Source organism: Quercus suber, unplaced genomic scaffold (assembly GCF_002906115.3).
Source record: "Quercus suber isolate HL8 unplaced genomic scaffold, Cork oak 2.0 scaffold_31, whole genome shotgun sequence".
NCBI lineage: Eukaryota > Viridiplantae > Streptophyta > Magnoliopsida > Fagales > Fagaceae > Quercus > Quercus suber.
In genome coordinates this window covers 1,319,129-1,426,628 of record NW_027069496.1, presented here as the reverse complement: position 1 = coordinate 1,426,628, position 107,500 = coordinate 1,319,129, and the positions used below count along the sequence as shown (strand labels likewise).

Genomic DNA, 107,500 nt, shown 5'->3' with positions numbered 1-107,500 from the left:
AGAAAAGAAAAGAAAAGAAAAAAAAAAAAAATATATATATATATATATATATGATGAATCAAATCAATAATTCAAATTGCTTAAAGTTTCTCGTGGCAATAATATCAAATAAGAGAATCAATTTCAAAATACATATTCTAAGAAGGAAATAGAAAAAAAAAATTTATATTTTGTTCATGATTGTCAAAATCGAGATCCTAAGTAGGATCTATGTAAATGTTATATGGATTGAATTAAGGATCGTAAGATCCTACTTTTCATTAAAAAAAAAATCAAAATAACATTGGAAAATTGATAATAACTATCTAGGTTGAATAACAATTAGAATTATCTATGTAAACAAGTTAAAATTTAACATAGTGCAAGATTTCAACACACAAAAATTAACTAAAAGGCTTTAATACCTTTTTGGTCCTACATTTTGGGCTATTTTTCACTTAGGTCTTCACATTTTTTGGGCTTCTATTTTGCTTATTAAAAATCCAAAATTATTTTCAATTTAGTCATACTATCATCTCACAAATATAAATAGTCTACATGGTAGACAGAATGCAATGCTGGCACATTAGACACTAACGTAGCTAATAAAAAAATATTTCGCATTTTTTAAATGCCTCATCGTCATTTTAATAAATAAAAACAGCCACGGCAAAAATTTTACACAAAAAAAATTAAATTAAATAAAAAACAAACCTTCAATCTAATTAAATTAACTCCTTCTTTTCTTTTTATTTTTACTTTTCCTAAGACATTCATGTTCTTCCCCAAAGAACATGTTTAGCTTTACTTTTCTTACATTTTCTTAGCAACCAAACATGCAAAAACACGTACACAACCATGATCAAAACCAAATTAAGATATAGCCAACCACTCATGATCAAACTCAACAAATTCTAACCCAATCAAAAAATTGATTTCCAATAAATAATCAAGCCCAAAAATTTGAACCCAACATACACCATCAGACCTTAAAAGAAACCCAGAAAACCCTCACTTGTAAACCTAAAAAATGCACAAAATCATTCAAATCAACCCTCCAAACCCATAAAAGATTAAGCGATAATTTGATGATTTTTTTTTTCATTTCAACTGATGTTGATCTCTCTCTCAAAGCGTAAAAGCTTTTCTAAGGGAAAAATGTTACTAAAGTCAACACCAAAGAGATCTGCATCTTCCTCATTCACAAAATCAACACCAACCGCCAAAATAAAAAACATAAAATCAAACTTAATGTACTAACAACGGTATTAGTGTTGGATTCAGACTTGATCTAGGTGACGGTAGTCATCATTTGCTTGATTCGGACCCAATCTCTACATCTTCTCTCTCAAGTTTGTGGGAGGAAAGCTCTTTTAAGCTTGTTCATGGAGAAGGGTACAAAGAAAGAGAAAGTGAGATAAGAGAAAGGAGATCTAGGTGGGGCTGAACAAAAAGAAGAGAAGACGGAGGGGGTGGGGGTGAGGGTGGGTTATCAAAAAATTTATAGAAAATGGGAGTAGATGTGGATTCTGTTGATGCTTGTTCTCGTGTATTGAGAATCTCTTTGTATATTATTTTATGTACTTGAGTTCTGAGGGTTCTTATTATGTTTTTGTGTTGTTGTTGTATTATGGGTACGTGTTCTTGTGTTTAAATTTTTTGGGTTTGTGTTTTCGTGTGTTCTTGTTCAAGATAAACCCAAATCTAAATATTCATGCTTTTTTTTCTTTTTTTTTTAATTTTGTTAAAATTGATAAATTAATTTTATTTAAATTAGATACTGATGTGGGAGGAATTAGAGCGAATGAAATTAGTTTTAATGAAAATTTTACGAAAACTCCCAAAAATACCCATACATATTTAGCATTTTCTTTTAAAATAAAGTATTGTCATAAAACGATTTCATTCTTTTCTCTCTATATTACTCCCAAATAAAATTACATACCTTTCATTCTTTTCCATTCAATTATTTTAAGACATTTATTTCCATTCATTTGTGATCTATTCATTCCATTTCATTGTATTCCTTTATGAACTCCCAAATGAAGATGATTTACTTTATCTATTCCTTTGTGTTTCACTCATTCCATTACATTCTATTCATTTATGTACTCCCAAACGAAGTGTTAAGGAGTAAAGACCCTGAACCAAATGTTGACACAACCCAACAAACCACTCATTTTATTTATTTATTTATTTAAATCTAACTCCACTAATTAAAAAATGTAAAAACACTCCTGGGGTTTCAATTCATCCTTATAATTCCCTAAGGTTTCTATACCCGCCAAATTAATTCCTAAGGCTAACTTTTATAGACAGAAAATCACGTGACCATCATATGAACACATTAAGAAAATTCACAAGCTAATTTGTGTTACTGCTCATGTGATTTTTTTCCCATGAGAGCTAATAAAAATTAGTCATATAGGTCAATTTGGCAATATGCAAACCTCATGGACTAATAATGAAGATTTGAAACCTCATAAGGTGTTTTTGTAATTGACCTAAACTTTAGGGGATATAAAGGCTAAATTACAATTTGCACAGTTTAACTTTGTTTAAAATTTAATTCAGTTCTTTAACTTTACTCTCATTCTATTCAGTCCTCGAACTTTTAAATTTGTTCAATTTAGTCCTCTCATTAGTCTTTGTCACATTGAGCTATTAAAGACCTTAAAAACAAAGTAGTTTTGTATTGAATAAAGTTGTAAACAATAGGACTTAGACTGATAGGAGAACTGAAATGAACAAAATTAAAAATTAGAAGATTGAATTGAAATAAAATAAAATTAGAGGACTAAATTGAGTTTTAAACAAAATTAAATAGTGCAATTTGTAATGCTTTCTTCTTCCAAAAATAAAAAGTAAACTAAAACCTTAAAAGGAGCTAAGTGTTGAGTTAAGCTCAAATTTCGTGGCCATTATCGATTGATTTAATTCTAAGCAACCAACACAAGTACGTGTGAAGGTTCAAATAGTGTGTAAAACACCTATGAACGTTTAGACCCCCAATTCACAAATTACCAACACAAGCTTATAATCAAACAATGTATGTGCGGAATATGAACATAAGCTAAAATAGAATTGGTAAAACAATCTAAACCAAAATTAATCACAACCACAGCAGTAATTAAAAGGAAAAGATTAAGGGAAGAGAGTTGCAAATACAAAGACAACACAGTGATGTGTTATCGAAGAGGAAATAAAGTCCTCAACGAAAAACCTCTTCCTCGCCCTCCAAGTGGTCAATAATCCACTAGAGAATAAAGTTGGGATACATGAATAGTAGAAGACCCTCCAAGCCTAATCTACCTAGTGAACCTAAGCCCTCCAAGCTTCTTGCTCCAACAGGGTTACGCCAAATCTTGTCTTCTCTAGCTTACCGGATCCCGCAATCGCCCATTGCATCAACCAAAATGAATTGGTCCCATCTGAACTGCTTCCCAAGCACCAAAATACCTCCTTATAGATATGGGTATGATGAAATAAGAATTTGGTTAATGTATCTCTCAAGGATATATTAATGGAGAGGGTAGGAGTAGAGGAATTTGGAGAATCAAAGGATGAAGATTGTGGATGAGTCAATCTTATTTTTCTCTAGAGTTTCTCTCTCAAAATTCTCTCTGGAAGCTCTCAACAATATGTGGGTATAAGGGTATTTATAGTAGGGTGTGTATGGAATGTGAAGAGTTAGTTTTTTAACAAACAGGGTGTTCTGGCAACTCGAGCTCGCGACTAGAATGAGTTGCGAGTTTGAGTCATGAGCTAACGGCTTGGCCAGACTGAAAGTTTTGTCCTGTAGGGCAACAGCTGGTGTGACTCTTTAGCTCCCCTACATGCTTCACACGTGTGCCACCTTTGGCGACTCGCCAGTTGCAAGCCAATCGCGAGATCTAGTCACGAGACCTTTCTTAAGTGCACACTCTTGAGCTTTTCTTCACACTCTCTCACACACTACCCTTACATGATTCTCACGTAAATACAGGATTTCTAAATGCTGAATTACAAGCAAATTTGGCACAAAATAAAGCCAACAAAATGATTGAATAAATACAACCTTACAATCTCCCCTTTAGCTATTCCATGACAAAACCCTAAAACAAACTCTAGACTTAACATGTGAGTTGGGAACAGTTGAACAAAACTCATTCACACCTAACTCTATAATTTGTGAAGCTCTTGAACCATACAAACAAGTATTTCCTGAAAACAATAACACAATACGAACATTGAAAGCAGAAAACTTAGAATGCATATAGAGTAAGCACAATGCGATCAAGCAAAAAGGAATGAAACAATAAAGCATGGCTTGACCAAAATATGAACAATCACTATAAATAGTGACCACAATGATCATTCACATAAGAAATGAACATCCAGACATGCAAGCTAATAAGCTCAATGCAAAGTATCATTTGCATGTCCAACACTCAACCAATATAACAACACGAGGTAATTGTATCAAGGATATAAAATCCAATAATGGCACAAGAGTGATGTACTTAAAGAAATGCATAACATTAACAACAAGTACTAAGCTACAAAGTATGGGTACAAAGTACAAGTACTAAATAAACAACTGAAATATATAAACCAAAGTACCAAAAGCTTTAAACAGTAGCACAATGTAAATACCAAGAGTTATAAAAACTATAAAGAAATAAACTAAAACCAAGACAAGACAAAAGTAAAGTATGTGTGCACGTGTCAGTATTCTTCTTTTAAGCTCACACAACTCCCCCTTTCAATATGCACACTTCCCATTCTTGTGTTGCTCTCCCCTTTATTGTATGCTACCTCTCCCCCTTTTTGGCATGATTAGTTAAAGGCTGTCCTCCAGCTTTTGTTGAATAAAATCTAACTGTGTCTCAATGGCAGTGAGACGCATTTGAACTTGATTGTTTGTGGAGTAGAGAATTCATTCAAATCCAGAAATACGTTGATACAGACCCTTAATTAAAGTGCTCATTATGTCAGCTTGAGAGCTAGGATGTACAGGCTAAGTACTAATTGTTTTGCTTGAAGAGATATCATGGATATCGGTCGAAAATGTGTTAGTATTTTTCCATCTGTTGGTTGAAAAACTCCTTCAAGGACTATGATCCTCATGAGAAGACTACAGAAAGGAAGACATGTTCGTGCTGCCGATCGAGCTACTATTTTCCCAATGGTCTAAAAAATGTGGGCACAAATGTTAATCGGAACTCCGGTAATGAGATCACATAAAAATTGTGCTCTCCTAAGGTTGATGAATGCAATGTCAAGAGTGGATACAGGTTAAAGAATATGATCAATTTGAGAGTCGTCAGATCAGGTGCAAACTTTGTTGTTCCAATGGACATGCCTTTGGATGAAATTTCATGATCTAGCCCAAGAATTTGAAGAATATCTTGAACCTTAGGAAGTCTGTCATCATATGGAGTGAGGTCTACATTTGCTGGACTATTGGTTCAAAGAACCTTTGCAATGTAGTCTGGATTGATGCTGAAGTCCTTTCCTCATACCCAACACTTCAACTCAACTTCTATGTATCTAGCATTTGAATAGAACTCCTTAACCAATTCAACAATCAGGTCCTTGAAGTTCCCGAACAAATGAGCCCAATCTTTTGCTTCAAAGATTCTAGGAATAAATGTTGTTCTCAAGGTATCAAACTTTACAACCTTTTCTACCACAGTAGGAGCATCTGCAAAAATGCTTGAGAAAGTCTGTGAATCGAGCGGAGTCCTAAATCTCTCACTGTTTGAAGCTTGAGACGAACGTCGAGTCTGTTTTGAAATGGATGTTGGAACATCAATTACAGGCTCTTTTCCTTAAGAGGAGCAACAAGACATCTGCAAAATAACATACACACAGCAGAGAACCAAGTGCAAATCCACAAGACATAAACATAAACTTGATTAGATCCAAGTTAGTCCATGAAATAAACACACCTTGTTATTTAGAAAGACATATCACTCAAACATGGCAAATGAACCAAAGTATTCAGTATTTAATCATGTATTTAAGCATGAGCAACAAAGGTACGTGTGGTATGCAAATGTGATGAGTGTGCAGGCACAGCTAAGCACAATGTAATCAATGAAATTCACAAAAGCACAAGTAACTATCTTTGAGACAATTTACTATGAGCATGATCTAAACAACATAGTACAATCATGATATACTACTAAAAAATGAGGAACATACACGAAAGCATGTATATCAAGCATCATATTATCAATGTCAACAATGACCATTGAACAAACTCAATCAAAAATACCCAAACCATATTCGAAACTCATGTTTTTCAACAACTCAACAAAAACACAAAATCCAAGCATTTACGGGTTATAAACATGTAATACTATGAGAAAAATGAAAAACCCATACCTTTTCTTGAAGATTGATGAAGAGATGATGAAGAAAATGGTGGATTTTTTAGTGAGAACATGGTGAGTTTGTGAGAGAGATGAACGGACAAGACAATGAACAGTCAAAATGTTCAAGGGAAAACTGAAAAGATTTTAAAAACTGTCCTTAAGGAGCAAAACACGCGATTTTTGCAACTGAGCTGAGTCGCGAACAAGTCACCAATGCAAGTCACTAGAAACCTTCATGACAAAATTTTTGAAAAATTGTCAAAGTGTTTTTCGCGACCGGAAGTTCCACCCGCAAGTAAGTCGTGTCGAGAGTCGCAAAACTTTCTGAGTACCCCTTACGACTAAAGCTTCCACTCGCGAACAAGTTGCCAAAATGAGTTGCGAATATTCCAAAAACCCAGATTTTTGAAATTTTTCTAACTCTTTTTCGCAACTGGGACTTTGACCCACTAGAGAGTCGCGAAAGTCTTCTGAGTAAGCTTGCGACTGGGGCATGCGACTAGCTTGACCCGCGAGGCAAGTCACCAAAACAGGGTTGCACACTTTTTGAAAATTTTCAAAACAAAAACACTTTCCAAAAACAATTAAAATACTCAAAAATCTTTTTGTGTTTGATCAACATGTAATTGAGCATGTGCAACACATTTAATCAAGTACAATCACACAAGTGAATAAGGCATTCATTGAACATAGACATGTGTGATGTGTGTGGATACCAAAGATGAGATAGTCCTTAGTCTAATGTGAAGTTTCAATGATCAATTCAACCAAGGCATACACAATTAGCACTAGGAAAAGTGACCTATCTCAATTATAGAAATATGCATATATAATCTCCCACAAAACTTGATAACATAACTTTGAAGCTTTTCATTTGGCTCCGTATACATCATATCATCTTTTTGAATCATTACATCTTATTTTGAGATCGATGCCAGAAATTTTTAATATTTCAATTTGATGAGTAAGCCTTTAGCTTTTTGGGCATCATACATTTTATTTTAAGTCGCTTTTACTTTTTCCTAGTCAAATACTAGTATGCGTGACGGCTTTTGCAGCTCATTATCTCTTTTCATTTTGAGATTTACAATTGTTAAGCTCTTTAAGCAAAAAAAAAAAAAAAGTGGGAAGATATATAGGCACAAGTCTATGCAAATTTCAAGATCAACATAACCATTAACTAATCATTCATGACAAGTTTGAAGATCTATTTACAACAGTTAAATAGATTTCAAGATTTTTTCCACGATGATATGAGTGCATAAAGATCAAGCTACGCTCGTAAATGCACAAAGCCATTAGTACAAAGGTACAAGGCAAAACATGCCAGTGACAATACACAATAATGTCGATCAAACTTTTTGGATTTTCTACTTTTTATGTGTTTTTGGATTTTTGACACAAAAACAAGAAAAGATTGACCAAAAAATGTAAAAACATTCAAAGCAAAAATGCAAACAAATACAATTTTTCAGCAGATGCTGGAATAATTAACAAAAGCACACAACCAATTAAAGTCACAAAGTATAGGAAGAATTAATGCATTGACATGTTGTAATGCTTATGCATGATTACCCCTTTTCACCCACACGGCACGTGCGTTTGGGGTGATATCCCTAGAGAATTGGGTACTATTGTTTTAGCTTTCAAACCTTTTGTTGAAGCTTGTCAAGCAAGCAATGAATGCATCAATTATCTTCATTACATCTCCAATATTGGACACAGCTTCTCCCCCTTTCGGTTGCTTGGGGTTTCCTTTATCCTTTCTTTGTCCACTTGGCCTTTGATAGTTGTCATTCTTTAATGCTCACAGCTTACAACAATTTGGTTTGGTTTGTCCTTAAATTCCATAGTGATGGCAGAAATGTTGAGTTCTCGAATCTCTTTGTGACTTTGGGAGTGATTTCCCTTGAGCCTTAGGTTTGACCACTAATTTGTTAGGAGGCTTAGTCAAAAACCATTGGTCAGTCACATTCCGCTTCTTCTCCGGCTTCAGTTTCTCAACAACTGAATTTTCTACCACTAGTTCATATCTTTGGACACTTTAACACTCGAATTGCTCTCTCCAGTGTATCCCAATCCACTTTTGTCGGAGAATGGTTTTTGATGAGCAAGTACATCATCAAGCTTTTTGGAGGAAACCCTCTCTACTTTAGCATTTGCTTGAAACACCTCAAGCTCAAGGAATTTTTTAGTAAGCTTCAGTTAACTCTCCATTTAGCATCTCCATTTCACATTTGGTCTCCTTGTATCGCACTAGAAGACTTCTATAATCTTCATATGTCGTCTTCATCTTTTTAATGGCTACGTTAGCCACTTTTGCATATTCGCCGGTCTTCTTAAGGAGGGAATTGTAGGTCTCTTGCAATCCCACTGTTCCTTCATCTTCCTCATCATCAGATTCCTTTACTATCCCTGTTAACTCCAATTCAGTGTGCTTACCAAGCTCTTCCACTAGCATACTCAAATCATCCGAAGATTCTATTGGAGCAATGGTCATGAATGCAGAGGAGTTTCTCTCTCCATCACAGCTTTCATCTAAATCTGAATCAGAGGAGTCAGAATCACTAAAAGTGGTGGCATACACCTTGCCCTTCCCTCTCAAATAATTAGGAAACTCTTTCTTAAGATGTCCATGTCCATTGCATTCAAAGTATGTGATTACTTAAAAGGATTGAGACTCCTTCCCATCTTTCCTCTTGAAATCGTTTTTCTCATTTCCGAAACTTGGGAATTTTCCCTTTTCAGCAAATTTTCCATTCTTCTTGAACTTCAAGAACTTTCAAAAATTTCATCACAAGATATGTCACGTCTTTATCAACCTCATCCTCATTCGATGAGTTGTGAGCTTCCGCCCTCTCATTGATCATCTTAAGAGCAAGGGATTTGCTCTTCCTTTGTAAAGGTAGAGACAGCTCATATGTTTGAAGTGAGCCAATTAATTCTTGAACTTTGATATCATCAAGGTCCTTGCTCTCTTCAATTTCAGTGACCTTTGCACGAAAACTCTCTAGCAACGATTGAAGGATCTTTCTCACAATTTTGAATCCTCCGTCTCCTCACCCAAGTTGAACTTGGCAATAACTACCTCATTCAGCTTGCCATAGAATAAGTCGAATGACTTGTCGTCACTCATTTTCAGCTCTTTGAATCAAGTGGTTAGCATTTGCAACTTAGTATCCTTCACCTTCTTCGTTCCTTCATAGGTGGTCTCCAATATCTGCCATGCCTCCTTGGCAACTGTTACGTGAGAAATCCTGTGAAACTCATCTGGAGAAACACCACAGAAAATAGCATTTAGTGCTTTGCTATTTGCATTTACTGCCGCAAGAGCCGCCTTATCCTATGTGGATTTAGCGGCCTTCGGCCCAGTCCATCCTACATCTACAGCATCCCAAATAGTTTCATCAATTCAACACAAGAATGCCCTCATCCGGACTTTCCAAAAGGCATAGTTGCTACCATCAAAATATGGTGGAGCATTTAGAGATTGAGATCGATCCATCTCAAACGGGGTCAAGGATCGCACTAAGGTAATTAAATCACAGTAAGTGCACCCGCTCTGATACCAACTGAAGGTTCAAATAGTGTGTAAAACTCCAATGAATGTTTAAACCCCCAATTCACAAATTACCAACACAAGCTTATAATCAAACAATGTATGTGCGGAATATGAAAATAAGCTAAAATAGAATTGGTAAAACAATCTAGACCGAAATTAATCATAACCACAGTAGTAATTAAAAGGAAAAGATTAAGGGAAGAGAGATGCAAACACAAAGATAACGCATCGATGTGTTATCGAAGAGGAAACCGAAGTCTTCGGCGAAAAACCTCTCCGCCACCCTCCAAGCGGTCAATAATCTACAAGAGAATAAAGTTGGGATACATAGCAGAAGACCCTCCCAGCCTAATCTACTCAGTGCACCTAAGCCGTCCAAGCTTCTTACTCCAACAGTTTTACATCGAACCTTGTCTTCTCTAGCTTATCGGATCCCGTAATCGCCCATTGCATCAACCAAAATGAATTGGTCCCTTTTGAACTGCTTCCCAAGCACCAAAATACCTACTCACAGATATAGGTATGGTGAAATAAGGATTTGGCTAATGTACCTCTCAAGGATATATCAATGGAGAGGGTGGAAAGTAGAGGAATTTGGAGAATCAAATGATGAAGATTGTGGATGAGTCAATCTTGCTTTTCTCTAGGGTTTCTCTCTCAAAATTCTCTCTGGAAGCTCTCAACAATACGTGGGTATAAAGGTATTTATAGTAGGCTGTGTATGGAATGCGAAGATTTACTTTTGTAACAAACAGGGTGCTCTAGCAACTCGAGCTCGCGACTAGAACAAGTCGCGAGTTTGAGTCGCGAGCTAACGGCCTAGCCAGACTGGAAGTTTTGCCCTGTAGTGCAACACTTCGCATAACTCTTCAGCTCCTCTGCATGCTTCACACGTGTACCACCTTTAGTGACTTGCTAGTCGCGAGATCTAGTCACGAGGCCCTTCTTGAGTGCACACTCTTGAGCTTTTCTTCACACTCTTTCACACACTACCCTTACATGATTCTCACCTAAATACAGGGTTTCTAAGTTGCTAAGAAATCGCCATTTAAAAATATATATATATATATATATAAAATAAAATTAAAAAAAAAAACCTCATCAATTCAAGACCCGAAAATTTTTGTTTAATGGTTATTGTTAACAGTGATTATCGGTACGGTCAAACAACTAAAAAATGGATTGATTACCAGTTTTATGGTCCAATCGAGGTTTAACCAGTGGTTGAACTGATGATGTGATAAATAATTTAATTAATAATTTTTAAATTATAAAAATATATAGTATTGCCAGTTAGTTATGTGTATATTTAACTTTGATAATGTTAATAAGTTTTTATAATTTTGATAATATTAATAATTTTACATACAACTTATATAATAAATATTGTTTAAATCTTAAAAGTAAACTACTACATCTGTTCACAAATATTTTTAAAAACCTCCATGATAAATTGCTAATATATATATATATATATATTAATAGGTAAAACTAAGAGAAATCTCAATTAGATTTCAAATTGGAATTCAAGTGGAGTCTAATTTTGCGCCACATGTCCTATCTAATTAAAAATTTTAAATTTTTGTGCCAAGTGAGTTAATTCAATGTAAAAATTGGACTTCAATTAGAGTTTAATTTTGCGCCATGTGTCCCATCTAATTTAAGTTTTTAAATTTTTGTGCCAAATGAGTTAATTTAGTGTACAAAACGAGAAGTCCAATATAAATAAACCATAAAAAAACCTAATCATATATTTAACTATATATATATATATATATAATTAGAGTATGAGAGATTTTGAATGATTTTATATTTATGAGCCATTTTTATTTGTAAACTAAAAACAATTCAAATTTATAAGTCATTTATGTAATATACCATGATTATGTACGGTCCATTACTAACTAGGTAATATATATATATATATAAACTAAAATTTAGATAAAATTCAATTAGAATCAATATTGGATTTTGATTTTGTTAGCTTTCCATATAAATTAAATTTTTTAGATTTTTGTTGTTACTTTTTCTCTGAACTAATAAACATATTTTTTATACTATTTCTATTAAGATATTTTGTATGTGAAGATATTGAACATAATAAACTGTAATTGAGCTAAACGTTCTCATGCATCTATCCCTATTTAATTTAGGAGATACTATTTGACCAATTTATTATTTTATTTTGTGTTGCATATAGTAGAATTTCCAATAATAATTTTCAAAATTATATAAGTAGAAGCAATATAATGGGAAACTTAGCATAACCAACATCATGAAAATTGCAAAGAAAAACTATTTTAATACCTCGAAATGTCCTAGTTGAACTATATCCTATATGTTTAATAACTCAAACTAAAATCAATAGCACCATTATAATTCATCGCATGGATTACATACTAGGTGCAGCTTCTATCCAATGTCTATGACACTAGACCCATTGCAATCATGACATGTGTCCAAATAATGGACACATGTCATGATTGCAACGGGTTTAATGCATTGGAGGCACTAAACAGAAGATGCGCCCTTACATACTAGTAGTAATGTAAGTAGGCCTACTTGATTGGGATCAATTAGTGCAGCACGTGTCTAAGAATATTGTAAACTAGTCACTAACCCATGCGATGCACAGGAAAATTTTGAATGTATTGTTTTACTAATTTCTTCCCAATGCAATTATTGAAATAAATTTGTAGCATTTTCACAGTGATCAAACATCTTGTTTTCTATTCAGCACTTTTGTTGTATCCAAATAGAGAATAACACTAAAAAATTATTAAACCCATCCCAAAGCCTATAATTCTCAAAGTTAAAAGAGAGTCCTAAATTTCATTTAATTCCATTAACTGCTTAAGTCAATAAGCACATTGGTATGAATAAAAAAATGAATGGCGTCCGTGTCTATTTAATTATCAACCATATATTTGTTATACCAATTAAGGTGATTTATAAATTTCAACCAGTTTGTTTTGTAACACCTTTTTTTTTTTTTTAGATATATACCTAATAGAAAGACTTTTATTTAGAAGTAAAAAACTATATACAAAGGTAAAGACCTGGGTACACTGCCCCAGCTAGTTCGTTAGCCATACAAATTAGGAAGAAAAAACATACAAGGCTTCCCTCTGAACCAACTAAACAAAAGTCCCTTCTGCATTTGCTTGAGTAGTCGAAAGCATCTGATATGTTACTAGCAATGCTAGAGCTACATCCAAAATGACTTTAGGTTGTGTTTGAACTTTCTCAAAGTATGCTTTGTTTCTTGCATTCCAAATTGCCCAAGTCATTTTGGCCCACAGTTCTAGCTCCTTCTTTGTTTTGTAACACCTAATTTACTGTAATTAGTAAAAATCTTAAGAAGATTCAATAGAAAGTAGGAACACATTGATATCACTTTAGTTATTAAAAAAAAGTCTCAAATGATGACAATTATAAAATGAAATTCTTCTCAATGAGTTTATAATTAGACATATCTATCGTAGAAGCAAGCATATATGATGTCTTGGAAATAAAATTGATAGCCTTCTTCATGGACATACAAGGCCCCAAATTTTTGGGTTTTACATGTTGCCAAAAAACTAAACATTCTTAAGGAAGATTATAGAGACAAATCATTATGATCTTTTGCAATTCAAAATCACTTAGAAATGATTTTTTTTTTTTTTTTTTTTTTTTTTACTTTAAAAAACATAAATTATACATAGACATTTGGATATTGAACTTCCATATGGATATCTAACAATTTCACTAATACAAATCTGAAAAAAAAAAAAAAAAAAAAAAAAAAAATAGAGGTGTTATCATACAACCACAATTGAATTGAAGGATGGTCAAATTAGCATGTTGTGTCCCAAGAGTCAAGATATCACATAATCTAAGAATTGTATAAATATTGGACTAATAGATGCATTTGTATCAATATTTGTCAAAAAAATATAAAGTATCTGGAATATGCATTATGTAGTTGAAAAATGTAGTTATAATACGTTTGAATTCACCAACAATTATCATTTGAATAATTGCACTGACTTTATAGTTTTTATTTATTTATATCATGTACTATATGCATAGATGTCTAAAAATATGGTAGGGGAGTAAATCAAAAACTAAAATGGGATGAAGAAGCTCATTTGACAATCCCAACTCTTTTTTACAAATCAAATAGAAGCAGCAAATTAAAAGGAAGCAAATTGCGTGATGCTAATCTTGCCTATTTATCCATCTTTGGTTGTTTAGAACTTTTCTCTACACCTACACATCAATCATTATGATTAACCTATCACTGGTTGTAATTGGTAAAAAATCTAACAGCCCACGAGGATTTAACCATATTCCAAAAGAGTAACTTTGGTTCCACCCACGGGCAGCTTTACTTTGTTTAACCCAATTGTAGTGTTCTTTCTTTTTTTTTTTAATATCCTAGAACTTTTTAAGAACACAAGCTAATCCAATAAGTTTTTCATATAAATTTAACCCAGCATAAGATCAAAACTCTAACAGTGCTTGCAAATCAAGAGGTACAAAACCAAAGTCTTTTAAGTTTAATTTATAAAACCAAAATCAGCAAAATTAAATCTCAATACAAACCATGACAAAGCAAACAATAACAAAAGTAAATCTCAAAATACATGTAATATTTAGAAATGTGTTTAAGGCTTACATACGAAGGTTTGGAATATATGTTCCTTACATGTCATTGCACACCACAACTACTCTCTCAGGTAGAACATTTTGTCCACTATTTTCTAAAGACCTGCTTCAAAAATTGTCACAAAATTAGGCTTAAAACCTGATGATAAACTCCTTAGTCTATAAATTCAAATATACAGTTGCCTTAAAAATCAACTGGAGGGAAAAGAATTGCACACACACACAAAAATAGGGCAGACATACTTGACATCTGGCTAGCATTTTTCTAAAGTTGATAACTCATAATTAGACTTTGCTTTACAATTTGGGCAATAGTAATCTACGTTCTCCAGATCCTTTAAACCATACACAAGTCAGTGAGTAAACACATATATGACAGAAACAGAAATTAACATCACAATTCATAAATCAAGTATATTAAGCACACCTTGAAAAGCCTGCTGGAAATATTCTCACACTCGGCATGCACCCAAACATTACAACCATCACAACACACCTAATCAACATCTTTGAATTCATTGAATTTTTTTAAAAGGAAAAAGAATAGGAAAAATTATAAACCTAATTCAGATTTGCAGGTAATCTCACCCAATTACCGAAAAAGGATGGTCTGATATTAAGGCCAGGAAGGAGAATCTAATAATTAGAAGAACAGAAATAGAGATTGAAATTCCACTGTGTTCCAAAAATTTTAATGCTAAAAATTCTAGAAATTTTCAATCAATGCAAACAAATAAAGAAAGGAATAAACTACAAATTTTTTACTAATATATTGATGTGGCAAAGTTTTTGAGAAATAGTTTGGTACAAATCAATTGATGAATGAAATAAAATCACTCACTATCTCTAAAAAATCATAATTTTTCAACCAACACAAACAAACCCACATTGCTCCTTTAATAGAACTTGATGTACAAAACAAAAAATTGGTTTATAGAAAGTTATTCAAAACAATGTGCAGTGCAGATTTTAGAGACATTTTATCAAACACACATCATGCATTATTATTGCAACCATTCCTTGCATATAATGTGATCAAAGAACTACAATGCTGTCAGAAGAACTACCTAGAATTTTAACAATAATAGAATACCATAATACCTCCAAAACATAGCCAAATAACAATTTCAACAATAACCGACTCTAATCAAGAGTATAGTCGAAACAGACAACACAATAGTTACAATTCCAAAGCCACACAAAAAAAAGTGCCGTTCCAATTCTCTCAAAGAAAAATAATACAGCGTTTTGAACTCTTAGGTAGCACATAAACCAAAAGTCACCTCTTTTCATGTTTTAATAAAACAATTCATCAACAGCAACATAAATCTATAATATAAAGAGCTAGAATTTCCCAATTCAATATAATTGAAGAAAGAAAACCTTGGATTTGAAGTGCGATTGCAGGTCAACCTTGTAGGCTGTCAAGAATTCTGGCTTCTTCATCATTGTACTAGGTTCCTTTCCTCGATTTGTCAGATGGAGAGTAAGGTGAGCTCTGAGAGGTAAAGATGATGGGTCAATCGTTTCCCAAAATATCCGATCAGCTCTTCCTTCTTTCTCATCCTAAGTTTTGGATTTTGATTTTGGATTTTTAGGGGAAGGAGAAGGTTTTGATTTTTGGAGAGAAAGAGGGTTTTTGGGGAGAGAGAGGAATGGTCGTATATGTTGCCCGTGGTTTTGCCATGGTTTTGATTAGAATTTAGGTTTTTGTATTATTGGGTTTTAGAAAATAAAAAAATCAGAATTTTTTTTTTTTAAATAATGCTGATGTGAAAAATTGTTGGAGTTTCAAAGGTTTCGGTTTTATATATACTAGTGTTTAACCTGCGTAACGCGCAGAATCATTTTACATATTAATGATCTTTGCATCCAGTATAAACTTAGTTCTCATAATTCTACTACATACATTCAAACCTAAATAATTTAGTATATTTAAGCATATAGTATCCAATATCCCCTAAAAATTTTAAACATTAGCCTCTTCAAATCACATCAAGTATGTACTTCCATTCTCCAATAGACCACTTGAAGGAACATTTGAAATGAGCAACCACCACTTTTATTACTTTCATTGCGTTCAAATGAGTTTGAATGAAGGGAATTCTCTAGAATGCTTCTCTATTTTGCATGCAAAAATGAAATATCTTCAAAACCATCCAATATCTTCAAAGCAATTAAAACTTGACTTACTTTGAGCAAGAAGATTGACATAAAAATCTAAACTTAGTGTACTTGTCGTAAACTTGGTGTACTTGTCATTAACTAACAAACATCATTTAGAAAATAATAACAATTTATTACAATGGAAATCATTTAGAAAATAGTGCAAATATATCTAAATGAATTGGTATAACATCATTGTCTAAACATTTGGGACTAATCTTTAAAGTCGAGTCAGTACATTAAAGAGGATATTCATCAAGGGTTTGTTGTAAATAATGTTTTGAGGGGACATTTGTTTTTAATCTCTGGGGGCCTATTTCTAATAAGCCACCTAAAAATTATGCGAATCCAAAATATCACTATAAGAAGTAGATATAGCACCGAATTTGTCAAGAGTTTGATGAAACCTAACACAAAAAATGAACACAATAATTACATAATGGCAAGATAATAGGTCTGTAATTTAGATCATATATAGACCATCAAGAAAATATATTAAAAGGCAACCATTATAAAGAATAGTCCCTTTGGACTCATCACTATTCAGTATTAATAGCATCATTACAAAACTCATATAATGTGTCCTCTACTATAATTCCAATTCACATAAAAATTGCTCTAGGTATTATAAGTTCTATTGCAATTTTGTTACAAACCGATTTGGAAGCTGAATTATGATGCCATGCATAGCCAGTCGGCAAGTCCACATCAATTCATAACAAAAATGTACTCAATGTCTAGTAATATAGATCATTGTGAATTAAGTTCAACGCATAATTAACCATTATTCCTCACTAAAACAACCACAACAAATCTGCAATGGAGTGCTCTACGGTTTTGGCTTTCAATAATATGCCCTTTACTAATCTCAATAACAATCTGCAAAGGTCATTTTACTTTTAAAGCATCTACTAAATTGTTCAAAAGAACCTACAAAAAATGATACACAGAAACAAACTAACCTAAGTAAAAAAAAAAAAAAAAAAATTAAAAACCACATAAAAGCTTGAAACACACAAATCTAAACTTACATGACAATTTCAAACACCATATTTGCTATTCCTAGGAACCACAATGAATCACACCAAACTAAAACTTATATGACAATATTAGTTAGAGCCTTTAAGATATGTATCATAATTTGTGTGAAGGTATGAAGGAGCATATAAAAAGTAAATATATATATATATATATCTTATTGTTTCTGTGGATTAAACCCAATTTATGACCACTTTTAACCCCATTCCTCCCCTTTTTATCTTTTAGGTATTACAAAAAGTATTTGTAAAGTTGTGATTTACAACTATGTTTTATGTTGCTTTATTCCATGACAAAAAGTGTTGTAATTGCTTTAATTTTGTTCCTTGTATTTTATGGGATTTTATTGTATTGGGTTTAGTATCAAGTTGGTGAAGACTAAGCTAAAGTGAAGAATTAGTGGATTTCGTGAAAAGCTCGCGAGAAGCTAACCCGCGAAAGAGCCAATGAAAAGTCTTCATATGCATTGTATTGTTTTTTTTTTTTTTTTTAAATCTTACTTTTTGTCTTTGTTTTATGTGTGTAAAAAATCCAAAACTACATAAAAAGTGAAAAATTCAAAAAATTTGATCGTATATGTTTGAGCACATATCTCATGTGAGTTTGGCCCAATATCTTCATACTAATGGTGTAATGCATTTATGAGCTTAGCTTGTTTTGTATGCATATATATATATGAGAGAAATCTTGAAAACTATGTGTATTTATTGTAAATAGATCTTCAAGTTTGTTATAAATGATTGGTCAATAAACTATCTCATGTGAGTTTGGCCCAGTACCTTCATACAAATGGCGTAATACATTTATAAGCTTAGCTTGTTTTGTATGCACATATATCTATGTGGGAGAAATCTTGAAAACTATGTGTGTTTGTTGTAAATAGATCTTCAAGCTTGTTATAAATGATTAGTCAATAGTCTTGATAGTCTTAATACTTGCATAGACTTGTGCCTATACATCTTCCTACTTTACTTTTATGTTCTTGCTAAAAGGGCTCACCAAATGTAAATCTCAAAATGAAAAAGAGATTATGAGTTGCAAAAGTCTATCACACATACTAGTATTTGACTAGAAAAAAGTGAAAGCGACTTTTTAATTTGAAATGTATGGTGCTTAAAAAGCCAAAGACTAATTCTAAATGTTGAAATATTAAAAATTTCAAGCACCGATCTCAAAAAGAGATGTATTATCCAAAAAAGATCAAATGTTATGATTTATACAGAAGTCAAATGAAAAACTTCTAAGATTTGTAATCAATTTGTGGGAGGTCATATATGTTCATTTCTATAATTAAAATAGACCACTTGATTTAGTACCAGTTGTGTATGACTTAATTGAATTAATCATTGAAATTTCACTCTGGTCTAAGGACTGTTCTACATTTGATACTCACACACAACACACAAGTCTAATGTTCAATGATTGTCTATTTCATTCGTGTGATTGTACATGTTCAAATGTGATGTGTGTGTGCTCAACCATATGTGGTTCAAACCAAAAAGATTTTCGTTTTTTTGTTTGCTTTTGGAAGTGATTTGTATCACCTACGTTTTTCAAAGTTTTTAAAGTGTTTTTGTGTGAAAAAACATGTTTTTTGGGTGTTTTCATAACCTATTTCATGTATAGGCTCAACTGGGAGTTAAATGGTCCAATTTTAAAGTTTTTCAGCTTTAGATAGAGACTTTCGCGACTATTTCACAAGTGTCTCGTGAGTAATACTTACCCGCAAAAAATTTCGCGAGTAACTTCGCAAGTAAGCTTCCCGCAAAAATTTCCAGATCAGCTTTTTAAAAGGTATTTCGTGGGTCTCTTGTTTTAAACATCTCCCACCCTTTCCTAAAGCCCTATTTTAATGCTTCAACATTAAAACTCAACTAATTTCAAGTGTTTTACATTTCATAAACATCTCTAAGGTAATGTTTAACTCTTTTCATCAATTTTGATCCTTAGATTATGTTTGTGTGGATTTTATATTCATAGTTGGGATTTTCTCAAATGAGAGTTGGAAAACTTATTTTATGTCAATCTTTTTTATTTGGCTTTGTTTTAAATGATGATTTGCTTTGGATTTTGGCTCCTTGTGGCAAAAATAACATGTATTTAGGCAAGATTTTCATATGTTCATGCATTGTTTAACATACATGTATAGTGTGTGCACTCTAAGTGTTTGATAAAATGCCCAAATGACATTTTCTCGTTGTTTTAGACTCTGATAAGTATCAAACTTTGTGGATCACCATAATTATTCATGTTTATCATGTTTTAATCATTGGTTGTGTTTTTTATACACCTTGCCCCGGGAGTGCTTATTCGTGCATTGGTCATGCATCTCACATACACACAAGATGCACATTTGCTGCACACTTGAACACTTGATGTGTTTTTGCATTCACTCATACTAGTTAAGTCTTTTTAGATCTTTTAGCACATATAACATGTTCTTGTGTCCTTGTTATGCCTAAGTTTATATCATGTTCCATCATTCTTAGCATGTCATATTTTCTTTATGCTTTGTAGCATTTTTTTTAAGTTTTTGTCTTATATTTGAGCTTTATTTTCTCATTAATCTTGCACCCCTCATGCATCATCTTTTATCGCTGTTTATATCTTCTTTTCTTTCTCTCATTCCTCTTGATTCATTTGTCTATTCGTGACAAAAAAGAGGAGAGTATCGTCATTTTTATATAACTCATGTGCACTCTCTTAGGGGGAGAAATTCTACTTTATGCACATTCGTAGGAGGAGAAAGTCGTAGGGGAGATGCATATACCAAGGGGGAGAAGACATTTGTTTTTAGAAAACCTTGATTTACTTTATGCTTGTTTTCTCGTTGCTTTATGGTGCTTTGATTTGCTTCATTGCTCTCATTACATCGTGCTTATATGTTGGACATGCATACATCCTTTTGCTATTGTGCTTTATTGGTTGCATGTTCGAATGATCATTTGCTTTGCTATATGATCATTGTGGTCATTTCCATATGACTGTTTTGGTGTATGATCAAGTTGCTCATATGTTTTACAACATATTTACTTGATCGCATTTTACTTGTTACATTATACTTGTCATTTTATCACTTGATTTACCTTGAAGGTCTAATGTGCCTTGTGCAAATGTTTCAGGCTACAGGTATACATGTTCCAAGTTCATCACAGCTTCTAGATTTAGGTGTGAGTGAGTTTTTCCATTATTTCCAAACTCACGTTTAAGTCTAGAGTCTGTTATAAGGTGTTTTGTCACGAAATAGCAAAAGAGGAAGATTGTAAAGTTGTGATTTACAACTATGTTTTATGTTGGCTTTATTCCATGACAAAAAGTGTTGTAATTGCTTTAATTTTGTTCCTTGTATTTTATGGGATTTTATTGTATTGGATTTAGTATCAAGTTGGTGAAGACTCAAGCTAAAGTGAAGAATTAGTGGATTTCGTGAAAAGCTCGCGAGAAGCTAACCCGCGAAAGAGCCAGATGAAAAGCACATGACTGGAAGCTGAAGAGTCATGCCAGGTTGTCGTTTTCGCGAGTGTCTCATGGGTAAGGCCTTCCTGCAAGGTGGTCGCAAAACATTCTGCTTTGAGGATTTTAATGTGTGACTTTCTTACCCTTCACCCATACTATATATACCCTCATTACCCACAAATGTAAAAGAGGCCATTCAGAGAGCAAAACCCTAAATAGGTTTTCTACAACACACACACCCATCTTTTAGAGAGAGAGCTGCTTGTCCTTAGTGATAAATCATTGTAGCCTCTTCTCCATCTCTCTCCCATTGTCATACCTTGAGAGAAGATTTGTACCCAAACACAACCCACACCTATTCAGAGTGTAGAGAGTGTTTTGGAGCTTGGGAAGTTTTGGGGATTTACCAAAAGAAGCCGTTGAAGCTTGGTGGATGCAATCGGGCGTATTGCGGGATCCGTAAAGCTAGATAAGACACGGTTCCGAGAAGCCTTGTTGGAGTAGGAGCTTGGAGGGTTTAGGTACATCGGGTAGATTAGGCTTGGAGGGTCTTTTGCTAACCCATGTATCCCAACTGATTGTCTAGTGGACGATTTCCGCTTGGAGGGCGGCGGTGAGGTTTTTCGCCAAGTTCTTCGGTTCCCTCTTCGATAACACATCAGCGTGTTATCTGGTGTTTGCATCTTTCTTCCCTACTCTTTTACATTCCATTTTACTGTTGTGTTGCTTTGATTATGGATTAGAGTAGCTTGTTTGTTCATTCGCTCACTTTTACACTATTTCACACTTAGTATTAAGTTAATGTAAAATTAATCAAGCCGTAACTTTAATTTAAGAGTCTAAACAGCTCTTGTGTTTTCAACACATTTTCGAGCTTTCAGTATTGAAAAACTTTAGCCCATAACATTCTCATAAACTACACATAATTTCACAAATAATGATTTAAAAAATGAAATATTATACAGGAACTCCTTATATTGCCTAATTGTGCTAAGTGCTAACAAATCCTAGATTGTACAATAATTTAAAACAATATATTAAAGCAATCACAATATAATGCACACACAATGAACATGATAAATCAACTCTAACATTTATGAAATCACCCAATAGGAAAAACTCGGAGATTTGTGTAAAATCAATTCTTAATAGTCACAAGTTTACAATCAATGTTGTGGTATCCAAAACCATTGTCGATGTCCCATATGCTAACATATACAAAACAGTAGAGCTTCTGTGTCCATGTGGTCTTTTTAGCATCAAGTAACATGGTCTTTCACTTTTCATCCTCTCATGACTAACACAATTTAAAATAATGAAAATCTTATTCAATTTTCATTGAATTATGATTGCTAAGCCTTAATAAATGATTTTGTAAATTATTCAAAGGATTAATTAATATGCAAATATCTTCTACGTTAGATACCGTATCCATATGCTTAAATACCCTTTCCCTAAGTAGATCTTATTTGTACAATTAAAGTATTACTTCAAATTCATTAGACTACAAAGTATAAAGAGGCCAAACACAAATATGAATAAGGATCTCCTCAAACTCTACACCACAAAACGCAATACCACTTCCAAAATGACAATAAAATTGACATGTACGTTAGGAAATAAAAAAAAATAATAATAATAATCAATATTTAAATTTCAAGTTCTTAGCATCAACACACAAATAAAACCCATGATGATAAAACTTCAATTGTTCATTGCATACTAAAAACATATTAAAAAAAAAAAATCAAAACAACATTGTAGCAATTGTTCATCCCATCAATTCTGTTTTCTCTAATTTACATTGGTAAAAATAGAGAATTTGAGTCCTTGAATTTGTAGACAACTTTCACAATCAAATAAGATAATTTATATATAAATCCAAAACTATTTAATATAATATATTAAAAAAATTGGTCAATTTGTTTAGCAAGAACAAATTTCTACCATGAGTAATACAAAGTGCATTCTTGTCATTCCTTCTAGTAATTAATATATATGTTTTTCTGAAAATGAAGGAAAGCCATTGAAAAAAAAAGATTCCCCATATTTTCTTTCATTCCAAGAACTTACAAGTGGTTCTTAAGGGTAATTCTTCTAATTCTCGGCCTGAATGATTTGCTATAGATGTTTCCAGTGCTTGCCTTTGAATTTGCTTGAAACAAAGGTGGGTTGGCAACACTAACCCTACTTTCACCACTTGTATCTCCTTCGTCTTCATGGAAATTGGATATTACTGAAACAATGAATGCTTGGAGGTTTTTTTTTTTTTTTTTTTTTTAAAGATTTTTTTGCACATTCTAGAAAATAAGGGAAAAAAATATTTTCAGATTGATTGTTTATTTTGCATAAATTTAAAATTGTAATAAGAGTAAAATTAAAATTAAAAAAAAAAAAAAAAAAAAACACACACACACACACACACACACACACACACACACACACACATTATGAGAATGGTTATGATGAAGCAAATAATATAAAATTAGTAATAAGATTTTGTTTTCTCACCAATTTTGCATTTTCAAAGATATCATCTATTATGTTGAACCAAAGGTGGGTTGGCAAGCTGACTGGCGTTTCTAAATGTTTGACATGAATGCTATTAGCAACAACATCTCCTTAGTGTTTGTTAGATTTAGATTTAAAGGCACTTGTGACGGTGCAAGCTTCCCATTCCTCTTTGACATTGTAATCATCAACTTTTATTTGGAATGTATAAGATTTTCCAATCAAGTTCCGAATTTTTTGAGGTACTTATTTGGCTCCTGATTTTCCAAAGAGTGATGCAAAATTTATGGCTTGTTTGGAAGTTTAAAGAGGGAGGAGAGTAGAGGGGAGTAGAGGGAAGGGGAGTAGTGGGGAGGAGAGTAGAGGAAAATGATTCCCCTCCACCTTATTTGGATGTTTTTAAAATTAGTAAGGGGGAAGGGAGTAATAAGCCCTTCCCCTTATGTAATTTTGTTAATATAATAAGGGTAAATTAGGTAATTTACTTGGTCAATAGTTTATGTACTCTACTCTTCCTCCAAATCTCTCCAATTTGGGGGAATTAAAAATGGGGGGCTAGAGGGAGTTGAAACCCCTCCAAACCCCTCCCCCTCCTTCCTTAAAAAACTTCCAAACAAGGTAATTAGATTACTCTCCCTCCCTCTACTCTACTCCCCCTCCTTTTTTAAACATCCAAACAGGCCATTAAAGTTTGTTTGTATTATAAAAACTTTAAGCATAAGTACAAAATTGGAAATGGTTAAGAATTTAGATTATTTTTTTTTTTTAAAGAAAGCTTCTGAGTGAATGATTTTTTTTTTTTTTTTTGCTTTTTAATGAGTCGCAGCGTGATCTTTCACTTGGATTTCTACTCCATAATAGAATATAATAATGAAAGAAATTAGAAAATGTAATAAGCATATTTTTACAAATATAATTAAAGCAATTATCATTTTGTTTTCCAGCACAATCATTTTCATAGGTATTTAATATATGTAATGAACAATTTCTACTTCTTAAGGTAACCAACCAATTAGTGAGATAAACTCTCTAAAAATGTGGAGGGTCTGATGTGGAGATTGGCAACTGTACAAATAATCTATTTATGCATCAAAAGTTAGAACAGTGACTAACTTGAAGGAAGAGAGAGATTATATGTTACCATAAACTTTCACTTCCAAAGCATCTTTAATCAAAGATTAAAATGAAACTACAATTCAAAATAATTCCAGCAATTACCCGTGTCCCAAATTCTAAGTTTCAATTTTTTTTTTCCACCAATTGTGAGTAGCTTAATCTTAAAATTTTATTTCACAGATTATTCAAAACAATTTTTTTAGATCAATAAAATAAAAAAATGAAAGAAAATTTTAGAAAAACAAATTACTTATTTTATACATCACCTTGCTTCTCTTTATGCTTGTACTCTTGACTTATCTTCTTCTTTTTTGCCTCCACCAATTGCAACTTGTCTATATTAAATTCCTAACCAATATAGAAAAAATTTCTAAATTTCAAAAAATTAAAAAGAAAAAGGGAAAATGAGACTATTTTATGTGACAAATATATACTTATGAATTTCAAAACAATGTGTAAATCTTACGTGATATAGAAGAAAAAAGGCATGCAAATACCCCAATTACATTTTCCTCCCCAAAAATAAAATAAAAGGAAAAATCAAAATCAAATTTAGCTATCCCCAAAAAATAAAAATCCAAAATCAAAACGAACACTTTAAACTCCAAGCAACCATATCAATTCCCGCTCTCTTTGTAGGAAAAGGAAAAAGGAAAATTACTTGAGTCTTACATTTGAGCACTAACAACCAGGTAACCCTGTCCTTAGAAAAAGCATGCAACCTTAGTAAAAATGAACATTACAATTGGCAAACAATTTTAACCACCATTGACAGCTGGACCCATATTAATCAGTCATTGATGATCATAAAGAGGTTCTAAAACGCAACATTAGACTCATAACATCAAGATTACATGAGAAAAAACAATTCTCATACAGTCGCAGATCTCAATAACATGGCACTACACAGTACTAAACATCTCATTCCAACATTGCATGTAAAAATAAAGTGGGGACATTGGTCAGGGAGGTACCGCTGGTCATAGTCAAGGGAAGCCTTTGGTGCAGACATCTCAGCCATTGCAACATTGATTTTAAAACCCCTCATATCATAATCTGTGAAGAAAGGCTCTTGGTAAGAACATTACTAATAAAATGATGATATCCCAAAAAAGTTTAAAGTTAAGCACTGTTGTAAAAACTGCCAGCTGAATGCACAGCAGACGGATCTTCATAGGACAAAATTGCATCGCCTTTGCTGTTTCCCATCTCAATTGTATATATTTTTATATTCCATGGCCATTGATCCTTATATCCTCGCTTTTGCTTAATTCTTCCAACCTAAGTAACATGTGAATAATTAGATTTCTTTTTGATACATCAAATAGTTGGGGATGGGGGAATTGGAAACTTCAGATTCATCACACTAAAATCCCTTTTCCACTATCATTCCATCACAGTTGAGACAGATGGAAATCCAGCACATTCATCTTCATTCAAACACAACCAAGATGGCAATTTTTTTTTTAACAAACAACCAAGATGGTAAATTTTTTTTAAGTTTATCAGATTTGATAGTATTTTCATCAAATACATTATTAAGATAGGGTTAGAGGAAAGTGAACCCCATGGTTTGATAATTTCAAGGTCAAATCATCCTCCTGTTATATAAAACAATAAAGTAAACTAAAAAAAAAAACACCCGAATACGGACAAAATGTTGTACACATATTCTGCAAAGGGCACACAGATGGACAACAATATCATACTTCAAAATTAAACGATAAGAACTTAAATTCAAGGAGTTCAAAAATAAAGATGTAGTATATTACTTGTCCAATGCCACCAAAAAGCTCCCTTAGTTCTTCAGTTGTCATATCTGGGGCCTCAGCAGAAGCACCACCATAACCCCCTTTGACCACAAGTACCATGCCTACCATCATATCCACTTGGTGGGCCAGATAATGATAAGGTGCAACCACAAATGGAGTCAACCTACTCAAATTCAAAGACAACATGATCACAATCACTTTCAAATAAAAGAGATAAGATAGAAAGAAGCTGAAGCTATATTCTAGGAGTTTTGTTTATATTGATCTTGTAGTTTAAATGTAAACATTTGTATTGTAGTTATCCAAATCTGTAAATCGAATCCAGCATATAATATCTATATAGAAACCTTAACGACTGTTTTGGTAAGGCAGAACATTACCTCATATCTGTTCAGTAACAATGACCTAATGCTTGTCGTGCTACTTTATCTCTTAAGCTTTATCTTACATCTAGCTTCCTAGACAGCTTCTACATCTGCTTGCCTTCATGCTTCCACTCACCTTAAACTAAAATTATAATTAAGAAGCAATTGACCAAAAATTCAATTCAAGCCTTTCTTTGAATAGTTTGATGGGAATTGAGAAACCAAGGAAAAAATTGATTTAAAAAAAAAATTAGATAATGAAAAATCCTTAAGAGAGAGTTTGAAGGTAGCCGTGAAAGCAGAGATCGTTGGAAGCATAGTTAATCTATGTTTTCCATGCCCCACAGTGATGGAAACAGATTACATGTCACTAATTTCATTTTTGCAGTAAATCTAATGAAACACACATGAACAATTTTTATCTATTCTTAAAACTCATTTATCAATGAGGTTTACCAACAAAATAATTGGGATTATTCAACTGACATGATTATCATTTTTCTTGTTAACCCTTCTCATCGGCATTTCTTCAAACATATGAAACCATAAAGATACAAAAATTGGAATTATTGTTAGTAACAAAATAAATTGCAATGCAGGCAATCCATAGTAAAAGAGAGAAGAAAAAGCACTTAATATTTCAATATAAAACAAATATTGAAATCAATAGAAAAGTAAAAAGGCCAAATAAGAGATACGATAAAGGGGAAGAATTGACAATTTCTTCTTCTTCTTTGGACTTGGCTTCCCATTCAACGCCATGAAATTCATTAAAAAAATATATATATTGGCTTTAATTAGTAGTAAACATCAAATACCAAATCAAATTCAAGTATAAACAAACAAATGTTTTATAAGTTTCACACTATAACAAAGCAAAATGAAAAGAAGAAATCATAAAAGCACTGCCCATTTCATAAAGCAGAACATTCACATACAAAATGACAATGCCTTATTCACAAATAAACTCAGCAAAGAAAGAACAGAATGAATCATAATTTACCAAATTAAAAGTTACCAAAAAAAAAGTGAGCATAACTTATTGAGAATGTGAAGGAGTGAACTGAGGGGCAGAGAGAAACATGGTTGTGAAGAATGGGTCACGCCATTATTAGAACAACATTCAACCCTATGCTTATCTAATCCCAATGATTTTGTTAAGATTAAATCAATATTTTAGTGATTTTTTTAATCTAAAAAAACAAACAAAAAACAAAACAAAAGCAAATATCTAAAATTGAGAGGACAAACATTTTGATAGAGAACCCCAAACCAAAACAAAAACGAATCAAATCTAAACCTATCCAACAAAAAAAAACTTAATTAAAAGTCACCTTTCATACCCAAATCTGGAAACTGCATCATCAAATTGTTCCATAATTGCATCCCCAAACCCTACCCATAAGTTGTTCTCCCTCTCTGCCTCTCTCTCAAAACTCCAAAACCCTAACCCTTGAGAATTGTTATAATAATTTGACTCTAGGATTCAATTTGTTATGTTTTGCAAAATCCAGGGTTTAATTTGTTATATTTAAAAGTTGAGGGTTTAATTTGTTATCATAATAAAATCCCTAAGGTAAGGCTTAGGCTAGCTATCACTGCCTCTCTCGCCTTCTTCATCCTCTTCGCTGATCTCTCCCTCTCTCTCTCTTCCCAAGTGTTTATGTTAAAATAGGTTTCAATTTCATTATAGTTGGACAATAAGTCTAAATCAAACCAAACCAAACCAAACCAAACAGGTTTCTGGGACTCTCTCTCTCTCTCTCTTGTTCGGACTAGGAATAACTTCATCTTAGTTTGTTCTGCTGTTCATCCTAAGAGATGGGGAAAGTGAAGAAAGGTCCCAAATTTGCTGCCATGAAAAAAATGGTCACCAAAAAATCCATTAATAAGTAAACCTCTTTTTTTCTTTTTCTTTTTCTTTTTTTTCTTAAGTTTTTTTATATTATTCTCTAATCAGTAGTTTTTGCTTTTATGTACTGGGTTCAGTTACAAACAACAAGTTTTGGACCCAAAAAGGAATGATAACAACGAAAAGAAGCTCCCAAGAAATGTGTAAGCCTTATTGTGTAGTTTATCATTGTTATTTATCTAGTTTTCCTTAGAATTTTTTAAGTATTTATAAAAGCATATATATATATATATATAGATATAGATTTTTGGTGTTAAATTTTGGGTATAGGAGCTTTGGGATTTGTAAGGGTTTATATTGTGTTGTAACGTGTTTAATTTTGTGTGATATAGGCCAAAGGTTTCATCAGCACTTTTCTTCAATTACAACACCTCGTTGGGACCGCCATATCGGGTTTTGGTAGATACCAACTTCATCAATTTATCTATCCAAAATAAAGTGAGTGATTAGTAGTTTTATTCCATTTTATTTTAAATGGGTTTGGTTCATAAAAATGCATAGTTTGAGAGAAATTTTTATTGTTCATGACTTACTGAATGTGTATAATTACCAATTGAGAAGGAAAAAAAATCTAAGAATGAGATAGAAATCCTTATTCAATTCTAGAGCTTGTTCTCTTCCCATTAATGCATTGAAGGATATGTTCCGGAAGCATGAATAAAAATAATAACTTGTTTAATGTATTTTGACTCGGTAACTTTGCATTATAATCCTAACTTATGCAATTTCTTTCATTGTTGTGTAGCTGGACTTGGAGAAGGGAATGATGGACTGCCTATATGCAAAATGTGAGTTTAGAATCACTGGTTTCTTCAATTTAATGTGAATATTAATTTGCTGCAAGAATTGTTGTGCCGTGTTGATGAGGTATCCTAAGTTCAACATAATTGTTAATGTGGTTTTATAACAAGCATTGAGTGCCATGTATCATTGACAAACACTTAAATATGTGTTGGTTGCTTAATGATATTTATCAAAATATTACTCTTGGTTGTGTGGATGTCCATGAGAATGCTTAAGGAATAAAATGAGGATCTTTTTTTTTTAATTATGATTTTATTGAATCAGCCTACCTTGTGGATTGAAGGCACTCCTTGTATCACGCAATGTGTGATGGCAGAGCTTGAGAAGCTAGGTCAGAAATATCGAGTTGCTTTGAGGTATCTTCCCATGCTTTTTACTTACACTGCAATATTTCCCAATAAAGTTTTATATGCTTGTCATCTACGTAGCCCAAAAAAAATTTATGATTGTCATTCACATTTCTTTATCTATGTTAGTATGAAGAGGATCAAGATTTGTTGGATGCATGTGTTAATGTGTATGTGGGAGTAGGATTAATTGTGGATCTTATTCAATATACTCTGCGTACTATTTTGTTCGTTTAATTCCATATCCAATAGTATTAGCTATCAATTTTTTTTTTTTTAATAACTAAAATAGTAGATATCCATATTTATAATCTGAGTGAGAAATGAGAATTCTTATGGTGTTATGATGTGCTATTTAAGAAAAAATGTTATTGTTTTATGGAATGATTCTCATTCAAGTTGATTTCAGTTTTCCCCTTTTGGATGAATGAAATCTATTCAATCAAAAGGAAAAAGAGTAAAAAGTAATTTATTAATTATATTGATTATGCATTAAAATTCTGAACCTTGCATGTTTTCTGTTGCCGTTCTCATGCATCAATGGGTCATAAACTAGCGTTTTTCTGCTCTCTTTCTATTAGATTTTGATATTGAGAATCTCGTTGTATACTGATAACCTAGGATTTTTATTTTTTGGCAATTAGTAAACAATTGAAGATACAACCAGTGATGATCATCAGCTAATGAGTACTGTCCTTTATACTTATTTCGGTACAGGATTGCCAAGGATCCTCGTTTTGAAAGATAATTTGCACTCATAAAGGGACCTATGCTGATGACTGTATTGTTGATAGAGTTACAGAGGTATGATTTGAATTAATTTGATGTGAAATTTCTTGTGTGCATCACCCATATTTAGTAATAGTATCAATTTTTCCATTTTTAAAATGTCTGACAAACTTAAGCTTTCTCCAAGAATTATTTAAATGCTCCAGAATATATGTGAGGTCCATATGATAAGATGTAAGACAGTCAACTGCTTCTTGAAAGGGTTTGGGATAATTCTTATTTGAGGAAATTTTAGGAACTTACCTCCTCGCACTAGAATAGCACTATGATCCTTAAGGAGATTAGATTTTACAAGTCAAGATGATATGGATATAAGTCACCTAACCTTCTTACAGCAATGATCCTACCATTTCTGAAGGAATTAGAGTTTTCATCTAATCAATGTAGGACAAACTGGGGGATGTTTACTTGGGCTTGGTGTGGGTTAAGGTTCAAGTGGATTTGAGGATCTAGGGTTTATAACTTTGAATAGGGTTTTGTAGGGAAGTGAAAAGATTTGATAGGGTTAAAAAGAGGTAAGAAGAACGGAAATTAAATCTGTAAAAAATGGCCACAAACAATGGATATGAACAGTATGGGTGAACAGTAACATAAACAGTACTGCAAGAAAGAGTAGAAGAAAAAAGAGGAGAGAAAAAGAAAGAAAAGAACAACTAAGCCTACGTGCCTCAATACTCAAAACGCAGCATTTTTTTTTTTTTTTTTTATCAACTTCCTGTTTTGACTTTTGAGTACAATACAACATGTATTAATAAATAAAACCTAAGATATTTAGGATCTCCTTGAAAATTTTAGACTCAACTAAATTATCAAAATACCTTAATAAGCAGGGATTGCAGAAAATAATATTTGAAAAAATAATATCCTGTCTAAGTTCTTTAGGGTGCATGAGACAATAGGTTGGTGTAATTGACCCAAGGATTTGACAGACATAAAAGAACTGTGATTTGAAATTGAAGGTGCTCCTCCAATTTTTTTTTTTCCTTCCAAAGCATATGTTATTAGAATGAATACGAGAGAAACTTACAGTAATGATGTTGAATAAATGTAATAGGTTGTCAGCACCCATATTCGTTCTCAAATGTTCACTGGATTTGTTAATAGATCAGCATGGGTGTGTTACAATTAAATTTACAGCTAAGAATGACATGCCATTAAAATAATGCATCAGAATACCCAAGCCACGTCAATGTCCTTGTTTCTTGGATATCAAATTGCTATAATGTTTATGGACTGACTGATGCAAGTGTTTTCAGTCCTATGGTAATAGCAGCTTCATTTCAACAATATTTATCGAACAGTGAATGGGTTACAGATCATTTGAAATGCAGCCTAAAAATTGGTAGCAAATAGAAACAATAACATTAGTTGGAATGTGATGAATGAAAAAGCTCTTAAACTTGGTGCATCCACATTTGGCAAGAGCACATCACATTTGTTGACTTAATGATATGCATGCTTCACCTCTCTTTGCTCAAAAAGCTGTAGCAAACACCTGCAGTCATCTATGACAGCACATAGCAGCCTATTATTAGATTTGTAATTTGCCCACTAATGTCACTGTATCCTCACCTTCTGTGGCTGTAGTACCCATAATGCATATCTCTGCCATTAAACTAGTGCCAACAACAGATCTAGAGTAACTTCTAACACTCCTCCCCTGAGTATCTCTGGCTAAACCCCTTCCTTATGTTAGCATAGGATTAACTAAGGAGGATTCATCAGAGTTGTGTTTAAATCATTCCTCAGGTGACTTGGTGCATTTAATTTGGAGACCAAATACTGCGTTTTAAATTTTTTTTTTTGTCACAATAGATGAGGTTTACAGGTATGCCCAGCCAAATTAAGGGGAAAAAAAAAGACACAAGCAAAAGTGCAATCACACAAAACCTGAACAAGTGATTTTGTACATGAATGACAAAGGGACATTGACCACACGAAAAGTTTGCCCCTAGGAGTCATCCTATGATTTCTGCACCCTATCCTCAATNAGCGTGCATCAAGGTGGGAACTATCGCTACAGATCAAGTCCATTAGGTATTGGGGTAGGGTTAATTGTAGGTTGGTAAGGTACTTGGGATTCCTTTACTTGTAACGCTTGATTTGATAATAGTGGAGTTTCGGGAGTGGTGATCTGAAAATCACACGGTGGGGGTTTTGCTGCTAGGTTTTTCCTTCGCAAACAAATCACCGTGTCATTTAATTTCCACTGCATATTTAGTTTTTGGTGAATTGTTTGTGCTTTCACGCAATTACATGATAAATTGATTAATTAATAATTAGCTAATTAATTATTGGTTTTAATAAGAGGTCATTCGTTTGTGGCCTATCAGTTCAAGCTCAAAATCGAACGCAGCTGCTACAGATCTGCTGAAGGTGTGCCTCTCTCTCTCTCTCTCTCTCTCTCTCTCTCTCTCTCTCTCTCTCTCTCTCTCTTCTCTCTCTCTCTCTCTCTTCTGAGTTTTTTAATATTATGTTCTTGGCTGATCAGAGTGTTTTTTTTGTCTTCTGCATATGTTATATGAACAGCAATACGAAACTTTTTTTTTTTTGGGTATTTGGGTTATAATCCTATTAAACATGAATGCAATGTGTATGTTTATAATTGTTGAAGTACAAAATTAAGTAATATATAAGCTCTCTCTCTCTCTCTCTCTCTCTCTATATATATATATATATTGAAATTTCAAAGGCTACCACCCTAGTAATTTAAAAAGAAAAAAAAGTTATGAAAGATTTTTTTTTTTTTTTTGGTCACTATATAGATTGATTGAATAAAAAAAAAATTCAATCAATCTATATAGTGTCCAAAAAAAGAAAAAAAGAAAAAGAAAAAAAGAAAAGAAATCTATGTTACATGGATTTTACTCACTGTTTCATTAAAAAAATAAAAATTCATTCGCTGATTGATAATTTTTTTTTTACACCCTTTAAAAGTGGGTTAATTGTAATTTTAATTATTAAAATAAAAAAAATTAAAAAAAATGTTGGTAGATTTAATAGTTTTGGACAATTCGGATATTTGTTAATTAAGTGGGATTTATTTTATGGTCTAATCTGTGATGGGTATCAATGATTAGAAAGTTCTTTTTTACAAACACACCATTTTTCTCTGTTTGGGATGGACTCAAAATAAAAATAAGCTATTTATTTCTTTAGTATAATAATGTTATAAAATTTCGCTTTTTTTTTTTTTCCTAAACAAAATTGCTGTTTTAAACAGTGGCAATTTTGGAGGGTGTATGTCAGAATGATCAGAACGATGTTTAATTGTGAATATGATTGCAGTGACAGCACTGAATACAATATTTCAAAAATAGGGGATCTCAGCATCATCATCAATGGAATATAAGTGGGGAACCATGCAGTGGAGCAGCCATCGACTCCACAAGTTTTGATGACCAAAACCACAACCCCTTTATCAAATGTGACTGTTCGTACAATAGTAACACTACTTGCCACATAACCCAATTGTACGTTTCTTTCTTTTATATATATATATATATATATATATCCCTCATGTTTTGTTTCCCACGCCATTTTTGCTTAGAATTACAATTTCTACACATTCAATAAAAAAAAAAAATAGTTTAATGTAAGTTGCATTTTTTTATATTATAATTTTTTATTGAACTAAAACGAAAAGCAAGGGGATCACCTCTATTATATCTGACTGGTTGTTGAAAAGGTTTAAGTTTATTTTCGATATTGGCAAAAAAATTAGTATCAAAACTGTTGGATATAAACCGTTGGATATATTATATTAACTGGTTGCTGAAAAGGATATTATATATTAACTCGTTGACTAGTAGCAAAACTTATTTTTATATGTTTTCATATACTAAAATTTTATGTACCTCTATAGAGTGGATGAGGAAAGTAGCAATAACCTTTTTTAAAAAAAATAATTTGACAGGTGAGGTGAGTAGCCAATTTGCATTACAAAAATCCCTGTTCATATCCGTTGTTTTATAATGCTTGTCCTTAACATTTTGTTATTGGACCAGGTGTTTATTTATTTATTTAAGGAGGGTGTTTAGAGCTCCTCAAGCTCTGGATTATTCTCCCAAGTGTGTGTAGTACCCCATCTGACATACACCAACTAATTATCGNTTAGACAATATATGCACAAAACCCCATATAGTTTCCCCTTAAAACACAACACATTGAAGTTTTGAGTGTAACACTTAAACCCCTTTCGGTATTGTTTTATTTATAAATTGTTAATTATGTAAAATTTTACCTTCTTGAGATTTTTGAGTTTAACACAGAATCCCCTATGGTATTTCTTTATGTGAAAATATAGTTCTAAATATTGACTAGTGTCATCACATGAGCAATACATCTTTTATTTAATGGATGTCTATGGTTTTCGCATAAAATGATACTCATGGAATTGAATCCTATTACATTCAAAACTCGGGGGAGGGGTGGTGGTTGTGTGTTTCCCTCTAATTATATATATGTGTGTGTACATTTTTTAATTAGAAGAGCTAATCTGTCATGGGTGTGCCCTCATGGTGCTTTCCATGTGCTGTTCTTTTATTTTAAAGGTTTTTGAGCATGTATATATTTGTGTGTCTGTGTGTGTATACAGCAGTCAAACAAATGAGATTTTTTTGCCACCCAAGTCAGCCTTTTTCTAATTAGAAGATCAAATCTGTCATGGGTGTGCCCTCATGGTGCTTCCCATGTTCTGTTCATTTATTTTAAAGGTTTTTGAGCATGTAATGTCATACAAACATCATACCATCAAATTTGTGCATAAAAGATAAAGTATTTTGCTGCTTAAAATTTTGATGAAATGTATCTTCATGCACCAATTTAAGTTGGTGGCATCTGTTGGTCAAACCAATACCTATGATGGATGTGTGAGCTTTAAAATTATTGAGTTTTGCATGAAATTGGCCATAGAATCCTAAGGCCTAAGGTGAGGTCATGGAGACATCATAAGGAGGCCTTGTCATAATATCCTCTTAAAATAAAAACTCATGTATGGAACATCTATATGATGACCAAAAATGAAAAGATAAAATGTGTCAACTTTATAAATTCACATGGTAATATAAAATGGGAACTTTACTTGAACTCAATGTTCCAGTGTTGAAATGGGCAAAGGAATTGAAAAAAAAAAATGAAGAGATAAGTTCTTTGTGTGTGTGCGCGCATGCGCACGTGTGTTTTATAACTTAAAAGTTCCTCATGTGTTTCTTGGATTTATATATTGATGGTTAATTTTATCTTCTCCTATCCTCATTTCTCTTGTACCACATTTCACTAGTAAAAGTTTGGTTTTGTACAATGAACCATGAATTTTATGCCATTGGAGTATACAAGCACAATTTGAGATGCATTTAGTGCAAACAAAAGAATAAAATCTAAATCCTTGCAAAGGATAATCAGATGGGCCTCAATATGTATTATTTTTACAAAGTGCAAGTTAAGGGATTTGAGTTTGACCCTCGGATCTAAACCATAAGATGGGAGCAGAATGCCACTAGGGTATATGGCCATTAATTGGAAACTCACACCATTATATGTATACATTGCGCTTGTAGAGAGCTTTCATGATATTAATTACTAATATTCTTGAGCAATCATTCAATCTGCCACCTTTACTAAGCTTACAGTTTTAGCGATCCATGAATTAAATTCATATACAAGCTGAAGCACAATTATTTCATATGATAATCTCCCCTTTTTTCAATTTTTTTTTTTTTTTTAAAAAAAAAAATCCTTGAAAGTTCTGCAAAATTTGGTAAGTTACAAAAACTACACTTCAAAATATCTTGGGCATCTTCAGTATTTGAATCTTTTTTTCATGGTTGATGTTTTTTTTCCCCTTTTACAGGAAGGCTTATGCCCTGAATGTAGTTGGTGTAATTCCAGATGAACTATGGACTTTGACTTTCCTCTTCAATCTGTACGATATCTTCTTGATATGTTTGTTTACTTGTGTTTTGCATGAATATGGATTACCTTCTTTTTCATGTAAGCTAGGATTGAACTTAGACCTTGAAAGTGTACCATGTCATGTAAACCAATTAAAATTTGTACTAGATGTGGTGTACTAATTTTCCAGGATGGTTCATTTCCATTATATTCTGTTAAATGTGCTATGTTTCCAATATTTCTTACAGGAATTTGGGCCAAAATTACTTGACTAGTAACTTGTCTGCATCCATCGGCAAACTATATCGCATGCAATACCTGTAAGCTTGTCTCAGTTTTGGTTTGAAACTTAAAGGATATTGTACATCCAATGTTAGCTAACCTTTCTCTTTCCTTTGATGTTTAATAAATTAGGAGTTTTGGCATCAATGCATTATCAGGGACACTTCCAAGGGAGCTTGGAAATCTTACAGATTTACTATCATTGTAAGTTACCCTCATTCAAAATTTGTGAGCCATTTATGTGGCATCTTGGTGGTGTTGTTTCAACCATTCTTTTATTATAATTTATTTGAAGAAGGGTTTTGTCATAAGGTCTATCTCAAATGGAATTTCCTCTTCTCTCAATAATAAGATGCATTTGTGACTTCCCATTAAAAATAATGAAGAATCACAAAAATATGAATTTAGTAGTCACCCTGATGCAATTGTACACCTATTTTGATGCTTTCTGGATTTCACATCTTTTTTTTTTTTGAGTTGGAATTCTATATCTCACATACTTGATCTTGATGATCTGCACCCTAAGACAATCAAGTCCTTGTTTATAAATTATACTTCATATATTGTTTTACTTGTTAATTTTGTAGGTCTTTTTCGACAAACAACTTCACTGGTTCTCTCCCATCTAAGCTTGGCAATTTAGCGAAATTAGAAGAGCTGTAAGTTCTAGTACCATAAAGCTTTCCATTTTCAGTGAACATTCTGAAAATCAATTTGATTTTATTTTATAGCTAGGTGAGGTAGACTTTGGAAATCGTTCTAGTAAAGCTTCTAGTAATATCTTGTCTGTTGCTTGAGATTATAAGAACTTTGTGACAACAAATCTCATATGCCATATTGCAAGGTTTTGCAAATGCAAGATTATCTGGTTTATCCCAAGACAGAAAACAATGTATATTTTTTAAATATATATTTTACATGATAAAGTCAAGTACTATCAGTGTAACGCCCCAAAATCATAAGCAGTAAATGCCTATCTAATCTGAATAATCCATAAAATATGTTAAATAAAAGAAACTAGCAACCTTGAATTTCATCAGAAAAGTCAGAGCTCTAATTCATTAAATACAAAACATCCTCAAAATAATTCTCCAATACAATGATTAATGCCATAAAATAATAATAAAATCCTCAGTTCTACAAAAATAGTTTGTAATTGCTATCTCCCAAGAATCTTTACTCCAGTAATCCCTCTAATGTATCTGTAATGGAAAATAAAAGAGGGGGGTGAGATAACTCAATAAGTGGAATTCACTAACATTAGGGTGTGGGAACAAACCTTTCAAATAAATAATTTTTTTCAACAATTTCATAACTTGTAACTCATCAATATTCATCATCAAATACTTCATATATAAAAAGAAAATATCTTTATATTGTGAGCCATCATAATACATATATCAATACAATCACATAAACAATTTCCTAGGCTTTTCTCGTGGTCAATGTTTACGCCCCGTTGACAGGGTTGTGCTATCCCCTTTTTGGGACTAGAACCTCCTTTTCATCTCCTTTCTTAAGGATAGTTCCTTTGGAACCAAAAGGTGCACTCCCTTGCTAAGGAGCTTCCTTTTTGGATCCTCAATAATATACTCCCTTGCTAAGGAGCTATTAAATGTGCACTGTCCCCTTTTCTGGGACCGTCTCTTGCTAAGGACTAGCTGCAGTATGATTGTCCCTTGCTAAGGACTAGATACCATACTGAGCTTCTATTCACGACTTGCCATAGGTTTCCAAAACACATTTCAATATGCTCACAAAAAAATAATCCATTCATAATTCTCAAAAATATAAAGATATATATACACACATACAAGTTTAACTAAATTTAGGTTGTCCCACAAGTTTTTCATAAAACGAATAGTAAACGTGCACATCAACCATTTATAAAATATCAATTTATACATAGAATATCAACATATTTCTTTGGTATAAAATAGTTTAACAATCGACATCGTTTTGGGAAAACCCCCAAAATTAGTAAACACCACTTACCTCTTAGTTGCAAAAATAAAGGATATCAACCTCCCTCGAATCACAACAATTCAGTAGAATTAGAACCTAACAACACCGAAAATAGGTTCATCAATACACAATTTCTCACTTAAAAATCTATTTTCACACTTAGACGATTATATCCTAGACAATATTGATTTATCCAAAATCCTCCATTTATTCGCCTAGCATTCCAATTTACTTTCAGATCAGATTTCTGGACTTATAAATATTGCTGCCTAATCAGAATATTCATGAAGCTTCAATATAGCTAAAAGATAGCTAGTGCAATAATATAGCTCAGCCAAATCAATCTTAGAGCCAAAAGAGGTCCATATGAATATACATACTATTCATACATAATCAATTTTCAAAGCCTGGACCATACGGCTATAAAACAATTCCTATTATAATATTGTAATTCTCAACCCAAAGACCCAAAATTTAGTACACGGCTGAACTAGTGCGAATGCATACTAACCGGTCAACAATTGAGGCTATGTGTGAAAGCAAAATAATCCACAAGCACCCTTTGCCCATCCAAGATGGCCATATACAGATATATATATATATATATATAAACCCACAAAAAGCATTATTTTCCCTTTCATGTTATGACAAAGCAATTGATAAAGTCCAAGCCTATTAGATACAATATCAAAGCTCTTGACATGCAGCCATATTTGACCATCCCTTATCTAATATAATAACGATTCTAGGAGCCCTTTTTCTATTACTATAATCATAGAAACCGTACCTGTAATCTCTACTCACAGCCACAGTGAAGAGAAGTAAAGTTCAGTAGTCTGATGCGGCTGAAGCAAAAAGAAAGTCTCATAAGTATATGTGAGGTAAAAGACTAGGGTTTTCAAGGCCCATATATTTACTTATGTCATCTCACTTGGGCTTCATATTCCAATTGTATTTATCTTATTTTATTTATTTATTTTTTTTAATATCTTAGGCCCAAACCCATTTAATCCATTTAATTGCAGGCCTCCTTTATAGTTTACATATAATAAATAAATTGGTGTCAAAATTTTGGGGTGTTACAATCAGCTGCCAGAAATGATATGGTGAAAATGATATATTTTGTAGATACTTACAATGAGAAATTTTGAAAATTTTTCTATTAGCTGCCACAAATGGCTTGAGACCTTTCCTTTGGTTATTAAATTCATTAACTATTGCTACTAAATTTTAATTTGAGCTGAGGATAGGATATTAATATAATTTTATTCATGAAAATTCTTTACCTCGACAGCTACTTTGATAGTTCTGGAGTTAGTGGTGTGATTCCTTCGACATTTGCTAATTTAAAAAGCCTTGCAACAGTGTAAGAACTAGCTTACTACTTATTTTCTTACCTAAAAACTTTCTAAAATTTACATAACCATGAATATTAAAACAAAAAAATTGTGATTAGATTGTGTGAGAAGAGATTTTTTATGGTCTCAGGTGGGCTTCAGACACTGAACTAGTAGGCAGGATACCTGACTTCATTGGAAATTGGTCAAAACTTACTACCTTGTAAGGCTATTGTTAGCCTTATCCTATTTGGTTCTCTCTAAATCATACTTGATAAGGCTCAATTTTTGTTACAAAGTCAAAGTTATTATTGATAAAATTTTAGTGTGTACTTGTACATTCTACAGAAGAGATGCATTTGTGCACAATTTATGATTAACTACTCCAAAATGATTTTGGTAGGAAGCTTGAAGGAAACTCTTTAGAAGGTCCAATACCCTCGGCGTTTTCCAATTTGACTTCTCTGACAGAGTTGTGAGTGTCAACATCTCTTAGTTACTTTTATTTGTATTTTGTAGATCTTGTAAAGTTAACAATCTCATGTGTGATATTATTGTAGGAGAATAAGTGATTTGTCTAATGGGAGCTCTTTACTGGCTTTTATAAGGAATATGAAATCTCTAAGTACCTTGTAAGAAACACCCAAGCATCTATGTTTCAAATTCCTAATTTTGAATATCCATATTTTCTTTCTTCTTTGTTGCTCTTCCAATATATAATATTACAGTTTAGTTGCATCTGTTGCAGAGTGCTGAGGAATAATAACATTTCTGATTCAATTCCATCAAATATAGGAGAATACTTAAGTTTGTCACAACTGTAAGTAATTCCCATTGGTGGGTGACTATCTAGAATTTTAGAAACACGTAGTGCTGGAATTTTGGTTGAATTTGATTGTTGTTCAAAGCAATGGAACTGGGAACCTCTATGCTATTTATTAGGTTGGGCAACCCCAACCTGAAGAAAGAAATTTATGTGGGTTCCTGAATTAAAATTTATGTGGTAAATACTGATCAAATTAAGTGATATTGTTATCAGGTTTCTCTTGGCTTGCAAAATGAACTCACCCTGTTTGTAATTGGATAAGGGGAAATTCATTGTATTTCAAGTTCTTCTTGTTTCTTTTCCACCCTTCTTATCTTTTCTCTATCCTTTTCTTTTTCCTTCTTTCTTGTTGGGATAGTATGTAAGGATTATAATTGTTAATTACTTCTTGTAGATAACTAGTTTTATGAATCACAACCATGTGACAATAGCTTTGTTATCAATACATAATAATAATATTGTTTAACTCTTTTAGGGATTTGAGCTTCAACAATATAATAGGACAAATTCCAAACGCGCTTTTCAATTTGAGTTCGCTCTCTTTCTTGTAATATACCTCATTTTCTTAATTTCATATTATACGTCCCAATATTATTCTTAATTTCTTAATTTATTGCCTTCATTATCAGGTTTCTTGGAAATAATAAGTTAAACGGCATTGTACCTACACAAAAAAGTGGGTCTCTTCTCAACATGTAAGTACATAAAGACATTATTTGCATTTAACAACATTATGATACATTTAAAATAGAGGTGTCTAACAATTAGTTTTTTGATTGAAATCCCTTATTTGTATAAGGATTTTTTGAATCTCTGATGCATATGTACAAGGAGTTATATTCAGTCTAATGTCAAGAGGGTAGTATGACTCCGATCTCATATTAATACTAAGCTATTTATGGTGGTATTTTGGTAGAAAAACGTTGAGTACCGCATCCCAAAATCTTGTATGAGCTAAGCGAACATTTATATGTAGTGAGCTATAACAATCTTATGGAGCAGATGCTTTTACAATGGGAGGTTAAAAGACACCCAGGTTATTCAAAGATTTGATCTCCAAGTAATAATTTAGCGATTACTCTAAAATAATGGTAGTGTTTCTTTTGAAAAAAGTAAAACAACCCCCCCCCCCCTGGGTGGGGAGGGTTTTTCTGTGTATCTATAAGCAAGCAATTACAGAAAATAATAAATGTTGTATCACCAATGGATTAATTGTACTGGCCTAATCTTATAGTCTCATAAAAGAGTATACATGGATTTCCATGTGTAGCTAATAGCTTAAACAAGCATGGCATTATCAGCAACATGGAAAAATAGAGGTTCTAAATTTCAAATAATGTGGCTTCAAAATTTTGTTTCAGAGCATCAATGTCAATTGACTAATGCATAATTTAGTACTGCACTTGGGATTGTTTACTAGTTGAATGGATCATGTATCTAACATCCTTCTTATGTTATGATTGCAGTGATTTGTCTTACAATAATTTACAGGGAAGCTTTCCTTCTTGGGTTAGCGAACAAAATTTACAACTGTATGTACACTATTGTATTTGAAAATATCTTATATTATATTTATGTTTCTGATATTCTATAACTTGCTACTCTTGAATAAAAACTGACATTCAAATCTTATGTTGTATGATATGCAGTAATTTAGTTGCCAAGAATTTCACAATAGAAGGTTCAAACAGCAGGTAAATTTCTCGATGCTATATTTTCTTATTTTAACGCTTGAGTTTTACTATAATGAAAACAGTTTCTAATCAAGTTTAAAATGTTATTATCTTGTCAATTATGGTGATGAAGCTGTTAGAAGCTGATAGCATGTATATTACTTAGACATGTTCATTAAAAGGAGTGAATCAATAGGGTCTGATGCAGGACAAAAGCTTTGATACCAAACTAATTTGAGATTTATCGAGTTTTGGGATAGGTAGGGCTAGTTTTTGTTGTGGAGAAGGCTGGAAAATATTTGGAAGTGAAAAAGAAAATTGCTGGAAGTTGAAAAGAAAAAGTAAGAAGTAGAAAATATTCTCTTAAGCCTCACATGTGGAGATCCTGGGCATGGGAAATGGGTTTCTAGCTCCAACAACTCAGGAGTCATCAATTACCAAAATTTGCACTAAAAAAAATAATTAGAATGGGTCAAGCCTGGTTATATCATCTTATTTATATGGTCAAATGACATCTAATCTATATGTTCTATTGGTACGAAACATTGATAAGAATGAAGAGTAATTAGCTGATTTGATACCTAGGGGAGTAATGGGGACTATCAAAGCCCATTTGATTAAATTGCCCCTCCCTCCACCCCAAAAGAAAAACACCACTTCTGCATAAATATTATATGTTTCTCTTCATGATCAATTTCATATATATTTATTTACTTCTTCTGATTGCAAGTACTGCCTTAAATTGGGAAACCACAAGTCGTAAATCATTTAAAGAAACCTCTTTCATCATGGGGCAATCAAGGTTTAGTATTATTAAGAGAATGCTATTGCGCATATTGCCAAGAGATCATTTCTAATTACATGAGTGAAAACCTAATCCTAATAAGAATATTTGTATCAATCAGATATGTCTGCTTTAATAACTAATGTTTTATGTCGTTAAGCTACATATTCCTAGCCTAAGTGCATTTCTATTCTGCTTTAGTGTTTTGCCTTCAGGATTGAACTGTCTTCAACAGGGTTTTCCTTGCAATCAAGGCATTGGAAGATGTAAGTACAATTTAAAAAATCACACTTGATTGTAAGATTGGAAAGTATTAGTAGGTATTGAGGATTGGTGCTTCTAAGCAGAATGCGAACTGACGGAACTTCAAATGCTTACAAAATATTGATATGGACACAGTAAAATCAAGATGCATTCCAAATTTTTAGTACACATAAATATTAGATCTATCTTTTAAGGGCTAAATTTGCAATGCATCACAGCTACATTCCAGTGTTAATTCAGTATATAGTAATTTTAAATGGCAACATGATGTGCTTTAAAGAAAAATTGCAAGGTCAGTGAACCTCTGCCAAGAACCCTATACTGGTGATCATTAAAAGAGTATTTAAAAAGCTCAGGTTTGAATATGTAAATCTTTTGTACTTAGCACTAAGTCACACGTTCAACTTACAGATAATTAAACTATTTTTCAACTTACATTCTTTTTTTTTTTTCCCTCTAATAACAAACTACTAGTCAGAATTCTAAATTCAAGCATATCCACTATTGTAATGCATAGCATGCTTATGAACGCACAAATTTAATTACCTTTCCGAGCTTACACATCAATGATTGTTTTTTTTTTTTAATATATCATTTACAGATTCTGAGTTTGCAATTAAGTGTGGTGGACCTCAGATTACCTCTTCTAATGGGATTGTGTATGAGAGGGATAATGAGACACTTGGTCCAGCCACATATTATGTGGTTGACACAGAAAGGTGGGCAGTTAGTAATGTTGGATATTTTAGTGGGTCCAATAATGCTCAGTATACAAGTTCTTCGTTATCGCAATTCACAAATACTTTAGACTCAGAGCTATTCCGAACAACTCGACTCTCTGCTTCATCATTACGATACTATGGCCTGGGGCTCGAGAATGGAAACTACACTGTGAGCCTCCCTTTTGCAGAAATAGCTTTTGTAAACTCTAACACATGGCAAAGTCTTGGAAGGCGTGTGTTTGATATTTATATCCAGGCCTGCATCATATTATCAAATTGTTCTGCTTCAGCGTTTTCTTTTAAAATAAAGTTTGCTTGGCCTAAAAAGTTTATTCACCCTAGTATATAAGTGTAAGTTTCTTTGCTAACCATTAATTGTGTAGTTTAATAATTTCCCACCATGATCGTGACTAGGGATTATGATGCCAACCTAAGTGTATATTTCTTTACAGAAAAAGAGTATAAGAACAAATATATTGACTGTCTTATTCATCAATATAGATTTTTGTTGTATATGATGCATATTTACAATTGAAATTATCTAATCAATTCTAAATTTGCCACTAGCAGTTCTCAATTTTGGCTCCGCCACTTGTTTTCTTTAACAATCTATTTTGCTCTTTTTTTTCTCAGAATTTTTGTCGAGTACGGTACAATCATTACCTCCATGATTTCTTCACTTTTTTTGCAATTTATTTCCAAAAATAAAAATAGTTCTGATATCTAAAATATGTCTATAATCATGATAAGGATTTTGAATGAAACCTTTGATTTATTCCCTCTCCAATTTTCCTATAAAATGACCTCTTTCCTCTTATCCTTCATTCCTTTTTTTTGGGGGGGCTAATTTTTGAATATAATAATGTTCAGGTATCACAAAACTACCTTGAAATCCATCTCTTTTGGGCTGGAAAGGGGACTTGCTGTGTACCTGCTCAAGGTACTTATGGGCCTTCTATTTCAGCCATCAGTGCTACCCCAGGTAAGAAAGTGCAGAAACTATAGATGCAATTTAGAAAGATTAGGTATTGGTTCCTCACAATTTAGTAACATATTATTGACTATCTTACTTTGGTATAGAATTTACACCCACTGTTAGTAACATTCCTCCAAGCAGCAACAAGAATAGGACTCGTCTGATTGTGGGTCTCGTTGTTGGTGTTGGGGTTGTGAGCTTTCTGGCTGTTTTCATTGTTTTCTATATTGTTCGAAGAAGAAAACCGCCAACCAATGATGATGAAGGTAAGCCAAAAATCATGTTGCACATGCATGATGATAGTTGTCAAACTTTATTCAGTTTTCTCTACATGTTAGAAAAATGGTACTCTTTTCTTATGCGAGGCAATGGTACTTGCTATTAGTGAGGTGGCCTTCGCATACTCCATAATATGAGTATAAAATGCAGTGTATCATTTCTTGTATACATCCGCATTTTTACTAAAACCTCTTTCTATACATGTCCTGGAAAAATACACATGCACACACAAACAGACATATATGACCAAAAAGGAGTAGGGAGAAACATAATTTATGTGGCCAATGAAGCTCCAGGCTATAGACAAAAGCTATAGACAAATTCCCATTTATTAAGCTACCTACCCAATCTCCTGCTTCAGTCCAAAGCATTCTGGACTAAAACACATTGATCATTGATGCTTAAGAAAAGGATAGTTCCTCATTTAGTTTGCTAAAACGTTGCTGTGTTTTCTGCTTTAAACCACTCAAGCAAATTGATTACTAGTTATTGGATTCAGTGTTACAACCTGTGTTTACGTTGACATTGCAGAGCTCCTTGGAATAGATGCTAAAACATTCACTTTCAGCTATGCTGAACTAAAGACAGGTACAGCAGATTTTAATCCTGATAATAAGCTCGGAGAGGGAGGATTTGGACCAGTTTATAAGGTAATTCCTTATTCTAATCAAGAACTTTAGTGGCTGAAACCAAGCCATTGCCTTAAAGTTGACTGTCTGATATAAGTTTAGAGCTTCTATACATCTATTGATATTTCCAAGAAATAGCTATTGACAAATCAGAGAGTTAAACATCACCCTTTTTCTTTTACTTTTTTCTTTCCTTTTATATTATCCTTTTATTTTCTTTTTCCAGTTGTTGTGAAATTACTTGGTTGTCTTTACCATGATATCTTGTTCCTACGATTGGCGAGAAGCTGCAGTTGCAATTGCTGTAGAACTAAATTGATCCAAAAATAAATGAAGATTCATAATCCCATATCCATATGCCCCTTTCTATTTCTTTTACTAGTTCTAATTCACATTCATCTTCTTTTATTGTTATCTTTCAAATTTACTTAGAAGTTGAAAGTTTTTTTTTTCCCTGATAATCAAGTGAATTTTATTAAGCAACAAGCTGAAACCAGCCACAACAGTTAAGGGCTACAACAGAGCAAACAGCTCCCAACTACAACAAGACAACAATATCTAAACTACGCAACCAAGATTGACTACCCAAATACACAGATCAGGGACAAAATCCCAGCAACTAACAAATCAAATTACAAAATAATGCAAAACTAAAAAACCACATTTCCACTTAGCAAATTAGCAAGGAGAAGAATCTGCAACAGTTGGAAAGTTGTCCTGCCACATAGATCAAACTTTGGGCTTAAACAAAACATCTGAGATACCCCATCTGGTGCAGATTTTTTTGTTGATACTAGAGCTGGGATATACACCCTTGCTTTCAATTTTATACTCCACCTGATTCTTTATGACCCCTAAAATTTGTTCCTCTGTTATCACAGTTCCCTGGTGCTTAACAGAATTTCTTTGAGCCCAAACATGGTACATACCAGCACTGAAGCCTAACCTGCAACAATCTTCCCCTAAGTTTTTTCATTTCCAAGTTTGTACTGCCCAAGTAATGAGATTACCCAATTCATCATCAAGGCCTTCTTGACAGCATCATCTTTTAATTATCCTCCAAATTCTTTGAGAAATAGGGCATTTGAAGAAGATATGGTCTCTATTTTCAATGCATGCTCTACATAGTACCCAAAATGTCACAACTTGTTCCCCAACTAACTATTCTTTCATTAGTAGATAATCTATCCCTCAAAGCTAACCAAGTAATGAAAGCTGCCTTGGGATGGTTTTGGAAAATCATGAAATCAAACAATTTTCTACCAATTGACAATAGGCCTCCTTAGCCTAATTTGGCCCCAAGAACTTGAGATAGAGAAAATACCTGATTCAGAGCGAATCCATACAGCCTTATCACATTCACCAATAGCAATCCATGGCAATTTACTTAGAATAGTAACAAGATCATCAGACCTTGCATTGCTCCAATTCTAAGCCGTGTTTAGAATCACACTAGAGAGTTTAGCATCTATTGAGCTGAAAGGGCCTTCTGGGTGCCAATTATCATCCCACATGTAAATGTTAGAACCATCCCCCACCAGAACTTGATTAATGGCCTAGCCAAATCTCGGAGTTGAAAGTTATTCAAAGTTCTTAATCAAATGAACCAATCTATTTTCTAGTTGTTTTCTGATTCAGGCCATTTTCCCAAATTCAAACTTCTTCCACACCGTAAAATCTGTTACACATTTTTTCTCCTTTATGTGGCCTGGTTTACATATTCAAAATTATGTTTCTGTTCCATTTTTTTAGGGATGCCCTTTACAATTGGTAAACTTATAAAAGAAAGTATCGTACGATGAAATAAGGCCCATTTTATGGCACTTTATTACAATTTCAAGAAGTGAATCTGTTATTAAAAAGTACTTATTCACAGAAAACTACTTAGAGGGTGATGAATTGATGAGAAAAGGGACAAATTATATTTTGAACCTTATAGTTTGTGGTTGATTCATTTAAACCCCAAATTTTTGAAGCTTACATTTAAAACCTTCTAGTTTTTCAGAACTTTCAATCAACCAACCCCTTCTACCCCTATTTCCTTAATGCCATTTACTTACCCAAGTCCAAAAGGGTGCACTTTGGTAAGTCCAAAATAATGCCGTATTTCCTTTTTTTATATTATTAGGTGTCAAATTTGTGTCATTGAGCTTTGTAAAACACAGTTGTATAGGCACATGTATTTGGTAAACGATTTTGGAAAAAATAGATGGAGGAGGTGAATTGAAACTTTTTAAAGTTCAGGGTTCAATTGCAATCAACCCAAACTATATAGTTTAAAATGTAATTTGCCCCCAAAAAAAAAAATTTATTGGACACATTCTATGTAGTCTCACTCTAAACAAACTATGATAACATCCTGCATTGATGAGTATGGAAAATTAATATCCTTATGGATGGTTTAAAGTTAGAGTAGTTGTTTAAGATTGTTAAAAATGGACTGGTCAAGAAAAAATCATCTCTGGCTGATGTTTGTTAGATTTGATAATCACGGGAACCAATAGATGGGTAATTACATTTTGTGGAGGGTGTAGTAGTTTGAGTAATCACAGTTAATACGAATAAAGAATTTCCAAAATCTTTTAGTATTAGGAGATTTTGACCAAATAATTGAAGTCCAAACAAGATTATATTTACTTGGAGCATAAAAATAATTTTGTTTTTATTCCTTCTTTTCTAGACATTAGTAAGGTTCGTTACCTGATCTATGAAATGGGATCCAAAAGATTACGTTTTTGGTAGTTTATAGCTTGCCAGATGTATTGCTTGTATCATTGGAAGGAAAAACACTCCAGAAAGCAAGTTTTTTTTTTTTTTTTAAATTTATTTTAGAAATCAAAGTTTTGGACCATATGAAGGCAATCTAGTGCTTTGTAGAAAATTTATATTGGGCAACCTGTCATTCCTGCCTGATACTTTTCCTTGAATGGTATGAGGCATAAAATTGAAAATGATTAAAATGGACATGCAATTTCATGGTGATGGTGACCATTAAGCAACTACAATTTTTTGAAATTTGTCCTTATAAATTTTATGTATAATTGGGTATTGTGTGGTTCTTTTTACATTGTTTGACTTTACTTAAGACATCAATCAGATAAGAAGTCTAAATTACATCTCTATTAAGCCATCCATCCTAATTATCCAAACTCTTCTTTTCTATTTACTATAATAGATTAAAATTATATGTAGATGGGTGATATTTTTTAAACAGATTCTTTAATATTTTGTTTGGTATTTTGTATTGAATAGGGAACACTTAATGATGGGAGAGTAATTGCTGTGAAGCAACTGTCTGTAACATCACACCAAGGAAAGAACCAATTCCTAACTGAGATTGCTACTATATCTGCTGTGCAACACCGTAACCTTGTGAAGTTGTATGGATGTTGCATTGAGGGAGATAAACGACTCCTTGTGTACGAGTATTTAGAAAATAAAAGTCTTGATCAAGCATTATTTGGTATGTGAATGCATCTTTGCTGTTGCTAATTGTGTGTAAGTATTTATTTATACTATGTAGATTTAATTTATATGCTTGCATGAGACAGGAAAAAGAACCTTGAATCTCGATTGGTCAACACGCTTTGATATATGCTTGGGTGTGGCAAGAGGTTTAGCTTATCTTCATGAGGAGTCACGGCTTCGGATTGTGCACAGAGATGTGAAGGCTAGTAATATCCTGCTTGACTCTGATCTCATCCCCAAAATATCAGACTTTGGCTTGGCCAAGCTTTATGATGATAAAAAGACCCACATAAGCACGCGCGTTGCAGGGACTATGTAAGATCCTCGAGGCTTAGCTTGTCACCTTGTCTTTCTGAATCACATAATCCTTTTATTTGTTTATTTATTTTATTGATTTAGTAAGATTAGCACTAATTTGTGCATGTGATTTTTACTGATGCAGTGGGTATCTTGCACCGGAGTACGCCATGCGTGGCACCTTACAGAGAAGGCTGATGTGTTTGCCTTTGGTGTTGTGGCTTTAGAGCTTGTTAGTGGCAGGCCAAATTCTGACTCAAGCTTGGAAGAAGAAAAGATATATCTTCTTGAATGGGTATGAACAATATTTTCTGCACCATGACAGTCATCTTTCTTTAATTGGATGGATTTTTTTTCCTTCAAAAAGTTTCAGTAGCATTTATTTTTGTCTGGATATGTGTTTTGGGTTCATGACAGTCACGATCCATCCACAACTATATATATTTTTTTTTTGGTTCTGCCAAAAGTTGAAGTACCAGCAAAACTTGGATCATAACTTACCAATAAATAAAGAGGAAAGTTAGGACGTCTAAAGGAAGCAAAATAATTTTATTTGCTTATTTAGAGTATTTGCAAAATGAGTCCACTTTGCAGCATAATGGGAAATCAAATGAGTCTCCATACCTAAATCTATGCGAGTAAGAGTACTTTTTGTGTGACCAAATACTATGTAATGGTCTCTTTCCAAGTTATTTTATGAAATTCATGATAACACACATGTTCTTGATTATTCATAATTTGTTATGTTCTTGATTTTGAAGTTTACACACTCTTATATAGAAATATATTTTAATCTTGACCTGTCAGTGTCACTCATCCATATGTCACAGAGCATTCAAAATGAGTATTTAAAATGGAGTGACTGTTAGATTCACAAGATGAACCTGTGGGTGACTTTAGGGAAAACAAGTAGATTTTATTTAGATCCCCAGTAAACTAAAACATGGTCTTCTCATTCATTCAGACAGTTTGAATACTCACTGACAATACCTTTATACTATATTATGAACACTTGGACAGCTAGACTCATTGAAACAATTGGATTCTCACTTCCACCACTTCTGTACTATAGTCTGAAATACTAGAAAGTTATCTCATTGAAACAAATGGATCACTCACTGCCACCACTTGTACACAATATTGTAAGGCTACTCTGATAAAATATATTTCTTTCTCAGGCTTGGCAGTTGCATGAAAACAACCGTGAAGTTGATCTTGTGGACTTTAAATTATCAGAATTCAATGAGGAAGAAGTAAAACGACTAATAGGAGTATCTCTTTTGTGCACTCAAGCATCCCCAATGTTGCGGCCATCAATGTCACGTGTGGTGGCAATGCTCACTGGAGATATCGAAGTGAGCACTGTAACTTCAAGGCCAGGATATTTGACAGATTGGAAATATGATGATATAACCAACGTAACCGGTGAGGGTGCAACTGATACTAACTATTTCATCTCATCAACAGCCAGTACAAGCATTGTGGGTGATGTAGGGAATTCACCAGCAAATGCTTCTAAACCTATGATTGGTGATGCTATCAAACAGGGTCGATGAAAATTCGTCATTATTTTCCTTCAAATTTTTTCTTGTGTGTAAATTAAAAAGCGTTTTGTACATTCTTCAAATCTTTATCATATGTATTTATATAATCATGGATGTAATTGTTTAGCATGGATTTTGCAATCTTCCTTTTGTGATTTTGACACCTTAATTCCTTACATTTTTTGGTAGAGGTGTAGTTTGGGTCATGTAGTGACAGAAACACTATCAAATGTAAGGCACTATTTAAGAAGCTGTTCAAATGCTTCATATGGAGATTTACCTTATTTATTTATTTAAAATTTGACTGCTTTAGGTTTTTAATTGAAAAAGAATTAACTCTTTCACTTATCTGCTTACAGTTCACCATGGTGAAATATTGTGAGTATGACCAAGGCATCGAACCCTGATATCTAAGCTGCGTTTGCCTGTGAGACATGGCTGACTAAGTTTGATAATCACAGAGTCCATTCAATTGAGACATATAAGGAAAAACGAGATTTAATCTCCAAAGAATCTCATCTATATTCAAGTTCCCCCAAAGAAAAATACTACTTGATTGGCAAGCAATAGAATGGTTGTGTTATGTATCAACTCTTGGTGTCATTTGTGGAAAGGCAAAGGTTACTTAATCAAAGATTGCATGACAATATTGTTGGGTCCTTTTTTCAGATTGCCACCTGCTTGTGCTTGATTGGTTCTCTCTGTGGACTTTGAATTAGTTCAGGGAGTCGAATCCACCACCCTTGTCTGCACAATCGGCAAAGAAGGCTAGTGGAGTGCCTCAATACACTTAACAAGCCTACAACAGAGGGAAAACACTGCAACAAGTGCTGAAATTGAAGTGAATGAAATTGTTAGCATTAGGATGGGGATGATTATGATCCATGTAATGGAGGAGAAGTAATCATTTTATGTTTAGACTGTTTTTCATGAGCTATGTTTAGACTGTTTAGTACCTTTAAGAACGCACAAAAAATATACCAAGCTATCTGCTTAACTAATCAAGATGTATATGAAGGTGTAAGGATTTTTGTGTGAATAAGGGTGAGTTTTACTGCAATTTTGACATTCTATATTTCTCTAATTCAGTTTAGGACTCATGCCCTTCATTTCAGGTTATTCCCTATTTTAAATATATTTTTTGGCGCTCTCAAAAGACCTGCTCAATGTAAGGAAGGCTTGCTAAACTCACTAGATTGTTAATCACTTGTTTACCATTAGCTCATTGAAGGCCAAAAATCTGTAAGAGGGACAAGCTGACTTTGAGGATTAAGGACAATCATCATTTAATGCTTGATTGAATTTGAATCCTTTTATTGGGTGTGGGAATAAGTGTGGGGTAAACCAGAGTCAGAAATTTTTTCCAGGGGGCAAACTAAACATTAAAAAAAAAAATTGATGACTAAAAAATGTGGAAGTCCTAATTTCATAATTAGCATATTCTATTTTTAGGTATCTCACATATAGAAAATGAAACAGTTTGGTCAAAAGTTATGACACCACTTTTGCATGTATTTAAAATATTTTAAAAAAAATCTATACCCCACCTTCTTTCATATTACTAAAATAATTTATAACTAAACTAAACAATTAAAGTGAATTTGTATTTGTATCAATACTTCAATAAATAAGTACACATAATAATATATCATAAAAAACCGTAATAAATTTTTATTTAATTTTAACAATAATAATAACTTAATTTGATTACTTAAAATTAAATAAAAATTAAAATAATATAACAATTGAGAAAAATGTAAACCACAAAACACATATGATATACAAATTAAACACGAAAGCTATACACAGCTGTCAAAATAGTAGATAGTACTACCATTTATCAAAACTATAATATTATAATAGATGCAAGTTGTAAACTATAACAAAACCAATAGAAAGTTGTAGAAGATTCAAAATGCAAATGTATAAACTAGACTATTTCTTTTAGAGCATGAGAAATTATACTTTACCATCCTAAACTATGCTCAAATCATACTTTGCATCCTAAATTTTTCTAATGTACGTTTTGCACCCTAAACTATTACCATCAATGTTACACTTTGCACCCTAATGATAAATTCGCTGCTATGTTAGACGGACCCTAATGATAAATTCTTTTTTTTTTTTTTTTGGAAGAGAAACTTATATTTCATTAACACAAGAAAATGAGTACAACAGAGGTCAAAAGCTAACATAATCAACTTAGGCCAGATTGAAATAAATGAACTAAGTAGGGCAGAATGACACCCTTCCAAAGATTGGAAGCTTGATTACACTTAGCAAATTGGGCTAGCTCATGAGCAACCTTATTGTAATCCCTTTTCAAGTGATAGAACGAACAGCAAGAGAAAACAGACTTCACGGACTAAATGCTTTGCACCAGATGTCCCATAATGCCACCATTTTAGGCTTGAGTAATTGCTGAAATGACCGAAGAGGCATCAGATTCGCAAAGAACAAAGTTTCTCTTCAAACTAGTTTGGAGAGAAACCCTACAAACTTATCATATATATTTATATTGAGTGTGAATTTTGAAAATCTAACCGTTAGATTGCATGTTCTTATTACATCCTTAATGCTTAGAAAATTTTAAGAAAATCAAAGATCAATTGCTATGTCATCAAATAAATGTTATAATTTTAAGTTTTTGTTATCTAAAGTTGTATATAAAAAATAAGTTAATTGATCAAACAGTAAATAATATCCAATTTGAATGAAATTTGATATGCATGTGAAAAACATAAGGAATATAAAATTCAACGGTTAGATTTTCAAAATTCATACCAAAAAAAGTAATATATGAGAAATTTGAAGAGTTTCTTTCCAAACTAGTTTGGAGAGAAACTTTGTTCATTCGAAAATCACCTACAAAATATATATATATATATTTTTTTTTTGATAAACAGAAACTTTTATTAAGAAGGAAACAAACTACAACAAGCCATTGGACTCTCTCAACACAACAAAAGAGAAACAGTCCGGGCTAAAGCTAACATTAAAAGAGCCAAAAAAAATTGCAAAACAAAGACCATTTGGCTAAAATGTGGGCAGCCTCATTCCATATCCTAGGCACCCATCTAACTGCTACATTACTATAACTAGATAAAAAGGATCAGAGCATAAAAACCTGATTCTCCAAGGGGAAGGCGCGGCTAGGTTCGAGCTGAGATTGGCCACAACTTGAGAGTCCGTTTCCACCATGATAGAACCACACCTCAAATTCGAAACTAAAGAGAGCGCCCACCTCACTGCTTTCGCTTCAGCTTGAAAAGGAAAGATGGTGTTCACTTTCCTTGAACCAGCAAATACCACATTCCCTCTCCAATCTCTTGTGACCGCAGCAATGATAGAGAATCTTGGACCTACCACAGCGTCAACATTTATTTTTAAGCCAAGCCTCGGTGGAGCAACCCAACCCAAGGCTGATGCAGAAACTTGAGATCTCACAAGAGGGGGTCTAGCACTTTTATGCTCAACAAAAAGGCTAAAAATTCTGGCTGCCACACCGTCCAGGTTTATGTCCATGTTCTCAAATATGGAACTGTTTCTTTGCTTCCAAACATCACCACCTACGAAATATTCAACTCCTGAACCAAGAGACCCTAATGATAAATTTGCTACTATGTTAGCCGGAAAGCACAATCACATGCCTCCCATGTGACTTTTGCTTAAAGTGGCACTAAGCCAAAAGACCTAAATACCCCTCTTCCAACTCTAGCAGCAAACACCTCTCTCTTTCTCTCTCTCTTTTTCTTTCTGTTGGGATGGAGCCACCGAGAGCAGAGGGAAGAGGGAGATCAATTGGGATGGAGCCATCGTGAAAGTCTTTGAGAGTCATTGCGTTTCTACTCCCTTTCTTCTTCAACATTTTCCTCTCGTTTTCTTGGGGACTAACATGCATAAACAAAGAGAAAGAGATACACCTACAGTTTAGCCAAAAAAAGAGAGAGAGAGAAAAAGATACACCTGCACGGTGAGTAAGGTTGGAACTTAAAATCCTAAATTGGAGTCCGGCTTCTGCTCAGGCGGCGATTGGGAGTGGCAAACCGACGAGTTGTGGAGGCAAACGGATAATTGTGGGTTAAAAACAGCAGAAGTGGCGTAAGGGATATTTTTTTTCCTAAATAGATTTGGGTTTTTTTTTTAAGTAAGTCTCTTTGGATAAGCCGTTAAAAAGAGTGTATTTTTAGAAATTAGCCTTTTTTTTTAAACATACATTTAAAAACATAATTTTTTAAACGGACAAAGTTTCTTTCCAAACTAGTTTGGAGAGAAACCCTTTAAACTTTTTATACACTTTTTTTTGTGTGAATTTTGAAAATCTAACCGTTGAATTTTATATTCCTTATGTTCTTAATATACGTATTAAATTTCGTTCAAATATACAACTTTAGATCACAAAAACTTGAAAATATAACATTTATTTGATGACATAGCAATCGATGTTTGATCTTCTTGAAATTTTGTAAGCATTAAGTATGTAATAAGAACATATAATTTAACGATTAGATTTTCAAAACTCATAATCAATATAAAGATATATGATGAGTTTGTAGGGTTTCTCTCCAAACTAGTTTGGAGAGAAACTTTGTTCTTTTAAAACTACATGCAAGCGTTGGGTAAAACTTTAAAAAAGAAGAAAAAAAAAAGCGTTTTGTCCATTGACCATTTGTGAAAAATTATTGTTTTTAGGCTAAATTACCAAAAAGGACATAATTCTAATATCAAGGACAAGGTAAATTCAAAGCATTAATTTTAGACAAATTATAGTGAGTTTTTTAAATATGAGAAATGCGACCTCAATATTTTCACAACATTATCACAACAAATTTTAAGTGGCGAGTTATTATTAATAAACAAAAAAAAATAATATTAGTAGTAAGTTCAAATTAGAACTAATAACAACTTACTACCTATGATTTATTGTGATAATATTATGAATGTAGCACTTCTCAATATAATATAATAAGTAATATTATAATTTCCCAAAAACTTTCCTAGTAAGACTGCCATTCTAAACAACCATTTTTTTTTTTTGGAAAAGTTGAAATCAAAACCACAAAGAACTCAATGAAAAATTATTTAGAGAAAAAGACAGAAAGATCCTACCTGCAACAATGGCGTTCTGCAACTGGGGTGATTGAGCTTGCAAATGGTGCAATTGAGGCTTTGCCAACGCATCTTCCTTCTATTTCCAGTTGTGTGCCATTTGGGTAAACCAGGTTTAGAAGCTTTTGCCTAGTGTTTCTCAACTACCATTAGAGCTTTTGCTGTGATGGTGTTCTACAACTTGCATTGAGAATTTGAGAACAACGAGATGTAGCAGGTAGAAGTCATTAAGCAACTGATATTTTCGTCATTTAGAAAAGTTACGAGGATATTTTAAGTATTTACACCCTTCAAATCTGCGTTGTGATGGAAAAAAGTATTTTACAAATAATAGCACATTATTCATAACAAAATTCAATAAAAAAGAGACATGTGTACAAAAATAACTATCCACTAACACATGTCTTTCACTTGTTAGTGGGTTAGTTATTTTTTGTTAAAATATCTCACAGTTATTGTATTTTGATATTGCTGACATGGTATCATTTGATACCAAATATCTTCTCGTTTGTGATGAGTTTTAAAATTGCATTTTTAAAAAAGCTCAACAATACTTCGTTTCTAAAATGCCAAATTTTTGCATTTATAGAAAACGCAATAGCCTGTCTAAACTTTGGGAATTTTGTGTTCTAGTATAAAAACAAGGGTTTGCGTGGTGCAACTGCCTATAGCTCTAAATGACTGATATTTGAATTTATAAGAGACCTGACTGACAAAGGATTTTTCTTTTTGGTGGATAATATGCTGATTTGGGATTTGTTGAAATTTTGGTTGTTGTTTGTATAAATTTGGACAGGCTATGGGCAATGAATGGGCTGGATTTTTTTTTTTTTTTTTTTGGTTTTGTTTTGTTAAAGGGTCTTTTTGAACTATTTTTGAAATTTGAAGGAGGCCCAATGGATTTAAAGAGGAGTAATTTTGCCAACGAGGAACTAAAATCAATCTTTTTTTTTTCAAAATCTTGAGGGGGCCATTTAAGTAAAATTAGTGAGAATTTAAGGTAATTTTTAGATTTAATAGCACTATTAGTAGGATTTTCAAAAATTCAAGGGGGGCCATGGCCCCCCTGACCCCCTCTAGCTCCATCATTAGTTTGATACTGATTACGGAGTTGCAGACATAATGTGTAGATATTATGTTATCCGGGTCCCTCTATTATTCATGCTAGATTAAACATGCAACAATCAAGATTTTGGGTTAGTTTTATGTCATTTGTTTCTCTTTCCTCAAATATTCTATTATTAAAAGAAATTAGTATGCTTACAATGATCGAAAAAATTCAACAAAAGCTATTTATTTATAACAATATTATTCAAGATTAAATTTATAATTAAATTCTCTCTCTCTCTCTCTCTCTCTCTCTCTCTCTCTCTCTCTCTCTCTATATATATATATATATATTGATTGGTTAAGACTTAAGACATCCTATAATTTTAACATATCTTTCGTTCAATTAGCGTCAATCGTTTTCACCAAGTCTTGTCATTGTTCAAAGCTTCTGAATACTTGTAAAGTTGTAGTCTTAGAATTATGGACTATATAATTTTTATGATGCAAATTGCAAAACTGCAAACTGAATGTGTGGTCATTGAATGTGTTACAATAATGTTATCTAGTTCCCTTTATTAAACTAAGCCAGAATGAATATGTAGAAATCATGTAATCTTGGTCAATTTTATGTCATTTATTTATTTTTTCTCAAAATAAATGAGAGAGAGAGAGAGAGAGAGAGAGAGAGAGAGAGAGAGAGAGAGATTTATTAGTTCATATCTCTATGTGCAATGATCCTTTGCAATAATCAAGAAAAATCAATAAAAAGTTGTTTTTATACATATTTATTCAAGTTTAAACTACAAAATGCATAACTTTAATATATTTTCAAATTAGACATTTAAATTTCATTTCCCCCATTTTATTCTTTCAACTGTAATCTAGTATCAATTTAGTCATTCTGTCAATTTTGTCCAATCTCACCATAAGTATTACAATTTTCACTTTCTAAAATGAAGTTGTTTTAATGAATTCTATGAGGTAGATCGAATGGGAGAGCTAAATTGAAAATGAATGAAAATTAAAGTATTCAAATTAAAACCAAAAAAAAAAAAAAAAAAAGGGAAAATAAAAGCACTGAGTTGAGAACAATGCAAAATTTGAGTATAATGTGTAATTTAGCGTATATTTAATGAGTTTAATCAATATATCAAATAGACAATATATAGAAAAGGATAAACCTAATTCAATTAAAATTTATTTAGAGAAAATCAAGCCTAAGTTAATACAAAATATATACAGTATGTTTTGTGTATTGTTGCATTATCTTTAAAAAAAAAAAAAAAAAAACCGTGAATTATAATTTGTTCAAATTAACATAATTTTCACACTAGTTAAAAACTCCAAAAAGTTGTCAGGCCTTGTACTTTCTTAGAAGAGAGGAGAGTATCACTAATCTTCACAGTAATGATGGTGTCGATGGATGTAATAAATCCTAAAACTACCATATCAGTGGCGGCCCTGGTGGGATCCATTTCCTGTCTTTATAGTTCTGCTTTTGGTTTCCTTAATGTTAAATATTATTAATCCCCCAAGTAAAAAAAAAAAAAAAAAAAAGATTTAATAGACCATTTAAGTTTTTTTTTGTTGATGTTATAGTTAACTCAACTAGAAAATCTTTTATCGTCAAATTATAGATATGGAGTTCGAATCTATTTACACCAAAAATGGATTAATGTCTTAGCATGATGATGAGAACAATTACAATAGTGTCAATGACATAAGTTCAAATTCTATTCCATTAAAAAAAAAAAAAAAATCTAGGTTGCAATTACATGTGGAAAATAGTTAATTTGATGATGTCGTTAACTAATTTTAAGGTATTACACAGATGAAAAAAAAAAAAAAAAAAATTTCTTACTCGTTCAACCCACTAGGTTTGGCCCAGTTAATGTAGTTCGTTTAGTTTTCCATTTTCTACTTCTCTGTTCACGGTCTTTCTTGTTCCCACTCAATTCCTGCCTCCAAATGGACAAAACTGAGAGAATGTTTCAGGCAAGTTCACGGATGAAGAAGAATAAGTTGAAGAACGAGAAGCAGAAGACGCAAGAGCATCAGCTAAAACCCAACTGTATGTAGCTGTTTCAGTACTCTAAGAAGCATTCCCCTGCCACTGCAATCCCTGTTTTTCTTCAATTCCTTCGCATATGTAGATGAAAGAACCCATATGGGACACATTGGGATTGAACTTTTTTTTTTTTTGCCTTCTTACTGTACATAGAGATTAAAATAGAGGAAGATTAATAAAGGAAAACAAAGCAAAGATACATTACAAATTGAAATTAAAGCTTCATTTCATAGAGAAATTTTGGCTATCCCAATAGAAGTAAATCAAATACAAACACAGATTATTGTAGAAATAATTGATTGTGCTCTTCACATAGCCAAGGACAAAGTAACAACTTCCTAAAATATATTCAAAATTATTCCAATTTGGTTATATGTAGCAATGGAATCGTATAGGGTGCACAATAGAGGACTCAAAATTAGCTTTTGCTTATAAGGGGGTGAGTCAAGATGGAAGTTTCTGCTGGATATAATATCTAGAAACACAAAGCATAAATACTATATTCTCTCTCACATTTTTACACTGTTATATATGATGACCATGCTTCAAATCATAGCTGTCTTCTTCACAAATTATGTCTGTCTTAAGTTTTTTTTTTTGTTTGAGTCCATTTGAAGATGACAACTGAGATAAGCATGCTATTATAACATTTTAGATTACTCCCTCAGCTGATTTCATCTTAAACAACCATTCTATATAGGCAAACGAACACATTTTTACGAATGACAACACCACATTCTTTTTACCCTTTAAATTCACACATCATGTTGTGATATGGTCATATGGTTTACGACCCAAACACAAGATAGTGTTGCATATCTTACCTGTAGTCAGCAAGGGTACGATCAGATAACAACTCAGCTGCAATTGTTTCCTCCTTTCTCTCTTTCCTCGTTAGTCTAACTGTGAAGAGTATGATGTTGACACTATCATCATCCCCGATCTAATTGTCAAAAGACAAAAAGGGGTATGAATTAGCCAAGCCTAAATAACAAAATGTATACCACCCCAAAGGAGAATATACACAGAGTCCTAGTTAGAGCTCCAAGATATCACATACTATACTTTTAGTCTAAAAATTACAAATAGACTTGCCAGGAAATACTTGAGCAATGTTTTGGATTTTGAATCACCCTTCTTGTAGTGCCTTTTCAGATCAATGGCACTTCTCAACTGAAATTGTGAACCCAGGAAGGAATTCAGAAATCAATAATAACCTGCCTAAGTTATAGAATCTAAAATCCTAGCAAGCAAATGAACTATCAAAGTCAAATAAAAAGCAAGTGTCCTATTTTCTTGATAAACCCATAACCAGTATATTGCAAGCTTCACAATAACTTATCCCCGCATAAAGAAGGAAGCTTCACATTAAATTCTTATATATGATTTAGTACATAGGGAGCAATTTATTTTCCTGACACATCTTAATAGGTCTTACTAATTAAATTTAAGCCCCATCATTCATGTGAGAGGAGAGAGGATTATTCAAGGAGTATTGAATAACTTCCCATTATATATATCTATATATATATATATACACCAAAAGGGGGGTAAGTTACTAATACAAGGGGTGATGGGGAGAAGCCATCAGCTTACAAGAAAATAAAAGGTACAGGTTACAGTTGTAGTTGCAAGTGTAAACTGAAGTGCAAACTAAGGGTGCCCTCTCCCTTACAATCTTGTAAGCTGATGGCCTCTCCCCATCACCCCCTGTATATGTAACTTAGCCCCCTTTTGGTATTAGAGCCATAGTTATCCATTATTTTCCGCATTATTATCATTATTTTGAATTGTATTCATGTTATCTCCTAACAGATTTATTTTGTTTTACATCTATTTTCTGATAACTCTTCCTTTACCATTCATCATCTTCTACATTTATTATCTCTTCTTTTGTACTATACTTTTGATCGTAGGCTGAGCCTCCTTCTTACTTATCTGTTTATCATTCTGTGATTATTTGTTCTTGTTACTCAGTTATATCCCAATTATCTGCTTCTTCTTGTTTCTGTTTAGATCCCCAATATTTGTTGCAGATGTGTACTGGTGAAACATGTAAGACCAAGATCTGTGCTGTGTTAACCCAGTAAGACCCAGTATTCGCTCCTGTCGTGTTGGTCAGCCCATTTAGCCGTGTGTCAGGCGCTTAGGGTGTTTACACTGTGGAAAGGATTGTGGCGATAAGAGGTTGAGTGTGCACGAGATTAGGCAATTGTCTTGTTGTACCCCTATTTCAGATCTAAGGATAGATCCAGAAGTTTGAGGATAAAGGCAATTAGGTGTTAATTGTTTAACTAGGCTTTTAATCTAGAACAATGAATAGCTTCTTTAGAAGTAACTCTTCTACCAGCATTAGATCATCTAGTACATCCCTCCCTGAGATACCCCAAGAAGATGAAGGAGTTCTCAATTCGGAGTCTTATGAGTTATCTGATACAGATCTAAAACTAGGAGAATGGAACATCCCTAAGGTACCCACCAACCAAATCTATAAGTCATCTTCATGGTCCTTGAAAAAGGCTTTCAAGACAGATTACCATGTTAAAATTATAGAACAAGTTTACAGCATCAACAAGGAGTATGAAACATGCTACTTATTACCATCCTTTGTCCTAAAAGCACATAGGAAGGAAAACCACAACTTTCTCCATATAAGTTTAGTCCAGGTTGGAGTCAAACCCTTGTTCAGAGAAGGTTTAAATTGTTTATTCTTAATGGCCCTCAGAGACACTCGTCATATCAGGTTTAATGACAGCCTCTTAGGAACCATTCAAGCCAGTTTAAGTAGTGGACCAGTTCATTTTGACTGCTTCCCTAACTTTATTGTAGGAATTAATTGCCCATATGTCATGAAAACCCTCACCCTCAATATCAAGACCCATGGAACCCTCATGTTACACGGTGTCCAACAAGTTGCCTTTATATACAGAGTTTATTACAAGTGCATGAGGACGAACATGAATGTTCAAGCACTTGACAAGAAAAAGATGGGAGAAACCACTCTCATCCAAACCAAAGACCCTTACTCCAAGATTCAGGTTCCCAAGACCCTGAAATGGTCTGAGGTCACTTTCCCAGACAATTGGACTCTGGAAAATGAAAATCACCATTTACAGATCCAACAACCATCTAGGAACCCAGATCTAGATTTTGTCCAGCAACTAGCCGATGGAACGGTTAGATTAAGTTTTGACTAGTCTAGGCTTAGAACACCCTTAGATTCACCCATAGGATACGGTGACTTAAGGTCTAGATCCCCAGTAGATCTACACCAGCATATTCCCCAGTTTCCTATCCCTCTTAGAGATAGACCTGCATCCTAGTGTAGTTCATCCAGACCTCTAGCACCTTTTCCCAAGTCTAGAAGAGACTTAGGACTAGAGTTCCAAGGTGTCCAGACCATATCCCAAGTTAGCACACCCTGCTATACAACCAAACAAGATTCAGTTGTTGATAAGGAAAAAGACAACAAGAGTCAGAAAGCCCCATCCCCAACAAGCACTGATATGTTGGACCCATACCAACAAGAACCTCAAGATCCTTTTCATCCAGGACATGGAATAGATCAGCAGTTTCTTGTCATCAAGAAAGAGTTTACCCCAGATCTAGTTGCCCTAGGCAAAGAATTTGCGATAGAAGAAAACAAACTCAAAAGAGAAGCCTATAGAGCTAACCACATCCTTGAACAAAAGAAATAAGTTCTTGAAAATTGGAAAACATTCATGAAAGAGATATCCAATAATGTCCCTTTCTTTGAATATTTTGAGAACCACTTTCAATGGCACAAAAAGTCTTGTGTTCTCACCAAGACAAATTGGACAAAACCCCTTAGCAAGGACACTAGTGGTAATCCTAAGCCTCCAGAAGTTGTTAGATCACACCATCCACCCTAAGAAGCTATAGTCTTTAACTACCGTGGAAGTGATTTAGTTGCCTCTCCCTTCAAAGTTCCTACCACTCCAAAAGAAGTAGTAGTCAAGAAGGTCATAGAGCAGAACAACTATACCAACCAGTGTTTAGGTGTTATAGGAAAACAGCTTGATAGGATAGAAGATAGGATAGACAACAAGGTTATCGTCCAGCTAGGAAACCCTAACAAATCTTTCCAAGCCCTAAAGAAAACTCTAGTCAAGCTTCCTACCACCAAGCAACCCAGCCTTAGACCTAAGGATAAAACAGCCTTAGAAATCGTCAACCAAAAGCTTAAAGAACTCGTGAAGAAGGAACCAGTCACCTCTTCCCCAGTTACCACTTCAACCAACGTTGATCCCCGTCTACAGGTTTTAGACATCCACACAGCTTCTAGTAGTTCTAGCAAAACCTCTTCAAACAATGAAAAAGAGATAGAACATCTAGAATACCAGTTTAAGGGTTTACAAGTGAATAAGAATCCCAAGGTAACCCTTACCAGCTTCACCAAGAATTGGTATCCCAAACTTACCCCTCCTGACCTCCAATATGAGGAAAGGAATGTTAGTAGCCAATTCTCTGTGTCTTCAGGTAAACTTTATGAGTGGAACATAGATGGTTTATCTAAACAGGAAATCCTAAACAAGATCCAACATATGACCATGGTAGCCAACAACTACATCAGTGAAGGACATTCCCATACTGAGGTCATAGAGCTTATAGCCCTAGGATTCACAAACAAACTTCTACAATGGTGGAACAATTGCCTCACAGATGAGTCTAAGGAAGGCATCAAGAATGTTGTCTGGAAAGATGAGGAAGGACTCCCCATCTTTGATACAAACATAGGACGTGGAGTTCCCGACGGAGTCAATACCCTGATCTATATGATCATGAAACAATTCGTAGGAAAACCTAGCAACATCACATCTAGGATTTACGACCAATTAAGTAACCTTAGATGTAGAACCCTTGGTGACTTTAGGTGGTACGAAGATGTGTTCACTACCAGAGTCATGCACAGAAGTGATTGCAACTCTCCATTTTGGAGGGAGAAATTCATCAATGACTTACCTACCCTTTTTGGAGAAAAGGTCAAGGAAACCCTTTGTAACCCTTTAGATGTCATAGATTATAATAACCTAAATTATGGTGACATTTCTAGCACCATTCGAAGTGAAAGAATGAAGATATGCAGAGATCTCAAAATCCAGAGTAAAGCCAGCAAAGGCAAAGCCAAGTACGAAGTAGGAAACTTCTGTACATAGTATGGCTTACCTTTTGTCATTCCCAAGAAAAAGTCCAAATACAGAGGCAAGGAATCCTCTAAGGACTTTCACAGGAAGAAAACTTTAGCCAAGTATTATAGAAAACAGAAGTATAGCAACAATGATTTCTATAAGAAAGGTAAATCCAAATCCACAGGCCAGTTTGTCCCAAAAGCATCAGAAAAATGCTTCAACTGTGAAAAGAAATGTCATTTCAGAAAAGAGTGTAAAGCTAAGGCTAAATCCCTTATCAACACCCTTGTTAATGACCAAACCAACAAAAATGAGATCTTTAAACTCCTAGAACTTGACCACTCAGATAGTGAGTCCTCTAGTAGTAAGATCTGACAGATCTACCAGTCATCCTCTGAACCCTCTAGAGTTTCTTCTAGCACCTCTAGTGGCTCAGATGAACCCATACCTTGCATGGATAGTTGTTGTAGGAACAAAACTATCAATGTCCTTTCTAAGCATGAAGAGCTCCTCCTAGATCTCATAGAACATATCAAAGACCCAGTCATCAAAGCCCAAAAGTTTAGTGAATTCAAAAGAACCTTAGTCAGGGAAACCAGCAAACCCGAACCTAAGTTTCAGTAATATATATATATATATATAATGACTTAAATTCCTTTTTCTTTTTTCTTTTATAGGAAAGAAAAAAAATGACTTGGTGAAACACATGGTGGTTGAATGAAAGATATCTCCCATTAATTTGTATGAGAGAAAACAAAATACTGACTATCTTATTTATTAACTATATAAAAAGCGGCTATGCTACTATAGTGATTTGCCACTGTGCACACAACGTTTTCCACTATTCATCTACATTGCAATTTTGGTGAGGCACTTTGTCTTCTTCTTTTTTTGGAATAATAGCTACAGTACCAAGCGATATTGTAGCTACAATGGTTACAGTTTTTTTTTTTGGCCTTCCATTTGTATTTTTTTTCTTTTATATATATATTATTATACTAATACAACAAATTTCACAATATTTTCATAATTATTGAGGTGTCAATTTCTTATAAATAAAAATAAAATAATAAAATATGAAACTATGACCAACCACAACTGAAAATAAATGTTTTGTGAAAATGTTGTGACATTTGTTAGGTGAATATGTAAAAGTTACAGTACTTTTGGTTTGTTCAATGTGTACTTTTTTTTTTCCAATCATCAATTTGTGCTCTTTTTTCTTATCTTATATATAAAAGCGCAAATGCGCGTACAGTGTTTTGGCACTGTTCATACAATATTTTTTACTATTCATCTACAGTGCCATTTTGTTGAGCTACTTCTTTTTTAGTAGCCACTGTACCAAGCAGTACTATAGCTACAATGGCTATAGTTTTTTTTTTCTTCAATCTTTTATTTGTCTTTTTTTTTTCTTTTCCTTTTATATATATTGTTATACTGACACAACAAATTTCATAATATTTTCACAATTATTGAAGTGCTAATTTCTTATAAGTAAAAATAAAATAATAAAATATGAAACTGTGACCAATTACAACTAAAAATAAATGTTTTGTGAAAATGTTGTGACACTTGTTAAGTGAATGTGTAAAAGCTATAGTACTTTTGATTTGTTCAATATATACTTTTTTTTTCCAATCATCGATTTGTATTCTTTTTTCTACTAAATATATAGGAAGAGGCAATGCTTTTACAGTGCCTTTTTTGGTGTAGCGAGCCATTTTTTTTCTCCAAGTTTTGAACAATTGTTACAGTGCCACTTTGGTTTGTTCAAGTGGCACTGTAGCTATAGTAGCTATTGCATTTTTTTTTTTTTTGGTATCATTATATGAGAATTATTAATGGAATTTTGACTATGTAAAAAATTACAATACAACTTGGCTATATATTAAAAAAAAAAAAAAAAAACCTAATAAAATATACACAATATAATGATATGCAATGATTTTAGGAGATCTTTCAATATTGAATGATCACTTAATATTCATATCACTGGCATTTAATTGTCAAGTTTGGTTAATATTTTGTATATATGATTCATGTGTTGTATGCTATGTACACAATATGTATTTGTTTATGGAGACACATGTATATTAGTTATAAATTTTGCCCCCCCTAAGGTCAAATTCTGGCTCCGCCACTGTTTATCGCTGTCTGTATTATGCATTTCTCTTACATAAAAGTGACTTTTATATATAAAATCCTCGCATTATTTTCACATTTATGCAATAAGAACTTATTTAAAGGGGCTAAATCTTTTGTAACTCAATGAAATAACTTAATGTGATAAAAATAAAAAGATATAATATATTAGATGTATAAAAAATGCATTTAAAGGGAATGAGGAATAAGGAATGCATTTAAAGCTATTGAGAATGATTTTTTTCTATATATAAAAAGAGCGGATGCGCAAACAGTGCCACTTTGGTTTGTTCAAGTGGTACTATAGTAACTACAGTGGTTTTTTTTTTAAGTCGTTCATTTGTACTTTTCTTTCTTTTAAATATTTATATCAACTAACATATATATTGTTATATTGACATAACAAATTTCACTATATTTTCACAATTATTGAGATGTCAATTTCTTATAAGTCAAAATAAAATAATAAAATATGAAACTGTAACCAACCATAAATAAAAATAAATGTTTTGTGAAATTGTTATAACACTCTTTTTTATCACAATATTTTTACAATTTTTGAGATCTCAATTTTTTTTTTCAATCATCCGTTTGTACTTTTTTTTTTCTTTTAAATATTTATATCAATTGACATATCTATATATAAAAAAGCATCAATGCGCAAACAGTAATTGTGTATAGTGCATTTGGTTTGTTCAACCTGCACTATGCATTCGTCTCTTTTTTTTTTTTTCTTTTTTTTTTTCTGCCGGTTTTGTTTGTGCTTTTTGTTTTTTGTCTTTTCTTTTAAATATTTATTATTTATATGTATATATTCAGTTACACTAACTAAACAATTCTTACAATATTTTCACAATTATATTTGACAATCTGCACCGTTCATTGGCCTCTTTTTCTTTTTCTTTTTCTTTTTTTCCTTTTTTCCACAGTATGCTGGTTTTGCTTGTGCTCTTTTTGTCTTTTCTTTTAAATATTTATATGTACATACATAGTTATACTGACACAACACATTTTTATAATATTTTCACAATTATTAAGGTGTCAATTTTTTAAAGGTCATCTTTTTTTTTTTTTTTTTTTTTTTTTTTGTGAATGCATAAAGTTGTAGTATATTTGCTATATTATTTTTGGACTGTCCACAATAATTTTCACAACATTTTCATAACAAATCAAATATGGTAAATTGTTATTGGTTCTAATTTAAACTTACCAATTAAACCACTTTTTTGCCCCCTAATAACAACTTGTAGTAACCTATTACTTATGATTTGTTGTGAAAATGTCACAGACATTACATTTTTTTGTGTGAAAAATGTTAAGACATCTTGATGTTGTCACAGTATTTTCAAAACTGCTAACCTGTCAATTCTTTACAAGTTAAAATAAAATATAACAAAATTATAAAGGTATTATGAAAATGTTGTGTTATTCTGTTGTGTTTTTAGAAATATTTTGTTGGTTTAATCAACTTTGTTGAGCCAAAATTCACTATTCCACATACAATTTTTCAAGGTTGACTTTTTGTATATTTTTTATTTACACGATATTTTAAGTAAAAACACATAGTTTTGCACACAAAAACAAAAACTTAGGAAAAAAACATTTTTCATCCTTTATGTTTGGGGTAGTTTACAATTCTTCCTTAAACTTTAAAATCATGCAATTTTTCTCTTAATATTTTGGAAAAGAGCAAATATGTCATATTGTTATTCTTTCAGTTAAACCCTAATGAAAGCTTATGATTCTTAAAATATTTTATTTTGTAATGTCTAAATTACTCATACTAAATTTTAACATCCTAAAAATTTTCTTTATGTATTTTGAGTTTTAAATGATAAAAATTCTTAGAAAGTTAGAATGATGATATTCAATGACACAAGGCTTTTGTTATCTTTTTTTTATTTTATTTTTTATTTATTTTAAATTTCTTAGCAAAACTCAGTTGTTTATTGTTGGAAGATGATGATATTCATTATTATTCTTAGAAGTTTTTAGAGAATAGATATATTGTCTTTAGCAAGTAGGTACTGTAAGGTCCATTTTTGTAACCCAAAAACATATGGGTTCCCAAGGCCCAACGAACCCAGAACAATGAATTTGTAGAGAGTGGATCGAAGGTTTAGGCACTTGCCGGCCTTCACCAGTCATGAACTCCTTTTTTTATTGAAAGATACTAAGACCAATTTACAACTGGGGGATGCTTCTCGGCTCGTGGCCGAGGAGCTTCTTCCTCTCCCTTTTACTTTACTCGCTCCTCCTATATAGTCTTTATCGTCCTATCTTGTTCTTCCATCTGTTGATTATCCATTTGCCTTCCTTCTGACCGTCCGTCCCATCAGAGGCCTTATCAGCACTCAAGTGGTTCACCTTGATCAACGTCGCCCTGCTAAGGGGTTACATCCCTATTAATGCGGCCAGAGGAGTTAGGTGAATGTATTAAGTGTGGAGGTGACAGCTTGCTCTGGGCTTGTCCCCACCTAAAATTATCCTCAGTATGCCGAGGACGAAGAGGTCCTCGGCGTGGATCCAAAAAAGAGTCTCTCCCTAAATTAGTCTCGGATGGTCATCCTTCCTCGGCGTGGGTCTTGGGCCTACTACAAGATGGGTTGAGGCTATCAGGCCCACGGGCCCCACAATAGCCCCTCAAAATCCTGCTGCACGTTCTCTCGGACAGGGGGGAGGGTTTTGATATCCACGGGCCCTCTAGGCGAATTGCCCCACTTCGGCCCGCGTTAATGCTGGCGACTTTTCGACTGCCCGATGTACGTTTTGGAGTTTCGAGACTCAGGCTGTGTTTGTTTTGGTGGTAAATGATTTCCGGAAATCATTTACCACCTCAGCCCACTGTTTGGAAGACAAAGAAAATAAAGATTTCCAGAAAATATGATTTCAGTTGACCAAATTTACTCCCTTGACCCGGAAATGGTTTTACACTCTCATTTTCACTTCAAACCATTTCCGGGTCACGCACAAAAGAGAAAGAGCCAGAGAAACTCGAAGAAAGAAGAGCTCCACGCTGAGAAAGACGAGACCAGAGCTCCACGCCGAGACCACGCCGAGACCATGCCGAGAAAGAAATCACCACCTCGCCGAGGAAATGCCGTTCCACCACTCAGAGATCGCAGCCTTCGCACCGGAGATCGCCGTTCCACACCGAGAAACCCAGAGATCGCAACTTCGCACCGGAGATCGCCGATCCACACCGAGAAACCCAGAGATCGCAGCTTCGCACCGTTGATTTCCTGAGATCGTAGCCTCCGATCCAGCCACCACACCGATCCACCCACGGTGAGTTTTCATCACCGCCGTTCACCTTGCCTCCGATCTACATCCCGATCGGATCGCATTATAAATATATATATATATATTTATTTATTTATTTATTTATTTACATAAATATTTATATATTTTTATTTATTTATATAAATATTTACTAGAAAATCTGAGGATTATTTTAAAGAGAATGTAGGCATCTAAAAATTTGGTTTGAGACTTGCACAATTATTTAGGTACTCTTATAGGATTTGAATGCTGATGAGAGTGAAATTTTAAGATGTGAACTTTTAATTGAATGGTTGTTGTCAATGAGTTGGTTGTTTGATTTGGAGAAGAATGGAAATGTGGCTGTTACCTTTATAGGATCTATAACAAGTTCTATAGTTTGTCAAAAAACAATAAGTACTAAATCAATTAATTGTGTTGTGTTGAACTTAGCGGGCTTTAAATTTTCAAGTTTTAGGATTTGATCCCAAGTTTGACTCTAGTTGAGGACTTGACACACGAATGTTGCGAAGGATTAAGGAATATTGTGATTGATATATGCATCCCATCTGCAATCTTTTTTACATTTTAACTCAACTGGTTCTTGTGAAATTGAGTTTGATGATTTTAATTTTACATTACACAACCATTACAGATGATTGGCTTGGAAACCATGTTTCTAAACTACTTCTACTTGAAAATCTTACACTCAGAAGCTGCGGATTTCTGAAAGAAATTAAGATATGTCATCAACAACTTAGAAGCTTTAAGTTGCTTTATTGTGACAAACTTGTGAAGATTCAAGCTCCAATGCTAATTTCATTCAATTATAGTTTATATTTAGGAGCTTTCTTTCTAGTGATTATTTTGCTATGTCCGAGTTGAGCTCATGCAAAACTTCTATTGTCTGGAATTCCTCTTACTGGTGATGAGTGGTTCATGATTTTGAAAAACTTTTTGGCTTCTTTTGGCTGTTGCAAAATGTTCTCATTAATTTCATTTGGCAACGTATTTGGTATTCGTTATAAATGTGGTTTGGATGTTTTTTGTTTGTGGCTGTTTTTATTTACATACCTCTTAGACCACAGTGTTTGTGATTTTGTTAGATGAAGAAAAAAACCAAAGCTGCAATTCTTGCCTTAGTTGCATCATGGCTATGATGGCGGATGGGTATAGCGAAGAAATGCTCGCAATTGCGTTTGACCATCTGTGTGAAAATGAGAAGGTAGCACGAGGATTTCTAGCCAAGAATGCTAGGCTGTGAAAGATGTGGTTGGATAGTTTTTTTTTCTCACATTTCTCACAACTTTGACTTGGTTGTTTCATGTAGACTATGATGGTAGCTTTAGGAATTCACTTTTGTTGTAAAACTAGTATTGACCTACCATTGTATTATATATGTAGTATTTTGTATTATTGGGACAATACAATTGCCTAAATTATGTATTTGTACTGTTCAGATACCACGAGTAGGTATTATTTTTGTACACCATGGAGGTGTAATGAAAATAGTGAACGATTAATGTGACTGTTTTTATATTAATATTATGGGTATATTTAAATGATTATTTTTTATGTTGAAGCGGATGATTATTTTTGTATTGTTACAGATATGTCTAGGCAATGCAAGTGCTTGAATTTGGATGATTAATGTTGATGTTGAAGTGGATGATTAGTTTTGTATTGTTACAGGTTTGTCTAGGTAATGCAGGAGCAGAAATTTGCAAGGCATTTCATATTTTCTGTAAAATGATCCACAAACCAAATATGGGAATTGATTTTCTGTAAAAAACAAATTTCATTTTTTGTAAAATGTTTGACCCAACCAAACATGAGAATTGATTTTCCGTAAAACAGAAAGCATTTTTCGTAAAATGTTTGACCGAACCAAACACCGGAATTGATTTTCCGTAAAACGATTTCCGAGACAGCCAAACAACCTGAATATATTTTCCTTTTCCGGAAAATAGCATTTCCGGAAAATATGTATTTTCCGGAAAACGTTTTACACGAACCAAACGCAGCCTCAGTGTGCGCCCGCATTAAATTTTGGTGGCTCCACGTTTCCCACTTTCAACGGTGTGATGGTAATCATTTGGTGGGGATCTCCTGCTTTTATGGGCAGGCGGTTACATTTGGGGAACCTAAGGGGGAGTATAAGTACTTGTTTGAACCGTTTGGTTTCCTCATTTTCGCGCTTACGACCATTGATGTGTATACTTTGAATTTGGTTCAACTTACACACTGCCCGAAGAGGATCTTCATATTTTTGTAAGTCTTCTTCTCCCGGTAATACCAAATTTTCTTTGATTCTACTCTTTCTTTCCTTCTTCTGGATTTTCTAGTCATCCTTGGGGATGGGTAAGTTTAAGAAGTTGGTTGAGTCTGACGAGATGATGAAGAAATTCATTGTTGATTATGGGATACCCAATAATGTGAGTTTGAGGTACTGTGAAGAAGGGGAGTGGTACATTAAGAGGAACGAGGGTGAAGTCGTGATCCCCATAGTCGCTTTTGTAGAGGGAGGGATGAGAATCCCTATGAGGTCAGTGACTAGCGGTTACCTTAGGCATTTCCATCTGGCTCCTACCTAGTGTGCCGTGAATGTATTTAGGATATTAGGGTGTGTAGACACCTTGAATGAGAAAATGGGGCTGAGCTTGACTCACCACGATGTAAACTGGTGCTACAACCTTCAGCACCTGAGGGGTAAGACGTACTATATGAAGACGAGGGACGACAGGGTCCGACTTATCTAGTGCCTTCCTGATTCTAATAAGGGGTTGACTCAAGATTTCCTCATAATGTCGGGGGAGTGGCACAACGGTCTTTACTGCCCAACAGTAGAGGGAGAACCAGGTAGGGTATCCGAAGTAGGAGACGGTCTAGGTTTTAGTATTTTTATTTTTTTCTTATAGTTGCATATCTGCTTTGATTGATTAACCACAGGAGTTTTGCTTTTCTTTTCGCAGATCCGCACGCTTTCGCACGTCATTTCCACATGGTCAACAAGGCAAATTTGGAGGCCGTTCTTAGGACGGAACTTTTCCTGAACGAAACTGATAACCAGGTTAGAGCTGCTCACAAAATCCTTGGATGCGACCCAGCCCAAAAGTCATTCCCAGTCCTGGAGCACGTAATTAGAGCTCGTGACCCTCGGCTTAGGCAGATTACGGTGGTGGAGGACGGTTTTGCATTTTTCGAGGGATCTCACATACCTGAAGGCATTCCGCTAGCAAGTTCCTCCTCATCCCACCAAGTAACGGAGACCGAGGAAGGGCAATCTAAGAAGGCAGGGGAGGTGGCTGAACTGAGCTCTTCTGAGGACGAATATAGTGTGTTCAACCTAGCTGATCAGTTCGAGGATCCTTCTGGTGATCTAGGAGACCCTCATCTGTCTGAAGCCGATCTTCGGTCCCTAAGAGTTGGTACTCAGGCCGAGATGGGTTTAAAAAGACAGCCCCAAACCAGTCTTCTTGACTTGCTTGAAGGCAGCTCCAAGAAGGGTGCACCGAAAGAGTCGCAGCCCAAGCCCTCAACACCTCCGCCCCAATTTTTAACTGTGCACACCAGGTCATCCCCTACCCCTTCAGTATCAGACCCTCAGACCGAGTCTTATGACCCAAAAAGGAAGAGACCTTCCAAGGTTAAGAACCCAATGGATGGGAGCAAATCCCACTCCCCGCCCAAGGTAGGTGGACTCCGCAGGCCTCCGAAGCAACTGAAGCTCGGTGGTCAACGCAAAGGTAAGGAGATCGTCCAGCAGTCTGAGGCCCAAGCCTGGCTGCCCGTTGCCATGCTGTATGATCAACCCCTGATGGATGATGCATTGATACGGGAATCTCGAGGAGTTGAGGGGGCCCTCGTAGCCGACGCCCTAAAGAAGTCTCTTCTCTTTCCTACCGAAATGGCCGAGCTAGGAAATATGAGAGGGCCAGAGGTTATTCTTAACCTTAAGAGATATCTAGGCATGGTGGGTCCCCTAGTACCTATTTACTTTATTTGAACTTTGCTACTTAGCACCTTTCCTTCTCTTTACGGAGTTACTTATTTTTATTGGCAGGCTATCCAGGCCCTTTTCAGGTTGGACGAGGAGGTCGATGGCCAGAGTAGCGCCTTAGCGCAAGAGCGTGACAAGTTCTTGAAAGTTGCCAATACCCTTAAGAGATCTGAGGCCGACCTAAAAAAGGCGACCGAGAATCTGGAGGAGCTGACAAAGGCCAGGGACAATGCTGCCTCCGACTTAGCCGCGGCTAGGAAGCGAGCTGAGGATCAGACCAAGCACTTGCAAGATGTTGAGGGTCACCTACAAGCTGCCAAAGAGGATGTTGCCGACCTGAAGAAAAAGTTGGCCGAGGCAATCAATGAGAAAAGCATTGCCGAGTATGCCAGGGACGAGCCTGTGAGAGCCAAAGATAAGGCGGTGTTTGCAAGAATAGACGCTGAGCGCTATGTAGAACAGGCGGAGGAAGAGGCTTTCGCAAATGGGGTGGCTAAGACTGAAGCCACCCTTCAAGCTCAAGTTCCTGCAGTGTGCAGGCACTTTTGTTCTGAGACCTGGCATGAAGCCCTCAACCAAGCAGGAGTGGATGCCTCGTCTGACCTTAGAAGGGAGGACAGGGTATATTACCCCATTGCAATTCGCGAGACTGCCCCTGCTGCTCCCGAGGAGGGGTCCGCATTACCAGCAAGTGAGAGCCATAATAAGACCGCCGAGAATACATCTTCAGCTGACAAACCCCCCGAGGAGGTTGAGGCCCAGAGAGCATTGGGGGGAGTTAGAACCGAGGGTCAGGAAATGCCCCAAGATGTGGCGAGACCTCCTGCGGACTCCTCGGCCATGCCCATGGACCCTTCGAGACAAGGCTCTTAGGCGTTGGTTAAAGCCTTTTGATCGGCTTATCGAGTTAATTTGCCTACTGAGTTGGGGAGACTGGCATATGACATAGGATAGTTCTGTTTACTTTCTCTTTTATTTCATTTTGTTTCTTGCCTCGGTGGCGTTGTAATGAAACTGTATATTTTCTGTTTGAACTGAATGCTCAATATTTTGCTTCCAACTATGGATATTTTCTTTTACTTGCCTTACTTTAATATTTTGCTCAATACTTGTATTCTATTCCAGAGTTAGTCTCATGAGACCGCCTGTTATCCTTCAAATGTAAATCTAAGGACCGTATTATAGCTTAAATCTGGGTAACGCTTTGGTTTTTCTACAGATAGTTATTTTCTCCATAGGTTCGAGTCCTTGGACCATGCAATACCTTGGTTCTGTCTAGTACCCAGATATAATGGTGTGATTAGTTTTCCCATAGGCTTGAGTCCGAGGACCATGCAATGCCTTGGTTCTGTCTATTACTTCTATTTTACTGTAAGTATCTACTTTCCCCAAAGGTTTGAGTCTGAGGACCATGCAATACCTTGATTCTGTCTAGTACCCAGATATAATGGTGTGATTAGTTTTCCCATAGGCTTGAGTCCGAAGATCATGCAATGCCTTGGTTCTGTCTATCACTTCTATTTTTCTGCAAGTATCTAGATTCCCCTTAGGTTTGAGTCCGAGGACCATGCAATACCTTGGTTCTGTCTAGTACCCAGATATAATGGTGTGATGTGTTTTTCCATAGGCTTGAGTCCGAGGACCATGCAATGCCTTGGTTCTGTATATCACTTCTATTTTTCTGTAAGTATCTAGTTTCCCCTTAGGTTTGAGTCCGAGGACCATGCAATACCTTGGTTATGTTTAGTACCCAGATATAATGGTGTAATTAGTTTTCCCATAGGCTTGAGTCCGAGAACCATGCAATGCCTTGGTTCTGTCTATCACTTCTATTTTACTGTAAGTATCTAGTTTCCCCATAGGTTTGAGTCCGAGGACCATGCAATACCTTGGTTCTGTTTAGTACCCAGATATAATGGTGCGATTAGTTTTCCCATGGGCTTGAGTCCGAGGACCATGCAATGCCTTGGTTCTGTCTATCACTTCTATTTTTCTGTAAGTATCTAGTTTCCCCATAGGTTTGAGTCCGAGGACCATGTAATACCTTGGTTCTGTCTAGTACCCAGATATAATGGTGTGATTAGTTTTTCCATAGGCTTGAGTCCGAGGACCATGCAATGCCTTGGTTCTGTCTATCACTTCTATTTTTCTGTAAGTATCTAGTTTCCCCATAGGTTTGAGTCCGAGGACCATGTAATACCTTGGTTCTGTCTAGTACCCAGATATAATGGTGTGATTAGTTTTTCCATAGGCTTGAGTCCGAGGACCATGCAATGCCTTGGTTCTGTCTATCACTTCTATTTTTCTGTAAGTATCTAGTTTCCCCTTAAGTTTGAGTCTGAGGACCATGCAATACCTTGGTTCTGTCTAGTACCCAGATATAATGGTGTGATTAGTTTTCTCATAGGCTTGAGTCCGAGGACCATGCAATGCCTTGGTTCTGTCTATCACTTCTATTTTTCTATAAGTATCTAGTTTCTCTATAGGTTTGAGTCTCAGGACCATGCAATACCTTGGTTCTGTCTAGTACCCAATATAATGGTGTGATTAGTTTTTCCATAGGCTTGAGTCCGAGGACCATGCAATGCCTTGGTTCTGTCTATCACTTCTATTTTTTTGTAAGTATCTAGTTTCCCCTTAGGTTTGAGTCTCAGGACCATGCAATACCTTGGTTCTGTCTAGTACCCAAATATAATGGTGTGATTAGTTTTTCCATAGGCTTGAGTCCGAGGACCATGCAATGCCTTGGTTCTGTCTATCACTTCTATTTTTTGTAAGTATCTAGTTTCCCCTTAGGTTTGAGTCCGAGGACCATGCAATACCTTGGTTCTGTCTAGTACCCAGATATAATGGTGTGATTAGTTTTCCCATAGGCTTGAGTCCGAGGACCATGCAATGCCTTGGTTCTGTCTATCACTTCTATTTTTCTGTAAGTATCTAGTTTCCCCATAGGTTTGAGTCCGAGGACCATGTAATACCTTGGTTCTGTCTAGTACCCAGATATAATGGTGTGATTAGTTTTTCCATAGGCTTGAGTCCGAGGACCATGCAATGCCTTGGTTCTGTCTATCACTTCTATTTTTCTGTAAGTATCTAGTTTCCCCTTAAGTTTGAGTCTGAGGACCATGCAATACTTTGGTTCTGTCTAGTACCCAGATATAATGGTGTGATTAGTTTTCTCATAGGCTTGAGTCCGAGGACCATGCAATGCCTTGGTTCTGTCTATCACTTCTATTTTTCTATAAGTATCAAGTTTCTCTATAGGTTTGAGTCTCAGAACCATGCAATACCTTGGTTCTGTCTAGTACCCAAATATAATGGTGTGATTAGTTTTTCCATAGGCTTGAGTCCGAGGACCATGCAATGCCTTGGTTCTGTCTATCACTTCTATTTTTTTGTAAGTATCTAGTTTCCCCTTAGGTTTGAGTCCGAGGACCATGCAATACCTTGGTTCTGTCTAGTACCCAGATATAATGGTGTGATTAGTTTTCCCATAGGCTTGAGTCCGAGGACCATGCAATGCCTTGATTCTGTCTATCACTTCTATTTTACTAGTGGAAGGAGCTTGTCTTCGGCTCTGAGAGCCTCACTTTTGGTATAATGATTTCCTCGGACCGCTTTACTGGAAGCGGTTTCTTCTCAGGTCGGACTGTTAGCTCTACGGTGCTCTGGCCAAGGATGGTTTGAACTCTGATCTTACATGTGGCATTGACCTCGCCTTCAACTCAAGTTCCCCTCCTCTTCAATTACGAGGCGTCCCTTGACTATTAGTTTTCCGCGCTTGACGTTTCGATGCCCGAGATGCACCCTCATCATTGTCCTCGTGAATTGATAAAAATCCAGCGGTCCATGGTCTCCTTGGGATTTGGTCAGGATTGATACCGCTGATAATTCTCTTCTCGAACTTTGTGTGGATCAATTCCCACCTGTTTTCACCCTCTATATAAGGCTTTCTGGGGGAAACATTTCTCCACACTCCATGACCTTTCCAACCCAATTAGAAACATGTCCTTTCACCTCCCCGAGCCCCTTCAATAACCCTACCAGGATTGTGACCAGAGTTGGGAGATATGCGGCCAAGAGCCGTCGTGGCTGTAGCCCCCGCCAGACTTCCGGCGCGGCAGAGCCTGGGCGTAACCCTAATAGTGCCCTGCATGGTGTTCAGGAGGGATGTCTTTGGAGTACCTAACGCTCCTCCCCAAGGCGCACCCCTGCCGGAGGAGACGCGCAAGATCACGTCACGGCCAGTGCCCGAGTGTTGCCGTCTCCAGCGGCCAACTCTAGTGAGGACTGGAGAGAATCAAGGAAACATCATAGGAAAGGCCTCCCGGTGCTCCTGCATCTGCTCCTCGCTTTGTTCAAGCTCCACCGCATCGAGAAAGGAGTTGTTGGTGGCCTTGAAGCAAGCCAGCCTCAGCCCCCTTCCCCCATCCCATTGTTAAGTTCTCCAATTCTCTTGATGCCAATAAGAGCACGGGTTGACACTTCCCTCCAACTAGTTTTAGGACGGGTCCACCTGGGCCTCTGATTGTAGAATTAGCTTGTAAATTTGTTTGTAAAACACGCCTGCCTAAGCCTCTGATTGTATTTTGTACTTTTCTTTTTATGAAATAATATCAAGCTTCCTCTCTTTGCTGTTAAATCTTCTGTCTCGAACTTTTATCTTTCTGCAATGTTTGTTTGGTAGTTCTCTTTCTTTTTTTTTGCATCACCACCGATCTTCCGTAGAATGATTATTTAGAACGATCGCCTGTTGCGCTGGCCAGCGCACTAATCCTTCCCACAGACGGCGCCAATTGTAAGGTCCGTTTTTGTAACCCAAAAACATATGGGTTCCCAAGGCCCAACGAATTCAGAACAATGAATTTGTAGAGAGTGGATCGAAGGTTTAGGCACTCACCGGCCTTCACCAGGCATGAACTCCTTTTTTTATTGAAAGATACTAAGACCAATTTACAACTGGGGGATGCTCCTCGGCTCGTGGCCGAGGAGCTTCTTCCTCTCCCTTTTACTTTACTCGCTCCTCTTATATAGTCTTCATCATCCTATCTTGTTCTTCCATCTGTTGATCATCCATTTGCCTTCCCTCTGACCGTCCGTCCCATCAGTGCTACTGTGGATGCTACTAGCTATTTTGTTGAGTTCACATGTGTTGTATTGAACTTGATGATGATAGTCAATGTTGGTGTTGTATTGAACTTGATGATGATAGTCATGTATGCCTATTTTGTTGGTGTTGTATTGAACTTGATGATGTTGTTGGTGTTGTATTTTGTTGTTGTTGTATTGAAAATCATGCCTATGAGATTGATAATTACAATTGTGACAGGTTTGACAAAATTTCTGAATTGTGTGTGTGATAGGAGTAAATTTGTAAATTGTGTGTGTGACAGGTTCGTTTGGTAGCATTTGACAAATTTATAGCTGCGTTTTGTATTTGCATGCGTCAGCTGGCCTGAAAAATGAAAATAATTAAAAAAAAAAAATCCTATAGCCGTGTTTAAAAACGCGGCTATAGAATTGTATTGCCTACTTCGGGCTGGGCCTTAGGCCGCGTTCAAAGCGTGGCCTAAAGGGTGGGCATTTGGCCGCGAATTAAACGCGGCTTAAGCACTGGCCCTATGGCCGCGTTTTAAACGCGGCCTAAGGGTAAATCTTAGGCCGCGTTTAAAACGCTGCCGCAGGCTTGCTCCTGAGGCCGCGCGTAAACCGCGGCCATAAGACTAATCTTGAGGCCGCGTTTAAATCGCGGCTGTATGGTTCTCCCTACAGCCGCGTTTTAAACGCGGCCTAAGATTTATCCTTAGGCCGCGTTTAAAACGCGGCCATAGGACTAGTGCTTAAGCCGCGTCTAAAACGCAGCCATACACCCTCTGAGGGCTATAGTCACGCGTTTTAGGCTGCCTTAAAAAATGCGGCTATAGGACAGATAGGGCTATGGCCGCGTTTTTGTGACTTGTAGCCGCGTTTTGAAACCGCGGCCATAGGCCTATTTTTTTGTAGTGCGTGTAGCAATCATGTTATTCAGGTCCCTTTATTAATTAAGCCAGACTGAATGTGATCCTTTATTCAAGTCCCTTTATCTAGAAAGTTTTATGTCGTCCATTTCTTTTTCCTCAAATAAATTTTAAAAGTTTGACTGATAATTAGATACCTACTCGTTAGGACCCCTTGCAATGATCAAGAAAATTCTAAAAAAATTAATTTTATATAATGCATGTTAACTACAATTTTTATTTTATTATTTCTTAGAAGACCGACTTTGGTTAAGCAGAATGGGTACCTAACGTAACTTCTGAACTTAGATTATTGGTTTTAGACCATTCTTACCTTATATAATTTTACATGTTATTAAAATTTAAATAGGAATCAGTCTGGTAAATTCTCTAGATTATAACCAACGCCTTGTAATTATTATTTTATGTTCTATCTCAAAATAGAGTAGAATATATATTTCAATGAAAGATCATATGCGTTTCCTTGATTTTGGTCTTCTTATTCCGTGTAAAACATTTTTTGATCTAGAAAGAACATTAATGCCATCAATTGAGGGATCATTTTTAGAGACAATATTTCTCGTCTCCCTGTTCACTCATGGCAAGGTCGCAGTTTCTCAAAATCGTACCATCTCACTATGCAGAATGCGTATGGTGATTAAGAATACAGTTCGGTAGGTACAATGGAAAAGCTCTCCCAACTACACATATAACTAATGGTTGATTGAAAAATCAATCATACAATTTCAAACTTAGAAACATCTTAAGAGCGCACAGAATTTCTTCTAACCTTCTGTCGGTTCATATACTATACATGCATTTCCCTACGTTTCTCCAGCTGAAACGATTGTATCACTGGCGTTTCTGGTTGTTAGGGCTGTTAATAGTTTCTTATGTAAAGGTAAAAACTGCTAGTTGAGCAGTTAAGCATAGCTCTTATATATAAAATAATATATATATATATATATATTTGTACTGAGATGAATTAATTCAATGAAACTCAGATCGATTAATTGATTCTCAATTTTTTTATCTAAATCTCTCTTCTTACTTAGTTTACTTTTCTCTTCATTTCCCAAACTCTCTTAGTTCTCTTTTCATAACCCAGAACTATTTAATTTACCTTCAATTAATTTCTAGTTCATTGCGTTCGACTCAATTATTCATCAACCTTGAAAACACACCGTTAATAAACAAGACTATAACTTCCAAGTCTTGTGGAAGCTCCTAGCAAAGACCAAAAGACTTGAAAACAAAATACAACTATTCTTACTAAAAGATTTAATGACCCTTGAAAATTTGTGGTTTAGATTAGTAAACTTACTGTAAACGTTTCACAAGTCTTTGGTCATTGTTTGGAACTCCAAAGACTTTGGAAAGCTATAGTCTTGGAATTTTGGACTATATAATAATTGCTAATGCTGATTGTAGAGTTGCAATCTAGACACGTAGGAGTAGCAATCAGGCTAACCTTATCCGGGTCCCTCTATTAACCAATGCTAGACTTAACGCTTGACAATCACGTTTTTAGCTCGGTTTTAACTTTTATATCATCTGTTTCTTTTTCTTCAAATATATATATGGATTACACCGCATAATATATTTTAATTGGATGTAAATTTTAAAAAATTCACCGTTGAATTACATAGTATTATCTTTGTATAGTCTCCATGCTTATAAAATTTCAAAGTAATCAAAGATTACCAGTTATGTCATTAATCAATTCTTTAAACTCAAGTCTTTGTAATTTAAAATAATCATAAAATGATTATAAAAAAAATATAAATAATGCATAAAATTTGAGTTTATAGATTGAATAGTAAATAATATTTAATTGATATGAAAATTAATTGATATGGGGTTTGGGTTTTCTTTGGTTCACTTCTTGCGGAAAAACTTGCCATTTTACATTCTACCGCATCACTCTTAGATGCCATTGTATTATTTTGCATTCTGCTATATTGACCATATTAATTACTTTGTTGACTAATTTTTCTATTGTAACTAACTTATCTGCTACAACTAACTTTTTTGCTATAAGACATTCGCTTTTAAATTTGTAAAACGTGTGCTGACACTTGTGGACTAACATACATTTATTTCTTATTATTTGTTGTCTTTATTTTGGGATGTTATACTTTTGCACAAACAGGCCCTTAGCAAGGTCCTGCTAGAATAGTAGGCCAGGCCCAACTCTCCGACCCACAGCAGTGCGGGGCTGAGTACAGCAGAACAAGCTTTAGCTCATTAACTTAAAAATTACCTACACCCACTTAATGAAAATTCTTTGGTCCCAAACATAGCAAACACTAAACTGTAGCAGCCAGAGCAAGCTTATAGATAGTAGCTCTGATATTCCTTTTCTATAACTCCTTTATGTCCCATTCAATCACTCTTATTTACCAAATAGAGTTGCATAACCCTTTCCAAGATTTTCTAAGTAAAAAAATTCGAACTTAAATATGATTTCTGCTTTCAATAGAGTTTCTGCTGAACATACAAAGATTGTCTCGAAGAAGCCAAAGCGTTTCTTGGAAACATTTTACTCTTTTTACAAGTGTAAAACGTTTGCCATCAATTTGGTGTTAATTCTTCATTCACCACAAAAAATCCATTGATTAACTTTTTTAGTCTCACCAAACATCAGATAATATGGAATATATTTTACCCAAAATAGACAGGCCTAAAAATAAAAAACCAGGCATTTTNCGACCCACAGCAGTGCGGGGCTGAGTACAGCAGAACAAGCTTTAGCTCATTAACTTAAAAATTACCTACACCCACTTAATGAAAATTCTTTGGTCCCAAACATAGCAAACACTAAACTGTAGCAGCCAGAGCAAGCTTATAGATAGTAGCTCTGATATTCCTTTTCTATAACTCCTTTATGTCCCATTCAATCACTCTTATTTACCAAATAGAGTTGCATAACCCTTTCCAAGATTTTCTAAGTAAAAAAATTCGAACTTAAATATGATTTCTGCTTTCAATAGAGTTTCTGCTGAACATACAAAGATTGTCTCGAAGAAGCCAAAGCGTTTCTTGGAAACATTTTACTCTTTTTACAAGTGTAAAACGTTTGCCATCAATTTGGTGTTAATTCTTCATTCACCACAAAAAATCCATTGATTAACTTTTTTAGTCTCACCAAACATCAGATAATATGGAATATATTTTACCCAAAATAGACAGGGCCTAAAAATAAAAAACCAGGCATTTTTTTTTTTTTATAATCTTTATGGTTTCGCCAATAAGGTTTTCCTCAAAAAGGCACCCTTTCCCTTGTAAGGCTTATATGGTGGTGGAGAACTTTGTGGGTCCAAAGATCACTGGTGTGTGTAGCTTATGAATATATATATATATATATATATATTTTTTTTTTTCCTTTCAAAAAACATATTACAACATACTATCAGATAAACTTAGAACTAGGTAGTGCAATTGAGCCATAAGACTCTTGAACTTTCATCGTTCTTGTGAACAACATACTATCAGATAAAATTAGACCCCCTACTCCCACAAGACTCTTAGAGCATCACCATCAGGTGTGTTAAAATTATGCCATTTTAACACATTAAATAACCTACTTTATTATTTTACCACATCATTTTACAAGCCATTTATTACATGTTCTATCCTTTAATTCTAAACATTAAAATAATATATTCAATACATTAAATAATATATTATCTCAAATCCCAACCAATATACAAACACCTATCTCAGTGGCAGTTGCCACCAACCAACCAACAACCACCGCTACAACACCACCACAACAAATCAACTACCACAAATTACAACCACAATCACCGGATCATCCAACAAATTCCAAATCCATAAACCTTAACAAAAGAGAAAAATTAAAAAAAAAAAAAAAAAAAAAAAAAAAAAACTCAACCAACCAACAAAATAGATTTCAAAACGCCAACCCAAACTCAACCAACGATTGATGACGACTGTGGAGGTCGGCGGCGTGATCAGCGGCAAGGACTGGCAAGATCGGCAGCGAGGACTGGCGAGATCGGCGACGAGGACTGGCGAGATCGCGATGAGGACTAGCGAGATCAGCGGCAGTGTTGGTGAGACCAAAGGAGTAATTGACGGCTAGTTCAGAGGAGAGATCGGCGGTGAGATTGGAGGTGAGATCAGACTTTAGGGGATGAGCTGGGAGGATGGTGGTAGAGCTTGATTGGACGCTGGCGTGGTTTTGGTTCTTAATTGTCAATGTCCGATTGGAAGGATTGATGGAGAGGATGAGAGGCTGAGAGAGTGAATCAAAGGTTGGGAGGAATGATGGAGAGGAAGAGAGGATAAGAGAGTGAATTAGATGTCATGGTGAGAGAAGAAAGAGAAAAGTAGAATAAAAAAATAATAAACAAATGTGCTATATTAGTCCGTACTGTGCCAAACTTATTAGGTACTGTAGCATGTTGCAAAGTTTTGACACGTTTAGAACACCTCATGAGGCTTGAATAGTGGTGTTTGGTGTGTCAAGTACCAAATATTTGGCATTTGACACACCTGATGAGAGTGCTCTAAGGACTTCTTAGACTTGTAGGCCTATGTTTAATGGTAGCTTGTTCAATTCTGGGTGCTCTTACTTTGTTTAGACTTATGTCTTTTTTTCTTTGTATATAATCATGGTTCTCTTTCATTTTGTGATGCTAGACATAAGGTGTGAAGGGCATTTGTCTCTTATAACTTATGTTACATTGGGCTTCCTGCGTAAATTGATTTTTGAAATTCCTGTTAAGGAGTACCAGGGATGAACTTAGGATTTCAAGCTAGAGGAGGTCGAAGTATAAGAAGAAAAAAAATCCAAATAGGCATCCATATAGTATTAACAAATTATAAATACACAAAATCGTTATTTCTTAATACATTAAAATGCAATCATCTACCAACAAAGACACACAAAATAATAATAATAATAATAGAGCAAAATAAATTTTTTTTTTAAATACTTGGCTAGCTAGGATTTTTATTTTTGTATTTTTTTTAAGTTAGAACATTCACAGTAGTGGTGCTAAAAAAAATTAGCTTTTAGCATCTCAAAAAGCTAATTTATTTATTTTACCTCCTCACTTTACAATACACCCAACATCAAATGTTCTATTTTTTTACCACTTCATTTAATATAATATAAACAACTCATTAAAATAATAAAGTAAGAAAGAGAATTTGAGTTTTTTTAATTGAAAGCAGAGAGATAATCTTAATAAAATATTGTATTTTGTTTTTAACAACTTGCTACAATCAATTGGTATTTATATTAGTTTATTGTAGTTGTGAAACATTTAGATTTAGTTTTTCCAATAACACATGGTTTTTTGGTTCTTTGGTTATAAAATAGTTTTTTTTTGCTAAAATACAATCAACGTTGGGAATGATTTATTATTTTTATTAAGTTTTTGGGTTGGATAATTTCTAGTTGAAGGGGGCTTAAGGTTTTGGAACGGAGGCAACTACAAAAATGACGTATGTAATTTGTAAAAAAAAAAAAAGGACCTAGGAGGGCCAAGCCCCCTTGGGCCCCCACCTGGGTCCGTCCCTGAGGAGTACAATAATAAGCTGACATTGGTTACAGCACAAGGAAGCACCAATGTGTGTATCCGAAATGAGATCATGTTTAGTCTATCAGATCAGTAGTCGACATCATCAAAAGGATGCTTCAAAAGTTGAGGGAAAAAAGGGTAGAGGATCAAGAGTTTAATGCATGACTTGCTAATAGTCAACATTACTTGAATATTCTTGATCTCAATTCTCAAATGTTTGTTTGTTGAGCAGGTGGACATACAATGATCCTCTACGCACAAAATAGCTATTATAGTGAATAGCTATTTTGTTGTTACTTGTTAGGTTGTGTCTTATTAATGGGAATAGTCATTCCTTATGAATAATGAGGAATAGGCATTCCCTATTAAAAGCACTGAATCCCTATTTCTTAAACCCTTATAACTAAAATTCCTTAAAAAAAAACCCTTATTGTTGCTCCCTTCAGCATTTTTTTTTAATTACAGCTGGTCTACTGCAAGCTCTTTTTTGTTCTCTCTACTTCTGCTGTTACTTTCTGGCATATTAGACCAACAAACAATAGCTTGGTAGTCCTAGTTTTTTGTCGACTCCTAATGGTACCCATGAATGTAATTTTTTAGATTTGCCACTACCACCCACAAAATCATGTAGGGAATAGGCTTGTAGGAGTACGGTGCTTGTGTTATGATGTTTCCATTGAATGAAGTTGGTATTGTTAAAGTTTCAGGGACATTAGGTTGGTGATATCGGAAAGTATAATAAAGGTGGTGTTTGTAGTGTTAGGTTAATTGATGCCTTTGCGAATGTATTTGTTGAGTAATTTGGTTTGAAGCCATGGTCCAATCAATTGGATCTCCGATAGTGTGAAATTTTGGTCAAGAAAAACAAAGAACTAGAGCAGCAAAATGCAAAGATTATGCAGAACATAAAAGAGGAAGAAGAGAGGCTATTACCAATTCAGAAAAATTAAATCCATCTAAGACCCAATGATACTATGTGGCTATCATACAAAACAATAGTTTACAAGCATTTTCCAGCTAAATTCCTAAGAAGAAAAAGAAATGAGAAATTAAGGCAAAAAAAGAAAAAAAAAAATATATATATATATATATATATGCAACAAACCTTTTGTCTTTGTATTACATCAAACATCCAGCTGCTGCACAGGCAACAAAAGGTGGCCAGCTAAGTGCTGTCTCAAAACCTGAGGCAAACAATGGCATCCGGGCTCAAGCACATCATCAAACTTCCCAGGAGCTGTTCTTTATTGTCAGTTTAACATTATTTGGAAAAAGAAAAGTATTTCTCTTCTCTTTCTTTCTTTTTTTTTTTTTTCTTCTTTTTGGTTAAATTTTTTCTTTAGAATCTATTGATAGACTCTCGACATATAAAAATGTTAAGAGGTACTGACTCTTTTAAAGTCTGTTTCTTATATTTTACCCAAGTTTCATTCAAGAATCATTATCGACAACCAATCATCAAATCCTAAGCCTTAAACTGTTGCTAAAACCCTTAGGTGAAAGGACTCCTGATATTAACAAATATATCTTAAAATAGAGAGAGAGTAGGAAGATTAAGGATCAAGAACAGACCCGCATAATGCCATCTCTGGACAATATCAGCGCATGTAACTACCCGGGACAAGCCTTTTCAAGCTCCTCGATGAAATCAATTTTATCAAAATCCTTTAAGGTCTGAAATAGATTTTATTACCATTGCTGTCATCCAGAAGGACAGAAGCATCACAGTCCAGATCAAGAAAATCCCACAAAACATTGAGTACAACAAATTAATACTTAAAACTAAATGGCATGATTAGATTGGAATAATCCCAAAAATCAGAACATACATTTTTATCATCTGGTTGTGGAATGTCAGCCAGTGCTCTGAAATATGAATGAATGTTCTCCCTCCATCCTGTTAAAGAGATAGAAAGGGCCACCAGCCTGTGATGTTAAGTATAGAGGTTTACATCAGAGCACTCCAATAAAAAGAGTTACTAAGAGCTGTTATTTATTGTCAGTTTAACTGAATTTGGAATAAGTAAAGTATTTTATTTTTTCTTTTCTTTTTTTATTTTATATTTTTTTTATATTTTAGGCCTGAAAAAATATAACCAAAAGGTTCCCAAAACAACTAGTAAAGTTTTATGTAACAATTTGTGGAAACAAAAACAGCAAAAATCACTAGGAACATATTTTCAATTCATTAAGTTTCTAAGCTTTCCCCTCAATCAATATGTACTTTAGAAACTTATTGATAGAGCCCTCAACATATAAAAATGTAATGAAAATGCCAACTCTTTTAAAATCTGTTTCTTACATTTTCCCCAAGTTTCATTTAAGCATCATTATCCACAATCAATCATCAAATCCTAAACCTTAAGCTGTTGCTAAAACCGTTAGCTGAAAGGACCCTTAATTTTAACAAAAAATATCTTAAAGAGAGAGAGAGAGAGAGAGAGAGAGAGAGAGAAGATATGAAAATTCAGGATAGAGAACAGACCAGCATAATCCCATCTCCTTAAAACAATAGAAACAATATCAGCACATGAAAGTACACCCCGGCCAAGCCTTTTCAAGCTCCTCCTTGATGAAATCAACTTTATCAACACCTCTCAAGGTATGATTGGGTATGGAATGATTTTTATAACCATTGCTGTCATCCAAAGGGACCAAAGCATCACAGCCCTCATCAAAAAAATTCCACAGAACATTAGGCCAACTAATTAAAATCTGCAAATAAATGACAAGAAATCACAACACCAAGATTAAATCAGAATAACGAATCAATACTCCCAAAAATCAGAACATACAATTTTCTGTCTTGTTTAATATTTTAATTAAAAAAAAAAAAAACTTCATACGCATACTAAGAATCACACTTCACACACGAATAGCAATGCAAAAATTCACAAAGCCAACATAATTCAGAATCAAAAGCCACTTCCTGGGCCATATATTAGGCAACGTAAAACAAATAAAACACCCACATCAGAAAACAGAAAGCAACAAATGTACATAAACCCACCCTAATAGCGGAACTCGACTTAATAATGAAACTCTACAAGAAACATGATTGAAATAAAAAGTATCTAATTGAAAATATAGAGGAAATAAAAGGTAGCACTAGCGTAATTAACACCACACTCAAAAAAAAAAAAAAAAAAAACCACTCTTCATGCAATTTATTCGAAGCTGCAACTAAGCAGTGAAGTTGCCCCTTTAAAAGAAAAAGAGTTTCTGAAATGGAGCGATGAATTAAAAGAGAGAGGAGGAACAATTATTAGGTTGAGAAAGCAAGAGGAAGCAAATGAGTAAGAGTAATACCCGCTCCATATTTGCTCTGGCTGGTTTTAGAAATCAGATTCAGAAGCATTGATACATATATTTACTGGCGAGAGACCATAACTGCGATTATCTGGCGCATGTAGACAATTCTAATCAGGGGTGTGTATGAGTCGGGCTGGGTCGAGTTGAAGGGATTTTTTGACCCAATCCATTATGGTGGGTCAAAAAAGATTCAACCCAACCCAACCCATCACATAAGTTCAATCTAACCTAATCCAACCCACATGGGTCGGGTTGGGTCCGGTTGAATCCATGGATTTGAAATTTTTTTTTTATTATTAGTATTAAATTTATTAAATATATTATTATTAGTATATAATATATATAATATATTATATATAAGCACTTATAGTATATAATATTATTATTAGTATATATTAAATTTACAGCTGATTTAAAAAAATTATTAAATATATAATATATTTTAAATATATATTAAATATGGGTGGGTCGGGTCGGGTTTGGCGGGTTTATAATTTTATGACCTACACCCAACCCGATCCGCTATAAAATTTTTTTTTGTGACCCAACTCAACCCATCAAGTCTTAAAAACCGACCCAACCCGGCGGGTCGGTGGGTTTTCTGCACACCCCTAATTCTAATCCCTTGTCTTAGCTTTATTTTATGGGTTGGACCAATCACTTGGAAAATTAAGGTCTTCTGGGTCACTTTTTGTTTTTTTGGTGGAAATCTTGTGCGTGCAGTCACGCGTGCACTTCGAGTATCGTAAATATAAGTACTTCTGGAAACATCCTTAAGGAATACTGTATTGATCTTAATTCCTGTAAGGTACACTCATGACCAACATTGTGAAGTCATGTTTTAAAATTCTTATTTTACATTTTAACTAAATCATTTTATTAAAAAATTAAAATTATTTAGATTTTTTTGTTATTTTTTTTCTAAACTAATAATTTTTTTTTCTATTTAGATATTTTGTATGTGAAGATCTTGAACGTAACAAACTGTAATTGAGCTAAACGATTACATGCATCTATTCCTATTCAATTTAGGAGATACAGATACTATTAAACCAATTTATTCTTTTATTTTGTGTTGTATTTAGTAGAGTTTCACAGATAATGATAGTGAATTAATATTGTATATCTAGTGTCAAATAATGATTTTCAAAATTATATACATAACAAAAATGTAATTAAAAACTTGGAGTAACCAATATCATTAAAATTGCAAAGAAAAATCATTTTAGTATCTCCAAATGTTCTGGTCAAACTAATGTCATATATATTTAATAACCCAAATTAACATCAATATCACCATTACAATTCATCACTCATGTGCATAAGCACAGGTTACATACTAGTTAGAATAATAATAGATGATTATTTCTTTCTTTCTTTTTTTCTTTCTTTCCTTTTTTAATGGAAAAAAAATTTCATAACTACCTGGTTTAGTAGAGCTATAAACTTACATTCTTTAGAGAGTATCAAAACAACAAAACTCAGGTTCAATTTTGAAGATATTTTCCATTCTTTTTGCTAAGGAAACCATATATGTGCCAATAAAATTCTTTGTGTATTCCAGTTGTATTCTCATCCCTTGTCAATGACACATTTCTAAAGCCTTTTTAGTAAGTCAAATATAGATCAGCTATTGACAAAAATTTAATTGTTATCACTTTTATTTTGCTTCATGCTAAATCACAAGAGCTACTTATTAGATTACTCCATCTTTTATATCTAATTAGCCTAAAATGCCAATTCTATAACCAACATATAATCTTTTTTAGACCGTATCAAAATTGTTCAACACTTGATGCATTAGGCCTATTTGTACATTTTATGCAAGATACAGTGGGACGAGCAAAATATGTATCATCCATTTACCTATTTGTAATGGAAAAAAAATTGTATAGAATAGAACACACTAAACTGATCAAACAAGGTCGAGATTGTCAAAGTAACAGCTAAGAAAAGTTTAATTATTAGCTTTATCTCTTAAAATTAGTATGAGAGAATATATATATATATATATATATAATTATCACCACTATTTTTTAAGTCTTTGATTGGCCAGATTCCTTCAATCTTGAAAACATGTGGTACAAAGATATAAAATCGCGAAAAATGTTTTTCTCTCCCTTTTTTGTGTGTGTGTGTTTGTTTCTCAAAAAATAAAAAATAAAAAGAATGGGTAATTGTTTCACATTGCTTAAGAGAGTGTGTTGTGTGTGGTGTAACTTACCTGAATTTTGGACTATAGAATTATTTGTTCAGATTGCTATGTCGTTGGAGATTGAACGTGTATTAAGCAATCATTTAATGCGTGGCGATAATATTGTCTGGGTGTTTGAATTAACCATGCTAAAAATGGTATTATCAGAGACTGTTTAATGTCATCTTTTTTTTTTTTTTTTCTCAAATAATTTTTATTTTTAACAAAAGCAAAATTGATAATTACATGAAGAAAATTTTAATAATAAAATTATATATATTACAAATTATATCCTCTAATTTTATTTCATTTTGTTTCTTTAATTTTAATTATTTTTTTTATTTATTTTTTTCTTCAATTTAGTAATTTCATTAGTTCTGTGTCCAATTTTAACTTTATTTATTTATTTATATTTTTCACTTCCCAAAACAATGTTGTTTTAATGGACTCCACAAATGGGGATTGGATGCCAATAGAGCCTTATAGTTTAATTAGTTGCCACTTTCTAGTATTTTAAGAAATCCAAAATTCAAATCTCCTCAGCCGAGTGACTATCTTTTGCTTATGTTAAGTAAATATCTATATTTTTATCTATATATATATATATATATAAAATAACTAATAGCTGAAATATTTAACTTTTTGTTAACCACGTCTCATTGCATCAAGTGATTATAGAGATTACCGTCACGTTTACAAATTTTTTTTTTTTGAGCAAAGTCACGTTTACATTTAAAAAACCTGAAAAAAAAAGGTGACTTTTGGCTCGGTGGTTTAAGAGAAACAATTTTCTGATAACGTTTTGAGTCTTGGGTAGTAGCTACAAATCCGTTTCATATTCCTACCCATAAAAAATTATATAAAAAAAGATCAAACACTTTACTTTGTCTCTCTCCGTATACGCTCCTCTCTCCCTTTCTCGCTCTCTCTCACTCTCTTCTGAAAATGTATTTCCTATGCACAATTTTGAAACAATTTCTCTCTATTTGGTTGAAAAACTCAGAAATATGTCTTCTCTTTTTGATAACACCGGGCAGCAATGTGATAATAATATATATATATATATATATTTTTTTTTAAACTCTATTTCTGCCCGGCTTATATTAATGAAAGCCTTCTTCTCCCTAGGCTGCCTCACGATAAAACCTAAACCTCATCAAGAACAAACCCAACATGTGCAGAGGCATTCACTACCCAAAAGTAAAGTCATACCATCCTGGATCAATGGGAGGTCCCTCTACAGTTTCCACACATCCAAGTGAGTGTTGCGTCAAAATGATTCCACCAGCTTTGAATCTTTCTACTCAAGATACCCCAAACGCATCAGATCAGATCTCCTTGGTAAGATCACCTTGAATCCTCAATCTTCACTGCATTCTTCTTTTTTTGTTGTTGTTATCCTAATCTATTTGCTAATAAATAATTTGTGGTTTTTTTGTTTCCATTCTGAACATTGTTGAATTAGGACGAAAGACATAATAAATTTGAGGGTCAAATGTTTGGGATTTGGGGTTCCTCATTAGGGTTTGCTGCAATTATAGATTTCAATTTCTAATCTGTTTTCCTCTTTGTACTTTTTTTTTTTTTTTGTTTTTCCCAGGGAAAAACCATTACAGTGGGCAGTTATAGATTTTATACAGTTACAATTAAATTTCACTTTATATTTCTTTAGACAAAAATCGAAAACAAAAAATTAAACTTCCTTCTGATTCTTCGCCCTCTCTTTTTAAACGGTGGTGAACGTTTGGTTTTTACAAAAACATTTTTGGGGTTGTAATGCTATGTTCCATTTTAGTTTTTTGATTCAAGTTATTGAGTCATATTTCAATCTAGGAAATTTTAATTCGGCCTCACTTTTATCAGATTTCCAATTGAAACTTCCAAATTGGGCGAAGGTGCATTATTCAGAAAACTTTCTCAAACACCTCACACAGTCGCACATCTTTAGAGAAACAAAAGAATGCCTAAATTAATCTATAGAAGCAACGTTCTACCTAGGTAGTTACAAAACAAAAAAAAAATTCTGTGGTTTCATATCTCTCCCCCCCAAAAAAAAAACTTCTTTCTTCTCCCTCTGTTTCTTTACATTCTTCTCTCTCTCTTTCTCTCTCTGTACTCTATTCTTGCAACAACTTTGAAACATTTTCTCCACACAAGTTTTTCCTTGTTTGCAAATATGCTCAGAAACAAGACTTCTTTTCTACTTTTTAAAAATAATTAAAACAACTGAATCAATATACATAGCAGCAAAAATTATCTGAAAAAGGAAAAAGAAAATTGAGTGAGAGAGAGTCTGTAAGATTTTGAAAGGTAAGTTTTTATAAATTTTCTCCTTTATTTTTCTGGTTCTTAATTTATTCTTCTGTTAGTAAATGGTTGATTTTGTATTTACATAATTTAAATTTTACTATTAATTGGCTAATGAAATTTGAGGGCATTTGTCGAGGAGGAGGAGGATAATCAGTGCTATATGTTCGAAGTCCAACTAGATTTGGTCTTTGAGATTAGTTTATGATTAGTTTTAGGGTTATTTTCCAAAAGAAATACAGTTGACAGAAATCTGGATAAATAATTAATGAATATATATATATATATATATATATAAAAGAATTCGTTTTTGTTGCATGTAATACTGTAGGTGTTGAAAAATTATTGTATTACAATGTTAGGGGCGAATTCATTGAATTTGAGTCATTGTTATTCTGTTTTAGTACAATGCAGCCATACAGATGCGTTGAGAGTTGAAAAGAGTTTTAGTTTCAGTTGTTTCAAGCATTCGAATTTAGTTACCTGCTTGGTGAATCTTTGTTTTAAGGCATTGAAATAAAAAAAATATGTTATCTATTTGTTTATTATTTTGACACAGCCTATTATTTGAGGGTTGAATATAGTGAAAATGGTTGCTTTCCTAATTGTTACCAAAAAAAAAAAAAAAAAACCACAGCAATTATTCACTTTTTTTATGGGTTTGATTTGATACTCTTCAAATTTTGTATTACATGCTAAAATTGGTAACATAAATGCGTGTATGTATGTTTTGTTTGAAATGTAATTTTCCAATTAGTTTTTGTTTAGATGGTTTTCCTCGCCCCGTGTTTGATGTGGAGCAGCTTAGATGGTGTAGACTCACTATGTTCATATTTATTTTTGTATTGTAGATAGTTTAGCCTCACTATACGCATTTTATCTTTGCATCTTATAAGCCTTCAAAGAGATGAATGGTAATATCCCTTCTCTGATCTTGAAAAATTGCTGGTTTGTCAAGTAGAAATTAATTAATTCGTCAATATTACTTATTTTAAGATAAGTGCCAATCGAATTTAGAAGCTTTGCATATTACGCCAAGAGCAGCAGCTTTTGTATTTAGATTTTTTTGAGATTAGCATGGAGTATTTCAGTTACAAAGGAAGTGGGTCTACCACAAGCCAAAAAATATATAAACACATAAATAAAGAAATTTGTTTTTGGGATTACATCTGATGTAATTTGTTGGAGCTTAACATCTAAGAGAATGTGGAGTGCGTGATATTGCTCCAATATTCATATTAGCTATAACAGATTAGGAGTTAAGTTTTAATTTTGGAAGCTAATAACCTATTGTTTTACTAATTTACTTTGTTCAAACACAATCTGTATTTTGTATGTTTCATTCAAGCCATAAGTGGAAAATTGTTGTAATACCACCTTTTTGTTTCTTTTGTAGGAAATTTTTTTTTTCCATCATTGGTATTGAATTTTTTTGTATCATCCAACTTAAAATTCATTTAAAAATCTGTAATATGCCTTTTAGTTTTGCATAGTGATAAAGGCGTTCATTAAAGCTTGTTATTTGTTAAGTCACTCTCAACCCTCTCTCTGAATCTTTGCCTCAAATTTATAATATCAATACCATGCCCATCCTGCGTAATCATATATAACTAAGTTATATAACTTATATTTTAGACCAAGTTACAATTTCAATAGCAAATACTATCATAGGAATTATATCCGTAGCCTTTTGTAATTTCCTGTGTTAAAACAAAGTTCCAAACATGTTTATATCTATAATTATTTATAGTTGTGAATTAACTTTCTCATGCTCAACCTTTACCACAATGATGCAAAGAATTATTGTAGTTCTTAGCTTGTATGGATCATATCATTTAAGTTTTGCTTTCGCCTTTGTCTTTGTTCTTCTGCTTGCAATATTCCAGCTAAATATAGGCATATTTGTTTCTCCATATTACTGTAGTTCTTAGCATGTATGAATCATTCTTCTTCAATTGGTTTATAGGAAAAAGATGAGATTTTTGAAGGAGAATGCTTGGGTCAAGATTGTCATAGCATTAACCGTGATAGCTAATTGTGGTTGCTATTGATTTATGTAAATGTCTAGAACTAAGATAGATGTGGCAATAGTGTTTATTGAAATTCTAGATAAATTGAATCTTTAGGTGCATGATTAACAATTAATATGAAGTAGTATGCTTTTATTGTTGCAAAATCTTATTTGGATTCTGGCTTTGAGCCTAGCTAGGTAAACATACAATGGTTGCAATTCTTTGTAAATCGTTTTCCCTTTCTTTTATTTTTTTGGTCTTTTAAATTTTTTCTTCATGGGCAAATCAACCTCTTAGTGATTCCTTTAGCCTTTTCTTTTTATCATGAGGTTGATTAATTATTTTTTTTATTTACCTATCCTGTGCATCGCACGTATTAGCGACTAGAATTAATTATTACCAAAATATTAAGTTTCTTGTTAATTTTTTTATTTTTTATTTTTTATTTATTTATTTTTTTTACAAGATAGAAATTCTATTATAGCTTAATCTAAGTGTATATGTGTGTGAAGCTCCCTCTTGGAGACTTGAATTCTGGCCCTTGCCCCCCACAACCTATAAACACTTATATTTGTGGAGTGATCATCGCACCAAGGGTGTGCAGTGGTAAGTTTTTTGTGTTTATTCCATGTAAAACTCTATTACCTAAGCTTTAACAAATTTAATATTCTATTACATCTATAGTGCATTTTCTAAAAATTAAAAAAAAAAATTAATACTTATTTTTTGATCATCTATTATAGTCAATAATGACATTAGTGGGTTTGCACATTTATAAAACTTACTTTATCTATTTTATAAAACCATTTTACAACTCACTCATATCGTAGATTTTATATTTACATACAACACATTAAAATAATATAAATTACTCTAACAAATAATAATAAACCATTTTACGAAAGTTTTGATATTACTTTTATGAGAAATAGAAAATGCTATCAAAATATTAATTATGTTTTTTTTTTTTTCTCATAAAAACTTTCCTAAAATAGTGCACTAAAAAATATCCATAGAACATCCATTAACTTTTTTCTAATAAAATTTCCATTACTTATCGAAAAATAAAAATAAAAACCTTTAAATTGTGTATATAAAGTGAAAACTAAAAAGTGTTCCCTCTTAAAAAAGGAAAAAAAAAAAAAAAAAAAAAAAAAAAAAAAATAAAAGAAAAGAAAAGAAAAGTGAAAGGTGTTGAAGTAAAGTCTTTTACAGAATCAATAGATATAATCTAGTACTTTCACTGTGACGGAATGGTGGAGTTATTTGTACGGGTTTTGTGACCTGTACAACAAAGTCTAGCCAGTGACATGCATGGTTGTCAAAATTCCGATCCGGATCCTACGATCCTACGATTTTACGATCTCATCTGTTCAAAATGATCTAAATCTTTTAAGGATCTTAACGATCGTTTAGGATCGTACGATTCTGACGATTCCAAACGATTTTGGTTTCTTGTAATCTTCTTTAACTTAATAGAAAGTTCAGTTGGACCCAAATGAAAAATAATATTCCAATAAATCAAATTTTGCTATTCTAATGTAGCGAGATAGAGTGTTAATTGAAAACAAACAAAAAATAACATCCTAATTGAGTGTTATGTTTTGAGATTTTTGACATCTTAAATAATGCTTACAAATGGATGTAATAATGCTTGGTAATTACATCAAATGGATGCAAATATTTTATTTTTTATGAATGTATAATTTATGTGATTATTTAACATACCAATTTATTTTTTGTTTTTTTTTTTTTTCTCAAATAATGTAGGATCTTACGATTTACGATTTATGATTCGATTCTACGATTCACAATCCTACCTCTCACGATCTTACGTAGGATCCCGATTTTGACAATCATGGTTACATGTACAATCTCTATAAAATATTGCATATAGAATGGAAAAAAAAAAAAAAAAGAATATTTGTAGCTTACAATGGGCCATGGCTAATCTTTTGAATATCCATAATTGACCCAAATTTTTAGGATTAAGGTTTGGTCGTTATTGAAATATTTTCTCATAAAAGAAGATGAATTCTTTCTGATATTAGTGTCTTTATTTGCCAAGAGTGTTATAACTTGGTGGCATACAATGCTCTTCTTCGTTATAGAAACCTGGGTTCAAATCCCACCTCTCTCATATTTGTAATTATCGAATTATTAAAAAAAGAAGTTTCTTTATTTGTGTACGCTCCATCACTTAGGTTCTTAGATGAAAATAACTCAATCGGCACTTCCACTTCACATAATACTTGGATGGAAGCTAAGGTTGGGGGTACAATACCATGCCTTTACATGGTATAGTATTGGAAGGACTATCTCTATGTAGCCAAAATGATTGGCTTGTGAGATCTTGCTATTCTGCTGAAAAATGAAGGTTGGCCAATATTTTATAGATATTGCGAATATATAGCAATGGGAGAGCATTTTGTTCAAGTTTAATGATTCCAAAAGATATATGAGCATCATAGCTGCTACCCCTATACTCACTCGGCTCTCATAAAGCGAGCAGCATGCTTGGTTGTGCTAGATTATTTATTTATTTATTATTATTATTACTTTATTTTTTTTGGAAATATGGTAGTGTGAGTGTAACTTAGAATAGAAAAGGCAACGATGGTTTTATGGTTGTAAAAATTGACTTGGAAAAAGCCTACGACTGCCTTGAGTGGAGCTTCATTAAGATGGTCCTTGAACATTTTAATTTTCTGAGGAATATCATAAACTTAATCATGAGCTGTGTGACTTCTACGATAGCTTCAATTCTTTTTAATGGAAGCAAGTTGAGCTCCTTCCAACCTTCTAGGGGCATCAGACAGGGCGACCCACTTTCTCCGTTTCTATTCTTGCTTTGCATAGAATTCTTAGCAGCTCAGATCACCACCATGTGTGAGGAGAAGAGGTGGGAAAAAATTAAAGCCTCTAAAAAGGGTCTGGGTTTCTCACATATCTTCTTTGCCGACGACCTCATGCTATTTGCAAAGGCTAACTCTAAGAACTGTAATGCCATTTTGGAAGTGCTCAACAATTTCTGTGACCTTGCTGGTCAAAAGGTGAATCGGGGTAAGTCTCGCATTTTCTTTTCCAGTAACGTTCCCAGAAGAAGGAAGAGACAATTATGCAGAAAAATGGGAATTGAGGCAACAAACAACATGGGTCGCTATTTGGGTTTTCCTATTCTTCATCAGGGCAGAAATGGGAACTCCTTTAATTTTGTGTTGGAAGGATACAAAGCAAACTTGCTGGTTGGAAAACTAAACTTCTCTCTCGCGCAGGCAGGATGGTTCTTGTTCAAACAGCAGCTACTCCCATAGCAGACTACTACATGCAATGTCATGCTATTCCCATCAAAGTTTCCAGCGCAACTGACAAGGCCATGAGAGATTTCCTATGGGGATCGATCGAGGAGAAAAGGAAATTACACTTGGTCAATTGGCAGACAGTTATGTTGCCAAAGGAGTTAGGAGGTCTTGGTCTCTTCCAAGCTAAACATAGGAACCTTGCCTTGCTAGCCAAGTTGTGTTGGAGGCTGGCAAATGAGCCAAACACTCCTTGGGCAAAAATGATTACTGCAAAATATCTCTCCCCTCATAGATTGACTGACGAAGGGAGGAACCTCTCTTGTTCAAGAATTTGGGCTGCATTCAAGAAAGGAGGCCCAGTGTATGTTCACGGATTGAAATGGAATGTTAAGAATGGTGCTTCTATCAATTTCTAGAATGATTTTTGGCTGCCTTCAGGAAGTGTTAGAAGTCTCATTCGAGGACCATTAAATAGAGAGGAAGAACAACTTACTGTCAAGCAAAGCTTTGAACCAAACGGGGAGTGGAACCCCGGGAAAATCTCCTTTATTCTGCCTGATCAAATTTACAACACCATCAGTGCTACCCCGTTATCTTACAATCTTAATGCGGAGGACTCTCTCACTTGGGCATTCTCTAAGGATGGCCGATTCTCCCTCAAATCAGCCTACATCCTAGCTAGGGGCTTAAATCCTTTGAACCCGACTTCTTTGTCTCTGGATTGGCTTTGGAAAATTGAATCCTGACCTCGTATTCAATTTTTTATTTGGCTGTGCTTCCATAACAGTGTTCCAACTGGAGAAGTGTTGGGTTCAAGGGGGTTAAGCCTCAATCCCATTTGCTCCCTCTGCCTTTGTAACAATGAATCTATTGAGCACTTACTTAGGGGCTGTGAGGTTGCTCAACAATTTTGGCTTAACTTAAAAGTCCCACAAAGGCTTCTTGAGTCTTTTAATCTTCCTTTGAAGGAGTGGATCGAAACCAATTGCAAGATTGGGTTAATCTCAAACTGCCTTGGAATTCTGTGGAAAATTCTGTTCCCTATGGGCATATGGCACTTATGGCTTCACAGAAATAATTTCATATTCAGATCGGGCACCATTGATAGGACTTTCCACTACAGATGCATCAAGAGTGGCGCTGAGTTTTTTGCTACCATTACTAGTAGAGCAGCCAAGCAAAAAACTCCTGTTCAAGTGTCGTGGACGAAACCTCTCCAAGATTGGGTCAAACTTAATACGGACGGTTCAGCTTTGGGAAACCCAGAGAAAGCTGGCTGTGGAGGTTTGATTAGGAACCATTAGGGGGAGTGGATAAGGGGTTTTGCAAGAGGCCTAGGCAACACCAGTAGTTTTGTTGCTGAACTGTGGGCTCTAAGGGACGGGCTAGCCATGGCTAAGGAGCTTGGGGTGAACAACCTTCTGGTTGAAATGGATGCCTTGAGTGTGGTTTTGCTTTTGAATAAGAACACTGTCAATATGGTAATGGAACCTGTGCTTATTGATTGCAGGAACCTACTGCAATAGTTCCCCAACAAAAGGGTCATCTACACTTTCCGTGAAGCTAATCAATGCGCGGATGCGCTTGCCAGACTTGGAGCAAATTCCGATCCTTCTTTTGTTGTTTTTGAGAATCCACCACCTGTGGTGGCTAGCCTTTTGGCTTTTGACTTATCTGATATGTATTGTAACAGACTTATATTTTCCTAGTTGTTTTGTTCAAGAGTTGCGGTAACTTACCGCTTGAATAGATTTTATCGACTATTGCCACGTGAAGAAATTTGGTTTTGTTTTGTTGTAGGAGTAATAACATGTAAAATATTAATGTATTGGTATAATTGTTATTTACTTTCTAGGAACTCTTGTAAAATATTTTCAGAATCATTATAATAATTTATTTTCTAAGTACTAGCTTTGAATTTTATTTTGACTTTTCTCTATTTTCTTAAATTATTAACTGATGCATATTAATCAGCTACTCTTCAGAAGTTGCTTTGTGCTGCTTGGGACCTATAAGATGGAGCCATTGAGGCAGTCTGAAATTCATACTTGTTAGCATCTTGTGGTTTTTTGTTAGATGTTTGATCAAATAACGTATATAGAAGAAGAAGTTAGATGAAACAAATGCATACCTTTCCTTTTTTTCAGGATCCTTGCCTAATTTACTTAGGAAAAAGGAAGGTGAGTTTAGCGCTGTGGTAAATTAAGAGAAAACTTAGTGTTGTTTTAACATAATATTTTTTATTTCATAAATTCAAGAGGCATTTAGGGCTCATAGTAAGAGCTATCAACATGAATAACAAGATCATAAACCAGTTGGTAGGCAAGCAAACCTAACCAATGATCCAATGCAGATTTATGATAGAAGCTCCACTATTTTGCATTAGAACATGAACATGATATGGTGATGGTTTTCATTTTTTCTCCATAACTCATTGGTTGATGGAATTATATCTCCAAAGTGAAGTAAACTGACTCAAGTTTTGTGGTATGTTGGAAAATGTACATAGTATCTTGTTTGAAATATCGTATGCATTATGGATGAGTACTCTTGCCTCTGCGAACCTATAAAGAATGCTGTTTTGTTTTTGAAGAGTGGCCTCATGCAATTGGCAAGAGAGGAGGAAGCCTATAAGCGCAAGAAGTAAACTAAAGAGGCAATAGAAGAGGTGATTTGGTTGTGCTCACTTTACTGATGAGAACACATTGCTTCTGGCAGTGAATAAAATATAGCTCTCCTTCGTTGTTTGTATTCAAAACAAAATCCCGGTGGTACATGATCATTCCTTTTTCCTTATTATCTTAAACAGTCATAGTATTTTATCAAGTTGAATTTGAATAATAAATTGGACATTTCCTTTTTATTTCCTCTATTCTTCAACTAATTTTTCAACTAGAGCAAGCTCTCTCTCTCTCTCTCTCTCTCTCTTACTTTGAATAAAACCTACATGGCCAATGAATTTCCTCCTTGAACAAATCTCCGTCCTTCGTCATTGCCATCACTGGTGGCTTTACTGATTTTGTTGGGAGATGGTCCATGCTCTGTTCATCGTGATTTACTGATTTTGATTGAAAATTTGCTGATTTTGTTTTGAAGGTTTACTGATTTTATTGATTTGATAGATGGGTTTACTGATTTTAGAGAATTTGGTGTATGGGTTTGACAGTGAATTCAGTGTTCAAAGGCCTGGGTTTTCAACGGCAAGGGTATGCTTGGTGGTGTGAGTGTGCGTTGGCATTACGTATCATTACGTGTGGCTACGAAATAGGTGTATGCTTGCGTAATTGTGTAGAGTGTAATGTGATGTGAATGCTCCAAGGCCCCAATTGAAATTAATACATTACGAGCTCCACAAATATTAGTTAGCTTTGGTAACATTCCAAACATTGGAATTCTATATTTCTAAAGAACTCGGTAGCCATAACATATTTCTACTCTATGCCATTGCCATTATATATAGACTCAAATTAGTACACACAAGAAATGTAGAAGTAACTGCATTTTGCATCTACAATCACACATTGAACTTCAAGAGAAGCATATATGAACAAATAAAGATGTCAAGAGTTCATTATGGTCAAGACTGTCACTTAGGAACTGACCATAGGCAAGGAGCAGTTCTGTCAGACCTGACCTGGATATCCAGTCAGAACATTAAGCCCTGACATCTTCATCTTCGCCCAAGCAAAGTCCATTCGGAAGGTTGATCCGTCATCTGAAGCATAAGCCCTTACCAGTCTTGCGGTCTTCTCGTTAGCCAGAAGTTGATGATAAGCAAAAAGGAGTCCTTATCCCTTTAATAATTGGCTATGAATTTATGCAGACTCATTTCCAATGATTCCATGGGTTAAAAAGAAGGCTGAACTAATCATGATGTGTACGAAAGTGTAAGGATTTTTGTGTGCATGTAAGGGTGAGTTTTACTGCAATTTTGACATTCTATATTTCTCTAATTCACTTTAGGACTAATGCCCTTCATTTCAGGTTATTCCCTATTTTAAAGATTTTTTTTGGTGCTCTCAAAATACCTGCTTAATGTAGGGGAGGCTTGCTAAACTCACCGGACATTGTTAATCACTTGCTTACCATTAGCTTATTGAAGGCCAAAAATCTTTAAGAGGGACAAACTGACTTTGAGGATTTAGGATAATCATCATTTAATGCTTGATTGAATTTGAATCCTTTTATTGCGTGTGAGGATAAGTGTGGGGTATTGACTTTGGTTAAGCAGATATACCAAAATTCCCATGCATTCTCTGGCTGTGCACACAGCATTGTCTATGGGCTATAGGGTCCTTCAAGTGTTCCAAGCCCTAAGAGAGGAACCTTGGATGAGCCCAACGTCAATACAAAATGACTCTTCTACCCACCATTCCATGCCTACTGATCACCCCCTTTGTTGAACTTCTTCCTTGCTCCTTGTGAGCTTGGTTCACTTGTTGGCAAAGAAAACATGTTGCTTCAAAGGGTTTATATTTGAACGCTAATTATTGTTACACACTGTGACTCACACACAAAATTTAAATAATATTTCAAATTTCAGTTATAATTGTAAAATGATAATTTTGACACAATTTCAAATATGTGTCCATGTGTAAGTATTACTACTCATTTATGAATTTGACGACTTTTACTTTATCTTTCTTCACTCAACTTAGTGGTGCCCAATTGGGCTTCATCCATGGGTCCAGACCAATACAATTTTGTTTCGGTTTGGTTGGCTATAGAAGGTCATGGGTTGGCATCAAAATGGGCCCTCTTAGATCAAATTTGCAATGGATTTATGTGGACCATTCATTTTAATTAAGGTTTGAGGCCACGGGTTACACTCCCAATTTGTGTGCTGGCTTTGTCATTTCCAATAAGCCATGGATTGCAATGAAAGTCGGCCACTTTTGGGCTTTATATTTGTGAAGAATTTTGTGGGCCTCAAGCCCATTTCGTGTAATTTGACCAAAATGCCCTTAACAAAGATCAAACTCGCTCCATGAATACCAGGAAAATCACCAACCAGAAGTCAATAAACATGAGAAAGACAAGAAATCAATCATTAATTCAATTTCATAAATAAAACTTATGTGTTAGCAAAACATCCACTAGTGAGATCATTTTTATTATATTTCAATATATTAAGAAAATATAGATGGGGTCCAGTTAACTCAACTGATAAAGTTTCTGATAGTTGAATAAGAGATCTGAGATTCAATCCCCGCATATACCCAAAACTGATTGCTGTCTTGGTTTGTTAATAAAAAGATCTTTTTTTTTTTTTTTTTTTTTTTTTTTTTTTTTTTTTTTTTTTTTTGAGAAGGAAAAAAAAAAAAAGAAAAAAGAAAAAAAAGATAACAAGTACTAATTTTCCCTATTTTTTATATAGTTACTTGTTATCTAAATTCTCTAAACCACCGCTAATATTTAGCTAATACTATTTCAAGCAAATAAATAAGTGGGGGCATCTCACCTCCTTTTTCTAAAATTTAGCTTACCTCTTCAAATTTTAAAATTTAAATTTCAAAATAATCACAACCTCTAGGTTAATACAAACTTCGTACCACACAAACACACATTCTCCCATTTGAATTCAAATTCCCTTTTTCCCTGATTTCAATTTAAGCATTGATTGCTCTTTTAAATTATTATTCTTATCTTCTTCTTTTTCCACTCTTTTTTTTTTTTTTTTGGAAATAAAAATTTAAAAATGCTTAGGATTCTCTTTTATTCCTTATTAAAAAAAAAAAAAACAAAAATAATTCTATCTTATTGGACCAAATTGGACCAATTCATTATTTTTCATTATCATTTTTGTATCATAATTTACAATAAATGATAGAGGATTTAGAAAGTTTATGGTAAAGTTTAAAGATGAAAATAATATGGTGTAAATAAAAAAATAAAAAAGAGAGAGAAAAAAATAGTAGTAACTTTTTAGGGAAAACAATTTAAAGTACAAAATTATATTGACAAATGGAGTGCTAATATTTCAATGAACATTGTCAAACCATTTTATATTAGCACTCCATTTATATTTTTCTTTATTCAACTTAGTGTGTTCCACACACTAAACTAATAAAAAAAAAATAAAAAATAAAAACTTTAAAAGCTAACTTTACTAGCTTGTGGGTCCATTTCTATCTATTTTAGCATAAGAATTTACATTTTCTATTTTACACTTACTTTTCAAAATACTCACATTAGATTATTTATTTTACACTATATTTCATTAAAATATCAATATTTCTTGATTTAAAAAAAAATTGTTTCTCTTTCTTCACACACAACAACAATCATCCACTCTCTTCCTTTATCCTTGCAATCCAAAAAAAAAAAAAAAAAAAAATTAAAAACAAAATGCAAAATGAATAGTGCTAGTAATTGTTTACATCGTTACTATAGCAACAATACATAATTACACAATTTTTCCTTGTTCGATGTGGGTAGGTTTTGGACAAAAATATGTAAAAATTTGGTACATTTATCTATTATACACCTTCTAATGTGAGTACCCTAACAACGAGATAATAAGGAACTTTTCATGCTAATGTCAAGTATGGGCTAGACAGGATAGGTGATCCCTTCCAATCCATCAAGAGAGGAAATCTTCAGCCCAATTCATCAATTAGAATCCATGTTAGCTAACCCAGCACAAAGCTCAAACTTTTCTTTAGTTATAACCTTGGTTAACATGTTAGTTGAATTCTCATTTATGTGACTCGTCTTCAATTTCATCTACTGTTGCTTAACAACTTGTCTTAGTCAATAGCACTCACATTAATGTGCTTCATGTGTGCATAGTACATAGTGTTCTTGCTCAGTAACACTTTTATATCTTAGACTGCCATAAGACAGATCCCCATGCAAAAGTAAATAAGTACCCCAAGATAAATATTTTGCTATCAAGGTCATCTACCATATCTGCATCTAGGGTTATTTTTTATTTTGTTGAGTTCACCCTGATGAGTCAATGTTTATGTTTCATTTTACCTCTAGGGTTACATAATTAAACTAACTATACAAAGCTAGTATGGTGCATTGCACTTTGTATCGACCTATTCCCACCCCTCCACAATTGAGGTGCGGGTCAAGCATAAGGAGAAATTGCACTTTGTAGGTTTGGTGCAAACTCGTTGCCCCCCAAAACCAGTTGCATTGTGCTATGTACAACCCTATGTGAGTACTGAGTAGTGAGGTCATTTTCCTCTTTATAGAAAAGAGGTGATATGTAAGGAAAAATAAGGTAAGGAGCATTACCGTTAGAATCGATTATAGGAGAGAGAGAGAGAGAGAGAGAGAGAGAGAGAGAATCAAATTTGTTACCACCTTTGGGGGAGGGGAATGCATAAGATGTGACAAGTGTCCCTATCCCACTACATGACCATAACTTGTGGCCTAGTTAGTTGCATGGGAAAGTTCTAGACACAATCATGGATTGCCAGTTTGCGAAATGGCCATGTAGGTCCCATTCGAATTTCGATATGTATTTTCCAAGCAGTTTTATGAAACTAGCTCAGTTAAGTTGGACACAACACACCTTGACAAAAATGTTTGAATAATTAATTCTATGTTTGGTTTGAGTGAAAATGAGAGATGGGAAGCAAAAAGACTTCTTGTCCTCTGTTTGGTTAGAAGAAAGTAGAGAAGATAAATGAAATGTGGGGAGAAAAGATTTTCATGAATGCCACCAATTTTTTGTTTTTAACTTTTTATCCAAATTCAAAAAGTTACTATTGTACCCTTAAATCGTTTTGACTTTTTATATGTGAAAGCTCGGAAATGTGTTGAAGACATAAGAGCAATTTAGACCCCCAATTAAAATTACGGCTCGATGGATTTTACACTAACTTAATACTAAGTGCGGAATAGTGTAAATGCGAGCGGATGAACACATAAGCTACTCTAATCCATAAACTAAGCAACACAGCAGTATAATGGAATATAAAAGAGTAGGGAAGAAAGATGTAAACACAGAAAACACCGAGACGTGTTTTTGAAGAGGAAACTGAAGAACTCGGCGAAAAACCTCTCCGCTGCCCTCCAAGCGGAAATCGATCCACTAGAAAATCAGTTAGGATACATGGGTTAGCAAGAGACCCTCCAAGCCTAATCTATCCGATGTACCTAAGCCCTCCAACCTCCTACTCCAACAAGACTTCTCGGAACCGTGTCTTGTCTTAGTTCTCTGGATCCTGCAACAAGCTTCATATTGCATCTGCCATTCCAGGCTTCTTCCAATACTTTCCAGCAGCTCCAAAATACTCTCTACACTTTGAAT

At 34.0% G+C, this 107,500-nt stretch overlaps 3 protein-coding genes, 5 long non-coding RNA genes and 1 pseudogene across 18 annotated transcripts; 5 read left to right on the top strand and 4 right to left on the bottom strand.

Moving 5' to 3' along the window:
* Positions 1-12,904: 12,904 nt before the first annotated feature.
* Positions 12,905-16,266, bottom strand: LOC112022948 (uncharacterized). Of its 3 annotated transcripts, none has more exons than XR_002883994.2 (3): positions 15,940-16,260; positions 14,567-14,659; positions 12,905-13,233 (listed from the first exon to the last, which is right to left on the bottom strand). It is a non-coding gene; the product is annotated as an uncharacterized LOC112022948 (long non-coding RNA). The 3 variants fall into 3 exon arrangements; XR_002883993.2 differs by having other exon boundaries at positions 14,597-14,659; XR_010627780.1 differs by lacking the exon at positions 12,905-13,233 and having other exon boundaries at positions 14,511-14,659; positions 15,940-16,266.
* An 8,286-nt stretch (positions 16,267-24,552) lies between these two features.
* LOC112022946 (transcription initiation factor TFIID subunit 15b) lies at positions 24,553-28,515 on the bottom strand. 5 transcript variants are annotated; one of them, XM_065770447.1, is made up of 5 exons: positions 28,315-28,515; positions 26,616-26,778; positions 25,974-26,124; positions 25,818-25,899; positions 24,553-25,191 (listed from the first exon to the last, which is right to left on the bottom strand). In XM_065770447.1, the coding sequence occupies exons 1-5, from the start codon at positions 28,356-28,358 to the stop codon at positions 25,179-25,181; spliced, it is 453 nt and encodes a 150-aa protein (XP_065626519.1). In that variant the 5' UTR covers positions 28,359-28,515; the 3' UTR covers positions 24,553-25,178. The 5 variants fall into 5 exon arrangements, with proteins under 5 accessions (XP_065626519.1, XP_065626517.1, XP_065626518.1 ...); XM_065770445.1 differs by lacking the exon at positions 24,553-25,191 and adding an exon at positions 26,996-27,122 and having other exon boundaries at positions 25,517-25,899; XM_065770446.1 differs by lacking the exon at positions 24,553-25,191 and adding an exon at positions 26,996-27,122 and having other exon boundaries at positions 25,517-25,899; positions 28,324-28,515.
* A 70-nt stretch (positions 28,516-28,585) lies between these two features.
* On the top strand, positions 28,586-31,966 carry LOC112022951 (uncharacterized; annotated as a pseudogene).
* Positions 31,967-36,669: 4,703 nt separating this feature from the next.
* Positions 36,670-37,212, top strand: LOC136061161 (uncharacterized). Its single transcript, XR_010627779.1, has 3 exons — positions 36,670-36,755; positions 36,973-37,044; positions 37,139-37,212. It is a non-coding gene; the product is annotated as an uncharacterized LOC136061161 (long non-coding RNA).
* A 6,521-nt stretch (positions 37,213-43,733) lies between these two features.
* LOC136061322 (probable LRR receptor-like serine/threonine-protein kinase At1g56140) lies at positions 43,734-45,535 on the top strand. Its single transcript, XM_065770468.1, has 3 exons — positions 43,734-43,857; positions 44,457-44,928; positions 45,448-45,535. Exons 1-2 carry the CDS (start codon positions 43,734-43,736, stop codon positions 44,924-44,926), a joined length of 594 nt encoding a protein of 197 aa, XP_065626540.1. The 3' UTR covers positions 44,927-44,928; positions 45,448-45,535.
* LOC111986175 (probable LRR receptor-like serine/threonine-protein kinase At1g56140) lies at positions 44,978-52,049 on the top strand. Its single transcript, XM_024017794.2, is given in 9 exon segments — positions 44,978-45,013; positions 45,448-45,559; positions 45,658-45,819; positions 46,364-46,482; positions 49,714-49,924; positions 50,013-50,244; positions 50,372-50,403; positions 50,406-50,521; positions 51,405-52,049. Coding segments are annotated over 9 exon segments (1,398 nt in total). The 3' UTR covers positions 51,783-52,049.
* Positions 52,050-60,065: 8,016 nt separating this feature from the next.
* On the bottom strand, positions 60,066-61,172 carry LOC136066340 (uncharacterized). The gene is made up of 3 exons (XR_010627789.1): positions 61,093-61,172; positions 60,822-60,940; positions 60,066-60,140 (listed from the first exon to the last, which is right to left on the bottom strand). It is a non-coding gene; the product is annotated as an uncharacterized LOC136066340 (long non-coding RNA).
* A 23,015-nt stretch (positions 61,173-84,187) lies between these two features.
* LOC111986165 (uncharacterized) lies at positions 84,188-89,539 on the bottom strand. 4 transcript variants are annotated; one of them, XR_010627776.1, is made up of 5 exons: positions 89,414-89,539; positions 88,590-88,819; positions 87,677-88,030; positions 87,210-87,288; positions 84,188-84,810 (listed from the first exon to the last, which is right to left on the bottom strand). It is a non-coding gene; the product is annotated as an uncharacterized LOC111986165 (long non-coding RNA). The 4 variants fall into 4 exon arrangements; XR_010627777.1 differs by having other exon boundaries at positions 84,188-87,288; positions 87,677-87,802; positions 87,934-88,030; XR_002880133.2 differs by having other exon boundaries at positions 84,188-87,288.
* Positions 89,540-92,402: 2,863 nt separating this feature from the next.
* On the top strand, positions 92,403-101,691 carry LOC136066322 (uncharacterized). 2 transcript variants are annotated; one of them, XR_010627773.1, is made up of 2 exons: positions 92,403-92,951; positions 96,442-101,691. It is a non-coding gene; the product is annotated as an uncharacterized LOC136066322 (long non-coding RNA). The 2 variants fall into 2 exon arrangements; XR_010627775.1 differs by having other exon boundaries at positions 100,742-101,059.
* Positions 101,692-107,500: the final 5,809 nt, after the last annotated feature.

Coding starts and splice junctions, on each gene's coding strand:
- LOC112022946 (XM_065770443.1), bottom strand. CDS start 28,358: ATGGAACAATTTGATGATGCAGTTTCCAGATTTGGGTATGAAAG. Junction 26,125..26,615: donor TTTTTGGTGGCATTGGACAA/GTAATATACTAC, acceptor CATGTTACTTAG/GTTGGAAGAATTAAGCAAAA. Junction 25,900..25,973: donor AGCTGGCAGTTTTTACAACA/GTGCTTAACTTT, acceptor CTTTCTTCACAG/ATTATGATATGAGGGGTTTT.
- LOC136061322 (XM_065770468.1), top strand. CDS start 43,734: ATGTTTTATGTCGTTAAGCTACATATTCCTAGCCTAAGTGCATTTCTA. Junction 43,858..44,456: donor CAATCAAGGCATTGGAAGAT/GTAAGTACAATT, acceptor TATCATTTACAG/ATTCTGAGTTTGCAATTAAG.